General features: G+C 39.0%; 1 long non-coding RNA gene across 1 annotated transcript; it reads right to left on the bottom strand.

Moving 5' to 3' along the window:
- Positions 1 to 29,561: 29,561 nt before the first annotated feature.
- On the bottom strand, positions 29,562 to 120,654 carry LOC128109743 (uncharacterized). Its single transcript, XR_008217915.1, has 3 exons — positions 120,607 to 120,654; positions 104,231 to 105,174; positions 29,562 to 38,354 (listed from the first exon to the last, which is right to left on the bottom strand). It is a non-coding gene; the product is annotated as an uncharacterized LOC128109743 (long non-coding RNA).
- Between the last annotated feature and the right edge of the window lie 23,525 nt (positions 120,655 to 144,179).

Raw genomic sequence — 144,179 nt, 5'->3', positions numbered from 1 at the left:
GGGCACCTGTTGACTCAACCATGCTATACTAACAAGGACACTTTTCTGCTGCTTCTAGCACTTACAATTCATGGTCAGAAATATTGTTTAATGAGCAAATACTGAGCCAATCATGTGCATGGTTTTAAATGTAGATGAAAATACATTAACTATAAAGCTTCTTGAGATGTTCTCAAGAATGTATTTGACTTGCATTTTTTGAAGTTTGGAAAAAACATGTTTTTGAGCTAAGGTGAATGACAGACAAGACGGTTGTGCACCCATAGTCATCTTCTCTGTAACCTGTCTTACTCTTCTAGGAGCATCTGCAGATCACAGAGCAGGCATGTCTTCATCACATTGTAGCAAATCTATACAGCAAAAGTGTATATCTGGAAGGTAGACTAGTGATTAATTATAGCTTTGGTTTGAAAAGGAATCATCTATAGTTGTCACAAGTGATATTATTAAAACATAAAATGTGCTCAAATTTATCTTGACAGTTGTAGCCCTTGATTACTAAAGAGGCAAACATTACACTTTGGAAAGATGGTATCTTTTTAAACAAATGGTGCTGATCAACTAGATACCTACATGAAGAATGCACCTAGATCCTTATTTATGACCCTACATGAAACTTCAGTCCAGGTGGATCAAGGGTCTCAACAAAGGCCCGATAACCCTGAATCTGATAAAGAATGAAGTGGAGTATGCACTTGAACTCATTAGCACAGGAAAGGACTTTCTGTACAGAACAGCCATAGCCCAGGCATTAATACCAACAATTAACAAATGGGACCTCACAAAATTAAAAGGCTTTGATACAGCAAAGGACACCATCATTAAGTGAAGAGGCAGCCAACAGAATGAAAATTAAATCTTTACCAGCTATACCTCTGACAAAGGTTAATATCTAGAATACGCAAAGATTTAAAAAATAAATAAACATTAAGAAAATAACCCAGTCAAAAATTACGGCATGGAATTAAACAGAAAATCCTCCAGAGAAGAAGCACAAGTAGCTGAGAAATATTTTTTTAAATGTTCACTATCCTTATCTATTCTGGAATCCAAGTTGGAACAACTTTAAAATTTGACCTTATCCCAGATAGAAGGGCTAAGAAAAAAAAAAAAAAAGGATGACAATTGCTGGCATAGATGCAGGGGAGGAACACTTATGCACTGCCACCGGGAATGAAAAGTGATACATGGAAATCTGTGGGTAGTTTCCCCACAAAGCTAGAAAGAGAATTATCCTACACCACTCTTGGGAATACACCCAAGGGACCCTGTATCTTATTACAACGATACCAGTCCATCCATGTTTGTTAGCGTTCTATTTACAATAGCCAGTAAATGGAAACAACCTAAATTTCCATCACAGATTAATGGATAATAAAATGTGATGCCTTTAGACAATAGAATATTGTTCACCTGTTAATGAAAATGTAATTATGAAATTTGCAGGTAAGTAGATGGAGTTAGAAATAATCATTTTAAGAGAGGTAACCCAGACCCAGAAAGAAACACGAAATAGCTTTCCATCATCTGTAGACGTTGTCTTTGTATCTTCAGATACATTAGTTCCAAATGGAGCATCCACTGAGGTCAGGAAATTTAAAAAGGGCTTTGGGGATGGGGGTTCCAAAAAAGAGGAGGTAGAACATAGTGATTTAAAGGGTTGAGGGGGAGCAATGAAACAAGAAGGAATAGATGGGATGGAGGATGGAAGGGCAGGGCAGAAGAGGAAATACTAGAAGAGATAACATCAAAAAAACCTTTTTTAAAAAAAAGCCATATGTGGAGCTGGAGACATGGCTCAGCAATTAAGAGTACTAGCTGCTTTTCCAAGGACATAGGTTCAATTCCCATCCCCTCCATGTCTATAACTTCATCTCCAGGGAACCCAATGCCTTCTTTCTGACCTCCATGGGCACCAGGCATGATACACAGATGTCATGCAGGTGCCACACACAAAAAGTAAAACAAAAAAAATTGTTTTAAAAAATTGTCTAGAAAGCTACTATTGTAGAAGTTTCCTAAAATATATACACAAAAATTATAAAATAGAGTAGAAATAGAGTTATCCTATAACAGGGCAAAAATGCCTTTACTAGACACCATGTGCTAACAAATAAAAAAAAAAAACTCAGTGTCCGGAATGGGTTACCTCTTTTGGAGCTGTTGACCAATGAGGTCACACATGTCAGGCTATTGCCAGGGCTCTTGATTACTCTCCAGGGCTTGATGATTAAGACCCTATTGCTGAAGCAACACATAATAGAACCACAGACATGGAGGAATACTGTCCAGAGAGTTTCATCCCTACTGGCTAGCTTTTACAGTGCTGGAAGAAGCTGGATGAGGAAAAGAATCCTTAACATTACCCAGCTGTGAATCCACAATCAACAAGGATTGCTCCACAAGTTGAAACCCATACTTAGCATTGTCATCAGAGCCTAGAACCTGTAGCTAGACAAGTCATAGCCCTGACATTCACTAATGTTACTCTGCTAAATGGGCACAGTATTAAACCATCTCCTGATGGCGTATCATTATACCCATAGATTAGTGCATCTCTCAACCTATGTCAGAGAAGCTTCTTTGTGACGTAGATGATGATTAACAAAGAAACCCACAACCAATCAAAGTGCAAAGAATCTGAGACTGCCAGACTGAATCCCAGCATGGAAAGTGGGGATAGGCATGAAATCCCAACATGAACTAAGGTGCTATAGGTAGATAGAGTTGGAAAGGGAGAGTCAGTTTACTTTAAGGGGATAGTCTCCAGTAAGGCCACACATCCAAGAATATATGGGCAGCAGAGAATAGTTTGATGAGATTAAAAATAAAAGAGAACACAAAGTTGAGTGGGTAGAGAGTGAGGAGGGTGAATCTGGGGAAATTTGAGGAAGGGTTAGTTAACTGTTATTTAACTAACAAATTTATGAACAAAATAAATACATTGCAAAATATTCTCAAAGAACTCATAAAATAATTTAAAATAATAAAGTGGATAGACATGGTGATATGTTAAACACACATACATATATAAACATAAATGTATGTATATATATATATATATCAACAAATTTGAAATTTGTTTTTAAAATTAGTTCATCAATTGGAAAGATGGTTTAGCAGTTTAGAGGACTTTCTGCTCTTGCAGAAGACGAAGTTCACTTCTCCGCAACCACATAGAGTAGTTCACAACCTCCTGTAACACCAGATCCAGAGGATCTGATATCCTCTCGTATCCTCTGTAGGCACCTGGGCACATGTGGCACAAACACACACACACACACACACACACACACACACACACACACACACACACTAAATAAATAAATAAATAAATAAATAAATAAATAAATAAACACCTTAAAATAGCTAACTTCCAGGAAACCAAAGAAGAAACAAAGAAGTGGAAGATATAGAAAGCAAACAGTGAATGGAATGGTTAGCCATAACTATAGCAATAATCACACTAAGTTTAAATGGTCTAAATAGTTAAATTTATGGACAGAGATTGTTAAATGTTTAAAATAGCAATCCAACTATATACTGCCCATAAAAAAATCTACTCAAAATGGAAACACCCAAATACATTAAAAGAAAATGATGGACAATGTAACATTAAATCACTAAATCAAAGAAACCTGGAGCGTCTATGTTAATATGAAAGAAAGGTAACTCACAGCAGAGAATATTGCCAGGAATAAATGGTATCATTTCAATAAAGAGGCTAATTTAAGAATAAGACATAACTGTTTTAACTGTTATTTAACTAATTTTTTATTATGACTATATGATAGAAAAATTATACTAAAAAATTTCAACACCCCTTTTTTGAGGATTAATAGGGCAAAGAGATAGAAGGTTAGTTAAGGTGTGGAACATTTCAGCAACTGCATCTACCAAGTTGATCTAGTTGACATTTACAGAGCACTCTACCCAAAAATTTTTAAAATGCAGACTGATTTCCAATGTATACAAATTATTTAATGAGGAAGACTACATTCTGGTCCAAAACAAACAATAAATGTAGGAGAATCTAAATCAAGCAAATTTACTATCTGAATGCTATAAAATAAAGTGAGAAGTCAGCAATAAAGAGATATCTGCAAATCTCTAAATATTTGGAGAATAGTATGATTCTAAATAAGCAGCAAGTCAAAAAAACGAAGCAAAATGAAAAAGTGAAATGATTTCGGGAGTTTAAATTAGTAGTTGGGTGGGAATTTGTGGCAGTAAACATAAAAATATATCTAAAATCAATGACCTAAGCTACCACCTACACATATGCAAATCAAACCCAAATAAGAAATAAGGAAATAATTAAGACAATTTAATAATTATATGATAATTATTTATTAAATTATATATAATTATGCACAATGTAATTAATTTAATTATATGTTTCACATATGAGTATACAATCATAATGTAGCATAATTGTATCAATTTAATATACTTAAGTTAATTATATATACTTGGCAATTACAGATTCAAGGTAAAAAAATAATGATATAGTAAACATAATGCTCTTTACAGAGAAAAAAATCAGTGAATTTTTAAAATTGTTTCTTTAAGAGCAATAATATTGATAAGCTAGTGGTGCCAGAAAACAGAAGTTATAAACATAAACTATCAGATCAGGAATGGAAAAGGGATTCCTAGAACCCAAGTTACAGCTTGCAAAGTTATTAAAATTTATATTTCAAAACTCTTCCATGGGCTGGGGAGATGGTCCATGTGTGAGAGCACTTGCCACACAAACACAAGGACTTGAGTGTGGATCCCCAGTGTCTATGTAAAAGCCAGGCATGGCCATAGGAACGTGTGACCCTGGTGCTGGGGCAAAAGATTTGGAGAAGAGGATGTTAGGGCTTGCTAACCAGCCTCCTAACCAAAAAGGCAAGGTACAGATTCATCTAGAGACCTCATCTCCAGGGGATGAGGGAGAGGATAATAATGTAGGATGCCCAATGTCCTCCTGCTGGGAGCCATCCCTGGCAGTGGATGGGTCCTGCAGAGGGTGTAAGGAGTCAGCAGGGAAATGAAGTGAGCCAGGCCATGGTGGTGGGGATAATCTTGCAGCCTGACTGACTAGCAGCCAGAGTGCTTCTTTATACAGAATTTAGTAAGTAGGGATACAACCATGATGTTCCAAAACATAGAACATATCATTTTTGTTTTTGGACATGTGTTTCACTTCCTTTTGCTCATCTTTTAGTCATCATTAATAAATTATGATAGAACAGTTATCATCTCCAATTATTCTCCCTCAAGTTTTGACATCATTAATAAACAGAATTATAATTCTTACTCATTAACCCATAACCCAATTTTTAAGAATCTAGAGGCATATGACAGCCTGTTCTCAGGCTAGTAGCTATGGTTACTTCAAGGACACTAGACCAAAACAAAATCTTCAAGCCACCCTAGGCATTTTTCCATGTCCCAAGCAGTGTATTATTAACTCTTAGTGTCAGAGTACCCCAGGAAAATTCCTCAGGCCAAAGCTGCTGCAGTTATTATTCAAATTTTGGGATAATGCAATCAATGCTCACATTTATATCTTTATAGAATTTGTCCATGTGTCTAATCCTGGCATTCTGTTGTTCCTTGGTCATATGACATTATAGTGGCTCTGCATGAGTTAACTTTTCTAAGAGAGGGAGGTCCCGTCACCTCATACTTTTATTATCTTTCCACTCCATACTTTGCTCATCTGTATGTTTCTGTGTAGGGCAGAGTTGTATGCCTCGTAATTGTCTGAGTGTACAGTGGGAAGAGGCTTGTAATCTGAACTGTGGCCAACTCCTCTAGCCCACTGAATCTTGTTGACATTTTTGAGTTTACTTTGTTTTGAATATCTTGTTCCTGTGTAAGTATAGGGACAGGTGTTTCAAGAATGTCTCATAGCCTCATGAAGAGGTCTCTGGCTTCTTTATTGTCACAACCTACAAGATGTAAGGAAGACCTTGAAGTAGATAAGGATATCTCCCTAAAAGCAGGGGAATAATATGTTCAGGACTGTCCTGGGGAAGCTTAGAAGCAGCATTCCTGGGAGAAGGCATAAATAACTCATAAGAAATTTTCCATCAACCCAATATTGTCAAATTGTACAAATATTAAAAGTGCCCCAAGTATGTAACAGGTGGAGATGAAAACCAAAGGTGTCATGGCAGCCATCATGTGGTTCAGCTCTGCTGGATCTTTGTCAAGCAGCTGTGCTGGCTTTATGACTTCTGCCCTTCCATTCAGATATGGCTGTGCCATCCTCCACTGGCATACATCTCACACACACATGGGTGCATAGACCTGCGAACACTACAACACACACACACACACACACACACACACACACACACACACACACACACATACACGCACACACACACACACACACACACACACACACACACACACACACACACTAATTCTAAAAATAATAATACTAACTCTGTGCGGACTCCCACAACCTTCACAAACCAGATATATTTTTCGAGTCAGTCACAAAGGACAAAATTAACTGGGTAACTGAGTTTTTCAGCCTCCTATTAATATATCAAAATACTTGAGATTATCCACTTATAAAGAGAAAATGTTTATTTTGGCTCATGATTTTGCAAGTTTCAGTCCAAGATTGAACAACTCCATTTCTCTGGGCCTCTGGCAAGGGCAACATGCCATGATGGAAATGCACAGCAGGTGAAACCACGTAGATCATCCATGAGGAAACAGTAAAAGAAAGAGTCCTGGATCCCACAATTCAAGGCATATTCTCAGTGACCAAAGCGTTTCATGCTAGCATCCATCTTCTAAAGGTCCCACTGCTTCCCAGTGGGTGTCATCTTTGGAACCACACCTTTAACGTATGGTCCTTTGGGAAACATTCAACACCAAACCAAAGCATTCTGCTCCTTGCCCGCAAAGGTTCAGGTCTTCTCACAATGCAAAGGTAACTAATTTTCTTCTCCATCTGTCCTCTAAAATCTTTATTTCAAAATAGCTCAAAAGCTGGAGTCCAATGTACGCTGTGAAACTCAAGGCAAATTCGACTGTGAATCCCTGTAAAAATAAAAAGGAAAGTTACATTTTTCCAAGGTGTGGTCCTATATATAGGACAGATGTAGAGCCAAAATTCTTGCTCCAAAGAGGAAGAATTTAGTAAAATAGTAAAGCCAGTCCAAAGCAACATAAAAGCCCTGCAGGACAAACACTAAATCCTGCAGCTCTGTAGCTGGTACTGTGGTGGGAAGGAGTCTCCCAAGCGCACCTACAGGCCTCTGTTAATGGGACATCCTGCTAGTCTCAGTCTAGGCAGCCCTTCTCTTGAGTTGGCTTTGCACAATGCCTCTTGTTTTCCCTAAGTAGTGTTACAGGTTTTGATCAACTGTCTTTTGAAAGTCTTCACTGATGCTTCACCTTGAAGTCCAGAGATCCTTTCCCTACCAGGGCTTACTGCCAGTGTTCCAATCCACCGGCACACTGCCTGGCTGCCCAGGTTTTTCCTGACTTCTTGGTGGAAGCTGGAAAGCTCTTGTGACTCCCTAACACATACATTCTTTATGCTTGGAAAATTAATATCACATATACGATATCAAATATACCACTTCTGAAACTATATGTCAGCCTTCTTGAACCACAGCTGCAGCCTTTGAACACTTTACTGGCTGAATGGAAGAGAAAGAATAATATAATCGGCAGTTCTACCTGCACACAGGATCACCTCCCAGATGTGATAACATCAAATCACAATTATTGATTGTTGCTTTCTATGAAGGTAGATACAATATTCCAAAAGAAAATTTAACTCCAGAAATACACAAAAACAATAAGAAGTCACAATCAAGTAGGACTTAGCCTAAGGATGGAAAACCTGTCCAACATTTCAAACTCAAGAAATATTAATTTGATGGTTGTACTTGTGACTGTACTTAGCTTTCTGATTTTACATATCTTTCTAGTTCTTTGTGTGGTTTGAAGATATACTGATGTGTACATAGCAATAAAATCGTTTTTCAATACCAATAAAAGCAGTTTTTTTCATTTTAAAAATGTAATTTACCTCATCAGTTTTTGAAAAACAAAACACTAAAATATCAAATAGAAGAAAAATCATTCACAAAGTCCAAAATCATTCATCAAAAATAAGTTTCCAATAGAAGAAATACGGAGTCTTCCTCAACTTGATAAAGAGGATCCATAAACACATGTGAATAATATTACATGGAATGATGGAAGATTGGATTATTTCCCACATATCAGGAAAGTATTATTTCTTTAATCACCTGTTCAGAATTCTAGTAGAGGTCCTTAGCAATTTACTATGGCAACTAACAAATCAAGATACACAGATAGGAAAGAATTGACGTCTTCTGACCAAAGAACGTTGTTTATGCACAGACTTTGAAAAATATAAACTTTTATAAGAATTAAAGAGATTTAAACAAATTTCCAGATTAAAATGTCAAGAAAAACATAAGTATTTCTACTTACCTGTAATGAACACTAGGATTTGAAGTCTGTACATCTCATTTGTAAAGAGCAAAATTGGCCAGAAAAAAAAGGAAATTAAGGTATTTGTAATCATTGTATAACTGCATAGTAATTATTTTATGAATAAATGTGAGAAACTTTGCATAAAATCTATAAAGTAAAAAAAATACATTCAAAACAAAGTCAGAGAAGTTGAAATACGTTTGGGGATATACAGTGTTCACAACCACATAACCCAATAAATGACATCAGTAGCATGCAATTCCCAGAAGAATCAATTGATTAAACATGTATTCAATAAATGGGCCCTGTGTATTCCATGCTGGCTTCAAAGTCGCTGTGTATCTAAGGAAGAACTTGACCATCTCACTCTCCTGCCTCTGTATGAGATTTTATTCATATGCCATTATGCCTAATTTATGTAGCCCTGGCCATCAAATTCAGGGCTTTGTACACGCCAAGCAAGGGTATTACCAACTGAGGTACAGCAGTCAACCCCCAATTAAATTATTTTTTCTCTCTTTTTAAACTTTTTAAAACTGAATTTCTTCAATTTTTATTGATTGATAATTTCATATGTGCATATAATGTTTTGGTCAAGACCAACTCCTATTCTTTCGTCTCCAATTTCTCCCCTATTTTTCTCACCACTTATTGCCTCCCAATATTTTATGCTTTTTTTTATCCCACTCAGTTCACTTAGTGCTGCCAGTATACACATGGGTGTAGTGTCCTCTACTAGATCATGAGTAACATCTCAGGGACCACAGCCCTTAAGGACCTGATTCTAACTTCCAGAAGCCATCAAATGCCAATAGCTCCTCTGATAGAAGTGGGACTTCATGGTCACCCAACACACACCATTGTGCTGGGATTTTGTTTTGCTTGGTCTTGTGTGAGTCACAGTTTCTGTGAGTTCATATGGGCAGCTCCCCTGTTATGTCCAAAAAATACTATTTTTTCATCATCATCCACTACCTTTGATTTTTCTAATCTTTCTACCCCTGTTCCACAATGATCCCCAAGGCTTGGGAAGAAGGATTGTCTTAGTTATGTTTCTACTGCTTGTAGAGGGAAGTTTCTCCAGTCCCACCTGACCCTGTGGTCCATGTTTCTCCAGTCCTGCCTGACCCCACAGTCCTGCAGCCGCCTATAAAGTAATTACTCAGAGACTTAATATTAATTGCAAATTATATGGTCTATGGCTCAGGCCCTCTTACTAGCTAGCTCTTATAACTTAACCCAACCCATAACTATTAATCTATGTTTTTTGTGGCTTTACCTGCGTCCCATTACATGTTGCTCCTTGGGCAGCAGGTTGCTCGCTCTCTCTCTCTCTCTCTCTCTCTCTCTCTCTCTCTCTCTCTCTCTCTCTCTCTCTCTCTGCCTTTCTTCTTCCTCTCCCTGTCTTGAATTTTCTGCCTTCCTCTAAGCTGCCTTGCCATAGGCCAAAACAGCTTTATTTATAGCCAATGGGAGCAACGCATATTCACAGCATACAGAAAGATAGTCTACAGCTACTGCTGTGATAAAAATCATGAGCAAAATTAATTTGTGGAGGAAAGGGTTTACTTCAGCTTGCAAGTCCAAGGTCACATTTCATCACTGAGGGTAGTTAGAACAGGAACTGAAGGCAAGAACCTGGGAGACAGGAACTGAAGCAGAAGCCATGGAAGAATACTGCTTACTGGGGTTGCAACTGGACTCTTTAAGCATTGCTGGTGAGATTACAATGTCACAGTGTATTCTTCAGAAAATAATTTTGTAGGTCTGATAAAATTGGCATGTATTTATCATATTTCCCAACAATCCTACTCCAGAGTAATACTGCCGGAAAATGAAAACATATACAGCATCTACACTAATATCCATATGGAATTAGCCACAATTACTAACAACTGAAAAAACATCTAAAATTTCATCCACATGGTGAGTCAATAAGCAAATCATGGGCATTAAGAGATGAGTGCCACTCAGCACAAAGAATAATCAAGTTACTGTTACACATAACAGGGCTGAAAAATAAAGGGACAGAGCTGAGTGAAAAGAGGGTTCACCAAGCAGACTCAAAGGTTCGCTTCACAGTGTATGATTTCTTGTGGAGAAAGAGCAAAATTGAAAAACAAAATCAGCTGCCAGAGAGCCAGCTTGTGGCAAAGGGCACATATAAATGATTTTGCTGTGGTTAAATGAATAGAAGTCAAGAAGGCAAATATTGTATTTTGATAAAATAAAAGCCAACAGAAAACCATTTTCCTTTCATTTTTATAGAAAGCCACTTTAAATTTTTAATTAATGTGTTCATTATTATATTTGTATGTGCATGTATATTTACGGTGTATGTGTGAGTGCAGGCACACATGTGCAATGGCATGTATATGGAGGCCAGAGGAAAAATTTCAGGAATGAGTCCTTTCCTCCCATCAGTTCTGCATTGATGCACACTTCAGGCTGGCTGACCCATGAGCCTCAGGGTGGTTTGCATATCTCTGCCTTCCATCTCACTATAGGAGTGCCGGAGTTCCAAATGTGTGCCACTGCCTCTGGGTTACTGGGGTGGGATTCAGGTTGTTAGGACTTAACAACCCTAATACGATAAATCTCTTTTTTTCTACTCACTGAGCCACCACCCTGGCCCTATTTAAGCCATTTTTGCAATATATTAAGAGGATTAGTCTAAAGAAATATAAATATACCATTGAAATAACAATGGAGAGAAGCACTAGATAAAATTAATGCTACTTGCAGGTTCACCATTTGTAAACTGGTATTTGTTTGTAATCAAAATCAACATCCACAGCATTTTTGTGGTCATCGAGGATCAGTGCAGAGTGGCAAAAATTAACTTTCCAATATTCACAAACGAACCAATGTAACTAGAGTTTTCCTGTTGGTTATATCTACAAACCAAGGTTGAAGAACTAGTACTTTTTTGTCTGTGGTGGTTTGAATGAAAATGGCCTCGATGGGTTCGTAGTTGAATACTTAATATCCAGTTAGTGGAATTATTTGGAAAAAAATTAGGAGATGTGGCCTTGGTGGAGGAGGTGTGTCACTAAGGGTGAGCTTTGAGGTTTCAGAAGACTCCTGCCATTCCTAATGCTCCCTCTGCCTCCTACTTGTGGTTTTGAGATATGAGCCCTCAACTATTGCTGCCAATATGCCTTATATTCACCATCATGGATACTAGTCCATTGAATCCATAAACCCAATTAAACACTCTATTTTATAAGTCATCGTGTTCACGACGTTTGGAAAAGTAACTAATACTAATTCCAATCATCACAATGAAAACAAGCTGTTGCTGCCCTTTCTTCTTCTTCCTCCTCCTCCTCCTCCTCCTCCTTCTCCTCCTCTTCTCTCCTTCTCCTTCTTCTTCCTCTTTTTTTTAGCTGCTTTCAAATTCAGGAAGTCTTCCCTCCTCATTTAAGCCTGTCTGGAAATAGTCACACAGACACTCTAGGGGTGTGTGTGTGTGTGTGTGTGTGTGTGTGTGTGTGTGTGTGTGTGTATGTGTGTGTGAGAGAGAGAGAGGGGGAAGCAATGTACTGAGTTGAGTCCCTATCACCCAAGTCTGGTGATTCACAACAGCCTGAAACCCATGTTTCAAAGCAATGATTTTCAACCTTCCTGTGACCCTTTAATACAGTTCTTCATGTTGTGGTGACCCCCAAGCATATAATTATTTCATTGCTATTTTATAATTGTAATTCTGAGTCTGTTATGAATCATGATGCAAACATCTATTATTCCATATAGTAGGAGAGTGAGACTACACTCTCTTCATTCTGTGTGGCTTCCTGTCACACCATGAGTTCTCTAAGTGTCCCATTCATGAGGTCATTTGCTATGACGTGACAATAACAGTTTGTCATGACCAAAGGACAAAATGATGACACTAGTGTCTTTTGACCTTTTGAAACAGTGAGCAACAGAAAACAGTCCAGTATTGTTGGGGAATATTATTTTAAGGTGTGTTACTTTTGTTTATGTTGCATTTGTTTAACTCTGTGAAGCTGTGTTACTGTGCCTGTCTAAAACACCTGATGAGTCTAATAAAGAGCTGAACAGCCAGTTGTGAGGCAGGAGAAAGAATAAGCAGGATTGGCAAACAGAGAGAATAAATAGAAGGAGAAATCTGGAAGAAAAAAGAAGTAGCCAGAGAAGGGAGAGGACCCAGGGGCCAGCCACCCAGCTACACAGCAAGCCACGGAGTAAGAAACAAAGAGATGTATACAGGAATAGAATGAAAAAAGCCTAGAGGCAAAAGGTAGATAGGATAATTTAAAGTTAAGAAAAGCTGACAAGAAACAAGCCAATTTGAGGCCAGGCATTCATAATTATAAATAAGCCTCCATGTGTGGTTTGGGAGCTGGGTGGCAGGCCCCCAAAGAGACAAAGAGTAAGAAAACAACTAACATCACAGTATGTCTGGTTATGCTAGTTTACTAGAGTTTGGAGAGGCTTGTGACTATTGGGTTGAATCAATATACATAAATATCTGTTATCTCATATACATGCATATATATATATATATATGTATATATATATATATGGATATGTTATTCCTTACAATCACTTGTGATTTTAAAATTGCTCAAAAATTATTTTTTCAAAGCCAAACTGTATTAAGAAATTAAATGCATGTGTCACACTGTCAGTTATTACATGAGTCTTAGAATGTTGACATCACAGTGGTCTGTTACCCTGACTATTTCAGAATCCTCAGCCTTCAATGGCTGGTATACCATCTTCTGTAAGCCATCTTTGGTGTTTATTGCCAGGGAAGGAAAAGAGAAATTCATGTTCACTGAAAGACTCTCCATCCAAGCTCCACTATAAAGATGTGTTTTAATAACTAGTTTTGATTCTTAGGATGGTCTAATGGTATCAGGAAGAGTTCTATCTCGATTCCTCCAGACCACATTAACTCAGCGATGGCTCATGAGAAACTACTCAATGTTAGTAATATTAAGTGTCAGTCCCCTAAAGTTACAGGGTTATAGTGTCAGGGGAGACATGTTCTGGGCTACAAAGGAGAATGGTGTCTGTAAGTCTATGAAAATGTCTGTCCAAGTTATGAGAGAGGGTTATTCTCCACTCCATCTAAATGTTTTACCCACTATGACCACAAAATTTTGTTAGAAATGGGTTAGACTTCAACACAAATCTGAGAACTCTCAGGTTTTTGGCAAATTGTTAAATTTTCAACCACGTATTGTGATTTTTAGAGCCTATTTTCCAAAAATTATCATAGCTTCAGATTGGACGAGACTGACTTCCCAAATGTCCTCATTTATCTTCATATTTGTGTATTATGAAACTGACTTGGTTCTATGGTTGACTTATCTTCACATCATTGCGTGACACGTGTGAGGGCAACCATTGGCTGTTGTCTCTCTTTGCCTCTTTAGTTCACAGGGATCTTAGGTGCTTGCTAAGTAAAAGCTAGAGTGTCTCTGTGCATCGTCCTTAAAAGATGTAGTATATGTCTTGGGCAGAGTAATATTCATTTAAGGAAATACACATACTGTATGCACAGAGCACAATAAAGAAAGTACTGAAATGGCAGTACCATAATTATGGGGATGGTTTTTACTGGGGCTAAGAGAAAGAAACTATCCAGAGGCATCCAGAAGAGCTCAGAGCAGAGAGAAAATGATGCAGACTGGACATGTACAGGAGTATCTGTAAGAGAAATGGGAACGGCGGGAGAGAATAGTGGAGTTAGTGGGAGCAGGGGGGAAATCTTTGCTTTCATCAAGAGAGTGAGGTTGGTTTTGGAGCATCCTGGGGGCTAGCATGGTGAAGGGGAAGATCGAGAAGGTTAGAAAGGACAGAGGTTAGATGGGGATTGGAGATGTATAACAAGTACTTGTGAATAGAGACTGAGGGAGCCTGGAGGCCAGAACGGTGTCACAGGTGTGTGTCAGTGGAGAGCCATCTGTCTCTTCTGTCAAAGGCAAGAGAAATGAGTAATTTTGCCAGACATGAACCGTTCCACAAGTTCTTCACTCATGATGACTTTTATTTTGATTTGTTTTTTTTTCTTTTTTTCTTTTTGTTTTTGTTTGGGGAGTTTTGTTGGTTTATTTTTGGTTTGGGGGTTTTTTACTTATAAATTTATTTATTTTACACCTCGACTGCAGTTCACACCCCTGCCTCCGCCATGTCTCCTCCGCCCTCCCTCCCCATCCATTCCCCCTCCTTTTCTGTTCAGAAAAGGGCAGGCCTTCCCTAGATAGCAGCAAAACCGGGCATATGAAGTTGGAGTAAGACCAAGCACCTCCCCTTGTACTAATAATGTGGACTTTCATCTAATCACCAGAAATCATTTTATAGTCAAATTTAAGCTGGGCCAAGCCTGGCATTTCTGAACACGTGTACTTCCTGAGACCTAACAAATCTAATATGCATCATCAGGAAAACTTTATTTTTATTTTCCTCATGTCAAGTTATGTTGGCCTACATAGTGATGAGTTTCATTATGATGTTTCAATACGTAGATTGACTGAAAAACAAACAAACAAACAAACAAACAAGTATCTTCTATTGTTCTCTCTTTTCTTTTTAATTTTAACAACAACAGTCCTCTCTGCAGGGAACATGACCCTGAGTAACCTTTGGAGATCTTGGAATATGACCCTGAGTAACCTTTGGAGATCTTGGTGTAAACCTCCTTGCTCCTTCCATGTGCATTTTTCACGCCCACAAAAAGCTGCATCATGAACTGGATACTGTTGAGTTCTGTGGCTTCCTACAACAGCTGTAGACCATAGCCACTAAACCTGGAAATACCCTTCCCTAAGTGGTTGTTTTCCAGCAAGGATACCCCAAACTGAATTCTCAGTTTAATCTCTCTTCTGCCAAATGAATTCTCACTTTCTAAAGCTGTGGCCTTCCGTGGGTAGTTTTGCCCCCAACTTGTCTCTCCTATTGTCCTGGGAAAATGTGAGGTATACCTTCAATGAAATACTCTCTTCAATATTTATGTCTGCACCTCCATTAACCACAACTTTAAACTCATTTATGCTCATTTCTTTCCCAACTTGAATATTTTTAAATATCTTTTAGTGCTTTGAATTCTCATTATAAATTTCACCAAATGCAGTAATAAATGGCCATGCCATTGGCCCCCTAACATCAAACTCTCTTAAGAGTTCCTCTACCAAAACCTCACTCTAGTATTTTTTTCATTCATTCTCACTGAAGTTTTTGAGACATTTGTCCAAATGCAGTCATATTCTTTGTAGGAACATAACATGAATAACCTCTTTCCCAGCTCCCATCAGAGTTCTTACTGCCTCTGAAACCTCATGACCTGGACCTCCGCTGTCCACATGTCTCCTAGCAGTCTAATTTCCCCAACTCTCACTAGAATGAATGCTCTATTAAACCCTCATTACAGCATTCTGACAGTTCTCTAGCCCACCAGTCCAAGCATTTTCAAACTCCTACTACAAATCAATGTCAAGGCATATCAGGCATATCAAGCCATCACAGCCAGTACCTCAGTTCTCAGTATCAATTCCTGCATTAGTTACTTTTCTCATTGTTCTCACATAACTGACACGAACACAACTTAACAAAGAAAAGGTATGTTTTGGGTCACAGCTGATGGATGTAGTCCACAGCCTCCGAAGAGAGCATGACACACTGAGTATGAGCCAGCTGGTTACGCTGTCTGAAACCAGGAAGCAGAGAGAGAAATGAATCATGGCACTCTTAATATTATTTTACTCAATACACAAATATTTATGAGAGAAAACAAACCCAGAATTTCAGAATTAAAACAATTTATGGAAGTTCAATTAGTACTAAATTACCTGAAAATTGGTATTCTGAGCCTGCTCTCTATGACCACATGGAGTTTTAAACTCACAAATTGGGAAGCGGGGGTGGCGTCTTCCTTTAATTCCTTGTAATAGGTTTTCTGCTCCCAGATAATAGGTTTTTCCGCTGACTCAGTAAGCCAGAGCAAGCCGAATTGAAAAGTATAACAGCAGGTTTATTTGAGCAAAGCAACTCCCCGGAGAGTTCTCCTCCAGGCCCAGAGATCAAGGCAGGAGAAGCGCTACCCCCAAACTAAAGCCAGGGAGACTTCATAGGTTGTAGGGGAGCAGTGATGACATGTCCACCATGAGCTGGGTCTGTGCCCAAGTGCAGTCAGACTGAGCATTTAGGCGGGAACGTGGGTGGAGGCAACTTCAGAGGAGGAAGCTGCTGCAGCACCAAGAATGCAGAACTGGAGCCGGGCGGTGGTGGCGCACACCTTTAATCCCAGCACTCGGGAGGCAGAGCTGGGCGAATCTCTGTGAGTTCAAGCCCAGCCTGGTCTACAAAGCGAGTTCCAGGAAAGGTGCAAAGCTACACAGAGAAACCCTGTCTCAAAAAAAAAAAAAAAAAAAAAAAAAAAAGAATGCAGGACTGGGTTTTTTGGTGCCTTTCTTTCTTCAGAGACTCTCTGAGAGGGTGGGGTATGGAGAGAGAGAGACAGGAATAGGGCTTTCCAGATCATGCAAGGTCAAGCTGGAGGTTCCAACTGAACACATTCTCCATGTGCATCTACATATGAATTCCTGAATTTATCAGTTTAAGCGTAAAATTGTGTCATAATTGTCAAGTAGGAAAGGATAAACATTGCTCAATAAATGTAAGTTTTAAAAAGGAAGAGAAGATTAAAAATTAACTTACAGAGCTCAAGAAAGAGCTCTGAAGTCCTACAAGGAATTCTGGGTACAGCCCACTTTATTTACTTCCTTCTCTCAAGTGTAGTTCTGTCCCTTCTCTAACCAAGCCAGTCTGTGTATTGGTCAATGAAGAATCTTGGCAAATTGGCAGGGAGGGGCTTTCACTTTATAAAAGAAGATATCAAGAAACAGAGCACAGTGAACGTGCTTTCCTATTTTTCTTTCCTAATCACAGAAGACATATAACAGCTGTGTTCCTAATGACAGTAAAATGGACTCTTATGTGGCAGGGATATGAATTGCAGATGCATAGTTTCATTCAGACATTGGCTGTTTGTAGCCCATTTCTAAAAAAGCATGCTATTTACTATTTCCTTCTTTGCCATTAGTCACATTTCAAGATGTATTTCTACACCCATCTTGTCCTCCCAAATTGCTTTATCTTGAAGTCCAATTAACCACTCGGCAATCCACTTCAGAAGGAGAATTGTGATCAGATAAGGACTCTTTTTTCCTTAAGAGTACAAATTATAGTAATACATAAACTGAAATTTGTAACAGAAGAGCAATTAACTTGTTTGAATCTAAAATATATTTGGCTAATACCAAAATATTTTGAAGTAAATGTTTTATTAAAAAACAAAAGGAGTCAACTAGAAGCAATTCACTTAATGGATAAATTATTCACACATTTCATAGAATATTTTATTATTTTCTTATGAACTATTGCCATCTACACTAACACTGTCCCATCCTCTGTAATGATGTATAAAGTGACATAACCTTAAGGATGCTGACATTGTCATGACTTTCTTCTTTGGTTCTTACATAATGAGAATAGGCATAGTGTATTTTTTTTTTTGACAGCCTAGAAATTCTTAAAGTAAGAGCAATGAGTAAATGTGATTTTTTTTTAAAACTTGCCACACTTCTCGCTGATATTTATAGACACAGAGGTTAACTTGCAATAAATTGAAAGCACAGTTCCATCTTCAGAGGCATGAACCAAATATAAACTGCTAGTGCCACTCTTTCTGTTCAGCAATAACTCTTCAGTATTTAATTTAATTTGTTCTCATGATTTGCTAGAAATCAAATCAAATCAATTGAAATATCACACTATCTTCTTTTAATAATTTTGTCAAGACAGAATTCAAATAATATACAATTCATCCATTGAAAGTGTATAATTCAAGGCTAGGGAAGGAGCTCAGTTGGTAGAATGCTTATCTGACATGCATGAAGTCATAGGTTGAATCCCTGGCACCACATAGAACAAGTATGTTGGCTCACACCTGTAACCCCAGTTTTTAGAAGATGGAGATTGGATGATTGGAAGTTCAAGGTGACCCTTGCCTCCATAATGAGTTTGAGATCAGACTGGACTATATAAAACCTTATATCAAAAAAAAATCTTGTCCAATTCATTATTTTCAGTATGTGCAGAGTTGTATAACAACCATCATAGTCTACTTACAAGACACTTTTAATCAATCATCCCCAATACACTTTAAACCCATCACTCCCACCTTTAGACAACTACAATCTGCTTCTAAATATTGATTATTCTAACCACTTTACATAGTGGACTCATATAAATCTAATCATTAATTAGAGTCTTCATTTACTCAGCATGATAGTTTTAAGGTACATCCATCTTGTAGCATAAATCACCATTTCACTTCTTTTTAATGGCCAAATAAAATTCAGCTTAATAGATATATTTTATTTATCCACTTGTAAAAAATTGTTGAGTATTTGAGCTGTTCCCACTTAGGGATAACTATGAGTAATGGTGTTACATGCATACACTCACAAAATTTTATATGAATGGAGGTGTGCTGTGGGATGTCTTTCTACATGCTGTGAATATGAGTTGCTTTGATTGGTTGATAAATAAAGCTGTTTGGCCAATGGTGAGTCAGAGTAAAGTTAGGCAGGTGCATCCCACCTGAAGAGAGGACAAGAAGGGAGAGTGGAGGAAACACCAGCTTGCCGCCAAACGAGCAACAAGATGCCAGCAGACCCGTAACACCACAGCCGTGTGTCCATATATAGATGTATAGGAATAGGTTAAGATGAAAGAAGCTAAAGCCATAGGCCATACAGTTCATAATTAAGATAAGCCTCGGAGTGATTATTTTTATAAGCGTTTGCGGGACCATGGGGCCTGGCGGAACTGAGAAACATTCAAGCTACTTTTGGTGCTCGCCATTGGGCATTGATCCACGTAGACCTAAGAAAGCTTAAAGATTCTGAATGCACAGAAACGGAGCCACACTGGGCTTCCTCGTCTCACAGTCTCATGCCAGCAGCAGCGTAGAGACTTGTCTCCTGACAGCTGCCTGAGAGATGGAGCTTGACAGCAGCCACCATGAGCGAAGCAACATGGCGGATTCCCACAGCGGTACACAGAGATGTCTCCAAGCCAATGTCTCCAAGCCATGCAGCACACTGCATGGTGGATTTAGCTTTTGCTAGTACAGACAGGAAAAAAAAAAAAAAAAAAGAAAAGAAAAAAAAGGTTTCTGGGCTACACGTTCCCGGATGGAGGCATAGACCCACTGTTACCCAGAGTTGGCAGTGAGCATGGCTCATGGTAAACATACCTCCACCATGTTGGGAAGCTAAAATAAGCAGAGCCAGCAGCCAGGGCTGCCGCTTCGGTCCTAGCCACATTGCAATTTAAATCAACGGTCAAAAAATAATTACAGATTCATAATAAGACAGATTCAGATGGAATAAAACTCTAAACGGTTTACAGTGATTATAAAAATATACATGGGCTTGGAAGAGAGAGGAAAAGGAATCTAGACAGTTATATAAAGAAATAAATACTTTTAAAAATAAACTCTTTAAAGAGACAATAAGAATAATATGAAAGTTAAGCCATGTAAAGATGGAAATTACACTAGAATCTGGATACTACATTTTATTATATTGTTTTGGGGATTTTTAACAGGAGAGAGACATTTGATTATAAAGGCTGCTGAGTTAAACCAATATGTATAATTTAAAGGTATCTTGACTTCAAAATTTATGTCTAAGGATACATTGCTTTGGAAAAGAGGTTCTGCTTTTGTTTCCACAGAAGATGGGAACCTGTGGATTGCTTCCAGGCTAATATGGTTTGATCAACCAAGACCCCCTGAAAAGTTGTTACAACCTCACAGACTACTACAGTCAAGATTTAACTATAATTCTTAATTTTCTCAGAATCAAACATTTCAGAGATCTGCACAATATGGCATTTAAGATGTTTTAATAACATAGATTTTTTTTTTCTTTTTTTATGACTATGAGACATATCTGCTCCTGGCAGCAACAATCTACTTCAGAGAGGTGATGGGCATTGAGAAAACTCCATATGGAGTTTACTTTCATTGTGGCAAAAGTTAGCCACTGGGCAAGAAAGTGCCCTCACATCAACTGCTGACAGTATGCCGTCCAAAATGGACAAACAGGACATACAACAAAGGATTGCCGATCCTTGCCAAGACAAGGTAGGAAGGCTCTGTAGAAAATCCTGCTTCACAGAGGAGTCTGTCAGATATGCTAAACCTGTAGGCCAAAGATGATGCCCCAACATTGCAGAGAAACCTCAGGTGACTGTTCAGGCAGCCAGCTGTTTCTGTCATTTCTCAAATTTTTTGGAAGTTGCTTGTTAGTACTTCCTGTTTTGCTAGGTAATAATATTTCCTTCTCGGGTCTCTGAGGGAGTTCAAGATTAGATAGTTGTAGTTACAGTTTTCTTTGTTAAGGAATTCAGAAAAGAAACTCACTAAGAGGTGTAAAGTGTATAAGTTTGAAAGATATCAAAAAGATAGTTTTGGTAATGCAATTAGGATAGAAGGCAAATTAGATACAATCCTTTGCATTCACAAAAATAGGATAGATAATGGAATATTTTCTCTGAATTTGTCAAATGCAAATGGACTAGACATTGTTGATGTATTTATCGCTTGTATATATTGTATATAGTTATTGTACTTATTGTATATAGTTTTTCTTATAACTTTAAAAAAATTATATTAGACAAAAAAAGGGGAAATGTGGTGATATTTTATCTGTGTACCCCAATAAAGTTTATCTGAGGATAAGAGAAAAAAGCCAGCCATTATAGTAAACATAGAGGTCAGGCAATGGTAGCACATGCCTTTAATCCTATCACTCGGAAAGCAGAGATCCGTCTGGATCTCTGTGAGTTCAAGGCAACACTAGGAACAGAGCCAGGCATGATGGTACATACCTTTAATCCCAGCACTAACCATAAAGGTCTCGAGGTCTGTACAGATAGACAGGAAATAACAGAGCTGGGTAGAAAGAGGAACTGATGTAGCTGGGTGGAGAGAGGAAATGAGATGGCAGAGCAGACAGGCATATAGGTGTGGGTATACAGGAAGTAACTCTCTTTGGAAGCTGCAGAGTTGGTGATGTGAGTTTAGCTGTGGCTTTCCCTATTCCTCTGATCTCTCAGGTTTTAACCCCAATATCTGACTCTGGGTCTTTTTTTATTAATAAGACCTTTTAGCACTTCGTCATACAGTAATTCTTTTTTAAAAAAAGAAAATATATTTCTGGCATTTTGGAGGCCTGTCAAGTTCCCAAAACAATTTTACATTCCCGTCTATATAGAATATGTACAAATCTAAAATATTTTATATTCTATATAGAAATGTCTATTCATATAATCAAGGATTTTTAGATTATACTATTTAGGAATATATATATATATATATATATATATATATATATATATATATATATGTATACACACACACACACACACACACACACACACACACACACACACACACACACACACATTTAGGCTTACCGGTTGTGCTTTAGCTAGTTCAACAATGACTGTCTCTCAAAGGAAAATCCAAGAATTTTGTAGCTGTTCAGTCCACAATTCTGGATGCCTCAACTGATTTTAAGTCTACATTGGAATCTCAAAGAGGTAGTTCTAATACTGTGGAAGGAATGCCCCCAGCAGAAGGTTATGTGAATTTTCCAGTAAGAGTGGGAACAAGCAGGTAAAAACCCAAAGCTTCCTTTTTCCATGTCCTTTTTATGGACCTACACCAGAAAGTGTGGACTAGATTGATTTAGGGTGAGTCTTCTCATCTTTAATAATCTAGTCCAAAAAAAAAAAATCCTTCATAGGTATGCCCAGATGCTTGAGTTTCAGTTGATTTCACTTGTGTCAAGTTAACACCCAAGAGTGGCCATCAAAATCCCAAAGTCTATTCTGGATCTAGTACCATTTTGACTTATTTTCCCAATGTAGAACATTTTGAAATTATGAAGTCCTACAACCCTGTTCTTCTTTTAAGGTTCTTTAGGATATTCTGGGACATTTCCATTTCCATATGAATTTTAGGAACAGTTTTAAAATTTAAATGAAAAAAGAAACTTCAGTGTTGTTAGGGATTACATTACAAGCCATATACAGGGTACCCACCACACCTTGAAGCATAAGCCTTCTAATCTATGAGTACAGATTTTTCCATTCCCTTACATCCACTGCCATTCCTTCACATAGTGCTCTGTGGTTTCTAAGTACAAATAATTACTACACTTCATTAATCAAATGTTTTCCTGTGTGTCTTATTCATCATGATAATGTGAGAAGTTGCATTATGTTCTTACTATCATTTTCAGGTTGTTCACTGATAGTCTTTAGAAATACAATGTATTTTTTATGACTCAATCTTGTGCCCTGTAATTGTACATAACTTGCTTGTTAGATCTAATAGTTTATTAAATGGATTCCTTAGGATCTGCTATCAACTAGATCATGCTACTGTAAGTAAAGATTATTTCTTTTTTTTTTTCCTTTCCAGCTGAGTCCTTTGCTTCTAATATTAGCCTAACTGCCCTGGTAGAATGTCCATGCTAAATCAGCACAGAATAAATCTCATTTGACCATTAAGTATAGTTTTCTTTTTTTTACCTAAATGTTTTTTTATTTTACATACCAACCCCAGTTCCCCTCCCTCCCATTCTCCTGATCCCCCACCTTCCCTATCCCATCCCCCATCCACTCCTCAGAGGGCATAAGGCCTCCCTTGGTTAGTTAACAAAGTCTGGCATACCAAGTTGAGGCAGGTCCTAGCCTCATCCCTATGCATCAAGGCTGAGCAAGGTATCCTACCATAGAGAATGGGCTCCAACAAACTAGCTTGTGTATCTGGTGTAAGTCCTGGTCTCACTGCCAGGGACCCCACAAACAGATCAAGCCATATAAATGTCATCCACATTCAGAGGGCCTAGTTCAGTCCCATGCAGGTTCCCCAGTTGTCTGTGAGCTCCCACTAGCTTGGGTCAACTGTCTTTGTGATTTTTCCCATCATGATCTTAACCCCCCTTGCTCATATGATCCCTCCTCTCTCTTTTCAACTGATCTCCAGGAGCTCAGCCCAGTGCTTGCCTGTGGATGACTGCATCCACTTCCATTAGTTACTGAATGAAGGTTCTATGATGACAATTAGGGTAGTCACTAATCTTATTACAGGGGAAGGCCAGTTCAGGCACTCTCCCCATTGTTGCTAGCTAGTAGTCTTAGCTGGGGTCATCCTTGTGGATTCCTGGGAATTTCCCTAGTACCAGGTTTCTCTCTTACCCATAATGGCTCCCTCTGTCAAGATAGCTCTTTCATTGCTCTCCCTCTCTATCCCTCCCCCAACTCAGCCATCCCTCATGTTTCCCTATCCCACACTCTCTCTTCTATCCCCCCCCCCCAGTTTACCCAGGAGATCTTAATTATTTCCCCTTCCTGGGGCCTTCCGTGTATATCCCACTTAGGGTCTTCCCTTTTACCTAGCTTCTCTGGGGTTGTAGATTGTATCCTGTTAATCCTTTGCTTGGCATCTAATATCCACTTATTATTTTGAGTACATACTGTGTTTATCTTTCTGGGTCTGGGTTACCTCACTCAGGATGATTTTTTTCCAGTTCTATCCATTTGCCTACAAATTTCATGATGTCATTTTTTTTTTTTTTTTTTTTTTTTGCCACCAAGTATACTCCATTGTGTAAATGTACCACATTTATCCATTCTTCAATTTAGGGGCATCTAGGTTGTTTCCAGGTTCTGTCTATTATGAATAATGCTGCTATGAACATAGTTGAGCAAGTGTTCTTGTGTGTTATTGAGCATCTTTTCGGCATATGCCAAAAAGTGATACTGCTGGGTCTTGAAGTAGGTTGCTTCCCAATTTTCTGAGATACTGCCATACTCATTTCCATAGTGGCTGTACAAGTTTGTACTCCCACCAGCAGTGGAGGAGTGTTCCCCTTACTCCACAACCTTTCCAATATAAGCTGTCATCAGTGTTTTTGATCTTGGCCATTCTGACAGGTGTAAGATGGTATCTCAGGGTTGTTTTGATTTGCATTTCCCTGATGGCTAAGGATATTGAGCAATTTCTTAAATGATTACAAGTATTTGATTAGGGATTTTTGTGCCAATAGTTACAAAAGCTATAGCTATGTTCTTATCTTTCCTTATTATGCTATTTCCTAATTTTCACATCAAAAAGTATTCTGTCCTCATAAGATGAGTCCATGAGTACTCCTTCTTCCTATTTTTCTGAGGGATTAAGGAAGGATTGATATTAACTTTTTAAAAGTTTGAGAAAATGCCAGTGAAGCACCAAAGACTGAGAAATAAAAGAGACTTCAAGACACTGTTAGATTACAGGAAAGCAGGAATATTGTACCCAGTAATTCTGTCCTTTACAAAGCATAAAAAACATGTGATAACAGAAATGGAATGACTTAAAACAAAATTGAAACAAGATAAATTAGCAACAAAAGGTGTGGAAATGTGGGCCAAACTAATAGGCCTGCTCTCTTTTCCCTGGTGTTCTCCATTCCATTTGATGTAAGTCACAAATTATAGTGGTTCTCACTGTATACAGAGGAAATATGCAAGACAATTTTATTATAATCAAAGAAAAATTTAAAAGACATGGAGTAAAGATTAAAATTGAGAGTCAAAAAATTAAGAATAAAATAAAATAAAATGTCAGATTTAGGTCCTAACTGATGTTCATGCCAACTGTAAACTTTCTTACACACCAACAAAAGACACAGCAGCAAGATGGTCACTATGAGGTTAAGAGCACCAGCTTGCTCTTCCAGAGACCTTGAGTTTAATTCCCAGCAACCATCTCACAACCACCTATAATGAGATCTGTTGCCCTCTTCTGGCATGCAGACAGACATGTGGGCAAAACACTGTATACATAATAAATAAATAAGTCTTAACAACAACAACAACAACAAAAGGATGGTCACTATAAAAGAAAGGACACTTTAGCTGGACCTTAAGGACATGATGCTCTCAAAGGAAACATCAGTAGGTACAGCTATCACAGTGCCTGGATCTCCTGTTCAAGCAAAGAGCAGCCTTAATGATGCCATGAGCATCAGTGAAGCCAGGTACAGAGGTCAAAGGGCATACTAAATGACAGACACTGGCAGAGGGGGTGGAAAGATGGCAACAAAGAGGAAGCATACCAAAGACTGTTTGGGCTTTGTGTATAGTAACTGGAGATAGTGGGCAGAGGACACTATAATGTGGTAACACTGGACATTTTGCTGGTATTGGTGTTTTGCCTTCTTCCATCAAATTTTTACCAGAGGGGAGAAAAGAAAAATGACAGCATACTCACAATAGACCCTAAATGAATTTTTTTCAAAAAGTTGCATATTATAAGGCTGGAGAGATGGCTCAGTGGTTAAGAGTACTTGCTATTCTTAAAGAGGAACTGGGTTCAGTTCCCAGCACCCACAAGGTGACTCATTTGATGAAGTTTGAAATCTATAGGTGCAAACTATAAACCAGCATTGTCTATGGCCAATAACCACACTGTGAATAATAATTCATTGGTAATACTAATAAGCAATGGATTAAACAAGGTATAGGAATAAACCATAGGATTCACTGTGGCTTGGTGTGATGAAGACTTCTGATTGACATACACTGGCCAGAGCATAACCTAACTATAGCAGGAGCTCATGATAAGTGAAACCTTACCACATCACTGCTAAGAAAGAGACAATGATGAACCCACCATCTCAGTGTGAATGTACTGTGCAAGAATTTACAAGGAAAGGAAGTATGGCTTAGGGTAATGCATTTCAAGCAATAATGAACAGATGCCTCTTTGGGGAAAAACTAGAAAAGAATATTTTAAAAATTTATTTCTGGATGATGATAAAAAAATTTTTCTCTCATGAATTTCACTTCAGTGGAAAATAAAGGCAATAAACAAGTAAACAAATAAGAAAAACATGGTTAATGGTTAACTTCAGGGAAGAAAATAAAGGCCTAGTGAGACAGTAACAAAAAGATATTCATGTAAAATGCAGCTGGCTGTTCATCACTGATAAGGAACCACACAAAGAAACACTGAGCTGTTTAATATTTTGCTTCTCACTTCTCTGTCAACTACAGTGACTTTCATATGACAAAGAATGAGCAAACCTTGATAGAATGAATATAAATCCATGTTGGGTAAGATGCTAAATAAATCTGCATTTTGATTTCCTCATTTAAATCTCTGAAATGCATTATATATGGGATGGGCTGTGTTACAAATCAGATGGAGTATCATCAGCCTAGACCAGCAATGAGTCAAGTGTAACAAGAAGAAATATGATAACAATAAATGTAAAAACCCTCACTTGTAGTCCCCCCAAATGTAACTGTACAAGATAGAGAAGGCACACTTCTTCTTTTATTTCCTGTTATCAGAGGCATAGTCATTACAAAATGTGAGTGATGAAAGGCTAAGGGCAAAGATGGAAATAGTAACTGCTGTGTTAGAGGCTAGGATGAGAAGAGGTAGACTGCTAGGAAACTAAACCCTTGTCAGTGACAAAGTAGAAAATGCCTTGGTCAGATATTGGATTTACTTTCTAAAATCCATCAATCTGAACTAAGGAAACACAAAAATCAGAACCCCTAGAGAAGTTGATAATAAATTATAAGAAAGACAAAACACAGGTTTTTCATGGAATAATCTATACAAACCCGTGAACTGCATTTCTGTTAAATACATGCCTTCTGGAAAACAGCTTTGCCTCTGCACCTAAAATATAGGATGACATCATGTAGCTCAGCATCACCATATGGAAACTTAAGTGGTTTGATTTAGAGAGACTCCCATCTGAGCTAACAGTGGGATGCAGATACTAACCGAGTAATGATGATGATATAATAATAATGTGATTTGATAGTATGAATTAGGAGAAACATGCTGTGAAGAATTAGAGTGTGTTGTTGATACATTACTTATGTGCACTAGTTCAGAGAGAAATATAGAATGTAGAACACTAATCATGATAGCTGTGCTCAACCATGGTGGTTGGATACAAATAATTGAAATATTATCGCAAGTAAGGATGCATTGATCTGTCCTGTAGAATATCAAGGAGTAGACCTGTCACTAATGATTAACATAAAACAAACACTTTTATACTGAGACAGGGTCTCAGGCTGTAGTCCTGACTAGCCTGAAACTCACTGTGTAGACTAGGCTAGCCTCAAATTCACAGAGATCTACCTGCCTCTGTCTCCCTAGTGCTGGGATTAAAGGAGTTAACCACCATGCTCACCCCTAAAATATACATATATTTAAGATTTTATTTTTATTTTACTCATGTGCATGTGTGTCTGTGTGAAAATATGCTCATATATGTGTAGGTGTTGATAGAGACCAAAAAGGGAGTTGGATCCTTTGGAGCTGGAGTTAGAGGTATTTGTGAGTCACCCAATGTAAGAAATGGGATATGAACTCTTGTGCTTATGGTTGAGTAGTAATTGTTCTTAACTACAGAGCCATCCCTCCAGTCCCAAGAAATACATATTTAAAAAAAATAAAATGGCTTCTCTGATTAAGATATTTTGCATGTTGTCAAAAATTCAAGGTCATTGTTCTTATACTATACATCTGCCTACAGATAGTTTATTTTTATAACATGAAGCCTTAGTCTTTAAGCTTTTTAGAGTGGTAAGAATTACAGTTTAGTAGCAACCCATGCTCGTCATAATTATAGCCATGTTAATTAGGTTTTCTAGATATACAGAGATCTATTTCATATGGGTAGGTAATCTTCAAACACTTCACAGACCTAGATAATATGGCATTTAAATGTTTTAGTAACTTAGAACTCTCTTGATGTGAGACATGATTGCTCCTGGCAGCACCGTTCTATTCCCAAGAAGATGTTTGGCACTGAAGAGACTCCTTATGGAAATTGTCTTCTTGGCATAAGCGGCCTGTTGGTCAAAGAACTGCCCTTGCCTCAACTGCTGACAGTAAGCACACTGTCTAATCCAGACAAGCAGGACAAAGGGAAAAGCGACTGCTGAACCTTGCCAAGACAGGGTAGGAAAGTCTTCCAAATTTTCCCTGCTTCTGGAAATGGTTTATCAAATAGTAGGCCTGTAGCCAAAAATGGATGCCCCAACATTGCAGAGAAACATTGATAACTGTCCAGGCAGCCAGCTCTCTCTGTCATTTCTTGCATTTTTTGGAAGTTGCTTGCTTGCACTTCCTGTTCACTAAGGTAATATTATTTTCCTTCTCAGGTCTTTGATGGGGTTGAAGGCTAGATAGTTACAGTTACAATACTCTCATATCTTACTAACAGCATATCAGGTACAAGATTTAGATCCTTCAGGATAGGTTATGTTATTACCCTTTCTTTCTCCTGGATAATATCTGATAATTATTCTTATTGTATGTAATTTTGTATTGGGATTAGAAGCTTCTTATTCAGAAAAAAAAGGGAGAGTGTTGTGGGAATTCATTCTGCCAATGGCTTTTAGGGTACAAACCCTAGGACATGGTTTTCTGTCTGCATACATGACCCTTAAGAGTGGAGGGAGTCTAGTTGTGAGCTTTCTCTTGGGGTGATCAGAGACCAGATAACCGGATTCATTTACTCCTGGGCAGAATGGAGGTCAATGATTACTGTTTACTTGGTTCTGCATCCTTGAGTGTATTTTTTCCCAATTTATATCTTAATAAATCCTTGATACCCCTTTAACAGACTCTCACTGCTTCACTTATAGCAGTCTTTCTCTCAAAATAGGAAATATCCAGATCTGAATACAGTAAATTGGAAACATAGATTATAGAAAACTCAAATCAGGACTGAATAAGATATTAGATAGGATTAATATAATCATTGTGTCCCAGAGATTTCAGTTTTGTCATTGAGTATAAAGGTGACCAAGCTGAATGTATTAGTTCATGCCTTGGATTCAGTACTTGGAGAAATACAGAATGGGAATCTATATAAAAAATAAAGCTTGGAGGGTGAGATTTCTTCCAAAACAATTAATAAATCTTGTTGTTGATTGTTCTTGACCATCATTATCACTACTCAAGTCATTCTCCTTAAGCTATTTGGTGGTTTTAGCTTTTCATTCAGTTTAATATCACCCACTGTTGAAATGTTTCAAATAATGAATTAATCAGTAACAATGGTAAAGTCTAATCCATGCTCACTGGCCATCCTTTCTTCTTTTCTTGGGCATCATTCATTATCAAGTGTGTTTCTCCAAAGTTATGCATCAAAGGAGAGGAGCTTTAGCAAATGATTGATGAGTCAGTCAATAGTTAATAGTTTTCTACAGCCCAGAGTTACAATTTAGAGTCCAACTCCCCAGAAGTTCTTTTTCAGTCTTAGGTAAAAATGGTTCATTTCCTTTGGGACTTACTGATGAAGGTGCTCTTTTTTTTCCTACCCATGGATGTTTCAGTTGCAGAAACAAATAGCTAAAAGCCATGGTTACAGCATCACCTTTTGTCGAGGGATGCATAATCAGGAGGAAGAGAGAGTAGGTGGTAAGAGTGTGAGGGGTTGCATCCTAACAAACCCTTCTGGCAGGGGCACTGCAGTGTGGTGCTCATCTTCCTGTGGAAACCAATCAGCCACTTGTCAAAAGAAATAAATCTATGTCGGTGTACAGGGGAAGACTTAACCAGGACATAAACATGATGGAAGAGCCTAGAAGCAAAAGCAACCCTATGTACAAAGGGCCAGAAGAAGGAAAAAGAAATGTTCAACAAACTCCAAATTTTTCAAGTTAAGGGCAGAGAGATGATTGCAGCTGAAAAAGTCAAAAGATTATAAAAGACCATTGAAGCCATGCTAAACAGTTATTTTTTTCTTATCTGTAACTAATATTTATCTGTAATTATTTTTCTAATCTGTAACTATTCATCTGTAATAAGGGAAGAAGGTTAGGATCACCAGCAAAGGATGTTCTTACTGTCTCACTATTAAGATCCATGTCTCTAGCTCTTCAAACTTAAGTTCAGCTCTTCATGTCACTGGTATCAGTGGTCTGGGACAGTGCTAGCACTGTATTAGCCAGCAAATGAAGAGTAAGCTAGTAACAAATAAGGCCATGTGGGGACCCAAATCAAAGTGTCCCTTGAAGTACGACATGGCTTCTTTTAGAGCAGTTTAATTAAAAAGTGCTAGGATCTATCCCAGGTAAGATGTATCTTAGTTGCGTTTGCTATTGCTGTGAAGAGACACCATGACCATAGCAACTCTTATAAAGGAAAACATTTAATTGGGGTTGACTTTTAGATTCAAAGGTTTGCTTCAAAGGTTCAGATTATTGTCATGGAGGGAAGTATGGTGGCACTCAGGCAGACATGATGCTGGGGAGGTAGCTGAGAGTTCTACATCCAGATCAGCAGGCAGCAGGCAGTGAAAAGGACACTGATCCTGGATTAAGCTTCTGAAACCTCAAATCCCACTCCAGTGATATACTTCCTCCAAAAAGCCCACACCTTCAGTAATGCCATTCCCTATGAGTCTATGGAGGCCAGTTTTATTCAAACCACCACAGATGGCGTCAGTGCACATTCCGTTCAAACACAGAAGGGACTTTGTTTTTGTCTGCTGATGATGGAAGATATGAAGCATTCTCATAATGGTAGTTATAACCTCTGAAGAGTTTGATCACAGGATGTCTCTGGCTTAGGGTAGTGTATTTTCTGTACAGATAGGGAGGAAGAGAGACCAAAGACATGAAAGAAACATAAGGCACACTCAAATATATGGGATCTGCTTCCTGTGTGGTTTCTGGGCTTCTTCCTCTTCATGTGCTCTTGACAAACTATCATTTCCCACTCAAGCCTACATCAATAACCACAGTAGCTGGCAGCATCTGTGCCTCTGTGTGTGCATCCTAAATGTTCAGTTATTGTTAGATTGCTATTCAGGCCTCAAGGAAATAAATAGGAGAATGCTGGCAGTCTAAGACATAGAAGATCCACTCTGTCCTGCTCCAAGAGTAATAACCAAAAGAGGAAGTCGTGTGGCCATTGGGTTCTGTGTTAGTTGGGATTTTTATCACTGCGACGAAACACCATGACCAAAAAGCAAGCTGGAGAGGAAAGAGTTTATTTGGCTTACACTTCAGCATTGCTGTTCATCACTGAAGGAAGTCAAGGCAAAAATTCAAACAGGGCAGGATCCTGGAGGCAGGAGCTGATGCAGAGGTCATAGAGGAGTGCTGCTTACTAGCTTGCTTCCCCTGCCTTAATCAACCTGCTTTCTTATAAAACCCAGGACTTACCAGCCCAGGAATAGCACCACCCGCCATGGACTGGGCTCTCCCCCATTGATTAATTGAGAAAATGCCTTACAGCTGGATCTCATGGAGGCATTTCCTCAACTGAGGCTCCTTCCTCTCTGATGACTCTAACTTGTGTGAAGTTGACACACAAAACCAGCCAGTCCAGGTTCTGAGGATGAAAGCAGAGAATAGATGGATGTGAGAATCCAGCCAGGGTCTCCCTTCCTCAGTCACCCCTTTCCCTTCTATCCAGTCCACTGCCCCAGTCCTCATCTGAGGGCAAAAATGGAAACTGGAATTGTATTCCTATGGAAGGCAAAATGAGAGTTCAGGATTGCATGTCTGTAGAGTGGAAAATAGACAATCCTGCTCCTTTTGGGGGGATGGGGTCCAGAATTTTATTTTTCTCCTTTTATTGACAATAGATTTTCTTCTCACATAATATATCCGGATTACAGTTTCCCCTCCCTCTAATCCTCCGAGTTCCTCCTCCCCTCCCCTCCCATCTGGATCCACTCCCTGTCTGTCTCTCATTAAAAACAAACGGGTTCCTAAGGAATCATCATAATATATAAAAATAAAATAAAATAAGGGAACGCTACTCTTCAGCACAAACAGAAAAAGAACTAAAAACAATATTAAATAGGTGATAGATTTTTAATATAATTATTTGAAAACTTCTAATTTCAAAATCATTCTGTTTTAAAACCAACCCTGGTGTAAATATAAAACACAAGAAAATGAACTGTTTATGATAAACAAAAGATGTAAATTATTTTCCTTATAAACCTATTTTATAGTTTTGGCCAACTTTTACTAATTGGAACATAAGCTATTATTTTTAGCTACATGTCCTTAATAGAAAAAAATTTTTTTGAGTGGAGAATAGTATACTCTCACCTGAGAAATGCACAGTGCATGAAATGTTAAAGACCTTAAAGTAGCAAAGTGGTTATGTCCCCAAGAGGACTTCTTCGTGTCAATGGCACAGCTCAGACCACACAGGTGTGTCTGTTCTCAGGAGCCCAAGTTGAGTTTTAGTCCCTTGACCTTCACCAACCTGTGAAACAACTAAAACTTACTTAAATAATGTTGTCAAGAGCAACCACATGTATGACACACAAAGTCCGACCCCAGCTCTGATAAATAAGATGCAATTCAATGTTCAACAATTAAACAGTCTTATAAAAACCACATGAATTCAAAAAGAAATTCTCTTCATCAAAACATCATTAGTGTAAATTAACTAATTCTTCCCAGGGGAGGATAATCCCTTTAAAGTATATTTTAATAAGAGACATTTTAATAAGTAATGTGAAACATTTTGAAGATAAAAGACATTTAAAAAATATATAATTGATCTTAAATGTAAGCTATCAAAGTGGTGTTAAGTGATGCTGAATGCTTTAAATAACAAATTCCTACCATTTAGAATCTGGCATTGTAAAACTGAATGTTTAAGAAGTGAATTGATATTCATCAAAATTTTAGACAAACATGAAAAAGATATTGTTATCTTTAATGTCTTGTATACAATGGTGAGGGATTGTCTCACTTTTTCTTCTAATTTTTGTCCAGTTATGTAGACAAATTTCTAGATGGTCTTATTAAATAAAATACACAGAGCCAAATATAGGGGTGAAAGCCTTAGAGAAAGATCAGGAAAATAGGGAAAGCCATAGCTAACCTTATCTTACCACCTCGCTTCCAAATGCCAGTTACTTCCTGTCTACCCACACCTTTATTGCCTTGCTGTTCTGCCCTCTCATTGGCTCTCTTAGCCCAGCTACCTCACTTCCTCTTCCTACACAGCTCTGTCACTTTCTGTTTGTCAGACCTCCAGGCCTCTATGGTTGGTACTAGGATTAAAGGCGTGTGTCACCATGCTTGACTCTGTTCCCTAGTGTGGCCTTGAACACATAGAGATCCTGCCTGCTAAGTGATAGGATTAAAGGCGTGTGCTATCACTGCCTAACTTCTTTGTTTACTTAAAATGTCTTGCTATTTCCTCTGATCTCCAGGCAAACTCTATTTACTAAAGCACAAATAAAATATCACCACATTTCCCCTTTTTTTGTCTAATAAAAAATTTTAAAAAAAGTTGTAACATAAGAAAAATTACATACAATAAGTACAATAGCTATATACAATATATATAATCAATAATTGGGGCATAATATATCAACCACATGGTTAATTTTTTTCCTGAAGACAAATGTGAATTAAGACCCAAGAAATGCTGCGCGGTGGTGGCACACACCTTTGATCCCAGCACTCTGGAGGCAGAGGCAGGTGGATCTCTGAGTTCAAAGCTAGTGGTCTTCAGAGTGAGTTCCAGGGCAACCAGGACTGTTACATAGAGAAACCTTGTCTCAAAACACACAAACAAACAAAAGACCCAACAAGCTGAGAATAATGATCTATAAGGCAAGAGGTTTGCCTGAAGTTCAAGGGTAGCCTGGGGTAAGGAAAAACCAAAGCAAATATGGAATAGAGCATTTACATGCCTACTGTTTCTCACAGACAGCTCATAGTCAAAAACCATTCATTGTCCCTGGCTCTTTATTTTCTTGGACTCTAGACTATGTTATCTCTGTTTGTGATTCATATTTAAATATTTTATACCTTGATGTCGATTCCCCATCATCCTTTGTGAATTCAAGGATTCAGCAAGTCTGTCACAATCTCAGTTGCCCATTCCAGTGTTATGGCCCAAGTTTATTAATCACTCAGCTTCTATAACTGAGAGGTCTAAGGTCATACTGCAGACAGGGCATGGTATCCTTTTTAGGTTCATGGCATTGAATAAGAATGTTTTCCTGAAATTGATTGAATCTGTTAGGACTCTGACTTTCATATTTTCTGGAATGCAGTCTCATCTGTAGCTGAATTCTTCTGTGGATGAAAAGAGTCCATCTGGCAGTGGTAACAGTTCCAGCACAGCACAAAGACACCTTTAGTTCACTACCTGGTGTGTTGGAAAAACCGAATGATGTGACTGGGTAGGACCCTGCCAACAATTATGTCCATTCGTTCTTTCTCAATGTCTGGCACTCACAGATGAAGAAAGCCCCTTTCTTCCCCACAGGGAGCTTGCAATCTGATTCTGAAAATAATATTCATTCAACTGGGAGTAATTTGTTCATGCTGTGAATTCCACAGGTCAGGGCAATTAGTTTGAGAAGACTAGACAAACAGAGTCCTTGCACAATGCCTGAGTTGGAGGAGACATGTTCAAGGAGCATTTGTTTAGCTCAAGCACTTGCATGTGTAGCATTTCATTGAAACTTCCTATTTTCTCTGCAGTAATTGCACTTAATCCCCTTTGAAAAGCTAACTGCTATGGAATGCAAACAATTTTTCTTGGACCACCCAGTTGGGGGAGATAGGGTATAAATAAACTCTCCAAACTAAATCCCATCATCTTTTTTGTTGTATCAACTTTCCTGTACTCTACCTTGGCTTTGCAATATTGAGGGCAGTACACAGCATATTACAAATGAAACAAAAGTTGAATTCACAAACTGTTTGCAGTAATAGAAAAGGCATCTTTGTAACAACGTTTTCAAATGTTACAGCACATCAGTCTCCCAGTAAAAGACTCAAGGCTAGATAATGCTAGTGAGTCACCATTCTCTCTCTGGGAAGGTGAAAAAGGATGATAGATAGGGAGGTATTGCTGGTGTCTGCACAGCCTCAGATTAGCTAGAGCACTGCCTGTGTCTCAGATCAGTCACCCCAGCCCAACAGAAACTACTCCTCCCTGAAGCATCCTTCTTAAAAGGGTTAAAATAAAAATCAGAAGCACTTTCAATTTATCTTGAAACCATCAGAAATGCCTTGAAGAAATGGAAAGAGACCAGTACAGTCTTCAACTGAGTACTCTTGAAATCTTCCCTTAAAAGGCCTCTATTCTAGTATACCACACAGCATGTTCAAAATAGTCGCAGGAGAACAGCTGGACTGATCAGGCACAGATTTTGAAAGTAGATGAAGCAGCAGTATTGTGTCATCAAATCTCCCAGCCCTGGAGCAAATGATAAGACATGTTCTCTTTCTTATTTCTCATTTGCAGGTGCAATCATTTACAACTAAATGGCAGGACTCTCTCAGACACACACAAGCAGTTAATATGCTCTAGAATTTTCCCAGGAACCAGATGGCATGCATCTCATACCAAGCTTGTTGAAATAAGAACTGAAATCATCTGCCAATAAGTTGCATGGAAGTTTTCCACAGTCTCCTTAGGTGACCCCATGTAAGATTTTGAAGTTTTTGAGGTCAGGAAGCTTATAAATATTCAGTTCTTGGTGACTCATTTCCAGGGCTGTGGTGGAGTAATTATAGAATAATTCTAGTTAGCCATCAATGAAAATATTCTGACTTCAGCTCATGTTAGAACGTCTTTTTTTCCGTAGTATTGCCGCTTTGTTTTCGTATGTCTTCCTAACTCAGGGTGCCATCTAATGAGAAGCAGATGCACAAAAAGACCCAGAGGCAGCACCAGTTCCTTTCTCTATGGACACTATCAAGGTGAGTCCAAAACTTCAGAGGACATGGCAACATGTAGAAATTACACTTTAAAATGTCAGTACTTGGGCCCAAACAACATCTGTAACTAATATTGTAATTTGCCTTGGAGTTCTATCCTAAACCCTACACGCATCTCTAGTGGGTAGAGTCATGTGATGTGTGCTTGCCCTATCCAGATACCTCACTGGATTGTATATCAATGTTCACATGTCCCACTCAGCCCAGCCAGTCAAAGCCAGTGAAACAAAACTGTGGCATTCTTGTTGGAAGTCTTAAGGATAAATGTCCTTTTCCCTAGATCATGTGAGCATGCAGATGCTGGTGGATATCTTGTTACCATTAAGGGGGCTTTTTTGAGGATAAAAGCAGGAGTGGAAGATCTTAGAAGTGGGAAAAGAAAATGGGTGAGGCAGGTGAGGGAGAATGATCTTTGAACCTCTCTTACTACAGGAGTCTCATTCTGGACTCAAGATTTTGCTGTTGTTGCTGTTATTGTTATTACACAGAGCAATACATCCCTAATGGCTTAAGTTACTATGAGCAGGGTTTTTGCTATTGCAAGATTAAAAATATATATTATAAATTACATATTATAAAAGAGTGTTATATCTTATGTAAGAATGTTATATCTTATATTATATAAAATTTGTGCTAGCCCTGATTATGGACAAAACAATATTGTGCTCCCAGGCATTAATGAAGCATCTCTGTTAATTTGATACTCAACTTCTAGAATAGTATTCACTTCCTTGGAAATGTGAGTCAAAATTCTCATTCTTTCTAAACACACCGAGGCATGGATGGATGGCTTTTCCAGCCTCACACAAGGAGACAGTGTGATGAAATGAGTGGAGTTGTGGACGAGTTGTTCATGTGGAAACAGTCATACTTGTGGACAGCAAGGGCATGTGTGGCAGGGTAGCATTTTCTCCCATAGGTGAAGGAAACTACGTAATTTATTTTTTCACTAAGAGAGTGAAACACTATTTCAGATGCCATGTAGACTTATGATTTCCTTTGTCATTCTGAGTTCAGTTTTCAGCTTCATTTGCTCAAAATGGCACTGGATGGATTTATGAGGCATAACTGGGCCTCTCTAGTCCATTTTTCACAGTGGCCCAGGCATCCTCACTATAACACTGTTCTCCCTGCCTCTACACACACACACACACACACACACACACACACACACACACACACACACACACACACCTCTGAGGATTTGTCAGTTCTTTAGTACTTACTGGTGAGTCTCAGCACGATCAAAAGAGTTTGTTGTCATGTACACATGTGGTTGGCTGTTAAAACACTTTCTTGTTTAACTATGTTTTTCCTTCTTCCTCTGTGTGTATGTATGTGATTTATGAATGTATAATATTCTATATGCACGGATGTCTATAATTAAGCTTTCCCTTGTGAGAAGTACTCTTGGATACCATTCAATTTCTTTCCAATCTCATTACTTCCACCTGTCTGTCTCTGGTTGTGTCTCCTTGAGATCCGAATTGAGCCAATCTCTGACCTGAGAGCTGTGGGTGGAGATGCGACACAAGTCCTAGAGCACTTACTTTCCAAACTAGATGGTCCCCCAGGCCTCCTTTACCTGAGGTCAGCCAACGCTGGAGGTGGTGGTGGGCATTCCTCCAGTCTGACGGCAGAGGCAACCAAAGGATGCCTAAGTGAACGTATTATGCTAAGACATGAAAGCTGCCATGGTTATGACTGTCATTTAAATTGTATTTGATGATCCTATTTGCTGGGTCAGTCTTGGTTTATTTAATCCCCAGTCTCAGAAAAGAAGGCTTTTTCCCTGTGTTATCACTGCTTCTTCCCTTGTGAGAGGAAAATATTGCTCACACCATGCTGCAATGACAAACAGACAACGCAGCCTTCCTGGACTGACTCAATGCCATCTTCACTTGCTGTGGCATCCTCCACCCAGTCCTGGTGGTGTCCTTCACCCACATCCTCTGCTCCCCACCTTCTCCGATAGGTCTGATTCTGTTGTCCAAGGTCAGGCCCTAGAAGGAAATTTTGATAAAATAATAATAATAAATTAATATAATAATAATAATAATTCAAAGCATGCAGTGAAGTGGCCTGGGTTTGAATTCCAGCTTAATCACTCTCCCACTATGAGAACTTAGAGCAGGATAGATATTTAACTTCTCAGAGTCTCAATTTCCTATTCAGTAAAATAGGGGATGATAAGATAAAATTGTAGCCATAAGTTTTTCATGTCCTGCCTGGCCCTGCAGTCTCATGGCCACTTATAAAATAATCATTCAGAGGCTTATATTAATTACCAATTATATGGCCTCTGGCAGGCTTCTTGCTAGCTAACCCATTTCTATTCATCTATAGATGCCACATGGTCATGGCACTACCGTTCTGCTGGCTTCTTGCTGCTCATTTGACGGTGGCTATTGTCTCTCTCACTCCAGCTTTCTCTTTCCTGTCTCTCTCATTGGATTTCCCACCTGCCTTTAAGCTGCCTTGCCATAGGCCAAAGCAGCTTATTTATTAGCCAGTGGGAGCAACATATATTCACAGTGTACAGAAAGACAGTCCCACAGCACTTCCCCTTTTCTGTCTAATCAAAAAGGAAGGTTTAACTTTAACATAGTAAAATAACATAAAATAGAACAGTTATCAAGCAGGAATTACAGTATAATATCTAGTCTATTTGTATTTGGCAAAATTAAAGAAAATATTCTATCTATCCTATATTGGTAAGTCTAAGGTTCCATATATAATTTATCTTTTTTCATAACCAAGAAAAATTATAATCATAACTATTTAGTCTTCAACTACATCAAAGACCTCCAGAAGGATATAAGAATACCTAAGTAAACAGGAAGTGCTTTGTATGCAGCTTCCAAAAATCTAGAATGGCAGAGACAGCTGCCTGCCTATACAATCACCCAAAGTTCCTCTGCAATCTTGGGGCTTCCATCTTCAGCCTAAGGCCTAGAGTTTCTCTGTTGCTTCTCCCTGTGTCCTGTAGAATATCTGGTAGTCTCCTCTGTGAAGTAGGAACCTGAAGGACCTTCTCTCCTTGTTTTGGCAAAATCAGTGGTCTTTTCCCATGGGTCCTGCATGTCCAATTTATACAACATACTGTTAAACAGTCCAGGCAAGAGCAGTTTCTTGCCCAAATGGCTAACTTTTGCCATAAAGAAAGCAAACTCCTTATGGAGTTTCTTCAGTGACCATCATCTTCTCTGAAGTAGATTGGTACTGCCAGGAGTAGACTTGTCTCAATGTCCAGAAAAGTCAAAGTTCTTAAAGCATTTTAAATGCCATATTCTGTAGGTCTTTGCAGTGTTTGAAGATTACCTACCTAATTGAAATGTATCTATGTATACCCAAAAAACTTAACTAACATGACTAGAAGTTTGATTATAATAAATGACTAATTATTCTATATTTTTAATTGTATATTACAATTTTAAATGACTTGCATAAACATAATACCTTAAATAAGAATATAAATATATATAGTATAACAAAATTAACTTTAAATTTGTATCAGTAAACCAAACTCCATAGCAATGTAAAATATTTCAAACAAGTTGTTGCTCTTTAAAAGTAGATTCAATAATCTCCCCTTTCATCCTATCATATCTATATCATATGTAGAAGTAACCATCTTATTAGATAAGAAACACAGAGCCAATACAGAGATGAAAGCCAAGAGGTCAGAGCAATAGCTAAGAGCTAAAAACCTTACCCTTCACTGTCGCTGTTGTCCTACCTCTCCGAAAGAGACCTACTTCCTGTGTGTTTGTGCTTTTTATTGACTTCCTATTCTGCCTTCTCATTAGTTGTAAACCCAACCACATGACCTCCTCATCACTGCCTGTCTGTACAGACCTCCAGGCTTCTATGGTTGGTATTGAGATTAAAGGCGTGTGTCTCCATGCTGGCTGTATCCTTGGACACACAGAGATCCTCCTAGCTCTGCCTCCCAAGAGCTGGGATTAAAGGCATGTGCCACCAACGCCTGGCTCTGCTATGGCTTGCTATTAGCTCCGACCCCCAGGCAACTTTATTTATTAACATACAAATAAAATCTCATTTCAGTACAAAAAAAATCACCATAATTCCCCTTTTCTATTTTAATAAAAAGAAAAAAGGTTATAACTAACATAAGTAAAACTATATACAAAAGTACAATAACTATATACAATATATACAAGTAATAAATACCTAAACAATGTCTAGTCCATTTGTATTTGACAAATTGGTATAGATTTTAGTTTATGTTTAAAATGTTCTACATTGCTATAAATTTTAGTTTATTGATACAAACTTAAAGTTGATTTTGTTATACTGTGTGTATATTTCTACTCTTGTTTGAGGTATTATGTTTATGTAACCCATTTAAAATTGTAATGGATAATTAAGAAATAGATTAATAATTAGTCATCTATGATAATCATATTTGTAGCCATGTTAGTTAAGTCTTCTAGGTATACATAGATATATTTCAGATAGATAGGTAATCTTCAAATACTTCAAAGACATACAGAATATGGCATTTAAAATACTTTAAAAATTTAGACCTTCTGGACAATGATACATGTCTGCTCCTGGCAGCACCGATTTACTTCAGAGAGGAGGATGGGCATCGAAGACACTCCATATGGAGTTTATCTTCACCTTGGCAAAAACAGTCATTTGGGCAAGAAACTGTTCTTGCCTGGGCTGCTTGATCAACTGGACATGCAGGACCCATAGGAAGGTGACCACTGAACTTCGCTTGACAAAATGGGCCTTCAGGTTCCTGCTTTGCAGAGGAAACTGCCAGACATTATACAGAACACAGAGAAAAGTGACTGAGAGACTCTAGGCCTGTGGACTGAAGACAGATGCCCCAACTTTATAAGAGAACTTTGGATGGCTGTCCAGGCTGTCAGCTGTCTCTGTCTACCCTGCAAGACTCCCAAAAGTTGCTTGCATCCTTCTCCCATTTCTCAGGTAGTATTATATCCTTCTGAGGTCTTTTTTTTTTTTTGGGTTTTTCGAGACAGGGTTTCTCTGTGTAGCTTTGCGCCTCTCCTGGAACTCACTTGGTAGCCCAAGCCGGCCTCGAACTCACAGAGATCCGCCTGGCTCTGCCTCCCGAGTGCTGGGATTAAAGGCGTGCGCCACCACCGCCCGGCTCCTTCTGAGGTCTTTGATGTGATTGAAGACTTACAATTTTCCTTAGTTATGATAAAAGATAAGTTAGATATAAAACCTTAAACTCACAAATATAAGATAGATAGGATATCTTCTTTAATATTGTAACTGTAATTCTTGCTTGATAATTGCTTTGTTATATGTAATTTTACTATGTTAAAGTTAAAACCTTCCTTTTTGAAAAAGAAGAAAAGGGGAAGTGCTGTGGATATCGCTCTGTATAAATAAACACTGATTGGCCGGTAGCCAGACAGGAAGTATAGGCAGGACTAACAGATAGGAGAATTGAGGGAACAGGAAGGCAGAGGGGGAGATGGCTGGAGCCGCTGCCAGGACAAGGAAGATGTAAGCCACAAGCCACATGGCAAAGTATATATTAATAGAAATGGGCTAAATATAAGAGTAAGAGCTAGACAATGTTAGGCCTGAACTAATGGCCAAGCAGTTTAAATAATGTAAGAGTCTGTGTGTTTATTTTATAAGTGGCCTCCAGGACTGGCAGGACTTGGTGGGAGCTGGAGAGAAATTCTCCAGCCACAATCATATCCCCCTTTTTTCTTTTGGAAAGAGATTGACTATGACCAATAACAATTTGTAACCAACCCCTAAACAAAGACAAACATCCATATTCCATTTTTTGGTAATGTGGGCATAGTTTTCTAGGCTACTTCATGCTGATAGGGGGCACTGGTAGTCTTATGTGAACATAAAGAAAATTTTAGGATTATGGTCAAATTCTGACTGGAGTATTCTGTGAGGCTGTATTCTCTGAGTCAGTTGCCTTGAGAATGTTCTGGATGTTGGATCATCTGGAGACCTCTCAGGGGGTCTTCCTTGATGGAACTATATTAACCTGGAAGAAATCCACAGCTTCCCATCTTCTGTGGAAAGAAAAGCAGAACCTCTTTTCCAAAGCAACGTATCCTTAGACATAAACTTTGAAGTCAAAATACCGTGTGTGTGTGTGCGTGTGCGTGTGCGTGTGTGTGTGTGTGTGTGTGTGTGTGTGTGTGTGTGTGTGTGTTTTAACTCAGCAGCCTTTACAATCAAATGTCTGTCTCCAGGTAAAAATCCCAAAGACAATATAACCCAGACTCTCTGTGTGATTTCCATCTTTACATGGCTATTTTTTTATATTACTTTTACTGTCTTTTTAAAGACTTTATTTTTCAAAACTGTTTCTTTATATAACTGTCTATCCTGCTTTCCCTCTTTCTTCTAAGCCTTCACGCATTTTTACATACAATGTAAACCATTTAGAGGTTTATTCCATCTCAATCTGTCTTTTGTGTATCTATAATCCTTTTATGATCATTGTAAACTGCAGCATGGCTAAGATTGAAGTGGCAGCCCTGGCTGCAGACTCCACCCAATTCAGCTTTTTAACATGGTGGAGGTACCCAGGAGAGTCACTCTTACTGCCAGCTCTGGGAAGCAGTGGGTCTATGCCTTCAACAAGCAGCGTGTAGCCCAAAAACCTTTTTTTTTTTTTTTTTTTTTTTTTTTGTCTGTACTAGGAAAAGCTAAATCCATCATGCAGTCTGCTGCATGGCTTGGAGAAACTTCTGTGTACTGTGGCAGGAATCCACCATGCTGTAGGTCAAGCCCACATGCTACAAACCCACCATACTGTAGCTCAAGCCTACAGGCTGCAGCTTGCCTAAGAGACACAACTAGGAAGCTTTTTTAGCTCCGTTTTAGAATCTTCTTTTAAGTTCTCTCAACTTTTAGGTGGAAAGTTGAGCCAACACATTGGGCAACCAAATGTAGCCATAAGTTTTCTCTGGTCCCTCCCGGCACCACGGTCCCATGGCCACTTATAAAATAATCATACAGAGGCTTATATTAATTACCAATTAATGGCCTCTGGCAGGCTTCTTGCCAGCGAGCTCTTATAACTTAACCCATTTCTATTCATCTATAAGTTGCCACATGGTCGTGGCATTACCGGTCTGCTGGCATCTTGCTGTTTCTTTGTCTGTAGGCGGCATCTCTCTCACTCCAGCTTTCTCTTTCCTGTCTCTCTCCTTGGATTTCCTGCCTGCCTCTAAGCTACCTTGCCATAGGCCAAAACAGCTTATTTATTAACCAGTGGGAACAACATATATTCACAGTGTGCAAAAAGACATCCCACAGCACAGAATGGTTGACTAGGGTTATTGTGGAGCATTGTAACAGTGATAATCAATATAATGCCAGGCTTTTAATAAGGATTGAGGAACAATGATGCTGACTCTGTTCCAACCAAGTACCCCTAGCTCCCTCAAAGACAGTATGCAAGATTTGTCTTTAAACAAGTTCTCTGTGTCGTGAAATTTGCCTGTGTTGCTCTCTGAGTATTGTTTCCAAATACAAATCCAATGTACCTGTTGCCTTTGTTATTATTATGGTGATAATACTGAGGAATACCACTTTGAGAGTGAAAATAATGACCCCAAACACATGTCTCAGCCCCATCCTGTGCATGGCAGGACATCTAACCCTCTGCTGTATTCCCCCCTCTTCCACTTCTGGGTGTTCTTGCTACACAAATACAGTGTTACACAAGTCCACCATAGCAGTTGCTTAGACTGCCTGAAGAATTACTGCTATGGAGTTCTGCAGAGTCTACCTCAGAGTAACATCAGTTATGGGACAGATATTACTGTCCTGTCAAAATTCATGCTGAGGTTGAATGTGGTGCTGCTAATAACAGACATATTTGGGGGAAGGGTGCTGGATTGTTGTGGGAACCCACAGTGATTCCAATTTGTGGCTTGATTCCATCTTGACTCAAGGTCAGAGAGTTCAAGCTTGTCTTTGTTCTTTAAAGTTTGATAACAGGATGTTTGGCCAAAGGTGTGATTACCAGATGTCTTGAGAATAAGGAGTTGTTTATGCTTGTTTGTTCCTTGAACCATGGTGTCCTTGAGAGGAGGAGGTTTTTGCTCCCTTGCTTTGGGTAGAAAAAGGCTGTGAGAAAAAAAAAAACAAACTTAGGGCTGCTGTGGTATTGACTGAGAGCCGTCCCGAACCTATTCTATGTCTCTGTCTTCTCTTTTATATCTTTGCTTTTTCTAGCTGTTTTTTCTCAATCCTCACTCGCCTATTCAGGACTGTTCAACAAGTCAGGCAGGACCTGGCAGATTCTGAAGATAAGGCCTTCATGAATGGGATAACAAAAGATGCTTCACGGTACTTGTTTGTCCTCTCTATTGTGTGAAGACACATAGAAGATGTCAGCAGTGAGAAATGGGCCCCCACCAGACACTGAACCTGATAGTACCTTGACCTTGGATGTTCCAGATTCTAGAACTGTATGCCATAAGTGTCTGACCAATAACCAAGTGAAGGCACTTTGCTATAGCAATAGGAATAGACTAAGAGACCATTTAATTAACCAGCTGGTTCAGGAACATTGCTTGATGTATACCAATATTATTCTCTAAGACAAACAGAGACTTTTACCTAGTCTTCCAGAAGCCTGGGGAATGAAATCTATCATGAAGAAACTGATAAAATGGCCTCCATGAAGAAGAGACTCTGGAGGCCCACTGGTACAAACATAGCATGTGGGAGACTGCCCAATGTCTCAACATCTAGCTAAGAGAAGCCCACTTCAGAATCTAGAACAAACTCCCTTAGGATCTAAGAAAAACAGACCATTCTCCAAAAACTCTTTCTTGAAGGAGGCTTGCCCCTTCTCTGTGTTGACAGCATCAATTATACCAGCAGCAAACACAGGAGGTGATGAAGCTGAACCATCATATCCGCAGCCATAAAGTCAAAACTGTTAAAGCAGAAGCCTCCAGAAGGAGCAAGGGAATGGAGGAAGACAGAGGTGACCTGCCTCTGGTATCAGTTAGTGTGGGCCAAACCCCAAGTCTATCACCTGTTAAGTATATAACTACAGAGAGACCCCACTTCAATTAGCTTCTTCCCAACCAAGATGAGGATGATTACACCGTCTGCTTCAGAGGGTAGCTACAGATGTTGAATGACACAGCTCACATGAAGGACTAAGTATAGTGTCTGCCATCGTTATCAATGGGTAACCCTTGGCATATGGAGAATTTATATCCTCTTCTGGGTACTGTTTTAAGAGTTTTGTGTAAGTGTTACCCTATCAAACAAATACCATTGTATGTCTAAAGAGGTTTAAGTAACTTTTACAAGGTCAGAGCTGATAGTAGAACTCAAAGTTGACCCCTTTTCTTTTCTGTTGTCCTGAGAATGTGTCCACAAAATCCCTAACTTCCATATAGTTTATTGAAAATGATAGTACACTCAGCGAACAAGCTACTCATTACAGGAAGACTTATGTTTCTTCAGCCTGTTCCCATCAGAAGGAGGGTAAAACGTGCCTGTCACAGGTTTTTTCTTCCTTTATGTGTGTGGTCCACAAACTTGGTGTCTTGTAGCCTCCTGTTAAGACACACACACACTCTCCATTTCGAAAACCACCTCATAGTTAGCTCAGAGACATTTAAATGAAGCATTCCTAAGAGGCCTCTCCCAAAGGAAGACAGCACAAATCTTCCACCTGAAAATGTAGTTACCATGTGCATGCCCTAAAATGTCAAAGTTTTTAATTCTTTTCAAATCCTATTTCCACTATTTGATTGAACCAAGTATTTGAAAACAGATTCCATACTTTAACATCGAGTATTACCAATGTGTGATGGATGCCTAAGAGAAGTCACCTGACAAACTCCTTAGCTGGGCTCTACTTCCATGTTTCTACTTCTTTCAGAACATCTTCACTTGGATGCCCAACTTCTAAATGATGAACAAAGGGCAGCCTTCAGATTCAATGTGTGGCTTTAGGAGCTGGAGATGTAGATAGAGCAGTGATTAAGAGGACTTGTTGATCTTGCAGAGGACCCAGGCTCTGTTCCTAGCACTCATATGGAGGCTCATAATCATATGTAACTCCAGTCCCAGCAGATTTGATATCCTCTTCTGACCTCTCTAGGCACCAGGAATGAACGTGGTGCACAGTCAAATGCAAGCAAGACATGAAATACATCTAGAAAATAAAATCATACACATATCTAGAAAATTAAAAAGGGGGTGGCTTTATGTTTTCCAGCTTTATTTGAATCCCAGTTCTACAGTTTTTCAGCTCTGTGATTTTGAACATCTTGAATACTCTTTGAGACTCAGATACTACACCTATAAAACGGGACAAGTAACAGAGCTCATACCAATGTGAGAAGGGCTGTGGGTGGTACTTAATATTGCTAGCTTGGCAGGGTCTGGTCCACTAGCCTAAGACTCAGGATGTATCTGTGAGCTAGTTTCCAGACTGGGTTGACTGAGGTGAGAAGACTCACCCTAAATGCAGACAATACCATCTCATGGTCTGTGGTCCTGGATTGAGTGAAAAGGAGAAATCAAGCTGAACGGAAGCCTTCATTTCTCCCTGCTTCCTGACTGTGTCTACAATGTGAGCAGATGCTCAAGCTCCTGTCTCATGACTTCCTGCTTTGATGGACTCATCATACTCTCTCAACTGTATGCCAAAGTCATTCTTTCCTTCCTTAAGTTGCTTTTCTCGGGTATTTTGTCCCAACAACAAGAAAAGTAAAGTTTCATACTTGTGAAGCACTGTGGAATGACTCTCATCCCTTGGGCCTGATAAATATTTTCTACCCCTTTTCATATAGTTATCATTATGTGCATATTAATTGTATCACTCCTCATGATTCATATGTAAATTTCCATTCTACACAATGTACTTTTTCTTCAAGTGTAACTTCCTTTTATTTATTTACCATTTTTTGTCATGCCCTACTTAAATTCTTCATAGAGTAATACAGAGTATCAATTAACAAATAAATTATTCATTACTGAGTCGATGTTGATCACCATATACTTATTTCTTTCAAAAACTAGTTTTTTTTATTACATCAAGACTCTGGATGGAACATCTTCCTCTTGCTGTCTCATCCCCTCCACACAGCCTTCAGATGGAATACTCTTCATCATTCAGGGATTTGCCTCATTGTTTCCTCAAATTTCTGAGACATAGCTTTTAATCTGCCATTCTACAACAATATGCTCCAATTAGCACTGAGAGCATCCAGAGGCCCCTCCTCAGTCCCATTCCTCCACGCTCCTGGGATGGTCGTTCAGTCCTACACCCCAGAGTCTTCACCTTGACCACTCACCAAATGTGCTGAATATTGTCCTGCCTCTGTGTCAGTCACCTGCAGTTCCTCAGGCTTTAAAATACAAACCTGACTAAGCCACTTCTCGATACTTCACCCTTGGTAGCTTTGCCTTTACAATAAAACATAATGCCTCTGCAGGCATCTTTACTGAGTCAGCTATATTTTAAGCAGCATGCTAAGAAAAGATAATCCTGCCTCTAAAGTGCTCCAAATGTTACAGGACACAAAGATGCCCTGTGAACTTAGCCCTGGCCTATCTCTAGCTCTCTCCACTTCTTACTTGGATTCTACTCCTCAGTCTTAATTAATTGCCAGCAATTGTCCAAATGTGCTCTGTTCCCACATCTTCCCAAGAAGACTTCCCTAAGTCTTGGATGTCCATCTCCTATGTTTCAGTTTCTCCAGCCAATCAGCAGTTAACTCTTGTGGTAGCCATGGCATACCATAAACCAATGACTTACTAGTCTGTTCAGATTATTGACATTTAATTGTCTTCTTCAGAAAGTAAGAAACATGGAATTGAGTCATCTTATCTTCCTTAAGAGAATTTACCTCTCCTTGAAAGGACTTCAACCCTTTCCCCAGAACATGTGTTCAACATGTACCTTTGTATTTGTTTTTGTTTTTGTTTTTGTTTTTTTCGTTTGTTTTTGTTGTTGTTGTTGTTGTTGTTTTCCTTGAGACAGAGACTATGGAGCCCAGGCTAGGAGGAAGCTGGTAATCTTCCTATCTCATTCTTCCAAGTAACTGGAATTGCAGCCTGTGCCAGCATACCTAGTGTCTTGGTTTTCTTCCTTGCTCCCTCTGGGCTCCGTTCTCTTTACTACTAACCTTTGCCAGCCGAGATTCTGTTTTCTCAGAATGGAACTAAGTTGCTGGTCAATAATCTTGAAAGTAAACAAAACTTGTTTCAATGTTCTTGTTCTCCAGTGGTGAGGTCTAGAAACACCATTTCTAAACCTCAGTGCCTTCCCTCTTAGAGTGAGCTCAGAAGAGACTTAGGACTATCAAAAACCCCAAAGTAGTCAGAACACCCTAGGGAATCTACGTCTGTTTCTCTAATCACACACACACACACACACACACACACACACACACACACACACACATGCATTCACACATACAGACAGACATCTATCCACCCATCTGTATATCTTCCTACCTATTTTCTATCTAAAACACTTTGTTGATTAATTTGTAGCTTTATGAAGCATTATTAAAACAAACAAACAAAAGAGAACCTCAGGGCCTGATTTGTATTGCCTTGTTAGAAAGGTAAAACTAACAGTGATGGCCACACAAAGGCTCGTGCTCAGAGATTTTCCAATCACTGAGCACATGAATAAATTATCAGCACGCTCAGCAGAGGCCTCCCCCTCCTGCTTCCTAGAGAAAGTAATGTCATTAGACAGGCACTCCCTCCACTGTTCACTTCCACATCTGTCTCCAGGTCCACAGTGGGAGAGCATGCCTCCAGATCAGCACAGGACTTAACCTATTTCTGCCTTTGTGGAGCTGTCTGCTTGCAGCTAACACTCATTCTATATGTTTATTAACTTCAACCACTCGCCCTGCTGAATTATCCACATCAGGGGGAGATGTCACTTAGCCTTGTGCCCTGGGTCTGCTGTACCTCATATAGATGGAGGCAGCTTGGTGAATGTTTGTGGAATAAATATACAAACAGGAATCCCTGTTTGCTGGTGATTTACCTTTTTGAAGATATTGGAATACTACTGATCTTCCATGAATATGAGGTTCTTCTGTACCTGAGTGACACAGACTTTAGACTGTACAGTCTTCCTGTTTTAGTCACAGTGATTTCTTTACCATACATAGCCTCTGAAGGCTCAGATCATACCTATGTCGCCCTTCTTCAGGATGAGCTTCCCCAAGATTTCTCCTCAGCTGCTCCCTCACTGCCTCCCCCTCTTGTTCTGATTTGGTGTCATCTAAGTGAGGTCAGTACCCACACCCTCCACTCTCCCCAACCCTCATCCTTGATTTATTTTATAGTTTAATTTACACACCATTCTTTTAATGATTTATGTGTTGTTTGTCTCTCATACTCACATGCATATAAGCATGAGTTTTACAGATATTTTTTATCCGTCTCGTGTCTTTACTTCTCACTCTTAGAATGATACTTGCAACATAGCTGTGCTGTATTTTTATCTCAACTAATTTCACAAATATTTATAAAAAAAAACAGCCTGTGTGACACAAAGTATTGGGAGCTGGGTTAGTGTAATGAGTATGAGAGATGGCAGCTTCCACCTTACAAAAACTATCTTTTGTTTAATCGTATGCTGATTTTTACAGTATAAATTGTAAGGATCTGAAAGAAATCGGTTCCACCTTCTATTTTCCGTGTGTTTCCAGAAGTAACTCACTCAGCAAAACACTCCAAATTCTCCTAACAATTGCATATACATTTACACATCTGGAAAAGATCCTGATTTCATGGTTATGTAAGAAGTTTTCATCCTAAAGTCCTCAATACTATAGCTCAGAAATATCAATGGCAATATTTCAAGGATGACAACAGGAACATAGAAAGTCAAGTAGTTAGGAGGCTAATGGCTAATAGTTTTTCAGGAAAGGAAAACTGTTACTTGAACTGAGAGGGGCAATTGAGAGTAGATTCCTTGTCAGGACTAAACAGATGAGGATTTCTTAGCTATTGTGTAAAGGTAAATGGGAGGAACCAGGAGAAACTAGGGGAGCTGCCAGCGTTAGATGCCACTCTGATCCTGAGAGGAGAGAGGGAGGGAGGTTTTCAGAAGTGCCCTGGATTGCCAGGCAGTCGAAGAAATAGTCAGCAAGGCCATCAAAGAGACCTCAAGCCAGAGTGAGCTGTCAGAGGAGTTCTGTGTCTCCCAGAAATGCGGCTGACTTAGTTCATGTGCAGCACTCAATATTTTCTCTAAAGAATTGTGGGGAAAGATGGGCATAGCTGAACACCATGGAGAAACTTACAATTTTGGAGCAAAGTTATTGTATTAATTACTTTTACATGAGACTGAATTCTTGGAGAGCACAAGTTATGGGAAAAAGGATTTATTGTGGCTCATGGTTTGAACACTGTGGTGGTTTGAATGAAAATGACTCCATAGGTTCATAGGCAGTGGCCCTATTAGGAGGTGTGGCCTTGTTGGAATAGGCGTGGCTTTGTGAAGGAAGTGTGTCACTGGGGGTTATGCTTTGAGGTTTCAAGTGCTCAAGCCAGGCCCAGTGTCACTCTCTCTCCCTGCTGCCTGCTGATCCAGATGTGGACTCCTACCTCCTTCTCCAGCACCATGTCTGCCTTCATGCCTCCTTGCTTCCTGCCATGATGAAAACAGACTAAACCTCTGACCCTGAAGCCAGTCCCAATTAAAGGTTTTCCTTTATAAGAGTTGCCATGGGGGTGACTCTTCACAGCAGTAGAAACCCTAACTAAGGCAAGAATCAAGTCCATCTTGGTGGGGAAGACCAGAGCCTAGGAGTGGCTCACAGCTGGAACAGCTGCAGATTTCTCACGTATGGACCCACAGAGAAGTGAAGAAAGATGAATCCTGCTCTTCCTCTGGCTTTCTTTCTTCATGGATCTCAGCTCACAGGAATGTTGTCATCCACTCTCAAGACATATCTTCCTTCCTTATTGACTCCTCTTCAGAAAAGTGCTCATAAACACACCCAAAGATGTGCCTTCTTATGCCCTAATTGTTTATTACTCCAGTCCAATTGGCAATCAAGCTTAGCACACCTATACTGTCCTTTAGAGACTTCACTACTTCTTGAGATACAGTTTCTAACTTGGTACTGGGTCCCATTAAAAAAACTAAAGAAATTGATCACAAAGGACCAAATTTTCATGCAATGTGAATTGCTCAATACATATATATATATATATATATATATATATATATATATATATATATATGTTTTCTAGGCTAGGCATGGACTGCACTTCACTTCACCAACTACGTGGTATGTATGAAATCAGGCATGCACAGATCTGAAGGCACAAATATTTTGCATGAGAAAGCAGCCCAGAATTTCATGGCTGCTGTTCTTGCTAGACTCTCAGTCTCTTGACTCTCAGTCCACATCTGTGACCTCATGGGAAATTTCTTATAACCAGTTGACTAAAGCGTAAAATTGTCAGAATTAGTTTCAGACACTTCAACATGATAATCAGCAGACCCCCAAAATAAACATCTGTAGTAGGACAATCATTCAGAAACAACACTTAAGGATGGGAAAAGTTTCGTCAGAATGTCAAAGAGCACACAGCTTTTTGATCATTTGTTTTCAATAAGACCTAGACAGAGGTACAGATCTATCCTGATTTTTGTCCAGAGGCTAGCAATGTTACCAAATGGTCAAGAACATGGAAACTGCACTATTGGAAACACCACTGAGGATCTGGGGTGTTTCATGTAACCATACAATAATATAATTCTCAGTAATAAAGCAATCTACTAAGCAAGTGACTGCTGTGGGATGTCATTCTGTATGCTGTGAATATGTGTTGCTCTGATTGGTTGATAAATAAAACACTGATTAGCCAGTAGCCAGGCAGCAAGTATAGGTGGGATAAGCAGATGAGAAGAATTCTGGGAAGAGGAAGAACTGAGTCAGGAGACGCTGCTAGCCTCTGCCAGAAAAAGCAAGATGTAAAGTACCAAGCCACAAGCCACATGGCAAAGTATAGATTTATAGAAATGGGTTAATTTAAGATGTAAGAGCTAGCTAGCGAGAAGCCTGAGCCATTAGGCCATATTATTTGTAAATAATATAAACCTCTGTGTATTTATTTGGGTCCAAGCAGCTGCGGGACCAGCAGGTGAGAAAGATTTGTTCTGACCACAAACCAGGTGGGACACAGGAAAACTTTCAGCTATAAGTGACAGCATGGATGGCTCTCCAAGTAACTATTTTAAGAAATTTAGGTAGCATAAAGTGGTGACATACAACTGATTTCATTTGGAGAGTCATGTAGAAAAGACGAACTGTAGGGACAAAAAACTGACCAATTGTTACTACAGGCTGGTGTACAAAAGAGCTGACTCAAAAAAAATCCAGAGATTTCAAAAGAGAGATAAAATTGTTTTACATGTTGATTGTAGTGGAAGCTGACAGCTATTAATGCTTGTCAAAAAAATGAAAACATCTGAATGATGGTGAATTTGACTATTAATACATTTCAGTAATGAAAGAGAATGTAGCTTGATGACCATATTAATACCTGAAAAAGTATACTTCACACCTCAGGGATTACTTCAGAAGAAGGGTGAAAAGAATGTAAGACTAGGAAGACAGGGAGAAGGACTGTGTGATGCTGTCTCTTGAGCACGGCACAGTCAATGACATCAGGACCTCAAGAACAACTGTGAGCACCTGCAATGCCTACAGAAAACTGGGAGTAACAACAGATATTAAAAGACCAAGTAGGGACCTACCCCTTCCTGCTGGAAGACTGGCTACTGATGAATGCTGAGGAAGAGGTAGTTATAAGTTATGTACCCATTGAGTAGCTGACCAATCTCCAATGGAACATTCTAAACCCATGGCCACATGGACGATCTTAGTTAATCTCAGTGGGTCTCAAAATAAAAAAGATAAAAAGAAAGACATGATTGTGAGAAAAGGAATTATAGGTAAGGAGGGGATCACAGGAGTGGGAAGGAGATTAGAGGGGAGGGCATGTTATGGTAACCAGAATACATTTTATACATGTATAAAAATGTAAAAACAATTTCCATATATAAAAAACAATAAATACTTAAAAATCAATTATAAAAATCTTTGACTTAAGGAATGAGATTAATAAGATCAAATAAAACTTGGTGTCATATGAAGAAAGGAAAACACAAAGAATAACTTCATGAAAAAATAAAGTGGGAAATAATGAATGAAACCATACACTAGCTCTTTGAGATTAACAAAGTTAATAAACTTCTAGTCAACAGATACAGAAGTAAGAGTAAAGATACAACCAATCAATATGGTAGCTCCTTGTTCCCAGAGGATACTCCATGACCTGGGTAAAGATCAATCAAATCTGATATATGCTGTTTCTCTATATACTGTCTCAGGGTTATCATTGCAATGAAATCCATGACAGGAAATAATGAGGAGGAAGAACAGGGATGAAAGGGTTTATTTGGCTTACACTCTCACATTAGGTATTCCATCATTGAAGAAAGTTAAGACAAGAACTCAAACAGGGCAGGAACCCAGAGGCAGGAGGCCATGGAAGGGTGCTGCTTACTAGCTTGCCCCTATGGCTTACTCAGCCTGCTTATATAACCCAGGACCACCAGCCCAGGGGTGGCACCACCCACAATGGACTGGGTCTGCTCACAAAAATCAGTAATAAGAAAATGCCCTATAGACTTACCTGCAGCCTGATCTGATTGGGGTTCCTTTGTTTCAGATGACTCCAGCTTGTGTCAAGTTGACATAAAATAATCCAGCACATGTACATTATACAAAAAAATTAATTTCCAAAGTAGGTACAGTGTTAAATTAACAATAATGATAAAAATAGAATGTAATAATACGTTCTAATAAAAGTTATAGAAGAAGGTCTCTCTTGAAAGAGTCAAGAACAGTATTAACATTCTGGACCATGGCTAACCATAGGAACTGAAAAGGGGGCTTGGAAAGCTGTTGAGTAGAAAGGACAACTGTACCAAGAGTGAAAAGAAAGATAGTAAGACCATATTGTAAAAAAAAAAATCCTATCAATAATTTCAACAGCATGGAGAATGAAGAAATTTCTTTGACAGAGTAAGAATTCAGAATTCAGTCAAGAAAAACACGATAATCTATTAGAGAAGTCAAAGTCACAATTTAAAATTTTCTAATAAAGAAAAGTAAGACTTCACTGGTGAATTTTACCAAGTGGTTAAAGAAGAAATAACACCAATTTTCTTTTTCTTCTTAAACTTTAGTTTTATTTATTCTTTGTATCTTTCACAACATGCATGCCAATCCCATTCATCTCCCTGTCCCTTCGTATCTGCCCTCTGCCCTTGCAACCTCCACGCCAAAATAAAATGAAATAAAATTGAACAGAAGAAAAAAAGAGAAAGAAAAATCTCATCATGAAAGCTGTAGTGCGACACTGTGAGTCACACAATATATCCTTTTATCTTTACTTGTGTTTACTACAAAAAGTCATTGGTCCAGTTCTAGGTCTCTGGCCTACACCATGGATACTGGGCCCTCACTGGAACTCCTCTTGGATATTCTGTTGTTGCCCTGTGTCGTGGAGATCCTGCAGATTTGAATTGATCTGCAGGACATGCCCTTTCACATGCTCCAGCAGATCATGGATGGGGTGGATGTTGGGGTAAGCCAACTCACAGCCCTAGTTCTGGGCCTCGGTAGTTGCAGGGTTGATCAGCCTGCCAGTTCTCCCCCGTCCTCACCACCATGGTGAGCTCTCCAGCACTGCCTTAGCTAGTTCTCCCTATGAAGCAACGAGCAAGGTGCAGGGCAGTACTCCTGCTTTCATGCCCTCGGAGTACGCTCACCCACACCTATATCATTGGGGCCAGCTCTACTGTGCTATCCAGGCGAAGTGCAAGGGCCACTTTCCAGAGTGCTGTAGCTGGTGAGGGGGCAGGAATAGCTCTCCCACACACTTAATACTTCAGGGCCAGCTCTTCCAACTGCCACAGGTAGTAGAGGGTGTGTGGGAGTGGGGACATCTCTCCCTAGCCCACACCATCATATGGCAGGTGAGGGGTAGGTCCAGATATTCCAAGCTCATGTCCTAGGGCTGGTTCACCCAGACCTCTATCAATAGAGTCAGCTCTACTGTGCTGCTCGGGCGAGGTACAGGGCCCACTTTTCCCGAGTGCTGCAGTTGATAAGGGGGAAGATCAGCTCCTTCACCTGCTGCAGGTGGTAGGGGCAAGAAGGAGAGGGCATCTTTCCCTCACCCATGTCACCACATGGCAAACAAGGGTGTCATGGCCAGCTATCCCACTCTCATGCCCACCATTTTCACATAAGTGCTTCCTAGAAATTCCCAAAGGCCAACACTACCCAAACACATAAACTAGATGATAAAAATTCCAAGGATACAGGTTACAGACCAATGTTTCTTGTGATCACAGATGCAAGCTTTAACTACATTTTAACAATGAAATCTAACATTATCTAAAAGTCTGAACACTTAATGACTGTGATGTATAATTTTATGTCTCATCTTGACTAGGCTGTTCTGGCCAGGTATCTAGTTAAATGATCCAGTGTATCTTGAAGGTTAGAGAGCGGTCCCAGAAGGGCATTCGAAGTGGTGAGCTAAGGAGCAGATGGCCCTCCCCAGCATAGGTGGATATCACCCTTCTCTTTGAAAGTCTAAATACACTAAAGTAGGGTGTAATGCTTTATCTTTGACTGCTTAAAATGAAAGGTCAGTTGGTGATATTTTATTTGTATTAAAATGTTATTTGTATGTTAATAAATAAAGTTGCCCGGGGGTCAGAGCTATTAGCAAGCCATAGGAAAACAAGGCAGTGGTGGTGTACGCTTGTAATCTGCCAATGCTTGGTAGGCAGAGCTAGGTAAGTTTCTGTGTGTTCAGGGATACAGCCAGTATTGGATACACATGCCTTTAATCTCAATACCAATCATGGAAAACCTGGAGGCCTATACAGACAGGCTGTGAGGAGGCGGTCATGTGGTTGGGTTTACAACCAAGGAGAAGGCAGGACAGGAACTCTATATAAAGACTTTAACACAGGGGTAGCTCTGGTTTGGAGAGGTAGGACCACTGCAGGAGGAAGGGTAAGGTTTTAGCTCTTAGCTCTGACCTCTTGGCTTTCTTCTTTGCATTGGTTCTGTGTTTCTTATTTAATAAGAAGGTTGGTTACACCTACAGTCAGTCTCTCCTGCTCTTATGCCATTAGCCCTCCACCTTTTGGAGTTACAGCATCATTGTTTTAGGTTATAGACATCAAGTCTAAGATGTCTAAGTCTGTATGTTAGCCAATTATTTATGGTATATATATATATATATATACCATAAATAATTGGCTAACATATATATACTTAGTATGGATCTCTGTGTGTATGTGTCTCTTGTTGGTTCTTTTTCTTTTAAAAATCCTAACATGATGACTAAATGAAATATAATACAGGAATTTCATTTGACATTTAAAAACAAAATTTAGTATTTCAACAGAATAAAAATGAGATCAGTATAATTACTTAAATGATGTAAACAAAATCCTTTGACAAAATTTTGCATACATTCACAATTAAAACACGCAAAGAGACACATACTAAAAAATTTCAGGCATAGTGTTAAACTTATTTGACATTTAAAAAAAATTTAGAAAAGCCTGCAATAAAACCTTATTATATATTGAAAAAATTATGGTTTTCTCCCTGATACCAGGCAATCTGCTCTTATGCCTTTCATTTAGTATTATGTAGGACAACCGAACCATTGAAATAAAGCAAAATTTTCTATTTAAAAATAAAACTATATTTTTTCATAGATAACGTTTTAATTCACTTTCAAAAATCATCAAAATATTAAAATTTGTTTTTTATATATAGTAATTCCATCGAACAGGGTCTCAGAGTACGTGGTTAACATACAAAAATCAAGTGTGTTTATAAATTAGTAGAAATGAAATTTAAACCAAATACCACTTAAAATAACACCAAAATCATCAAACATTTATATATATATATATATATATATATGTATGTATGTATATATACAAATATAATGAATAGTTTGCAAAATTGGCTTCACATTGAAAACTCTGAAGCATCATAGAGTTTGAAGCTTTAATGAATGGTAGTATATTATCATGGTCATGAATTAAAAGAATCAAACATTTTACGATATAAGTTTTCCTCCTTTTGTTGTATTTATTCAATATAATCAGTGTCAACGTCAAATTTCTTATGCACCTCAGGCCCTCCTTCCCAGAATGACACTGCCCACAGTGAGCTGAGACCTCCCACATCAATCAGCAATAAGGGAAATGTCCCATAGATATGCCCACAGGTCAATATGATGGAGGCAGTTCCTCAGTTGAGATTCCTTATTCCCAGCTGTCAAACTGAAGCTTAAGATAACGAAGCTATGATATTTTCTTTTTGTATTCAAATGGACTTTTTTTTCATACAATATATTCTGATCACGGTTCTCCTCCCAGATCTTCCCCACTCCCACACACGTCTTTATTTTTCTCTCATTAGCAAACAGGCATCTAAAAATAATAATAAAATAAAAACCAAAATAGGACAAAACAAACAAAAGAGCCAAATAGAAAGCACAAGAAACACATACAGACACAGATAAAAACACATTCACACAGAGAAGTCCCAAAATAACACAGAGTTGGAAACCATAATATGCCTGTAAGAAAGAAAAAAAAGTCCAAACAAAGTACTTTGAGGAAAAAAAAACTCCAAAAGTATCATTGAATTCATTTTGTGTTGGCTGTCTACTACGATATTTTCCACCATTGGCCATCTACTATGATATTTTCCACCCTTTGTCAACTTTGATACACAAGCTTATCAATTTACACCATAACCTTTCCTTTCTTGTTTGTCCCCAAGATCTTCTGTTAAATATCATAATACTAAATGTCCTGCTGCCCTTAAATTTTTCAACACTTTTAAAGACCAATGTCTCTTTAAATATTCAGTCTTTTAACTGAGGGCTCCTATAAAATCAAAAGCAAGTTATATACTTGCTTACTCCAAATGGAATAGTCAGAGCATAAAAGCAGTTATACTTAAGCAAAGCCAAACTCCCAACAGTGTAAAATAGTTCTGTGTATGCTGTCTGGGACTCCTCTAGGCAGCTTCACTTCTTTAGCTCCACTATCCTTAGACCACAGCTCCTCTCATAGGTGTGGACTAGCTTCACTCTATACTTTCCACTGTCCTTTTGGATATCCTGTGGTCCTGGTGTCTCCAATACCCTGGATCTTTACTGTAACTGAGGCTGCACCTTTACCAGTGTCTTTTCCTGGCTTCTCATGGCACCAAGCCATAGCTCCTCAGCTTCTCTCCATGACTGTTTCAATCCTGGAGACTCCGCGGAAACTAAGGCTGCAGCTGACCCCAAGGAAATACTTCCCAGAAGAGTTTCCCTTCGCAGTGCTGGTTTTTATTAATCATAGATGACTTTTCAGCACTCACTGATTGTCCCAGGAAAGAAAAGGTTTCTCTTCAGTGGTACAGGTCTCTTGTTATAGCTGATTCTTCAGGTCCAGCTAAGCAAAAACCACAGATACTAAATTCAAAGTATCACTTAAATATCTGCGATAGAGTCTTTGAGAGGCTTTCAAACTTGCTGCTGAAAATGGGAGCTGAATTTCCATCATCTACACTGCTCTCAGCTATGCCTTCCAAGTTCCCATATGAGCTCATTAAGCTCTAAGCACTTAAGTTTTCCAGCCCAAAGTTCAAAATGTCACTTTCATTCTCCCCTAAAACATCACAGTCAGGTCTACCACAGCAACACACCAAGTTATTGGGATCATAAAGAAATAAAAAACCTGAACAGGTCCATAAAAAGGAGATTAAATCAGAAATGGTGAAAAAGACAGAGAGGAAGAAAGAAAGAAAGAAAGAAAGAAAGGGAAAGAATGAAGAAAGGGAAGAAAAGAAAAAGTAAAAGAAAAAAGAAAGACAGAAAGAGAGGAAAGGAAAGGAATGAAGGGAAGAAGAGAAAGAAGGGAAAAAGACAAAGAAAGAGGAGGGAAGGAAGGTAGCAAAAAGAAAAAGAAAGAGAAAGAAAAAAGAAAAGCTGTAACCCAATAATTTTGTGGGCATATTCTACTAAATATTTTTAAAATAATCAATTATCTATCTTTTTGAAGTTTTATTATTCTCCTCTGAGAATAGAATAAATATTTTTAAACTCACTTCATAAGGCTCTAATCACTCTGCTACTGAAGCCATATAAACACATCACAGGAAAGCTGGAATCCGGTAACTCAAAAAATAAATACAAACTTTCTCAGTAAAAATCTAGCAAGCCAGATTTAGCAACGTATCAAAAGGATTACTTATTCTGACAAAATTAAATTAATCCCTAGAAACATGGAGACTTAACATATACAAATTAATCAATATGATACACCACACTAACAACAAAAATAGAAAGTACAGCACCATCTCAGTACTGGAACAAAAGCATTTGATGAATTCCAGCACCCTTTCATGATAAAATTTTCAGTAGTCAGTGTGGAACGATATTTGCCGGACATATCTAAGGACCACTTACGAAAAGACCAAGTGATATGATAATCAATGTGAAAATTATAAAAGCTTTTTCCTTAAGATCCAATGCAAAGCAGAGTTGCTCACTCTTGCCATATTTGTCCAACAAAGTACTCTGAGCTTTAGCAATCACACAAAGAATCACATGGAAAAATTTATGATCTACAAATAAGGAAGAAAGAAAGAAAATTATTTGTTTGGAGTTATCATGAACTTATGTTTCTAAAGACTCCACACTGAAAAAAAATGTGAAATAAGCATTTGCAACTAATAGTAAAGTTACAGTGTACAAAATCTATATAGAATATTTAGTTGCCTCATATAGTAATGCTAACTTACCTTAAAGAGACATAAGCAATTGCATGTATGATATTAAAAATACATCAAATATTTACAAATAAATTTAATTGAAAAGGTAAAATATCTGCAAACTAGAAACATAAAACATCCCTAAATTTAAAGAATCTATAAAATTGGAGACAACATCCTATGTTCTTGAAGAACTAATATTGTGAAAATTCTCATGGTACCCCAAATGAGGTACAGAGTCAACGTAATTTGACTTGAAAAACTGAATAATGAGGCTCAGTTGCAGAATGGTTGTTCAGCATGAGGGAGCTCTTATAACAATCACTGCAACTAAATAAATTAATTACGTTTTAAAACATAAAATCCCAATGTTATTTTTACCGATATAAGGAGAGACTTTAAACATTCATACAGAACCACAAAAGACTGAGTAGCTTTATACTCTTGACAAAGAAGAGCCAAGTTGGAAACCTCACACTTCTTGATTCCCTGCAGAGCTGCAGTAATCCAAATAGTTTGTTACCAGAGGAAAGACAGAATACACCATGCAGAAAGTCTGAAATAAACTCACATTTATTTATCTACAATCAATTGTGAGTAACGAAGTGTATGTGGTCAATAAACAAGAGCACCAAGAGTACACAAAGGAGAATGGGCAACATCTTCAGCTAATACTTCTGGGGAAACTGGATATCCACATGAAAAATAATGAAATTGGACACATTTATGCATAAAAATCAACACAAAATGGATTAAATATTTAAATATTAGGCCAGAAAAAGCAAAACTCTTGCAAGGAAATAGGAGAAAGGTTTCTTGACATTGGCCTTGCTCATGGTTGATTTGGATATGACCCCATATGCTAAAAGGAAAAAAGTGAAAACAGACCAGTGATACTGCATCAAACTAATAACCATCTGCCCTGAAAGGAATGTCATTAACAGGTTAAAAAAGCAATCTAAGGGATGGAAGAAAATACTTGTAAAACATCTGTTAACAAAGAGTTAATGTCCAAAATATATAAGGAATGCTTACAATTCAACAGAAATAAAAACAACCTAATGTTTAAACAAGTAAAGGAGCAAACTGACACTCATTTCACAGAAGTAATATGTAAGAAGATGCTTCATGCCATTAATCACCAGGGACAGCAAATTAAAACCAAAGAGATATCCTTCAATACCTGTTAGAATGGTTATGATCAAAAGATGAGATAGTCAATTTAATGAGTAGAGAGAATTGATGGAGAATCATATGTTCTTGGTGGGAATGTAAAATAGAGCAGCCATTGTGAAAAACAGCACAAAGCTTCGACAAAAATAATGAAAAAGAAAGAATTTTAGAACATGGAATTTACATGAAGACTGTAGCTGAAGGCCTCTATGAAAGCATAGGTGAGGAGAACAGATAAGGTGGAATCTTGCATAGGTCCAGGAAGTTTGGGGCCAGATCTCATATCCAAGCAAGAAATGTGACCTCAGACATTGGTCAGTCCTGCCCTCACCTTGAGGTTGCAGCAGGCATTAATCCAAACAAATGATTTCTGTCATTCCCAGATACTACTGAGGCAGCAAGTTCCAGACAAAACTCTCCGTGGGCCAGGAAAAGGAACTGCAGACTCTTGGGGCTAACCATGTCTTGAAGGCTTGTTTAACAGCATGTTCATCTTATTTATTAAACTTATTGTGGGAAGTTTCTGGAAGAGTCTCCATGTGTATTGAAGAACATAATGAGAAGATACATGTCCCCCAGGCTTCAGCCAGAAAGAACTCAGTGAGAGATGACTTCCAGTTACTAACATTATGTGAACAGTGCAAGATAAACCCCAGGGTTAAAGACCCACATCTCCACCTACAGCTCTCATCTACCACTGACACAGTGTGCTGACCTCCTCTCCAAAGCACCGCTCCTTTTTATCTCCAGTCAGAGCCATAGTACCGTTCAATATAAGGGCTTTCTAAAAATCCCACAGCTGAGTCAGCCTCTAGTCACACATCATCCACTTTGCACCTTCAAATTGCACCAGATCCTATAATCTTCTGATCTTATCTGAGAAAGCACAATAAAGTGTTTCTTTGCTATCCACATATTTATTCGTATTTACTACATAAAATATGCAGTTGGTCAGCCCAGTGGAAAGTTTATTTCTTAGCTGCTGCCAGAGCCGTTGATTGCCTTTTTTCCTTGGACCACTTCCCTAAGTGGTTTTATACTTCAACAAGTCATGTCTTAGCCAATGTTCAATCTTATTTCCCCAATTAATAAAAGACTTCTCTCTAGTTGAAGGGTATAATATAGCTGTGGTTTTTGCCAACTCATCTCCTAGATGTCCAAGAATTACCAGTTGTGCTGAGATTCAAATCTTAGATCTAATTCTTATGTTCAGTTTCTCAAATTGCAGCTCATTGTAAAAATATTCTAAAATGTTGTCTATTCTATAATAGCCATTATTAGTAACTAAAGCATTTCTTAATGCAGCAAATAAAATTGTACTGAGTGACCCACTAATCACCATTCTGTGTACACACCTAAAGGAAGTAAATCCATATCTCAAAGGATTATCTACACTCCCAGATTCACTGCATAGGAGTCGTATAGAAACACCAAAATATGGATAAAGAAATCATTATATAAATATATATATATATAAAAAACATATGTGTATGCTGTTTATGTAATAAAATTATATTCTACCATTTTTTAAAAGGCCAAATCAAATATGCAGGAAAAGTGGAAGCAATAAGAAATCACTATGTTAACTGAAATAAGCCATCCCCAGGGAGACAAATACTATATGTTTTCTCTTTCTTCAAGGGAGCTTAAGCATGGTATGAGTGGATAACAAGCTACAGATAAAGAAAACTGAATGCTGCAAATACAGACATTAGTTTGGAGGAGTCATAATATAAAGGAAAAGATAAAAATTAAGCAGAATCTGGATGGGAGTAGAATATCAAGGGATTTTCTCTTAATAGAACATTTTACAAGATTATAGTCCAATTCATTGAAAAGAGAATTATTTAACTGAGTGAGAGGGAGAGAAAGGACAGCATCAGGAGGGCCATCCACTATTGCTAGGGAGCACGAAGTTCTCGATAGCTGTTTCCCCAATGGGAAGGACCCCCTAGTTACACCTCTCTGTAGTCACAAGTCCTTAAGATACCTGAAGCTGTTGACTCAATCTTGAAATCTCAGCCACACACCTATCGCAGCTTGTAAACACTCTGACAATTCTCTGAACGTTTAGCTGATGGATTCTTCCCGACATACTGTCAGTCCAAAGGCTCAGCTGTCTTCTAGGTAAGAATGGTGTGTATGCCAGTCTACAAACATGATAGGATACAAGGAGCCCTAGAGAGCTGCTGAGCTTCCAAGTGGAGAAATGCAGTGTGCCTTCAGAAGTCAGGATTTCTCACACAAAAGAATGCAGTGAGAGTTTTCTCTTGTTTTCAGAACAAAAAAATGTAACTACATAGTAAGTTGATATTTTTAGTTAAATCACAGCAAAATAGAGTTCTTAATTTTTAAAAAAAACTAAGCATTTTTATGTCTATAACAACATAAACTGCGACTATAATGAATAAAATACAAAATGCAGCTTTTACTCAAGTTTTTAATCCAACAAGGGAAGTAATGCAATATTTCAGTCTTCTGTAGTTTTCTGTCTCCACTAGGTTCTCTTTTCCTTTTATTAGGGTGTTAATTCTACCACATCCAACATACATGATATGTGTTTACAGTTCTCTCACCATGATAACTTCTGAAATAAGAAGCTGTGAAGAGTCTGCTCAGTTTAACTCAGTATAAAATGACACTATCCTTCGCATTTCCCAAACACATTCACAGGATGCAGAACTTCTGCACTGAAGATCTACTGTGCTCATATTTACTCCTTAAGGGTATGATTATGTGAAGCTCCAGCACTTCCTGGGGTCAGTAGTTGGAGAATTCACAGTGTTTTTCAAGTCTCATTCCCCTAGAAGTCGATTTACCTTCGGGAGAGGTGTTGATTGAGGCTGTGTACTGAATAACTTGAACATACATTTATTGCTTTGCTCTTGAAGGTAATTTTTAGAAGAAAATGCTCAAATTTTTCACAATATTAAGATAAGGACCAGCCCAGTTGGAGCATGCTCCTCGTAGACATTTTTGAGTGCTATGTGCTGTATTGTGTGCTGGGCTCTGTGGATAGGGCATCTTCACATTGAGGTGTGTGTGTGTGTGTGTGTGTGTGTGTGTGTGTGTGTGTGTGTGTGTGTGTGTTGTGATAATTTGATGGTTTGTGTCTTTAGCTTGTATGAAGGTGACAAAACACAAGGTGGCTGTAACTTTTAAGTTGTGACCTAGCATTAGCTTTGCCGTGTAATAATTTGAGAGCCAATTTATATTTACAGATCTTGTATATATCATATCTTACAGGAAATCACATGTTCCATATTATAACTCAGTAATTCATATTCAGCAGATGTATTTTCAAAATGCATATATTTCAATAAAGCCCAATGTAGTCAATGCTCACATTTAGTTGTATGAACACAAACAAGTAATAGGACTTGTTTGTATTGGAAGACACCTATCTCACTATTTCTATTTTTCTCACGTTCATATTTGTATATCAAAGAAAAATATACTCCAAAGATATATTATCTTCAAATTGAATTTAAAATGATACATAATTTGAACAATGTTTTCCTTATAAGCCAGTTACCATCTTGGCAATAGGAACCAGGGTGTTGGCTTGTGAAAGAAAAATAAATTCTCCCTTCCTTTGTTTTGTCCTAATTCCTTCCTTCCTTTGTCAAAAATCACAATGCAGAACATCACAAAAGGACAATCCATGAGTCAGAGAGATCCAGCCTCTCCAGCTTTCATTCTGCAGACACTGGCATTGGCAAATGACACAGTTTGGTGCCAGAGCCCTGCCCGACTGTCTATTAACCTAATTGACAGTGCTCATGACATGCATTGGGATGATTCCTCTCGGAACAGCTAACCGATTTGAGCAAATCAGAAAGGGCAGGGAGGGAAAACCTAATCCCTCCTCCTCTTTCATTGCGAGAATAAATCAGCAGCGTGACTGTTAAGGATCATGTCAAAACTCAAGAAGAAATGATTCACAGGAAACATACATGCAGAGAGGGGAGGAAGCTTTCTGGGACACAATGGAAGCCTGTTACTAATGTGGTCGCATAATCAGGAGACAGTGTGTGATAACCAACAAAGGAATTTTCAAGGGGTTCCTGGACAGTGATGACTAAAATTATTCATCTCAAGACAGGTGCTTTATATGTAAAGGTCCAAGACAAGAAGAACAAGAGAATTAAAGAAAGCAAGTGGGGCTGTGCATTGTGATACTGATAAATTAGTAATAGAGCCTCAGGCTTTTTGCCAAAATAAAAAAAAAAAAGTCTCCAATACCATGGCTCAAAATGTCATGAGGCATGTTTAACAGTATGTCAAAAAGTCAAATTCACTTTCCTAATCTAGCAGAAGACAAAAAGACATATATTTAAAATGCCCCAACTCAATCTCATCCATAAGATCATGTGAGGCCGGGCGGTGGTGGCGCACGCCTTTAATCCCAGCACTCGGGAGGCAGAGCCAGGCGGATCTCTGTGAGTTCAAGGCCAGCCTGGGCTACCAAGTGAGTCCCAGGAAAGGCGCAAAGCTACACAGAGAAACCCTGTCTCGAAAAACCAAAAAAAAAAAAAAAAAAAAAAAAAAAAAAAAAAAAAAAAAGATCATGTGAAACTTGCTATTTTCATGGTGTATGTATTTCCTAGCATCCTCTCAAGTCCTTTCTATCTCATCAAAATGAAGAATTTAATTAATGAAACAAATGAAAGCTATTCATTCATCCCTCTTTGAAGGGGGATATGGGATGTCCCACAGTCAACCCGAGGAGCCCAGACTGTTGTCACAATTCTGTCTTCTTTTATGCACACATTTAACCATGGCAGATTTTGCGTTGTGCCAACCAGTCTGACTGGACTTCCAGAGCATCACACCTCACACACTGTGGGCATTAATGGTTCTCATCAGTTTAATACTGTGAGAAAATACCATGCCTGCTTCTTAAAGATAATGATTTGATTTCTGTGCCTCTAATTTTTATTACAGGCATCTTAAAACTCTCCATCTATTTATTCAACTAATATTTATCAAACGCACCATACCGCCTGAGATATCCCTGTTACTTCACATCAGTGTGAATTCTGCAGGAAGCAAACAGCATTTGAGGGAAATCTTTGCACTGCTTTGAATATGTAGAAGCTGCGGATTAGTATCACCATTAGGCTAAAGCTCTGAGGGGTGACTTTATTTTCATCCCTTGGAGACTGCTTCTTCTACTTAAATTGTAAGCTTCTAGAAGGAAGTTAGCGAATTCTGTTCGTTTTCATTTTTATTTTTCTGTTATGTATCACCCCCACATAAAAGTCCATCTACATTTTTTACAAATAACACAGATACCAACAAAAAAGTATACAAAATATTGTCAGTTGTTGGAACAAAATAAAAATGTAGTAAAATTGGGACTTTAGGAGATCCGTTGTTTGTATTCCACTTTCATCCATTTGCTCATCCATTCATTTAGTGTTACATGAATTGTACCAAGATTCTACCATACATTGAGAACAATGTCATACAATGAGGGTAAAACCATAAATAAAGCAGTAAACACAGGGAGATTATATTCTTCTGAAATAAAAAAAGAAAAGAAAGAAAAGCCGGGTGGTGGCAGCGTATGCCTTTAATCCCAGCACTTGGGAGGCAAAGCCAGGCAGATCTCTGTGAGTTTGAGACCAGCCTGGTCCACAGAGCAAGATCCAGGATAGATACCAAAACAACACAGAGAAAACCTGTCAAAAAAAAAAAAGGAAACAAATAATTGTGTTATGCTGTCTACACAGAAGGCAGTCCACTACTCTAGAGACTGAGAAGAGAGACGCCCCAGATGAGAAGACTTTTCTGAGCAGGTGAAATTTGACCTGAAAACGAGGATTTTAGCTATTTTGAAAAGTACAAGTTTCTAAGACAGAAAAAAAAATAGTGATGTGTAATATACTGAGAACAGTATTCGCCTGAAATTCATTATCTATTTAGAACCACAGAATGTGACTTTATTTCTAGACAAAATATTTGTATAGACTATAAAATGAAATCATTCTGGAAGATAATAGACCCTAGAAGAGGGAAATGAGAACATTGACACACAGGGGAAAAGACATTTGATGACAGGAAGAGATGAAATGATGCTGCCACCGCCACTGACTAGGAGCCACAAACATCTGGAACAAGCAAGGCAGGATTTCCTCTGGATCCTCCTGAAAGTCAGGGTTGAGCCAACTTTTTACATAGCACTTCTAGCCTCCTAGTGTGTGGGAGACTGAATCTCTGTTGTCTTAAGATACGCAGAAACGCATGATAAATTGTGGCAAGGACCATGGGAAACTAAATGTGCTTATGAAATGTCAGAGGTGATGGAACAGAGAATTGATTTATTGCTGAGGCTGATGATCTAGCAAACCAGGGTGTTACTACACCCTGCTTACTGGAGACTTTGCCAAATAGCAAAGTCATCTCAGACAAGTGGACTCAATAGTTGGAGAAGGGAGAAAGTTCTTCATGAACATCTATGTTCAAACTAAAGTCTTCTGGTATAAGACATTTGGGGTAGGATTTGTGCTGTTCATGGCTTTAAAAATACTGAAACAATACAGAAACTATTGTCACATATGATGGGTTCTAAAGTAGGTGCTTATCTATAGCAAAAAGGACTTTGGAGCCATGAGATGCCTCAGTCTTGAGCTGAAATTGGAATCTCCTGGATACAGCTGGAAGGCAACTAATTGAGCTGATGCCTGTCATTTATGAAGACACAAAACACTACTCCAATGAACCTGGAGTCTGATAACTTCAGAAGTTTCATATCCATGATTGTCATTTTATTAATCTTTTAGTATAATTCTATTAAAAGAGAGAGCTTAAATTGAAGAACACAAAAATGTAAGATTTGTTTTCAGAAAGAGCCACAGTAGATAATTGCATAAAAGAGGATGAAAATGTTTTGGAATTGTTAATATTAAAAGAATAACTTAAATTTATATAAATAACAAAGATCCAAGAGTCAGGTCATGTTAGCCAAGCATTAATAATTTTTTTTGCCTTGTCAACTTCCATCATCAAAACACTTGTTTTTATTATGAAACCATTCATTCTATATTTTCCTTTTTGTAATATTGGAGAATTCCATATGCGAGTACTGTGTTTACATCATCTCTACCCCTCTAACTCCCCCAGTACTCCCCGACTCCCTCTCAAATTCAAAGACTTTTTTCTTCTTTAATTATCATTGTCACATATATAGGTATGTATATGCACACACAACCTTACTGAGGGATTTTCATTTAACATTGATGATATGTACATGTGTCTAGAAAGACCACCTGGCATTGGATAGCCTATCATAGTCTCTGTATCCAGGGAAAAAGAGAGCTGATTTTCCCTCTCTCAGGAGGATTGTTTGTCTGTAGTTCTTCCTATGGGGTGAGACCTTGTGGAATTATCGAGTTATGTTGGTATGTCTACTCCTGCTATCTTTATGCAAGTCTTGTCTCAACCGTATTGTTGAGACTCCTGGTCATCTCCTGAAGACAGTAATTCACTGTAGTCATCACGGTCCTCTGACTCTGACAGTCTTCTCTCCCCACCCCTTCCATGATGATTCCCTCAGCCTAGGGAGTAGAGGTTGTGTTGTAAATGTACTCACTGGAGCGAGATACAATGTGGTCACTCATTTTCTGCACTTTGACTACTTGTAAATCTCTGGAGTCTTGATATTCCATCTTCTCCTTGATCCATTCTTCTGGCAAGGATTTCCCCTGAGTTTTCTAATTGAGTCATTGATTTTCAATTGCATCTATGTTTCAGTTAGAATTTTCTTCAATATGGTATTTCTTTATTGAATTCAGTTTTTCTTCACTGTCTTTGTCATTCCACACAACCACACATTTGTGTCTTCTTTGACTTAAGAATTTATCCATATCCACCTTAATTTCAATGAGACATCTGTTCAAGTCCTCTTTAAAATCCTTGGATTTTTGATCATTTTCACTATTATTCTCTTAAATTCTGTTTTCTGGGGTTTGTGTAGGTGATTCTTGATGGAGAATATTTTTAGAGACTGGTGGATTTTTGTGGAGAATACCTTGTCTTTACCTTTCATATTGTTTGTATTTTTGCAGTGTGACCTGGATGTGTGGGCTTTCCTCTTTGACCACATATCTAACAGAAGATTCTAGACTACCTGTGGTGAGTGGAGTTTGGTTCTGTTTTTGCTGTTGCCAATGCTTGGTTTATTTCAGACTGAGTTTGAAGAGTTGGTGGGTCAGTTTTTGATCAGAGGTATGCAGGTGATTCCAATTTGGTGTTAACCAAGAAAGCACAGGAACGTAACTCCTGGTTAGGTCTCCTGGGTTGCTCTCACACTCCTGGACCTCCACCACCTGAGCCAGGAAGTATGAAGACAGTGTATGTAGAGACCCGGGGCACTCACTGGAGTGAGCTTGTGTAAGCCCTGTGAGCAAAGCTAGGTCTAGGAGTGTGAAGACAGAACAGTAACAAGGTTCTGGGGCCTGCACCAGGTTGGCTTGCTATACAGAATGCATAGCCCCAGCTAGGTCTGGGAGCATGAGCAGTGCACAGTGGTTTATATTTATTAGCTTAGCAACTGCCTCCCCTGCCATGCTGTACTGGAAATGCCTAATTTTTCAAGCCAAATTTAGATAGTGCCTTTTCTTTGGATATTACCTCCTCTATTTCCTTCTTGCAGTATTAATCACTCCCGTCCAGCTTAATTTATTTTCTTGCTTAACTTGCTTTTATTTGTTAAGCACTTAGAGTGTTTGCACATTATATATTAGCCATTGTTTCAGGGATTTTGTACAAAATCAGGGAGAGAGAAAATAAATATGTACTCACAATGTACAATTAATACAGGTATTTTCAAAAACATATACTCGGCTAAATTCATTGGCAGCAGGAACCATATTTTTTGACACAGATATAAACCTTCATAAATTAAATGTGTATGTCATGAGACACATATAATTGCAAAACCCCAGAGAAGTTGAATGAAGATTTCTCTGCTAAGGTGAATGCTCAGAGCTCAGAGAGAAAAATCATAATCACATTTATTTGTTTTTCTTTTGTGCTTTGAAAAATAAAACAACCACAGAAAGCAAAACCATGCAACTAAATCAAAAACAAAACAAAACAAAGACAGAGAAAGAGAAACTGTCAAAACACATCAATAGATGAAAAGGTTTTTTTTCAAGTACAATGTTTGTGAATACCTTTAAATGGAGTAGAGATACTAATAATATATAGAGAATACAGATAAAGTAAATTCAGAGTTTGCAAAATAGCTTCTGGGAGGAAGAAAGATATTATAGAGATAGAAAAATCTGAAAATAAACATTGAACACATATAATAAACTTGTTAGACTACAAAGAAAAAGGAAGGAAAATCAAGAAGGTCACAAAGAAGGGAGAGGGGAAGAGGAGGGACAAAGAGAAGGAGAGAGGGGAAAGGGAAGAAAGGAAAAAGGAGGGAGGCAGGGCGGGAGGGAGAGCTTGCTCCCTGCCCATCACCACTCATCTGTAAGAGCTTCTTATGGAGAACAGCCTCTTCAGAGGAGAACAGCAGCAAGTCAGAGCATTAAGCTGATACGGACAACGGATGTGCAAGCTTAGAACCTGAGTTTTCGGGGCAGTTGCTATCACCCATAAATATACAGCAATGAACTGCTGACATCACTCACATATCAACAAATACTTTATAGTATCCTTCTGGGGAGTCTTTTATGAAAACCGCTGTAGTCCAAAGAACTAAGCCCCCACAAAAATGTGTACCTGGCATCTTGATCTTCATTAATGTAACAGATTCTTCTTGAGGCTTTGAAAAGAAGTCTTTTGTTTTAATTCCTTGACCAGCAAAAATAAAATGGCTGTAATGACTTCTAAGTACAAATCTATTACTTACCAATCTTATTGCTCATTGGAATATGTGCTAATAGTTGCTCCTGAACATTGTAGATACTAAAGGAGATGGTTAGATCAAGTTTGGTGAGGTACTTTGAAACCATGACCCACGTTGTGGGGCTGCTTTCTAAAAACTATCCACAGGATCCCCTCGAAGAAATATTGTTTCCAGAAGTTTTTCATATAAAAGCTACTAGGGCCTTTGACATCAGTAAAAACAAAAATCAGCCTCCATTCTATAAAAAACACACTGCCAGGTAGAAATTCATTAGGCATGGTTATTACTATGTGAAAAATAACAAACATAAGCAAAATCCATTTCATTTTTCCCTTTCTCCTATAACCCCTCTCAAAAATCTCCAGAGAAAAATACATGGCTCTAGGAAAATAACTTGATTCCAAAGGGAGGTGTGGGTGCATTCAATTAAGCAAGTAATTACTACAAATGTTTGTCCGCTGGGTCATTGGAGACAATCACTAAAGTTAAGCAATAATGGAAAGTTTGTGCTTCAGGTTGCCTTGGAATTTTGAAACTCAATGTCCAGGGAACTCAGCACAGCATTCTTGCTGGACTATTGACTAAATCAATGTCACTAGGTTAATATTTTCATTAGTAAGAAGAAATTTAATACAGAAAAATCTCTCATGAGGCTTTAATTGAAATAAGGAAGGTAAAATTAGATCACAATCCACAGAAACAAGAAGAGGACTATCCAAGTCAGCCTGGAAACGTTCCTGGGTGGGACAGTTTCTCACAAACTTCTTCAGGACACAGCAATAAGATGTGGGCTGGGAGAAGGACTATTTCATAAAAATAGCAAGTAATGGTGACATAAATAGCCTGGTATTTTTTGAATAAAACCACAAGCTATTTGGAAAGAAGATAGCCAAAGCCTAAGTAAAAGTGGGTGAGTAAAAACATGGAGGGGACGGGTATTTTAGGCAGAGAAAACAGTGTGTGGGAAGACCCTGGGGAAAGGAGGAGCTAAGCACATTTGAACATGTGAAAGAAAGCCATAGTGGCTGGAGCACACTGGGGTAAAGGAGAGGGAGGTGAGTTGGGTTGGGTAGTTGGGAGAGGCTAGCCATGAAGTGTCTACTGAACATAGCAAAGACAGGATTCATTCTTGACTCACGAAATAAAATGCTAAGGGGATTTACAGAAAGGTAGTGATATATAAGTTATGTCACTGTATTATTATAGTCAGGATAGATTCTGAATTAGTAAGAAGACCACATGTGGAAATATAACCAGATTTTTCAAGGAGTGGGACAAGATGTCAACTATTTGGGTCAGGTTTGCAATGATGGCTTTGACAAAAGAAAAATTAGTATAATCATTAAAAATAGAAAACTGTGTAGTAGCTGGCTTAGGAAAGACTCGTTTTTTGTACCACTGTAGGCGATTAACAGTGAGTTTTAAGATTCGATACAACAACTTTACGCCACTATGACAACAATGCAAAGAATAGAAGAAAGGAAGCCTGGGGTTTTTTTTTAATTAATTCATTTAAAAAAAGAGGATATGGTGACACAAAACGCCTAGGAAAACATCCAGCATTTGAGTGGCAATTTCAAGGAGAGACAGTGGAGAAAGAAACCGAAGAGGAACTGCTCCTTGTTTGAACTAGGTAATGAGCTGGGATTTTCATGGAGGTAGGAATTAGGGGAGAGCATGGGCTATTTGGACAGTAGATGAATACATCCACTTTGGTGAACACCTGTGGAACATAGGCGTGAGTAGATATGCCAACGAGAATCAGTCACCTGGTTCAGGGGATATCTGGTGTCGTGGATCTAGATAATTACCCAGGAAGAATGCCTTGGGTAAGTTGAACGAGAATCTTCCTTTCTTCAGGGACTAACACGATAGAGACATAAGACTCCATTCATCTTCAGCTCTTTCTTCCTGCAGTGAATTTGACCCCGGCAGCATGCTCACCGAGGTAAATTCAGAGGGACAGTAACAACCAGGATAGAATGAATCTAAATCATTTTCCAGTCTCTGTCTCACTCCAAAATTGCTGAAATCCACTAATTCAGATGAGTAAGCACAGGCATCCTTGGGAGACACTAAAATTTCCTCAAAAAGGGACCCTCACCTTGTATGTCCCCAGTGTGTGCTAAATGTTGAAAATCAACCATAGCAATAAAGACAGCAATCAAGACCAGTATGAAAATAGTTGAAAAGAAAGAGAAAAACTAGAAGGATGAAAACCCCAACAGAGAGAGGAGAAGCCTAAGGCAAAAGTTGTCTTTTCAAATGAGCATACATTTGTCACAGTCTATTTTAAATATCTCACAGTCCTATGAGCTACCACCTACACATCCTCCATGACCATGTCTACCCATTATCTCCAGAAGTCTTCCTTCAGATGGTCACTGTGCCTCTGCACTTCCACCACCACCACCACCATCAGGACTGAGATAGGTGATCCCTGTTGAAACAGTGGTGACTCGGGGAGGGGAGGCTGCACACCCCTCCTTCCTTCCTGGTGCTTATATATATTTTGGTTGTAACAACATGGAGGATTGCCACCTAGTGGGACACACCAGTATGCTGCTAGACAATCATACCATGGAAAGGATCATACCACGGACAGGACAGTACCTAAGAAATCATTACCCAATTTAAAACACTAATGTAGGCAAAGCACTTAAAACACTGATGTAAGCAAAGGAGAGAAGCCCTGTGCTAATTAAGGAATTCTTCGTTTATCTTTCCTTAGACCTTATATGTGTTTTCACAATTCTTCTTGTGTCTTTACTGTACATGGAAGGAACTTTCACTTATTGTATTCAAATATTTGGCAATCACAAGAATTGTACTTAGAGACAAAAAGGATGAAATAATTGGCCAGAGCCTTCTGATTCTATGCAGTAGCGTATCTGAAGACTAACACTAATGGAAGAATGAGTTATTGAGTATTGAAGTATTTCTTCAGCATTCTGGATTTGTCTTTTGTCTCCCAGTTGCCCATTTAGATTATCTTGGAGATGTGTGTCGGCTTCTTACTGTCTCTGTGATCAAGATTACAGTGTGGTGCTATGTGTAAATGTGGCACATTTATTCCTTAAGTCTATGCATAAAACCTTGAAAGAAAACTTTTTCCAAGTGTGAACTCTTAAGGGTTAAAGTTTCTCCATTATATAAAGCATTCCTTTTTTTCCTTTTGCTCTAGTCCTCTGGGCATGATAAAAACAGGCCACCAAAATCCCAGGGATTATATTGACCCATCTCTATCTCTGGGACAGAATTTTGAACACTGAAGTCCATAGTTAGTGTGGCCACTGATTCTTCCTTATTTATCTACTGGAAGGATTTATGTAGGTTGATTGGGCTTAAGCCCCCTTTTAAAACTCTGAGAGGCCTATTCCTCCATCAGTTTTGGGTTTAAATGTTGGGTGAATTTGTTTTCCATTCTCTGTTCAGCTGCTAACTCCAGAGGCTGCCTCGGGGTCAATAGAAGTTCCACTGAACAATCAGGGCAAGAGATGTCGATTGGGGTAGAATGCTAGCATTGGTGCTCCTGGGGACTGAACATCTGTCTGACTCCCCAAAGAGCCCCACTAATGGAAAGCCTGAAGGTCCAAATTCTCCCCTACCATTGGCAACACCATGCATAATGTGAGCATCATCTTTACTGTTCCTTGGTCTTTAAGAAAGGAAAATCACGGCGGACCCATATAAGCAGAGACTCAGGAGTTCAGAAGGCTTGGCCGTGACACTTGGGCTGATGCTTTACCTGTGTGACCAGGAACATTTTTAACCCCACCTGCCTTATCTGAAAGGGGCAGAACCTACTTTCAGTGCTTAGGAAGTGAAAACATGCAAAGGGTCATACAGACAGTGTGCACTTAATAAACAAAATCCCCTCATTTTCCAGGAATTTAGTTTTCTGTTGTCCCATAGCAATAAATTGGAGATTTTAAGCATATGACCTACTTTAAAATCCATTTTTTAAATGAAAGTGTGATAGATGCAATCAATCACAGCAACAAATTGTGTCCTCTGCCTGAGAAAATACAGAATGTAACTGTGAGACTCAGCATGGATCTTTGTGCCCTGGCTTCTTACATGGGAAACTCAATGGGCCACTCTGAGAAAGTGCTTCCAGGTAACTCTGTCTTGAATTAGCATCACATTAGCTTCTTATTCTTTCTAGTTCTCATGTGGCTGTCTCCTTTCCCTCAATTACAGGCACCAGAGGTTCCAGCTGGTTAATAAGTCACATACTGTGGAATAAATGCTATTTTAAATTTGGGCTTTTTGAAAACACACAAGAAAGCATATAAAACTCATTTGAATTTTTTTTTACATTTCCATACTTTTTTGCATAAACACTTAGAGGATCCCTTCCAAATCTCACCAGTGGCCTGTCACAGGTCGTCTCAAGGGAAATACTTAACATAGCAAGACAGTCCCTAGAAATGGACCAGAAGCAAGCGACTCTGAGATCCTGGCTCTAGCCTGCTCATTACTTTGCACAAACTGGATTTTGTGCCTGGTTGGTCCCTTTTCCTTCAGCAAAAAAGCAACTGTGTTTCAACTGCTGGTCTTGCACATTTGGGGCTCCACAGCATCTTTGATTGCTGAGACGTTACATATTACCACTTTAATGACGTGTTCATGGTAAATTAATCTACCTCATCAGGGACTGACATTCATCAAAACTGCTCTGGGAATGGGCACTGCTGGCTTCCTGAGATTGGCGTTCAACTGCGGCATTATTAGTAATGATAGCAGGCCTAAGTCTGTGCTCTGAAGACCTTCATTTACCCAAACATCCTTCTAAAACCTCAGCGAAGGTTCTGATTTTGACAGTCAATTACATCAAATTAAGACTTCTCTCTGTCTAGTAGATGTAATGCTATTTTTGTTCAAAATAAACACCTAAAATTCATATAAGATTGGCAACACTATGTCTATTCAGGCCATGACTCTGTCAAGAATGTTTACCATTTCTTAAGAATCACTGGGATCGTGATGTGGAGGTTTAGCGTACAGTGAGTATAGTGATTCAGTCAGGATGAGGAAATCTCCCTTCGATGCCGTATGTGATCCTAACATGTGAAAGACAACAGTACCTCTGAGATTATAACACACAGACAGATCTCAGAAACTTTTAGACATTTGCTTGTAGCAATGTTCATGTACATAATAGGGAATCCAGCGAGTAGTATTCTGAGCCCATCAACCCAGAAATTTAAGGACTAAAGCTTTCTTTCTATGTCCCTGAACTCTCTTCCTATTTTTGTCACCAGTTGCCTCCTGCCCTCATTGTGGTCCAGGTTCTCTCACACAAGATTAACCCTTCTAAGGGTAGGAGGTCTGATATGGCCCTCACTTTCAAGAGTGTTTATCCAGGTGACATTCTCACCCCCTTTGGCACAGCCTCAGGAGTCTGAATTGCCTGTTTCTAACCTTGACACCTTTCAGGTTTTGACAGGCATCAGTATCAGTCCATGCCATACTGCTGTCACAGAATCGCCAAGAGGGGTCGTTGAGAATGGACAGAAACACATCAGTTCAGAGTGTGGAAGCAGGAAAACTCAATATCAAGGTTGTTGGCATTGGAAAAGCCCATCCTGCTGTGTTGTGAATATCACAGGGATCACAGTGCAGAAGAGCAAAGAGAGACAAAGACAGCAAAAGTCATCATTTCCTAAGGAACTGATCCCCACAATAATAGACACTCATCTGCCAATAACTGCCTTGGCCCACTCATGAGGTGGAGCCTCATGACTTCACACTACTCACCTGCCAATAGGAACACATAGGCAGTCAAGATTCCTCGTGAGTTTTTGAAGGGCATAAACATTTTGAGAAAGGCCCTAGACAACACCAGTCATAGAAGTAACGTGAAATAAGACCTTTCTGACCTTTAAGTCATCCATGAGCATATGTAGGTCTGTCCTTGTTCCGTCTCTTACAGCTCCCTGTGGGCATGAGTTTCTATGTCAGTTGGCTCAGCCAATCTATTTAAGATTGCTGTGTTTCCTGCTACACCAGGAATTTAAATCATGGTAGGAGGGTAGTGCTCAAGACCACAGGCCAGCAAGGTTTAAATGCTCCACCTTCTCATCCAAGGATTGCCCCACTCCAGACTAGGTAGTGATATTTTTCACTATTTAAGAAGTACTAGCTTCCCTTCAAAGACCTCCTCACTCAAATTTGGGGAAGTACAGCACTTCTCTATTGAGGAAGCCCTGCTCTGAGTTCTTCGTATGATTTCTCAATCTGCTGCTTGTGCCCTGTATGCCCTTCTGCCCTGTGCTGTAGGAAATCAAAAGCAGAAATACTCGTTTTCTTCTGCTGCTTGCATATGAAATTCCTTTCCGATCATTATAAGCTTCAATGTCTTAGTGTTTGAAGCGCAAAAAGGTTACCCAGCATGAGGAAAAACCAGAATGAAAACCTTGGCTTCTAGTTCAAAATATTGACACACTTCACTAAAATGTACTGAGGTTTAAGTGTGTGTCACACCAAGTGTTAACAGAATCTCAAGGCAGCTCTCTAACCAATTCATAGGAGAGCCTATTCCCAGCATGTGATTAACGTTTTGATATATGCAAGTAAGGAAGATCCTAAATATCTCTTAGATCAGTATTCTGAAAGCCCTGGAAATTTTATGGCTCTAGAATATCATTTCTCCTAAACCATTTCTCTTGAAACACCAAACTCTGCAACTAAGAAGCAAAAAAGAAGACAAAGACAAGAAGGAGGAAACCTAAATGGGACAGAAACCAAGCTACATTGGCTACTTGGACTTGGGTATCGATTTTGTTTTATGTTCCTAACTACAGTCATGTTACTTAATGACAGTAAAGTATTTTGAGAATTATGACACCAGGGAATTTTGTCATTGCGAGAACATTACCAAGTAGACCTACACAAACCTGCAAAAAATATGCCAATCATTCAGCATGGGTTCTTGATGCACTCAAGAGGCTCAGTAAATATGAGGTTGTCTGAGGCTGCTGCCAATTTAATCCAGAAGAATGCTTTCCAGTAAACTGTCTTCTAAGTGGAAGAGGTACACTCTAAGGTAGCAACACTTAGTGTGTTATAAAGACATAAGCAAGCCACACGGTTGTCTATTACCTAGGGATATACCTGTTGCAATGCTGTGCTATGACATTAGTGTTTCAGCTTCATTATCACAATGAGATTACCATTGCTCAAAGCACCATCATGTATCAGATGTACATAAATTTCTATCATTTACAAGCTAGTAAGATGCTTTATTATATTCTACTACTCGTTCTAGTGTCTCTATATGTAATATTCAGCTTCACCAACTCTTGTTTATCCTTCAAATATTAGTCATTGGGTTATTTTAAATACTCCTTTTTCTCAGCCTAAAATGATGTGAAAGTAGAAGCAAAACAGAGGGAGAAAAGAAAAGACATGGTAAGAAAAATGGTGAGAAAGATGTGACTAGGAGAGTATGGAGGGTATGCTTAAAGTATATTATATACTTGCATGAAAATGGCCTTATGTAACCCAGTATAATAAAAAAGAAGTTGAATCATCAAAAAATCATTATTGAGCATGTACAATATGCCAAGTCATATTCTAGACATTTTGTTTAATAAAATGAGCAAAATATATAAAAGAGCATGAAATCAGGGGCAAACAAATATCTAGAATGTTAGTGGCCTAAAGAAACAAGGCCAAGTAGAGAATCAAAGTGAACCCCAGGCTGTGAGGCATCTCTTTTATGCAAGCTGTTCCACAACAATTAAACACCTCAGCTAAGGTTACATTGGAGCTGAGACCCAAAGAAGTAGGGATAAATGACGCTGGTATCAGGAATTCAGGAAACGGTGGGCATTCTAAGCAGAGGGCACAGTGAATACAAGGGCTCAGCACATCGAAGAAGAGTTGAGTGAGACAGCACAGGTCAAACAAGGATGGGGAGAGAGGAGGTCTGAGCTATCATTTCTGCAAGTGCTTTGAATTTGTGACTTTTGGGAATTGTGAATTTTTGGAATTTATTGAGTGGGATGGGAATTCATCAAAAAGTTTTAGAACCTAGATTGATGTGATCTGATTTAAGTTGTTAAACTGTCATTCTAAGTGTTACGGTGGAAAATTCTGCATAGGATCCCGGTAAAAAAAAAAAAACAAGAATGACAAGAAGGAGATTACTGCAATGCTTCAGGTGAGGGATGATGGAGGCTTAGTCCAGGGGATGTAGAATGATTCTGGATCTACTTAGAATTCAGTGACAATAGAATGCCCCACTGCAGTGATAAAGATTGATAAGTATCCAAATTAAAGCCCATTCAAGATATGGGACTTGGCCCACTTGATGAACAGCCCTACTCTATATATTCTGGGATAAGAGGCACTAAGAAAAGAAGGAAGAGAGTGCAAGGGCAACAGAGGCAACAAGAGCTTCCACTATCTCAGGATTTGTCTACTTTGTGATGTCTGTTCGATGTGCAGTTGTAAATAGCAGAGGAATGTGAAACTGATGACATGTACTTTAAAATTATTGGCTTGTCAATGGTCTGTAAGACCACAGAAACAAGGGAGATTATACAATGGTCTGCAGAGAGGTTGGAGTAGGGAGGCCTAGTGTTTGATGATGAGTCCAAAGAGTTGATTCCTTTTCTGTCTTTCACATCCATGGCAGGGAGAAGCTCCTCCACTTTTGCTCAAGCATCTGGTGTCACCTGCACTCTGATGTCTAGGTAGTCAAAGAGGGTAGTGATGGAGATGAAATGATGCAGAATGGAAGACTGGGATAAGGACTTAGAACTATACATTGAATTTGTTGAGGAAGGAGGAAGGAGGCATTGAAGACACTAACATATTCTGTTTCCACAATATGGGAGGGACTGGACTTGAAAGGAATGTTGGAAACAGTAAATATACGTAACTCTTTATAGAAGTTTTTCTGCAGAAAGAGCGGAGAAGAGAAAATATAGCTAGAAATAGCTGTGAACAAAGAGGAAAATTGGTTTTTTAACTTTTGGTTTTTAAGTGACTGTAAACTTGCAACATGTTGAAAATTTATTATAGTGATCCCATATGCCCTTCTTCCATGTTCTTTGTTTTAAAAAGAGAGAAGATAAAACCTTTGAATTAGATGTGGTGTTAATACAGCTAACAATCTCAGTATTTGGAAGGCTAAACTCATAAGATAAGAGATTTGAAGCAAGCCTGGGCTACATAGGCTGTCTGTAAGAGAGGGGAAGAGAATCAGAACAGAACCAAAAACAGTGAAGATGATAGGTTTTAATGTTATTGTAAGAACCAGTCAATGTTTCGGAGAAAAAATGGAAGAAGTCAAGTGCACATGGGTAGCTACAACAATAAAGGCATTTGTGGGCAAATAGATTGCTTCTATTTTACATGCTGAGCTTCTCAAGTGAGGGAAGAAAGTCTGAAGTGAAGTCATGTGCTGTGTTCAGGTAGAATCAATCTGACCTGTGGCTGTTTGAAAGTAATTGGCCCCCATAATTTCATAGAGAGTGACACTGTTAGGAAGAGTGGCTTTGTTAGAATGTATACGGCCTTGTTGGAGGAAGTATGTCACTGTGAGGGTGGGCTTTGAGGTTTCCTATGCTCAGGATACTGCCCAGTCTCTCAACATGCTGCTTCCTGTAAGATGTAGGAATCTCAGCACTTCTTCAGCACCATGAAGCACTTCTCATTACTTCTTCCTATATGCCGCCATGCTCCCTATCATGATGGAAATGGACTAACCCTCTGAAATCGTAAGTGAGCCACCCCAATTAAATGTTTTAACTTGTAAGAGTTGCATGGCATAGTGTCTCTTCACAGCAATAAAAACCCTAAGACATTACCGCTCAGGCTGGACAGGTTCATACAAATGACCTGTGTCCCTGCATGATCTGTTGCAGAAGTTTAGACTGAAAAGGGCTGGGAAATGTGTGGGAAGGAAGATGCAACTTAGAAGAAGTATAACAGAAGAGAAGAGCTCAGGGAATGTCTCCCCATCCGAGGTTCATCTAAATGGATGTGAAAGGAAAGGAATCACTTAACTGAAATTCAGTAAGAAAATGAAGATACTTTCACAGAAAAGAGGTGATACAGGCATTTTTTTTTTCCTGATAGCCAACAGATATATGGACACAGTGGATGATTTCATAGATTCAAGAAGGTTAAAACTGCATCAGAGTAGAGGGCATACAGAGCCTTGGGAAGGGAGACCCTGGGTCAGAAATACAGGACTCTTGTGTTTTTTGTGGAGACTGGGATAATTTGGGATAAAGATAAAGAATTAATCCTGATTGTACATTGAGGAAACCAAGTCCAACTAAAAGTCTCCTTCTGAGGACTAGATCCTCTGTCACCCTGAGTGATAAAGAAGGGGTGGTGGAGGGAAAACATGGCCAGCAGAGTGGACCACCCTGATCAGCCTTGTGAGGGTGAATGGGGAAGCTTCATGAGTGACTTACAACAAGCATCAAGTGTGTATCAGAATATGCAACACTACTGCTTTTAATAAGACCTAGCTTATTTGGAATAAGTTGCTCTGGAATGTGTCTTATTTGGCCCAGAGTCAAGCTAAGGCTTACAGTTTGTGGGATTTGAGGGCCAGACTTGCTCAGCATGTTATTAGTGCAAATAATATTTCAGATGTTTAACTTACTTTGGAAAATTCTATGGGTGACATTTTCATATAAATATGCTAAATTGATTCCGGAATGAGCCATTTAGTTTGCTACAAATATGAGAGATGAGAATTTCCACACAGTAAAACCCTGTTCACAATCCATTCAAAGACAGTGCACTCTATGGATAGATAGGTGCCCTGCTTGTTTTAGTAAGAAATGTTTTCTCAGTTTGATCTCTGCACTAGAAAACTTAATTTTGTTCCCAGTTATATAATCTTCAGCATCTATTCTTGCTTTTATTATTGCCTTGATTCTATTGAACACCTAAATGTTGAACTTTATAATGGCTCATTAACCTTAAGACCACTTGCCTATCTCACAAACAAAACACACCATGGTGTGTTATCAAAAACCTACTAAGGAAATCAGTCCTCTGCTGTGGAACAAACTTTGTACACTATAAATATGTATTACTCTCATTGGTTAATAAAGAGCTGACTGGCCTATAGCTGGGCAGGAAGAGATTGGATGGGAAAGCCAGATAAAAAGGATGCTGAGAAGGAGGGCAGAGTCAGAAGAGTCACAAGCCAGATGCAGAGGAAGCAGGACGTGTACAAAATGAGGTAACAAGCCATGAGTCACGTGGTACAACTTAGATAAGAATTATGGGTTAATTTAAGTTCTAAAAGCTAGTTAGTAATAAGCCTGAGCTATCTGCTGATCATTTATAATTCTGTGTTGTATTTTTGGGAACAGGTGGATGGGAAAGAAAAGTGTGCCTACAGTCCTCATTCAGTCATTAACTACCTATCAGAACTCTATCAAGTCACTTTACCTCATTAAACAACTTCGTTGACTCAATTAGACAATATTATAAAGTTACTTTCCATTCTAAAATACTTTAAATATTATTGTTTTATATTATCAATTATCCTAATGTTCACATGTGCCAGATAGACAAAGCTGCCCTAGAGTCAATAACTGAAATTAAGAGGAATTTCTTTAATTGTATTTCAGCAAGACTTATTAAAAGTGAGTTGGTGCATGAGCTGACTTTCTGGATCCCATCACTTATGGTTAGACACCTTGCTCACCCTTGATGCAGTGGGGAGGAGCTTGGTCCTGCTTCAACTAAATGTACTAGGCTTTGCTGTCCCCTACCATGGGAGGAGTTACCCTTTTGGAGGGGAGGTGGAGGGAGGGAACAGGAGGAAGGATAAGAGGGGGATCTGTGGTTGGTATGCAAAATGAATAAAAAAGTTTAAAGAAAAAGTGAGTTATATACAAAGACTGGGAGATAATTCTTACTATACTGTACATTAAGCAAAACTGCTCAAATATCCTCAACTATCCCTGTAATTGGAAATTAAGTGAACATTGGTTATTGAACATCTATAAAACAAAGACAGTGAAAACAAAAATCTCACCACCAAACCCTATGTAATTTTTCCCATTCTTGTCTCTTTCTTATAACTATATATTGACAAATTGTTGTCTAATAGACAACAGTTCTATAGGCTTTGTTACTCCCTAACTGGGTATTAAGCATTCCAAAAATCATTAAAAGTGTGCATTTCAGGAAAGATAATTTTAATTTTCACCTTCTGGCTGTAATGGAGTAACTGTTATAAAATCTGTCTTCTGGGAGATAATTACAAATGAGAACTAAATATAAAATAATTATCCATTGAACAAACAGTGTAAGTAAAACTATAGTTACTAAGAGGGGAGAAAAACACAAACCCCAATATTTCCCATAATTTCCAAATAAATAAAGAAGGTGACTGAAACAGATCAAAGCACTCACTCAGATATCAGTTTAAGGAGGCCAAGGAGGCTGAAATTAAATGACAGAGACCCTGAAATTGAACAGAGACATACATGGGAGGGTCAGAGGATGAGAGAGAGAGACAGAGAGGGAGGGAGAAGGAGAGAGAGAAAGCATAACTGCATACTTACATCCTTGGCAAAATGCTGAGTTGAACATCACAGAGAGAGACTATGTGATGCTGAACTAAGAACTCCCAGAGAAGAGATGACTAAATGGAAATGTGGCTACATGATTCTCATAACTGAAACAGAACTGGAAAGAATTGTAATTCTCAGTGCCATAAGTAATGTGTATTTATTCAAATTCCTGTGTGTTCAGGAGAGATGCCAATATGGAAACCTCAGTGGAGATAATCTAGCTATAAGGAAAGTCTGCTGTAAACCCTTCCTAAAAATATGTAAAGTGTGCCTTAAAATTGGCTAATCAGAACTGATCAAGAAGCCATACACACACACACACACACACACACACACACACACACACACACACACACACACAACGGAAGTTTATTCAGCCATAAAGAAAAACAAAAAGGAAACATATACACCAACACAGTCACAAGACCTTTAATCTAGAATGCTGTCCTGTCTTCAAAATATGCTAGTGAAACAGTAACATAAAGCTTGTGGGAGAAAACAATCAATGTTTGTTTTTACTTAAGGCCCACTCCATGCATTGGAACCCATAACTGACACTGCTTTGGTGACCAAGAACCAGAGACTAGATAGCCTGAGACCTAGGGTAAACTCGAATACTACCAATCTTTAAAAATGTAGTGATAAAATGACTGACTCCTAATGATATTCTGGTATACTCATAGATCAGTGCCTTATTCAACCATCATCAAAGTAGCTTCCTCCTGCAGCAGATGGGAACAAATACAGAGACCTACATCCAAACATTATACAGAGAGAGAGAGAGACAGAGAGACAGAGAGACAGAGACAGAGACAGAGACAAAGAGACAGAGATCTTTAGACACTCAGCTCTAAATGGGATGTCTCCATCAAATCCCTCCCCTCTGAGCTGAGGGAACCCCATGGAAGAGGAGGCAGAAAGAATTTAAGAGTCAGGGGAGTTGGAGGATACCAGGAGGACAAGGCCCTCTAAATCAACTTGGCAAAGTTCATATGAACTCACAGAGACTGAGGCAGCAAGCAAGGGCCTGCACGGGTCTGCATCAGATCTTCTATGTATATATTATGGCTCTTAGTTTAGTGTTATGTGGGACTCCTGAGTGTGTGAGTGAGTGGGTCTCTGACTCCTGTGCCTTCTCTTGGGCTCTTTTTTCCTGTGGATTTGATGTGTCCAACTTTGATGTGATGTCTTTTGTTTTATTTTGTTATGTTTTGTTGTTATATCTGTTATTTCTTAGTAATCTGTTCTAATGAGAGACAGAAAGAGAGTGGATCTGAGTGGAATAGGAGGGTAGGGAAGAATTGGGCTGAGTAGAGGAAGGGGAAACTATAACCATGATATATTGTATGGGAAAAGAATCTATCGCAAATAAGAGAAAGAGATAAAAGAAAAAATGAAGTCATAACTGTTTCAGAAAAAAAATGAATGTAACTGAAAATCCTTATGTTAAGAAAAAAGGAGATATAGGCAACCATTCTATCTATGATTTCTCTCATATGTGACACCTAGGTTCACAATTACACACACACATATGTACAATGAATATATAATATACTAAATATGCAGCATTTGGTGTATGTAATACAATAAATATAAAATGATTGTTTGTTATAATTGAACAAGTAGTACAAGTTTATTTTTACTGAGAGGGAAAACACAAACTCTAATATTTCCCATGTTTTCCAAAATAACATATGTATTATATAAATGCATGCATACCTATATGTACATACATAGATGTGATATATATGTACATAGATATGTCTATGTAGGCTTTCTATTTATGTGGTAGAGTCATGAAACCAGAAAGGGGGTCATGAAAGGAAAAAGTCTTAGGGAGATGGGAAATAGAGGAGGGTGATGAAATACGCTGGGACTAACTGGGAAAACAGTGAGAAATACCTAGAGAAGAAAGGAGGTTTGAGGAAGGCATGAAACAAGAAAATGAATGAGAGCAAGTTACAATCATACACATATCCATAGTCATGTATACATATATGTGTGTATATATGTATGTATGTATATATATATATATATTATTTTTATGCTAGGTTTAAAATTAATTTTTACAGGGGTTATTCCACAAACAACCAAATACCAAAAAACAGGCAAACAAAAAATCCAGACCAATAAAGAAGATTATCTAGATCTTCAATAATACAACATTTATAGTTCTACTATTTGAACAAAGGCTTCTAGATATATAAAACAAATGTACTTACATTGACCAGGGGGAAATGCTGTGACCCGAATATGATAAGATAGAACAACTTTTATAGATTGTTTTGAGGTTTTAAAGGAAATTATAAACACAATGAGAAGATAAATGAAAAGTTTAAGAAAGAACTTAATGAACCTGAATGAAGTATCTGAAATAGAAAGTACATCAGGAGATATCTGATGCACTTCAGAAGAAATAATAAATTAAAAGTAACTACTTCAACCTCAGAAAGAGCATGTATAGCAACTGGTAGGTAACTCATACTTAATAATGAGAATACTGAGATAGGAGAAATGGAGTTTTTCTTCACTGTTGTTATTCCAGGTTGTACCAGATTCCCTAAACCAGATCAAAATGAGAAATAAGTTTAGATCAGAAACAAGAAACAGCATTTGAATATAATATCATCAGAAATATAGACAATCATAAGAAATCTGCATAGTACTTTTAACCAATAAGTGAACTTAGTATGGATTTAATATATAACAAAGGCCACATTTTATGTGTTCTCTCAACAAAGAATGGAAAATGAAATTTTATAGTTTTATCCATAATAGAACACAAAATAGAAAATTAATTTTTAGATGTTATATTTTGTTTTAGGGAGTAAACTTACAGCTTTCTTCATGCTAATATAATATTGTACCACTGAAATATATGCACCCACAAACACAGAGGAACACACATACACACATAAGTAATGATTACTGAGATATGTACAACTTTCATTGTTGATATTCATTGTCAACTTGACTTGTATTGGAATCACCTAGAAAACATTCATCTGAGTGTGCTTCTGAAAGGATCACCACAGAGTTCGTTTCTGAGGAGAGAGGATCTACCCTGAATGTGGGCAGCGCCATCTCATGAACCTGGATCCCAGACTGAATGAAAGGAGAGGAGAGAGGAGAGAAGTGAGCACCAGTATTCACACCTTTCTGCTTCTGGACAAGGCAACCAGCTGCCTCATGCTCCCACTGTTATGCCCACTGTATCATAATAGACTGTATCCCCTCAAACCACAAGCCAAATCAACCTTCTCTTCCTTCCTTCCTTCCTTCCTTCCTTCCTTCCTTCCTTCCTTTCTTTCTTTCTTTTTTTCTTTTTCTTTCTTTCTTTCTTTTTTTTAGAAGGAAATAGATGTATTTAACAGGAAAGGTGCTATCACTTCAGTCTGAGGCACCACCACAGCAAACTTAACATTTTGTAACACCTGAAGCTTGAATGCCACTTACACTAAACAAATGTGAGACTGTGTATAGGTATATTTTCTCCAAAAGACATGAGAATTGTAATGTTTTAATAAATTACAGCAAAATGTGTAGGTGTGTGCCGTACCTGTTTTACCATGTAAACTTTCAAACATTGGAAATACATCCTGTACTTGGATTTGAGGTGTTAATACTTTGCTATATCCTATTTATATATGTATATCTATTCATATATAATGGATTTTTAAACCTTTGAAATTACAGAATCATACCCTTAAGTGTCTCAACTGCTTTTCAGAATAAGTACATCTCCCAAAACAAATACATCACCACACCTATTACATTACTTCGTAACAAGACATACTCAGATTTCCTTAACTGTCTAAGAAAACTGCTTTTTGAGACAAGAATTTGATTTACAGCAGATGGTTTTAGTACAGAGAATTTTTTCCCACATCTTACAACATAGACTTTTTGGAGAAGACAATCCAGTTGTTATCAACTGTCCTTCATTCCAGATCAGCCTCTGAGAATCCATGTTTCAGCTTGTCTTCTGGACTCCAGTTAATTATATTCAGTCTTCTTTGGCCATCATATTCATGACTTTGAAATTAACTTGTTTCATTTTCTAATTTCATTTCCATTTTAGATACATTTTTTTGTGCTTAAAAACTTGATAATTGTCTTCATTTGCACGTTTTGGGTTTTGGGTTTTTTGTTTTATCTTTTTCTTCATTTTTTCCCTTCCTGACTTTTGTCAGCAGCCACTTCATATCTGCATTAATTGTTTAGTTATGAACTTTAGCTACTTTTCATATTCACATTAGTATATTATGCTAAAGAATTTAATTTTTTTTACATTACATCCAGGTCCTTGTACTTCTTAAATAAGGGCTTTTTTTTTTTTACCAGATATGTATCCCAGCTGCTTCTGTGGGTTTATCCCTTAGAGTGGATTTTCTAGTGAATTTTTGTTACCCAGCGGTGTGGCGTGGTGGTATAGTGGTGAGCATAGTTGCCTTCCAACCTTCTCTTTCTTAGCCGACTTTGTCAGGTATTTTCTCACAACCAATGGAAAAATCTATGGTTGCTGAAACAAGATAAATTTCAAGAATGATGCTGAGCAAAGTTAGAATACATATTGCAGGATTCTTATTTTTTAAAATAAAATTCTGAAGCAGACAGAACTTTCTGCTGTGGGATGTCGTTCTGTATGCTGTGAATATGTGTTGCTCTCATTGGTTGATAAATAAAGCTACTTTGGCCTATAACAAGGCAGGATAGAGCCAGGTGGGAAATCCAAGCAGAGATAGAGAAGAAGAAGGGTAGAGTCTGAGAGACACAAGCCAGCCACTGAGGAGGCAAGATGCCAGAACACCAGTAAGCCATGGGCCACATGGCAATACAAAGATTAATAGAAATGGCTTAACTTAAATGTAAGAGCAAGTTAGTAATAAGCCTGAGCTACCAGCCAAATATTTATAATTAATATAAGCCTCTGAGTGCTTATTTGGAGACAGCTATGGGATGAGGAGGGACAGAGAAAAGCCTCTCTTTACAACTTTCTATATACTGGCAAGAAGAAGATAAGTAGTTGGGACCAGGGAAAGGAAAGATAAGTTAACTGGGACCAAGGAAAGGAGCAAGAACCACTTTGTCAAAATTCACTAAAGCTTATGTCTAAAAGATGTGTACACAGCTAGTGAGATAGATCAGCAAATAAAGGTGCTTGCTGCCAAGCCTGATGACCTGAATTCAATCCCCAGGACAGGACACAGATGGTAGAAGGAGAGAAGTGAACATTGCAAGCTGTCCTCTGACCTCTATACTCATGGCCTAGCATACACATATATATGCACTTACAAAGTTGAACCTAAATTTTATATCATAACAATGTGCTTGAGCTAAGTCTGGGTAGATAATAGTAAAAAATGGGGCTAAGGGAAAAATTGGCTGTAGGCATTGCATGTGTAGTTGGTAAATATTACTGAATTAAATATTGAATTAAAAAACTCAATGGTAACTACCACAACTTGTGAGAAAGGGCTTTCTTTTTTTATTTACTTAAAAAAATTTTTTCATTTTACATACCAAACACAGTTGCCCCTCCCTCCCCTTCTCTTGCTCTCCCCTGCCTCCCCTCCACCTCACCTCCCATCCACTCTTCAGAGGGGCTAAGGCCTCATGTACAATGGAAAAAAGAAAGCACCTTCAACAAATAACTGGCATAACTGGATATAGACATGTAAAAGAATGCAAATAGATCCATATCTATCACTATGCACAAAACCCAAGTCCAAATAAACCAAAGACCTCAACATAAAGCTAGTTACACTGAACCTGATAGAAGAGAAAGTAGAAAGTAGTCTTGAATGCATTGGCACAGGAGACCATTTTCTAAATATAACACCAGTAGCACAGACACTGAGAGCAACAATTAGTAAATGGGACCTCCTGAAACTGAGAAGCTTCTGTAAGGCAAAGGATATGGTCAATAAGACAAAATGACAACCTACAGAATGGGAAAAGATCTTCACCAACCCCACATCTGACAGAGGACTAATCTCCAAAATATATAAAGAATTCAAGAAACTAGACATTAAAATACCAAATAATCCAATTAAAAAATGAGATACAGATCTAAGCAGAGAATTCTCAACAGAAGAATCTCAGTGGCTGAAAGACATTTAAGGAATTGCTCAACATCCTTAGCCATCAGGGAAATGCAAATCAAAATGACTCTGAGATACCATCTTACACCTGTCAGAATAGCTAAGATCAAAAACACTGAAGACAGCTTATGTTGGAGAGGATGTGATGTAAGAGGAACACTCCTCCACTGCTGGTGAGAGTGCAAACTTGTACAGCCACTCTAGAAATCAGTTTGGGGGTGTCTCAGAAAGTTGAGAAAGGGTTTTCAATGGGACAGAACCAATGCAGTGTACAAATAGTTATGAGAAATCTAGAGGAGCTTATTATATACCAGGATGGCTAATTTTGCATGATCGGAGGCTGGAGAATCCCACAATAGTGTCTGTTGGCTGTAGAGTCAAGGAATGTTATACTCAAAAAGCTGAGAACCTCAGGGCAAGGGAGACCAGTGATGCAACCCCAGTCATATGCTGTAGGCCTAGAAGCTTCCTGGAGAGCTGCCAATGTGAGTCCATGCTCAAAAGTGGGACTATCTGGAGTCTAATGTTTGTAGGAAATGTCAACACACCCACTCAAGGAGAAAGGACCTGGTGAGGACCTGGGAGCACCCCATCTTCCTTTTTATGTTCTGTTCTAGCCTCCAGGGTGTTGGTCAATGCTGCTAACATTTTGTGTGGGTCTTCCCCCTGGGTTCTCTGTCCCATATGCAAATTGTCTGTGGTCATACACATACAGACACAACCAGAAGTGTGCACTACCAATTTTCTAGGCATTTCTCAATACAACCAAGTTTACAACTAAGATTAAGCAACATAGGTAGGTGAGAATAAATTTTATTTTTAAAACATACAAAACCAACTTGTGACTGAGTCATAACTAGAAAATGACAAGAGAAGAGTAGAAAGCAATGGAAAAGGAAAGGGAAGTGTTTGTGTATGACATGTCAGTGATTACACTATTCAAAAGATGCCACTAGGAAGTATTCTACTTCACAATGTTAGGAACCAGACATGTAGCAATAAAAGTTAGAGATAAAGAACAAAAAACATAGGTCAGAAAATATTAATTCTAAAAAGTACATAGAACTCCACTAACATGGAAAAAAACAATACAGACCACTAGACCTTACCGGGAAACAATGTTTTATCAGTAGTGTCATTTATTACAATGGGAATCTTGAATTATTTTTGAACATGTCTTATTTGTTTCCTGGCTACAAAAAATAATTCTGTTACCATGAAATGAGGGGAAAGTAAGTGTGGAACAAAGCATAGCAGCAGCATGAGGACATGGCGACACTTCACAGGATGTGTCTTTAAAGCTGAGTCATAGAAGCTTCAGGCAGAGAATACCCGTATTCAAGTTTTAATGTCTCTATTTAAAGATAACCATAACTCCAGCTCAGGGCCTGGTCTAAACAAAGATGCCCAGTTTCATTGCCAGAAGATCTCTTGGCACTTCAGTCTGTGAGATCTTCTTTTTAAAACTGATTATTTCACAGCTTTCTCCAAGAACAATAGCTGACTAACTGGTTCTGCTGGACATATCGAACATATGTTCCTGCTAGTGTAACCTATACACTATCTAAAAAGTCACGTCCTAAAAATAGCTCACATATCAAAATCACAGTGTGTAAGGGAAAACAAGGTTGAAGAGAACCCTCTGAAACGTTTTATCCAGCTCACTCACGTAAGCATCATGAAAACACTTAAGTGCAGGGCTACAGAACTGTAACTTAACAGTACAATTATCTAGCATGCACAAGGCCCCGGGTACCACAAATGAGACTGGAGGATGGAGAGATAGTGGAAACACATGAACTGTGAACCAATAGCTGAGGAGCCCCCATGGATCTGGACCAGGCCCTCTGGATAAGTGAGACAGTCGATTAGCTTGAACTGTTTAGGGGGCCCCCAGGCAGTGAGACTGGGACCTGTCCTTAGTGCATGAGGCGGCTTTGTGGAACCTAGTGCCTATGCTGAGATACTTTGCTCAGCCTTTGTGCAGGGAGGAGGGGATTGGACTTGCCTCAACTGAATGTACCAGGCTCTGTTGACTCCCCACCTTGGAGGAGGTGGGAATGGGGGATGTGTTGGGAGGGAAGACTGGGGGGGTGGAAGGAGGGAGGACAGGGGAATCCGTGGTTGATATGTAAAACGAATAGAAAATCTCTTAATAAAAAGAAAAAAACTCTAAGAATAGTTAAGAAACCAACAAAGCATGTTGTATATTGTGTATATAAGGTCCTAAGTACAATCTCTAGTGCACGCGCGCGCACACACACACACACACACACACACACACACACACACACACACACAAAAGCACATTAAATACGTTAAAACGGTTGTTAAATACAGCACACTAGAGAGAACAGTAGAAGAAATAAACCTCAAACTCACAGAGCTGGGAACCAAAGGCACATGGAAAGGTATCTGGCCTAGTTGAACAATGAGGAAGCATATGGAGGGTCTCCCAGGACCACCATATCTGTGCTGGATGCTAAGGCCGCTCTGCCCAACAGCCTTGTCTCAGAGGTTGTGCCCTGCTAGGACATATGCACTTCCCTGCTGGAGAAAATTGTAAGTGATGAATGTGCATTCTCTGTCATAATGACATTGCTCCCTACTTACTAGTCATAGTAGTCAATCTTTGTTAAAGGACTGCAAAATAGACTGCTATTATTTATTGTTATGGCAAAAAAAAGAGCATGACACATGATTCTAAAATAAGTGAAACTGACAACTACCTCCAAAGGACAGAATTTTAAAACAATATTTTTTTTTAAATCGGGTGTTTTTCCATCATGCATCCTGCTAGTCAATTCGAAATGCTTCCAGAGAACTATTAATCTACACAAAAATTAAATACATAATAATAATCTACCAACCATATTAGCTAAATTAATATTATTTGAAGAATTATCCTTTCTATGTAGAAAATTTCCCTGAGATTGTACAAGTTGCTCTGTTGGCACTTAATAAAATACCCTGCTTTGGGAGGTTGGAATGGTTCAGATGATATAGCACTTGCAACCATGCTTAATAACCTGAGTTTTTTTTTCCCTGAGACCCACATGGTGAAAGGAAAAAAAACACCTTCTGTAAGTGGTCTTCTGATCTCCACATGAACACCATGACATGTGCACGTGCGCACACACACACACACACACACACACACACACACACACACACACACCACCATCAATAACTAATGATGATGAGGATGATGTTATCAGGGAGCTTGGACTTCAGCTTAGGCAAAGTCCTTGCCTAGCATGGCTCAGGTCCTGGGTTTGATCCCCCTTCTAGTAGTTTTCTTCAAAAGAGCTATGTATAAGCAGCATGTACAGGTATGTAAGTGTTTCAAGGTTTCTATTGCTATGAAGAGACACCATGACCACAGAAACTCTTATAAAGGCAAACATTTAATTGGGTGACTTACATTTCAGAGTTTTAGTCCATTATCATCATGGTGGGACATGGTGGTGTGCAGGCAGACATGATGCTAGAGAAGGAGCTGAGAGTTCTATATCTTGATCCACAGGCAACAGGAAGTGGACTGACACTAAGTATAGTTTGAGCATAAGAGACCTCAAAGCCTGCTCTCACAGTGACACACTTCCTCCAACAAGGACACACCTACTCCAACAATGCTGCACTTCCTAATAGTGCTACTCCCCATGAGTTTATGGGGATCAATTACGTTCAATCTACCACATCCTACTGCCAAGGTTCCAATAAGTTTGTAACAACGTTATAATGCAAAAACCATTTAGTCCAGCTTCAAAAGTCCTCATAAACTATCAGAGACCAACAATGTTTAAAAGTCCAAAAAGTTTCTTCAGAGATTCATGCAATTTCTTAACTATAATTCTCTATAAAATCAAAATCAGCCGGGCGGTGGTGGCGCACGCCTTTAATCCCAGCACTCGGGAGGCAGAGCCAGGAGGATCTCTGTGAGTTCGAGGCCAGCCTGGGCTACCAAGTGAGTTCCAGGAAAGGCGCAAAGCTACACAGAGAAACCCTGTCTCGAAAAACCAAAAAAAAAAAAAAAAAAAAATCAAAATCAAAAAGCAGATCACATACTTCCAACATATAATGGTACAGGATATACATTACCATTCTGAAGTGGAGGAAAGGGAGGACAGTGAGGAAATATTAGACCAAAGTAAGGCCAAAAAACCAGCTGTACAAACTCCAGACTCTGCATCTCCATGTCTGATGTCAAAATGCTTCTCAGATCTCCAACTCTTTTCAGCTTTTTTGACCGCAACATCCTTCTCTCTCTTGAGCTGGTTCCACTCCGTTAACAGCTTTCCTTGGCAGGTATCCCACAGCACTGCCATCTCCAACATCTTGTGGTCTCCAAGGCAATCCAGCCTTCAGCTTCACAGCTTCACACAAAAGCCTCTCTAAGCCTCCATTCAAGGACACCCCTGATCCATGCCTGGCTTCAACATCTTTACTCAGTCATGGAGGTATATTCCATAACCCCTTTCTTCTATCCTTAAAGCCAGAACCACGTGGCCAAAGTTGCCAAGTTCTGCTGTTTACTGTGGCTGAATCATGGCCCCCTCATTCAATTACATCTTCACCAGCTTTCTGTTTTCAATGGTTTCCTTCACTGCCTAAGTTTGGTTGGCTATGTAGACCAGGTTGGCCTCCAACTCATAGAAATCTGCCTGCCTCTGCCTCCCTGGTGGTAAGGTTAAAGGCCTGTGCCACCACCACCTGGCTTTAGGATTTTCTTTCATTCATTTTCACAAATTGGAAACTTAACTGAGTAGGATTTTGCCCTGAGGTCACCACTCCCATTATTTCATTTCTTAATCTGTTTTTCTCCTTGAACAAAGGACTTAACTCCATTCCACTTCCTGGTGTTGTCTTTTTTCTCAAATTGTAGATTTTGTAATTTTTTTCTTTGCTCAGCTTGCTCCTTTTCATTATATATCTCCATTAGAGCTAACACTAATAACCACACGACAGAGTCAATACTAGGCTGTTTTGAGATTTCCTCTGCCAATGAAACTAACCCAAAACTCTTCACTTTAGCCTCAGGCAGACTTTTAGGACAAGTTGAACAACCTCACACCTCTAGAGATCACTGGTCTTGGTTCCTTCCACAGAAGAGAGGATGCAGTTGCATGATTTAAAGATTTCATGGTCCTGCCCACAATATTCTGTTGCTTTTAGCTTAACTTAGAGGGACCTTTCATAGAATACGCCTATGGAAATGCCAGAAAAGCTGGGAAGCAAGAGCTACCACCATCTCAAAGAGGCTTTGGAACTGTTTTGTGCCAGTTTGCTGATCAGTGTTTGCATATATAGCAAATGCATCCTGATAATTATGGTTCATTATAGCATGATAACAGGCCATGAGGTTAAAAGCAGAGAGGCATGAGTCTTCATGATTCCAATTTCCATAGGCTACAGCATGCAGCAAGGAGTCCTAACCAGGTAAAGTTGCTTCAAAATTTCCAAAGCAAGTATTTTTAAATAAGATAAATGTGAAAACAGATGATAAAGTTTGGACTTTTGGTTTTTTTAAGTGTGTATGTGTATTTAGATAGCATACAAACACACACATATATACAAAATACATATATAAATAAGAAGTAACTAAGATTCTATGATTTGCAGTATTTTGTTTGAATTACTCACAGATAGATTGGATTTTATACTTTCAGAAAGATAAACTTGAAGCTACTAATCTAAAATGATGATAAAACTAGAAAAATAGGAGATGTGTTAACCCATTTAGACTGCAAAACGGAGTACCATAAATTAAATGAGAAGTGATATATATCTTTCCCACAGTAAAAAAAAAAAAAGTCCAAAGTTATGGGGCCAAAAGTGTCATAAATGAGGTCTTGCTTCACAGTGAGCTGTGGTGATATATTGTGTACCCTAATAAAATTTGCCTGAAGATCAGAGAACAGAACAAGCCACTAGATCGAATGTAGATGCCAGGCAGCAGCGGCACACACCTTTAATCCTAGCACTTGGGAAGCAGAGCTCCATCTGGATCTCTGTGAGTTCAAAGCCACCTTGGAATACATGAGATTGACTCAGTCTAGGAGAGAAACAGAGCCAGGCAGTGCTGGCACACACCTTTAATCCCAATACTTGGGAGTCACATGCCTTTAATCCCAGCACTTGAGATCTCACACCTTTAATCCCAGTATTTGGGAAGCACACACGCCATTAATCCCAGGACTAGGAAGGAAGTGACAAATGGGCGGAGAAAGGTATATAAGGCATGAGGAGACAGGAACTAGGCTGAGGAGTCCTAGAAGTGAGACGTGGCAGTAGCTTGTTCCTTTGTCTCTCTGATCTTTCAGCATTAGCCTCAATATCTGGCTCTGGGTTTTTTATTATAAGACCATTTAAAATTGTGTTACAGTGAGCTGATTCAGACAAGTGTCTTCTCACCGAGTCATGAGTGTGGTAGATGTATTGAGTGAGTCTCTTTCAAGGGCACTGATAGACTGAAGAAGGTTCTGCTCTCATGACCTCCTAAAAACCCCACTTTACAATAGGAGTGTGTTACAATGTATGAATATGGTGAATCTATCCTATAATGAGAACATAGTTTAAAAAGCAATGGGATTTGTGTATAAAAAAAATAGATAAAAGCAAAATTTGTATGTGATGAATTAAATATCAATCTTAAATGTCAATCTGTGATATCACCATTGAATAAAATGATAAGTGCATAAATGGAAAGTGTCTAGGGCAATTGTCTTAGCTCCTTTTCCCATTCCTGGCATATAATAAGCTGATAAATACAACTTATGGGATAAGGGGGTTATTTTATTTAATTAATTTATTGTCTGGGATGAACTTGGGTAGGTCTTGTGCATACTGTCATAGTCTCTCTGAGTTCAGATGAGCATCATTTCCACCCCCACTGTGTCTGGAAGATGTGGTTTCCTTTGAGTCATCTACCATCACTGGCTCTTATAATTTTTCTGCTGCTTTTCCTGCATAGATCACTGATTCTTTAAAGGAGGAGTTTTATGAAGAAATCTCATTTTGGGCTAAGTGCTTCAAAGTCTCTCACTGTCTGAACATTGCCCAGTCATGGGTCACTATGTTAATTACTGTCTACTGCAAGAAGTTTGACTGGTGAGGATTTATGCTGATCTATGGGTATAACAATATTTCATTAGAAATCATTTTCCTCCTGTGTTCATTTAGAATAATAATAGTAGTAGATTTCCCCTAAAGCTCATTACCTATCTAGTCTCAGATTCTTGACGTCATTAACAGGGTCAGTCATGGTTTCTACCTCATGGTGTGGCCATTAAATCTAATTTTAAAAAGTGATTGGTTATTCCCATAACATTTGTGCCACTATTGCACCAGTGAGCAGATCTTGTCAACAGATCATTAGTGTAGCTCACAGGATTCATAACTGGGTGAGGTTTGTGATTAATTTTCTCCTTTAGTAATATGTATATATATAGTACCTTTCAGGACTATGAACACTAGTCAGAAGGGGCAAAGCTAATAGTCTTGTATTAGCTCAATCTCTCTATATTATATAACTATGTAGTATATAAAAGCAATAGGGTCTTACTGTAAAGTTCTTAAGGGAAGCCAATAATGCTGCAATAACCCATAATGTTTGGTTGGTCTGTACAACATCTTTGACTAATAACTCAAAAAGTTGTAACTCATTCCTTTCAGTGGGGTTTTATTTGGTAGGATACAATGCCTTGCTGGAGCATTGTATTTCCCATTATACAGTTAACCCCATTTAATTTATTTTATGTGTATGTGTGTTTTTGGAAGTAGTAGGTTTCCATGTGGCTTTTCAAAAGGCCTTCTAGGTCAGTTGTCCCTCCCCATATTCCTTCTTCCCTAATGACCTCCCATCCCCATCCCATCCCCGTTCAGTCCTCTTGTTATAATTTCTCCTTTTCCTTACGTAACACTATATAGTTTGCCGGTAGCCATGTCAGAGAAGCAGCAGGTGACAATTGACTTCATGGTGTCAGTCCACCAGGAGGCAACTCCCTGATGGATGAATCTCAGATAGGTAAGGCCCCTAAGACCACAGACTCAAGAATGTCTTTTGGTTCTGCTGTGCCTTTACATGTTTGCCATAGCCATCTTTCCCTGGTATCTGGCATGGGGTGAATGGATGTGGGGAGATCCCTACTGCCTGTAATGTAGTGTGTTTATCTCATGGAAACATCCCATTCTACTGGGTATTTTTAACTGTGTATTATTATGAAGATGATTTCTTCTTAAGCTGTACTGTCTACTTGATAATAATAATGTTACTTTAAATAGAGTTTTGATGATAAAAAATAAAACAAGGAAGTGTCACACTGCTAGAACACATGAGTTTCTATTGAGGAGCCATATAGACTGTGGCTTAGGCTAATGGTTAAGAAAAGCAGTTGAGTCCCATGAGCCCAGCTGGTTTAAATTCTTTTAATGTTGGGAGATGTGTTCACAGGTTTCAGAGTGCATCATAGCTGAAACAAAGCTTTGAAAATTACTTAAAGTTAAACTAGACATTTTTGTCAAATAGCTTTGAGGGGAAAAACCCAAGAAGACAATCTAAAGTTTTAGAAAGGCACATAGTTGAATGAAGAACTTGTTAAGGTCAGGAAACAAGAACAAAGTAGCCCAATTATCATTAGCTGACATGCCTTTCTGGCTAGGATTGGTTGATGATCAAAAGTGATGATTAATTCCTTATACAATTTCTGCCCTCAATCTCCTGATGTAAGAAACTATTGATGAGTGGGTATGGACCCTAAAGATTTAAAGTAGAGCTGACTGAATCTTTTTCATATATAAAATTTAGATTTGTGGTTCTTCTAAGATTTCTTATAAGATTACCTTTCAAGATAAGTAATTAAGTGATTGATCCTTTAGTTGTAACTGCAAAACATAGCCTGACAGTAAAAGAATATCTTGCTTGCTCACACTCTGTTAGTCTATAACAAGTTGCTTGGGGGTGAATGTACATGGGTTCTTGAGATAATTTGTTTTTCACCTGTAATATGTAAAATGTTTAATCATGTAAGGGATGTGATGTGGAAAACATGCTATTTTTCACTTGTACTCATTGTAATCATTCACTTGAAAACTAGAATGTAACCACATTGTAATTTTTGTAATACTGGAAAGATTTTGCTGGGATATATAAGCTGTAAGGGAAAGAATAAAGATAGAGTTAGAAGGAGGGGATGGAAAAAATCAAGAATGGAAAAATAATGAAGAATAAAGATAGAGTTAGAGGGAAAACATCAAGAAAGACATAAGGGACATTTTTGGATAGAGATAAGAATAGAAAATAAACAATGTAAAAGAAAAATAAAGAAAAGGTCTGAAGGAATCCACCAAGAGAGTGTGTGAGTGTCTTTCCCCTTAATCCCTTAGACAAAAAAGTATTAGTATGCAATGATTCTGAAGATTCCCTTTGAGCCCTGAGCTACTGGAGGCTGGTCCCCCAGGTAGTGAAAATACTTCGTTTCCTCTTCCTTGAAAGATCCTTCCACCTTTCTATCCTTCCATCCATCTCCATCCCCTAATCCCTTACTAGCTACCTAATTTCTTTGGTTAGTCTAAATAAAACATACATATCTAAAGCTTAAAAGCTAATATCCACATATAAAAGAAAATATTTTGGGGGTCTGGATTATCTCACTAAGGATGAGTGTTTCAAGAGCCATCATTTACCTAATTTTGTATTTGCATCTTTCTTAATAATATTCTATTGTATAAAGGTGCTATAATTTCATTAGCTAATCATCTATGCTGCTTCCAATTTCCAGATATTACTAATAGAGCAGCAATGACCATGGGTGAACAAGTATCTCTGTAGTAAGATAGAGTTCTTTGGGTACATGCCTAACAGTGGTACAGCTGGAACTTGTAGATTGATTTTCATTGCTTGAGGAACCTCTACACTAGTTTCCATCATGGCTGCACCGGTTCACACTCCCACCAGCAGTTAGTAAGTGTTCCCCTTTCCCTGCATCCTCTCCAGCACATGCTGTCATTTGCTTTATTGATTTGCCTTGACCACTCTGACTAGAGCAAGACACAATCTCAAAGTATTTTTAACGGTTACGGTTTTTTAAACATTTTGATGTATTTCTCAGTCATTTGTGCTTCATCTTGAGAACTCTCTGCTTAGTTCTATACCTATTTTTTTATTATGTTGTTTTCTTGAGATTCAGGGTTTGTTTTTTTTAGCTCTTTCTATCTTCTATATACTAATCCTCTATCAGACATGTAATTGGCAAAGATGTTTTTCTATGCTATAGACTGCAGCTTTGGATGAATAAAGATGCCTCTTGCTGTATAGAGCTTTTCAGCTTCATGATGTCCCATTTATTATTTATTGGTTTTATTGTCTGTGCTATCAGTATCCTGTTCAGAAAGTGCTTTCCTGTTCCAATGAGTTCAAGTGTATTTCTTACTCTCTCTTCTAATCAGATTTAGACTATTGGTGTCCTTGATGCATCTGGAGTTGAGTTTTGTATAAGAATGCATTATTTTCATCAGTATGTATTTTTGGCTTCTTTATCAAAAATCTGGTATTTGTAGGTGTTTAGAGTTATGTCCTGGTCTTCATTTCTATTCCATTAATCAACATGTCTGTTCTTATTGCCAAAATACTATGCTAATTTTTATTACTCTAGTTTTGTGGTATAATCTGAGACAGTGATATCTCCTGAAGTTCTTTATTTTATTAGGATTGCTTTACGTATCTGCGTTTTTTTGTGTTTCCATATGAAATTTAAGATTTTTTTCAATTTCTATAATGAATGTGTGAATTTTTTATAGGAATTACATTGAATCTTTGTATTTCTTTTGGTTGTGTGGCCATTTTCACAGTATTCATATTCCTAATCCAAGAATATGGGGCATCTTTCCAACTTCTGATGTCTTCTTCAATTTCTTTCTTCAATGTTTTGAATGTTTTATGATACAAGTCATTAACTTGTTTGGTTAAGGTTATTTTATGAAGAATTTTTAAGGCCATTGTAAAAGGTATCATTTCCCCAATTTCTTTCTCAGTGTATAGGAAAGTTACTAATTTTGTGTGTTAATTTTGTATCCTGCTACTTTGCTGAAAGTATTTATCAGCCTTGTAAGTTCACTTCTGGAGACTTTAGAGTTTTTATGCATAAAAATTGTAACATCTGAAAACAAGTACACTTTGACTTCTTCTTTTCCTATCTGTATCCCTTTGACACCTTAAATTTTCTTACCACTCTGAATACACTTCAAGCACTGTGTTGGTTAGATATGAAGAGAATGGATGTTCTTGTCTTATCTCTGTTTTTTTTTTTTTACAAATGCTTTTGAGTTTCCCTCTGTTTAGAATACTGTTGGATGTAGGCTTCCTGTATATTGCCTTAATTAAGTTGAGATATGAACATCATATCCCTAGTTCCTCCAGGACTTTTATCAGGAAGGGGCATTGAATTTTGTCAAAGGCCTTTTCTGTATCTAATGAAATGATTATGTGGTTTTTGTCTTTATGTGGTAGATTATGTTGATTTATAGATGTTGAACCATCCCTGCATCTCTAGGAAGAAGTCAACTTGATCACAGTGGATAATCTTTGTGCTGTCTTCTTGGATGCAGTTTGCATCTATGTTCATAAGGGCAATATAATTTTTTTCTTGTTGAGTCTTTCTGTGGTTTTCCTGTTGGAGTAATAAATAGCTTTATAAAAGGAGTTTGTAAATGTTCCTTCAGTTTCTATTTTACAGAATACTTTGAGGCATATAAAAGTTAATTCTTTTAGAAAGTCTGGTAGAATTCTCTACTGAGAATGCATTTGATGCTATACTTATTTTTAGCTGGGAGATTCTTTATTACACCTTCAATTTTGCTAGGGATTATGGGCCTGTTTAAATTTTTTATTTCATCTTAGTTTAACTTAGGTAGGTCATAGATATTAAAAAAAAATCATCCTATTGTTTTCAGTTTGGTGAAATGCAGGTTTTTAATGTGCTTGTGATTTTCCAGACTTCATCTGTGTCTGTTGTAATGTCTACCTTTTCATCTCTAATTTTAACTAATTTGGACCCTCTCTTATAATAATGTAAGGGATAAACAAAAAGGGATACAAGTTAAATTTTAGTATGTTAACTTTAAGGAAAAAGATGAAGTTGTCAATGAAAAGGCATTGTGTTAGAGGCTGGGGGCGGGGCTTGGTTGGTTAAGTGCTTGTCTCACTAGCACGAGGACCTAAGTTTGTATCTCCAGCACCCATGGGATAAAGCTGGCTACAGTGGCACACACCTGAAACCAAGTCGAGAGCTATAGTGGAAGATACCTGACATGTACTTCTAGCTTCCAAATGCACACACGTACAGATCACAAGTGAGTGTCAGGACTGAATTAAATCTAGCAATGGTCAAGTAACTGTATGTCCATTAAGAAAAACACAGACATAGCACTCACCCTTCTGTAGATGAAAATTTGAAATAACAGTGTAGAATAAGCAGCTGCCAATCGCATTTGAAGAATGTTCCCATGCTGGGGATGGTGGTGCATGCCTTTAATCCCATACACATAAAAATAATAAACAAAATGTTCAAAAATATTTTTATAAAGACTGTGTCATATCACAGAAAAGTCAAGGCAAAAATTAGGATAAGAATAGCACAAGAATTGGCACAATGAAGTCTAAATGGCCTTTGAGAAAGTAGTTTTCATCAGAGTAATGGAAATTAGATGCAAGATTACAAATACTTATAAAAAATGGGCAAGAACAGCTAAAGTGACATCACTCCTGCCTTCAAAGGTTAGGAGAGTTATTATGAAAGACTTGCTGATGATAATAGCTCTGTTCACTTCAAGAAGAAACAAAAAATAACAAATTTTAACTACCTTGTAATGATTCAAATGGTCTGAAAAAGAATGTGTTTTCTTGATATGATGGCTCATGCTAGCAATTGGAGCTGAGGCAGGAGAATCTTTGTGAGTGGTTAGGCAGCCTGAGCTACCTAACACAAACCTATCTCAACAAAGTATTAACTTTAAATGATTCCTAACTGCATCCTAAATCCTTGCCAGTATACCCACAGGATAGTGTAGCTGTCACCTTTAATCAAAGCAGCCTCTCTCTGCAGCAAATGGAGGCCATTGCGGAAAACCACAACTAGTCAAAATGCAGAGGACAACTGATCATGTTACCCAGCCACAGTGGATACATTTACAATGCACCTCCTGCATCTAATACTCAGAGAACATTGCTGCTGAACAGGGGCCAGAGGGAAGTCTGCTTTGAGAAATGACAGGGAACTTACACCCGTGGTACCTTAATAAGATGGCTGTCTACGCAAGACCCTTGCCCTAGACAAAGAACTACAGACAACTAAGGCCTGCTGAAGGAGGACAATCCATCTTCCCCAGGGATGGGCCCCTTAATGGTTATCAAACACCAAGTGGTTAGCTCTAAATTCATATACATACAAGCAGTAATAAAAGGACTCATCAGGTTGTCATATACATATATATCATATAATACATCTGTACATAATATATGTATACATATCATATAATAAATGTACAGATATCATATAATAAATTGCCTATGTTATATAATAAGTGTACATATATTGTATGTATATGTGATATATAAAATATATATTACAGGTTGTAATACATGTTTTATATATATACTATGTGTATAAAAACAGTTTTTTCAAATGGCAGGCAGTGCATTTGAGGAAGAACGAGGTGGGACATGGGAAAGGTCGAGGAAACAGCAGCAGAAGGGCAGAAATGATGTCATTACATTTGACCTAAAATCATTTTCAGTTGTAAAATGTAGAACTCCTCCCCTTGAAATCTGAAACAGTGGAACAGAAAGTTGTCTTAAAATGTGATTTAAAAAGTGCCAGTCACGACCCTCGATCTTACACCCTCTAAGTGTCTTAACCAGCTCGTGAACTTAAGTACATGGAAAGAATGATGAAGCCAAATTCAAGATTTTTGAGTTGGAGGACAGGGTTCACTTCAAAAGGGAAAACACGAAAGGGTGAGTGGAGAGGGAGGAGGGGGAGGCGGGCGGTGGGGGTTGGAGGTCAGTGAGGTGGGCAGAGGCGCAGTTGGACTGCTGAGAGCCTCGCTGTGCAGCCTCTGCTTCCTGAGCAGCAAGGCTTCTCTTTGCTCTTGCTCTGTGACCTCACAAAGCTTTGCTGAATTTTATTTTGGAATTGTCTCAGAATCATTAACCTTTCCCTAATTTGGCATTTACTAAACTCAACCTATTGTGTTTTTTGAAAGACACACGTAACTGACCCTGTTCCAGTCTCCTGGAAAGTGCGCAGCTGCCCACATGTCCTCGGAGACAGATGCGAGTCTAGTACTTTCGTCTTGTAGTTCCTCCAGGATGCTGCCGTGTGACCTGAGCGGGCCCGGAGCCTTGAACTCACGCGAGGCAACTGTGTCTCATTTAATCTTCCAGCTTGAACTTTCATTCTCCCTTAATGATTACTTCCTTAAAGGGTTTCCAAGTTCAGACAAATCCAGTTGGGCCTCTGCCCTCTTGTCATTTAGTTCAAATTAGGAACACAGCAATGTTTCAAGTTGGCCTGTTTTCATTTGGTCTCATGGATTATCAGATAGTGTTCTGAATGGCCTTGTCCCAGAAGGCTTGCTGGAAAAGACTTTCTCTGCAAATTGCAACTTCCTATCACTCCATCACGATTTTAACCAACAGTCTGTCAGGGGAGTGTTTTCACAGCCAGTGGTCACCCAATAAGTGACCCAGCCTGTGGCCTTTGTGGGTGGGGACGTCCAGTCTGATAGCATCATCATTGCTTTATATAATTAAAAGAATAAAGGAGTCCCATTATAAGAAAACACATGATGTCTAACTTCTGATATTTCTAGAAATTCAATCTCCTGAAAATCCTTCCAAACTAAAGAAAATAGAACTCCTTTCTGGCAGGGGCTTTTATGTTTTAAGTTCTAGTAGAGGTTTTTACAGCAAACTTCTGAATATCTAAAAATGAGCAGCCGCATAGACGGGCTGCCACAGTTTCCTTCTAACATACATCAGCAGCTGAGAGACACTCCTCTGAGATCCTGGAGTCAGGGGAGACACAGCTCCAAGATCCTGAAGCCAGGGGAGACACTCCTCCAAGATCCTGAAGTCAGGGGAGACACTCCTCCAAGATGCTGAAGCCAGGGGAGATACTTCTCCAAGATCCTGAAGTCAGGGGAGACACTCCTCCAAGATCCTGAAGTCAGAGGAAATGGGCTTAAAAATTCAAGGAGGAAATGAGCCTTTCTCCATTTGTTTGTCAGTGGATTGGCACCCCTAACATCACTTCTGAGCACCCAAGTGACTTCACAGTACCAACTTTTAGGGTCCAGACAAAAGTATTCAGGTGATTCTGACATTTTGACACCAGGAGATTAAACAAAATCACTGAAGAAATCCATTGTTACCTGCTTTGTTTAGAAACAGAATAGTGCAGAAATATATGGTATATCTCAATACTTTTTAGTGCTAGCATTGCGTTTTCTTTCTTCTCTATTGCTGAGAAAGTGGGCAAATTTGTCCTAAAAACAGAAAACTAAAATTAACATTATGAGAAGTCACAAAAGCTTTGATCTCACAATTTTTCATTTGACCAAAAATTGCAATATTAAAAAATATAAAATTGGGAATTTAAACATCTATAACAAGTGTATCAAACCACAGGATGCATGAACTCTTAACTGTAAAACCTATAAATCAGACACCTGGATATATCTTACACAAAATCAGGTTGCTTCCTGGAGAATACTTTATGGTTTACAAAATGTGTGTCTTTCTTCATAATCACATACTTCATTATAGACATCTATTTGAAATTATACTAAATTTCATTTTAAACGTTGTGCATTCTGGTAGTTTTCCATGGTAACAGAAAAAAAACTATCAGAAAACTAATATCTTAAGGAGCAATGCCACGGGTAATTATGTCCACTTGCTTTCTAACTGTTGCCATCAGAAATACCATGATGGGTGGTCTAAGCCCTTTGACAGGTGGCATCACAGGGCTGAGGCTAGAGAGGTGGATCAGTGATTAAGAGCACAGAGTGCTCTTGCAAAGGACACATTCCTAGTGCACACATCAATAGACTCATAACCAACTGTAATTCCAGCTCCAGAGGACTCAGGGCCCTCTCCCGGTCCCTGTGTGCGCATCCCGCCCTCCACTTGCTCCATATGTACACATACTTATATACATAATTAAAAGTAAAACAAAATAATGTACATTTTTTTTAAAAATCTTAAAGTCTAGATGTCTGTGTCCAAAGTAGGTTCTAAAATAAAGGAGTAACTCAACTAGTCTTTCTTGTTGGACTTTCTCTTGGGGACCACCAACTTCCAAATAACGACATGGAGACTTATTATTTATGAAAGGTTGGCCTTAGCTTAGGCTTTTCCCCCAACTAGCTCTTATAACCTAAATTAACCTGTTTTTAATAATCTGCATTCTTCCATGTGGCTCAGTTACCTCTTCTCTGTACCACATGTCCATCTTCTTCAGTGTCTCACTGACATCTCTTGCACACCTAGACTCATCCTGCTGAGTTTCTCTCCAGGAAGTCCCACTTAACCTCTTCTTGCCCAGCTATTGACCATTCAGCTCATTATTAAATCAATCAGAAGGTGCCTTGGCAAAGACACATCTTCACAGCCACAGTGCACAAAAAGATTTTACAGGACCTCTGCCGCTGCATCAGCCACAGACACCATCATAGCCCTGGTCAGCAGCACAGGCTAAGGACGTCAACATAGTCTCAGGTGCATTGCTTACTTTTGATAGTATTGAGAAACTGCCCCTACTACTTTGTTCATGACTCTTGCCTCCACTTTCAAAAACAACAAGTCAAATTTTTCTCATCAACCCCAACTCTGCCCTCTTCCTCTGCCTCTTTCATATTTAAGGACCACTGATAACATGGGGTCAGTATAACTTACCTATGTTAAATTCATCTGATTAACAGTCCTTTCTCAAATTTTTTTTCTTTATTCATTTTTATTGTACAATTTATTGTTTTGCCTGCATGTATGTCTATTCAACAGGCGTGTGCCTGTTCCCTGTGGAGGTCAGAAGAAGGCATCAGATCCCCTGAAACAGGAGTTAGGGGCAGCTGTGTGCTACTACATGGGTGCTGGGAATCAAACCCAGGTCCTCTGAAAGAGCAACCAGTGCTCTTAACCTCTGAGCCATCTCTCCAGCCCCCTGATTAGCAATCTTTATTCCACCTGTTGCCTTGGTTCCACTTTGCTAAGCAAAATACATTCTCATTTCTGGGAATTAGGACAGGTTGAGTGTCCTTTCTATCAAATACAGATTTTTATTCCATGAACCAAAGTAAAATCATGTTCATTGGACTTCCAGTTACCAAAGCTGACTTTCCACATACACTTTTTTAAAATTATTTATTTTCTTTTCTTGGTTTTTTTTTGTTGTTGTTGTTGCTGTTGTTTTTGGTTTTGCAAAACAGGGTCTTTCTTTGTAGCTCTAGCTGTCCCAGAATTTACTCTGTAGACCAAGCTGGCCTCAAACTGACAGAGATCTGCCTGCTTCTGCCTCCCAAGTACTGGGATTAAAGGCATGCACCACCAATGCCCAGCATATTTTTTTAAGATTATAATTACATCATTTTCCCTTCCCTTTCCTCCCTCCAAAGCCTCTCATACCTCTCCTTGTTCTATTTCAATTCCGTGCTCCCTTTTTTCACTAATTGTTGTTATATACATATAAATATATGTATGTATGTATGTATGTATATATATATATATATATATTACAACTTTTATATATTTTATATCTGTCAAGTCCTGCTCCAAATGGTTCTGAAGGGGGAAGTGTGGCGTTTAAAAGTGACAGCCATAAGATATAGACGTAGATGAAGAAAAAGACAAAGACACAAGACAGCTTCAGAAGGGCTCTGGGTCAATATCACATACGCCTGAGTTTATTACTCACAGTCTTTATAGACCCCCTTGAAATCTTCCCCCTTTCAAGGACGTCACAGTTCAAGGTACAAAGTACAGTTAAGTGTAAACATTTCCTTAGTACTCAAGACATCTGGTGATCACACCTTATGGCAAAGCATCCTGTAAATAGGCCTTGAAGTATATGACACCTGGTAACCACGCCTTTGGCCAAAACATCTCATTATGCAGCCTTGCAAGGGGAAAACAAGCTCGGAGTCTCTGACCTTGAGTCAAGATGAAAACAAGCCACAAGCTGGGGTCTCTGTGGGCCCCCATATATGTCCATATATATGAATATGAATATCTACTTCTAAATATATAACTACAACCTGACCAGTCTGTATAATGTTACTTATATGTATGTTTTTAGTGGTGACCATTTCATATTGAATAACCAATTGATATGATCTTCCCAGAATATCTCTCTCTCTCTCTCTCTCTCTCTCTCTCTCTCTCTCTCTCTCTTTCTCTCTCTCTCTCTCAGCATTCTGTATTTGCCTGTAGTTCTTTGTGTAGGAATTAGGCCTCATGGGATAGACTTCCTTCTACCTTTGCACAAGTTTTTTATCAGAATTTTTTTTGTAAAGAACAATTTTAAAAACCTTCACCCAGAGGATCGCTTGGTAACTTTCCGTAAGTAACATTGAAAGTGGCTGAGTGAACGCTGCCTTGGGTGCTGTCATTTCTCTTACTGACATCAGTGGTTTAATCATAAATTTCAAAAAAGAAGATGTATCTGTATTAATATCCTTTCTGTACTGTGTATTATTTTTGATTCCACAGATTCAAAGCATGTATGAATTTCACTCATTTGCTCCACAGATATCAAACATCTTTCATTCAAAGACTGTATATATAAATAAAATTTAAAGATTAACATTCAAAATTATACCAAAATATAATAGAAAACAGTTCAGTAGCTCTATGCCACACTACTCTTCTATTGGGTAGATATATATAGATATAGATATATAGATATATCTATATAGATATATATTGGATTTTATAGTTTAAGAAAGAATCCAAGGCCAAATGAATTCTTGCTTTTTATTTCACTTTCAACACAACTTCAGTTTCGTGACACTTTGTATTTGTACTGACACTTTGTGTTTCCCAGGATCCTAGAATGACAGCACAGATGATCACCTTGGTACCAGAACACAGATGCTCACTGAGCTGCAGGAGCAGAGAGAGAGGCTCCCCTTTATGGGGGAGCACAGATGTTCACTGAGCTGCAGGAGCAGAGAGAGAGGCTCACCTTTATGGGGGAGCACAGATGTTCACTGAGAGGCAGGAACTCTTCAGCATCATCTCCCATCCTCTGCAGCCCAGAAACATTGCTCTCATACCTCCCAGGACTCTTCTTCCTCAGACATCTTCCCTTTCCTCAATGATATGGTACCTTGCAGTCCCAGCATATATATGATCCACAGTAAGAATAAAGTAAAGGAGGGAAGCTGTCTAATTGAGGAGTCATGGTTATCTTTGCCTGTTTATTTCAAGCAAATGTTTAATATTGGCTCTTATTTCATGAGTGTTGAGAACTCCACCACAGCAGAATGCATTAAATTACTCAGCCCAATGCTCATTTACCTAAGTCAGGTAATTATATACTGACTGCTTTGACCTGTCTTAGTCTATTAAATCTCTCTGTTTCCTAACTTCTTTAGTTGCAAATAGGAATTTTTTTGTGCATTGACTGTGTGTGTTCTTAGGGAATATTACCCATAAATTTGCCTGTATTGTCCTTATTTTCTGTACTGGTAAATATGTCCTTTCCTTGAATTATGTTAATAATCAGAATGAGGGAGTGCTAAACAAATCACCCAGTAGGACAAAAACTAGAAAATTATAATAAGGTTCCATCAATATCTCATAAGGAAGACATTGGATCAAGCCTGATCCTTAAAAGGTAGTAAAACCTTCTCTTCTATATAAAATTTAAGGGAAAAAAAGGGAAGGTATTAGGAGATAGGTGGAGTGTGACACTAGAACCCTGCTATAACTTGTATGTTTAATGCCCCCAGACTCCCCAGGTATTAATAACTTGATCTCAAGATGACGTTTCTGGGATGCAGTAGAAACTTTAGGAGATGGTACCCAGAGGGACAACGTTAGGTCACAGAGAAATGATAGTATTCTAGTCTCTTCCCGTTCTTCTTTTTAGGCCCTGGATCATGGAGTAAGTAGTTTTTCCCCATCATGGTGTTCCACATTTAGTGCATTTATCAGCTCATGGGTTTACTTTATCTTGAACTAGGAAAACACCATTTTTCCCTATAAATTAATGGCTCTGGTTGTTTTGTTGTAGTAGTAGAAAGCTGACTAACATGAAAAAACTGGTGCTGAGAAATGGGGCTGTTCTTGTAATTGCCCCTAATGGTGCTAATGGATTCTTAGAAATAGTTTATAAGAAGATTGTGGGAGAATTTGTAAGAATGGGCTAGAGAAACCCTAACAGTTGTGTCAAGGTTTCAGAAAACTGGAACAGCAATGGTAACATGACCAGCAAGGTCTATGCTGATGACATTTCACATGAACTCTATTGGTAATTGCGAGAACAACTATCATGTTACCCCATGAGAAAGAAATTGTTTTTCTCTGCCCTCACACTTTGAGGGAGAATGAGCTTAATGATGGAACTAGAGATTCCAAAACAGATGATGGACATAGAGACACCAGAGCAGATGATGGACAGGAATTTCAAGGCAGATGATGGACATGGATTTCAAGACAGATGATGGACAGGGATTTCAAGGCAGATGATGGACATGGATTCCAAGGCAGATGATGAACATACAGATTCCAGGGCAAATGAGGAACATGGATTTCAAGGCAGATGGTGGGCATAGATTTCAAGGCAGAAAATAATTGGCATGGATTTCGCAATCAAGTATTCAGGCTGTTGGTGAGAATTTCTATTAACCAAATCTCAATTAGCAAATAGTTATCCAGGAAGATGTGGGTCTTAACTTCAGAACTCCTGAGGCATATATACTGATATATGCACACACAGCTTCACATTATATGTGTGCAAACACACATACACAAACACACACACACACAAACACACACACACACAAACACACACACACACTGAGAAATTTGGGCAGTTTTGTTAGAAATAAAAGTATGCATAAAAGTTCAGCCATGGAGGGTGACGTCATTAGTGCTGTTTAAAAAGCCAACTGCTTTATACCAGACCATTAGGAAAGATGTGAGAGGCGTCTATGAACTCAGCAAGGCCATGGCTATCACAGACCAAAGATACAGAGCTTCTAACGTAAAGACTTGCCAAGCCATACACTTCAAGAGAAGAAATGCAGAGTGCAGTGAACATGCAGAGCAGGCTCAGCATCCACCTCCCCATTATCTGCTGACCAAGCACCCCACTACTCAAGCTGTGGTCAAGAAGCCCAGGCACAGCCCCTGCAGGTATAGACCTTAGTGTGAGCCGCTGTGGTTCTTGTTTGACATGCAGAATGTGAGCATTCCGGGGTCCTAGAGGCTCCCACTGAGCTTTAGGAGTCACACAATCAATGGAGCTAGGGGAGTGAAGCAGAGACCAATAACGAGAAGCGCTCACTGAAGAAAGGTCCAGGCAGAGAGAGGCTGGGCCATGGTGGCCACAATCAATCAACTTGCAGGAGTAGGGATGCTACAGCCCTTGGGAGCCTGCATGCTACCACACTTCTCCCTGGATGACAGATCGGAAGTGTAGATCAGGGTAAACATTTGTCTTGATGGATTTGGGCTTTGGATTCCTAACTCTCCCTGTTTGAATAAGAATGCCTGTCCCTTGTCTGCCCATCATTATATTTTATAAACACATAGCCTTAATTTTTTCAAGAGAGACCACAGCTGAGTTTTCCTGCAGTCTCAGAAGAGACTTTGGACCTGGAGCTTAGTATAATGTTGAATCAGTTAAGAATGAGTGTTATCGGAGATGGAATAAATCCATTCTGCACTGTGAGAGGAACCACGGGAAGAATGCTGTAATTTGGTTGATGAATGTCCCTCAAGGGACCATGTGTCAAAGCTTTGGTCCCCAAGGTGACATCATTGATTCATGCAGGGACGTTTAGGAAGTGAGCTAGTGATACTATGTATTTGGGTCAGTCGGGGAGTGACTAATCCTGGGATGAAAAGTTTGCTGAACTGTTTGGAAACCCAAATCCAGAAGCTCCTTTGATTTTAGATCGAAACTTGTTTATTTATCATTTTGAAATTTTTATTCTGTTTTGATTCACCCCAGATTGGCCTTACACTTGACAATGACTGAGAGCAACCCCAACCCTGTGATCCTCCTGCTTCAGCCTCCCAAGCATGTACCCCTACATCGGGCATGTCTTTTGTCTTTACAAGTTAACTGTAGTAACAGGAGGCTGATGACACAGTCACATATCACACCACCTCCTATTCCTTGCATTATCCCTTTCTTTATTACTCATTTATTTTCTGTAGACAATCGTGGAGATTCAGGTGACAGCCATTAATCTGAAGTGGAGAAAACAGAATGATCCTTCCTTGACTTATTGCATTTGAAATTCTTGCTGGAATTAGCTGCCATGCACACTCAACAGCCATTCCCTCTTCCTGGAGATTGATGATGCCAGGTGAAAACACTCAGTGCTTCTCTGCTGTGGCAATGCCAGGGTTCTAGCTGGTGCTGCATCCAGGGAGGCTACCGTGCATGTCAAGAGCAATCATAAAATCCAGATTGTATTCACCATGGCGTGAGCCTTGCAAATCAATCTTAGTAGTGGCTGCATGTTAAAATATTCCTGCAGGCAGAATATTTAGAAGGGTGTGCAGCCTATCACCTCACAGCAAGTCTCTTACCTATTGACCTCACCCTCTTCTGTTCCTAGAAAAGGGCCCGTGGACACTTCTAGTTTCTCAAGCAGAAATTCTTGGGCATATTCTCATTTCTATTATTCAGTGCCAAGTAATGCTATGTGACTCTCAAAATATATCCACATATGGTGGCACAGGCTTGTAATCCCAGCCACTCCCCAGTGAGACAGGAGGATCATAAGTTTAAGCATGGGTAAAAGAGTAAGTTTGTGTCTGGTATGTACAACCTGGTGAGATGCCATCTCAAAATAAAACATAAAAAAGAAGGCTGGGGACTGTATCTTAATGGATAGGAAATTGCCCAGCATGCAAGAGGCCCGGAACTCAATCCCAGCTGTGGATATCATTTCCAAAATTTGACTAGTTCTTTGACTTATGACACCACATATTCCCATTTACATAATTTCATATTATCCTAATTGGTCTCCTTGCTTTTACCTTATGATGTGTTTAAACATAAGCCAAATAATTTCAGTTCAGAACCTCCCAGCCTTGCAGTGGCTTCTAATTTAACACAGAGTAGAATGCAAATTATCTATCGTAGCCTACATTGTCCTGTGTTGTCTATCTCTTTGATGCATTTCGGACCCCTCCTCTTACAGAGTGAACTCCATTTTGTTTCTTAAATAGGATGGTTATGTTCCTAAGGCGTGGTCATGAACATGTTTGTCCCGCCCCTTGAACTCCTCTTTTGGTTGAGTCCTTGACTTGAAACAGGTTTCCACTTGAATACAATAAAATCAGTGCTACATCCCAACTAAACTCATGTAAAAAAAAAATCAGTCTGCACCTCTGTCACACCTCTTCGGTACATGTCACTAACAGCTCTGGTTTGTGATTATTTGAGGATGTTCCTCAATGATTCAATGTGACAGAACTGAAAGATGAGGCTGTTTAAGAAGGAGCCTCCTGGCACAGCCTTAGGTCAGTTAGGAGGATGCATTCAAGAGGGAGAGTGGAAGGTCATCCTCCCTGGCCTCCTATCCTGCGATTGTATCGTCATCCCACATGTGTTCTCAATATAGTGGGAGCATCTGAAATGAGGTCCTCCCCAGAGCTGAGCCAGTGATGGTACCACAGTTTGAACCTGCAGAACTGTGAACTCAGTAGATCTTTTTACTTTATAAAGTTGTCTTGCCTTAGGTATTTCAATATAGCAGTGAGAAAAATAGACAAATGCATTCTCTATTGTATCTTTAAAGTCTAAATGAGGAAAAACTCAATACATGTTTTTAAAATCTTTTAAAGATCTAACAGTAATTATAAAATTAAAGGAATTGGAATTATATATGTGAATATACATAATTTTTAAATATATATGTATATTTTTATATATAGATACATACATATATATTTTATATATATTTATATTTATATATATATATATATATATATATATATAGAGAGAGAGAGAGAGAGAGAGAGAGAGAGAGAGAGAGAGAAATGTAGAAGTATATACCTATAATTCTAGCACTTGGGAGCCTGAGTTCAAGGCCAGCCTGGATTACATACGTAGTTACAATCTCAAAAAAGGAGATTTTTGTTTGTTTGTTTTTTATTTTTTAGATAAAGGATAAAAAGGGAAACGTAACTCATTTGTTTCCACAGATGCTCAGAGACACAGAATATAATCTCAATGATCCAGGAAAACTAGGAAGAAGACCTGGAGACTAAGAACAGTCACAGCTTAGTCTCTTCCCTCTTCCAGGTTGAATCCAGTTCACTGCAGAACGCTGGCCTGGCTTCAGGCAAGCCATTGGTTTATTACACTTGAGGCTGATTTTCCTCCTATTAATTGTCTATCGCGCTCCAGAGAAGCAGGGAGAGGTGCCCTGAAGAATAAACCTTGTCACATGAATTTGCTAAGGCTGTGTGACAAGGGAAAGAAGCAGGGATTTTGAATGTAAGCCTCAAGGGGAAATTAAACTTGAGGCTTCTTTCTTTCCTAAGATTGGGGTTTATGAATCCTAAAGCATGTGGAAAAGTGTTATGAAGTAGGGGTGTGTGTTTGTATGTGTTTCATGTCAAGGGGCATACACAAATATAATTTTATGTAGTTGAGTGTTTAAATTTAGGATAAAACATTTGAAGCAGGAGGGCATATTTATTAACCTACAGGATGTCTCTTGGGCAGAAATCAACATTCCCTAGTATCTTTCCTAGTTCAAGTGCATACTAAACCCCCGGAGTTCAATTCCAAAACTCTGTGTTTTCTGTTACTAATTTTAATGATCACTAAGAGCTTGTATGCATTTTCTGCTTAAATGCCACACTGTTTTTGGAGTCTGAAAATTCAGATTTCTGGAGACATTGGTGCCAAGGAATGTTCCCATAACTACTTCTTTCTAGCAGAAATATTTGCTCTTTCCTTTGTTTTTGCACACATAAAACCATCACACACAAAACCTAACCTGGAGCACTGCTGAGCCAAAGGCAAGAGAAAAAGTCAAAATCAGGAATGATCCTAACTCCAGCATTTCAAAAAACATATAAACATACAGCAAGTTATTTGATTTTTAGTAAAGAAAACATTCTAAAAAATAACTTGGCTATTCTTGGATTTATGGACCAAATGGCTTGATCTTAAAATGCATTTTTATGGCAGAAAGCAAGAATAATGTTTGGGAAAGTAACATTTTGAAAACTTTCAAATCCAAATCCATCTGTGCATCAAAGGTCTGAGATTTCCTCTTGGTGTCTCTCGTCTAGCCACTCCCTGATTCCCACAACGCAGCACTTTGGGTGTATAACAGGGAACTATTCTTCTTCCTGGGTCACAACACTGTACAACCAAGTGAAAATGAATGCAAACCATTCCTCAAATGGTAAAGCTCTATGCACATACATCGTTGCTGCTCTGCTAGGTCACTACCCAGAAGAAGACACATCTGAGCAGAGGCGGTGAAATGTTTCATGCAACCATCACTTACCTAAGCTTCAAGCCATTAGAACCATTTCCTTTTCCCAAACCCTTGACAAAAATCACTTGACTACAGCCTAAGTAATTCCAATGATGGAAAATTTCATGGTTTTATACATGATGTTCTATTCCATTGCCAGAAATCTCCTCCTTTTCATCTCATAGTTTCTCCCTCAACCAGACACAAAACTCAAAGACCCTTATCTATCCTCTCCTGACTGTTGGTAATTCAAAGTCATTATGAAATTAATTGCCACTTACTTTTGGCATTAATTCAGCAATGCTATTGTATTGTTTACTTTTTCAATTGTTGTGACAAATTATCTGATGAAAAACATCTTAAGGAAGGAAGGTTTTTGCTTTGGTTCCTAGTTCTAGGGTAGAATCCATCAGCAAGAACTCAAGGCAGCTAGTCACATTGCATCCATAACTGAGAAGCAATGGATGCTGGTACTCAAATAGCTTGCTCCTTTTAGTTCAGTTTGAGACCCCAGCCCCTGAATAGTGCTGCCTACATTTAGAGAGGGTCCTCATACTTCAGTTAACCCAATCTAGACGTTTACTCACAAGTATGCCCCAAAGTTTGTTTCCATGGTGATTCTAAATCTCATATAATTAACAATCAAGATTAGCCATTACAGTTGTGATACATGCCAAAAACAAGGGCAGAATTAGAGCTAATACCTATCCTAAGGTAGGGTAACAGTCAGGGCAGAGAGAAAAAGAGAGAAAGGAAGAGAGTAGTAGTCATTTCAGATTGATGGCATTCGACACAGACAATTGGTTACTAAGAACACAAGGGTTAAGGCAACCAGATGTTGTCTACAAGAAATAACTACGGATCCTACAGCTGAGGCATCTCTGATATTGGGAATTATAGGAAGCTACCACCTCCATATGAAGAAGGTGGAATAGGCTAGTACTCTGGGACACCCTCCTGTCTCTCCCTGACAGAACTGTGATTTCAGTACTTAGATGCTAGGGATCCAAATGCAGGTCAGGTCATCATGCTATACAGGAAAAACTTTACCCATTGAGCCATCCCCCCAGCTCCAAAGTGTGTGTGTGTGTGTGTGTGTGTGTGTGTGTAGTGTGCTTGCATATGTGTATGTATTTTTACATGAGCATGGTTGCATGTGGCAGGGTGTATATGCAAGTGGGTGCATGTGCATGAAGAGACCTAAGATTGACCTCAGGTGTCTTCCTCAAATGTTCTGTACCTTATATATCGAGACCAGATCTCTCACTGAACCCAGAGCTCACCATTTTACCTAGTTAAGCTAGTAAGCCAGCTTGGCCCTCCGCCCCTTTCTCCACATCCTGCATGAGGGATGCAGTCTGGCCGATACACCCACTGGGTTTTTACATCACCTCTGGGGATGTGAACTCCTGTCCTTCTAGCTGTGTGGCGATTTCTTTACCAGTGGAGCCATCTTCCCAAATATCCCAAGGAGCGTGTGTGTGTGTGTGTGTGTGTGTGTGTGTGTGTGTTTACATGTGTGTGTGTTCATGTGTCTGTGTATGTGCGTGCATGTGTGCATGTGCGTGCGTGCATGTGTGTGTGTGTGTGTGTGTGTGTGTGTGTTTGTGTGTGTGTGTTCATGTGTCTGTGTGTTCATGTGTCTCTGTATGTGCGTGCATGTGTGCATGTGCGTGCGTGCATGTGTGTGTGTGTGTACGTGTGTGTGTGTGTGTGTGTGTGTTTACATGTGTGTGTTTGTGTGTGTGTTCATGTGTCTGTGTGTTCATGTGTCTGTGTATGTGCGTGCATGTGTGTGTGTGCGTGCATGTGTGTGTGTGTGTGTACGTGTGTGTGTGTGTGTGTGTGTGTGTGTGTGTACGAGGTCAGTTATCAGTCTTGGGTGTGATTTCTCAGGAACTGTCCACCTTGTTTTGAGACAGGGTCTCTTAATGGCCTGGTGGTCGCCAACTGAGCTTGACTGTGAGTCAAGGCCAGTGAGTCCTGTGTATTTTCTTGTTTCCCTCACTCCAGTGCTAATATTACAAGTACACACCCCCATATCTGTCTTTTTATGTAAGTGTTGGGGATAGAACTCAGGTCCACATGATTATATGGCAGCACTTGAGCAATCTCCCAGCCATTTATGAGATTCTTTTGTAAAAAATTAAAATAGAATTATATCACCATCCTTCTTTTCCTCTCTCTAACCAATCCATGTCCTCACTAATCTCAAGATGATAGCCTCTTTTTCCTTTCATTGTTATTGTTACATATGTGTGGGGGCATGTGTGTATGCATGTGTGTGTCCACAAATACATAAATATAACTTGCTGAGTCCTTTTTTGTTGGTGACATGTTTATGTTTTTAAGGCTGGTCATGCTGCTTTGGATGACAAATGAGAAGCTCATCCCGAGAGAGGCTATTTCTCCTCCCACCAGTCTTTAGATGCCTGCAGTTCTTTGAGTAGGGATGGGACGCCAACCCACAATTTTTCCCACGTCCACGTTAATATGTCCACTGAGAGTGCCATTGTCCTGGTCTTGTTTATGCCATTAAATAAATGATAAGCAAGCTATCCTCCATAGACCCCGAGAGGTTAGGTGAGAGGAGGAGCCTAGGGGGGACTCAAGGCTCTCCCTGGAAGAAGGAAATAGAATAGATTTTATGGGTGAAATTGAAGAAGGTAGGGACAGGATCAGGTGGGATCAGGTAGGGGGAAATAGGGTGGAGGGACAGAGTATGAGGAGAGATGGCTGAAACAGGGGCATGTTGGAGGCTGGTGTGGAAACTTAGTGCAATGGAAACTTCCTGGACTCTATGAAGGTGATCCTAATGAGGACTCCTAATAATGAGGGATATGGAGTCTGAACTGGCCATCTCTTGTAGCCAGGTGAGGCTTCCAATGATGGGACCAAGGTGCATTCAATTGAGTTGTTGGCCAAGGGAGCCCCATAGAAATCCCCCAACAACCCAGGCTGCTGCTATGATAAAAGATTGCTCTCTGAAAAATGGCAGCAGGGCTCCATTACTGAGGACAACACCCACACAACTCACTGAACCTGGAGAAGTCGAGTTGGTGCCTACAGGGAGCAACTTCTCCCATATGTTCTAGTCGCTTTCAAGCAGGAAGGTACTCTGCAAGCTACTGAAAGAGAAGTAGGGACAACAACCCATACACAAATACTTTGATCTATAATCTGTCCTGCCTGCAAAATATGCTGTGGCAATAGTCAGAACATGTAGGAGTAACCACCTAATGTTTGATTTGACTTAAGGCCCACTCCATAAGAAGGAACTCACACCCTACAATGCTTGGGTAACGAAGAACAAGAGACTAGACAGCCCAGAAATTTAGGGTAAAACAAAACACTACTGGTCTTTAAAAAATGAAACAAAACAAAAATCCAATAAAATGATTATTAATAATATTCTGCTATATTCATAGATAAGTGCTGTGTCCAGTTATAATCAAAGAGGCTTCCTCCAGCAGCTGATAGGAACAGATGCAGTGACTCACCACCAGACATTATGCAAAGAAAGAGTCTAAATTGGAGGTCTCCTTCTAATCCCTTCTCTTGGAGCTCAGGGAATCCCTCAGAATAAGAAGAAGCAGAAAGATTATAAGAGTCAGAGGGAATGGAAGACACCATGAGAACATCGCCCTTTGACTCAACTAAGCAAAGTGCATATAAGCACTCAGAGACTAAAGCAGCAAGCATAGGGCTTACACAGGTCTGCACCAGGTCCTCTCTGCACATATAATACAGCTATTAGTTTAATATTTTTACGAGACTCTTGAGTGTGACATGGAGTGGGTCTCTGATTCTTATGCCTGCTCTCTGAACTCTTTTCCTCCTGTTGTGTTGCTGTGTCCAACTTCAATATGGTAGTTTTTGTTCATAATATTACACTTTGTTATGTTTGGTTATTATCTCTTTTAAATCTGTTCTTTTCTAATAAGAGACAGAAAGGGAATGGACTCAAAGAGAGGGAATAAACAAGTCATAAGAAATTTTCCATCATTCCAATCTCCCTAAATTGTACAAATATTAAAAGCCCCCCAAGTATGCAATACACCAAAATCAAAACCAAAAGTGGTACGGCAGCCATCATGCAGTTCAGCTTTGCTGGATCTTTGTCAAGCAGCTGTGCTGGCTTTATGACTTCTGCCATTCCCATCAGATATGGCTGCGCCAAGAAAGATCCATAGAGTGACTGTATTAGAATCTATATACAAAAATATACCACAGTATTCTGAAGCCTGTGAATGCCTCCTGTTCCACCATGTCCCTGTTGTCAGCATTTATGATTTAAACACGATACTTTAGTTACTCATTATCTTTTCCTTAGACAGGAATAGTCCTAACCAGGCACTGGTAAACTGCAACCTATGGGCCAAACATAGCCTATGATCTAGTCACCATACCACAACATGGAGCTGATCTTTAGTTTTCATTTTATCTATAACACCTTTTGCACTGCTATCAGAGTTAATAACCCACATTTCACAGATAGAGATGATTGGTAGATAGAAATATAGATAAATAGCTAATATAGATGATTGATTGATAGATATGTAGAGATAGATAAATATATAAATAATAGATGATAGATAGATGATAAGAGATAGATACATACATACATACATAAATACATATGTACATACATAGTCAGGTAGTTGAAATTTAGCCAAAAAAATGGTTTTAAAGGAAACACTCATTCTAAAGACACATGTTGGCCTATTACTTAGAAGAATCCAAGACTAATTAATTCCTGCTGTATTAAAAGGGAATCATCCCCTAAGAGACTGATTCACAAGTGCTTGAAACAGATACAAAAGACAGGCCCAGACATCAGAATGCTAGCTCACTGGTTCACAGTGAGGAATCCCTTCACACACAGAAATATGCAATGACCATATGCTATGTACCTGCTCTCCTGCCGTCAAGCTAGAGGGAAAGCCGCAGCTGAATCAGAAGCCATTTTCTTGATTTTCTAGGAAAAGGTTTATTGTCAAGTAGGGAAAAAAATAACAAGTACATTATTAGTGCTTTCTCATGTGTAGATAAACTTACAAGATATTAGAAGGCTAGGTGGTAAATATGGAAATAACATACAGGCAGCGAGAAAACTGGAAATTTAATAATATCAGGCTAAGGTAGCAGGACACCCCCATCAGATCACAGTGGTAGTGGCTTTGTCAGATGCAGAAATAGCTCTCAGGCAGCGCTGAGAGCTCTGTACACCACCTCCTTCCCCTGTGCCTCTGAAATGATCCAACTTTCTTTGTGTTGCAATTGTGTCTCTAGACTCGTAACTTACGAAGCCCATGTGAGCTATTACTTTTAGGTGGCTTTACCCACCTCAGTTCTAGGGTGTCGTACGTCTTATATTTGTACACTCTGACAGAAGTCCATCACATGATTATTTATTTATGATTCCTTCCACATAATTGCTATGGGGATTGAACAGTACAGTTTGTGTAAATGTGTCTATTATGATGCCAAGCAGGTAGGAGAGGGGTTCAAGAGTATACTATGAGAGGCAGACATGAGAGCAGTCAACTAGACTACAATACAAGGGGCACTAAGCTATAAATGGTATGTGCAAAGTGCTATGTGTCGTGACCTAGAGATGAACTGTTTCCAGGACTTCTTCAGTGTTCAACACATACAACTGTAATCATTTCTTCACCATTTTTGTCACCGTTCCCTGGCTATAATCCACAGCATAAATATCCGTCTTCACATGGGGCCCAGCATTTAACACTGCACCTTAGAATGCCGTCCAGCTCCTGCTGAGTGTAGCATAAACATCACTTCTCTGTTAACTCAGACCAAGCCAAGATGCTGCTCATGTGGGGCTTACTGCTACCCAATTCCTGCAACTTTTGTTATGTCGATTATTTTCCCACCAAGTTCCTCCAATCCTGGTTTTATGGAACTGATTTCAATGGAAACAAAAAGACTCAAACAGTACATTTGCTGACACTATTTATTTCTTCTAAATGATAGATACCCTGTTTTCCTTTTTTGCATCATGGCATCATAACCCACATGGTAAGCCAGAAAATTTAAAGTCACAGTTGTATCTGAAGAGTCAACACTATCAGGTCTGAAATTGTTCTCAACTTAGATTGCTCCATCCATTCGCACTTATTGATTCATTATTTTTAAGCTGGTTTACCAAATATATCATGGCAGGAATTGTTCTAAAACACTTTAAAGAATATTACCTAGCCACGCTGCAGTGGTGCACACCTTTAATCCCAGCACTGAAGAGACAGAAGCAGGTAGATCTTTGTGAGTTTGAGGCCAGCCTGGTCTACTGAGTGAGTTCCAGGACAGCCAGGGTTACACAGAGAAACCCTGTCTTGAAAACCTAAAGACCAAAAAAAATTACCTCATGCTATTCTCCTAATAACCCTCTGAGAAGCAACCCTACCATTATCCTAGAAGCACAGAAAGGCAACAGTACCCTCTCACGCATGCTGCCTGTGGATATGTACATGAATGCAGGCAATCTGGCTCCGGAGTGTGAGTCATCTCCATTTTGCTCCCCAGTCTCTTAGTTCAGTGTCTCATTATTGCTATCCTAACCAACATAATAACCCAACCGTTAATCTCCCTGTCTCCAGGCTAGTCTCTCCCTGTTTGAACTTGTTATCCACACTTGGATTGTAGAGACCTACTGAGGGTGAAACTAGAGATGAATCAGAAGAGAAATAGCAGCAACTGACATACAGCTCAAGTACTATCTTGTTGAAAAGTGGGAGGCTCTTCTGAAAGAGTGCAGTCTGGGCCACTCACTGAGCCTAATGCAACTGGACTTACGTTCAGGCCTTTAGGAGCTTATAGCAGATTCCACCCTTACCATGAACCCCAGGCAGAGGAAGGGACTTACAAAATAACAAAACAAATGCGTGTAAATCTTCACTTTTATTTTATTAGCAATATCTAAAGCATGTAAATTTCAGGATAATGTGACCCAAAGTCAAGGGAAAATAGAGCTACAAGAAAATCAACAGGTAATTCAATTCACAGAATTAGCAGCTCTGTAATAATCATAGGGTTGTGTTCTAAATCTGGAGTGGCCACCATAGGCTCATGGTTGACACTTGTTCCCCAGTGGGAGGGACTTTGGGGGATCCGAGTAATCTTTAAGAGGTGGCCCTGGCTGGTGGGTATTGGTCATGAAGGTAGTTTCTCATGGCAACACAAAAGTAACTAACATACAATGTAACCAATTTGCTGCAAATGTATGTATGTATATATGTAGTATGTGTATATATATATATATGTGTGTGTGTGTGTGTTGTATGTTTAATTTTATGTGTGTGTGTATATATATATATATATATGAAAAGAGAAATATAAGAGCCAAAAATGGTAAAAGAGTGAAAATTCTAAGTTTTGAAACTCAACTGTCATTGAATGGTCTTAGAATCTGATTGGTTACTAGAAGAAATCATGAGGGCATTTGAATACTTGAATGAAGAAATTCAAACTAAAGGAGCGAGAAAAAGAAAAGAGAAAAAAAAAACCTAAGAACACAGATGGTATGTGAAAGTCAAGTTATCTAGTACATATGCAAATGCAATCTCAGAAGGAGAAGATGGAGGCATGAAAATGGATGAAAGGACTTGAAGAAAATTAGTCAAAAGTTTCCCAAATTTATTTTAAAAATAAACCCACCCATTCAAAAAATTTAATAAACTCTAAACTGTTAAAATTAGAAAAGTTTCATCTAGGCACACTACAATCAAGTTTCTAAATATAACACATAGAAAGTAAGTCTTGAGAGAATTTAGACAAAGATAGCATATTACCCTCAAATAAATCATGATAAGGTGACTTCTGAGGTCTCGTTAGACAAATGTAAGCTAGAAACCAATGAGACATCAGTTCACAAGAAGGAAAGAGAAAGACAGAGAAAGGAAGGAAAACTGATTAGAGAGGAGGTAAGGGAAGTACGAGAAGGAGTCAGCTACTGTAACAAACACCCTAGACCAAGTGACCTTAACAACTGGTTTCCCATAGTTCTGGAAGCTGAAGATAAGGGATTAAGGTGCTGGCACAATTGAGGCATGGTGAGGTCTCCTCCACATTGCAGGCCAATGCTCCTTGTGTTCTTTCACGGAGAAAAGAGGGTAAATTAGTTCCCCACCCGTCCATATGGCTGCTGATCTCACAAGGGTTCCACTACCTTGATCTGGTAACTCCTAAAGGTCATCTCCAAATGCTTTCCTAATCCCTTTCACACCAGGAATTAAATTTCAACACATTAATTTTAAAGGAATACAAACATTCATAGTATAGAGATTATATTCAACTGAAAAATCTTTAAAAATAAAAATGAAGCCAGTTATGATGATACATACTCTAATCCCAAAAGGATCTCAAACATTTAAGTAAGAAATGCAAAACAAAGACATTTTAATTAATGAAGCCTCGAATTCATCATCAGAAAAACAAAACACACACATAATAAAAGTACCTTCAAAGGAATTAACTCCAAAAATAAATATCCCATGAGGAGTCAAAAGATCTAGAAACATATTTGAAAAGAGATTGCTAGGCTGCTAAGTGTCTGATAGCTGTTGCAATATTAGTTACAAGGAAAGCAAATTAAAACCACATTGAGGGAAACTTCACACCCATTAGAATAGCTAAATTTAAAGCAACTGGCCATAAATATTAGCGCTGGGCATGTTCACACATATCCTATCTTCTAAGATTTGCCTGATGTGCACAAAACTTTGGTTTGATCTTCAGAATAATTAAGAAAATATGTAAATAAATAGAAAACAGTATTGGTATTTGTGGAGCAACTGAAAATTCACATATTTTTAGTGGGAGACCAATCACTTTGAAAATATGCAGGGATAATTTTTATAAAATTAAAACTTCACAAGCTCCAACAAGCTGTCTTCTGAAAAAAAATGCATGCATACATGCACAGAAAAACTTATAGAAATGTTTGAAAATCCAAAAATGGAAACAACTTGAGGATCCAGCTGCAGAAAGACAGACAAACAGAAACTATAATGGCACACTTGTACATGGCAAAAATGAATGAAAGACTGAGACAGAAGACAAAATGAAGACATACCAAAAGCACGTGTTAAGGGCATGAACACAAAGTATTTGACTCCATTCATGTGAAGCCCAAGAATGAGGCAAGTGCACTCTGCATGGCCCCAGGAACCTGACAGGACAGATACACAGACACAGAAAATCTCGGATCAGTTGGGCTGGGCTCTCTGACAAAGACCCCTCAGAACCCCAGAAACTTAACTTGTTTATTATAAACAGTTGGACAGGGAGGTGGGGTTATTGCATGCAGCTGAACAAGGAGACAGGGTTAGCTGATCTCCGCAGGACCAGTCTCTGTAGGGAAACAGTCTTCAGGGGGAAGAAAACTATGGTGAGCATTTTCTGCATACACTGTCAACATTTGCACTCAGACCCGAGGAAGGCTTTGCCATCCCTATGAGCCTCACTTGGGGAAGGCTTTGACACTCCCATCGGACTCTTCAAAGTATTTGAGTCCTTGACATGACCATGCCCGTGTCAAGAACACATATTCACTCGGGACTTCACTTGATTCCTTCAGCTAATCTTTGTTGATGGAAATCACAAATGTAGTTAGCTCTTCTTATTGGAACTGAGTAAAACAGAACACGAAGGAAATCCTAGCAAAATTGCTCCATGCCTTCATTTAAATGTGAATTACATTTGTCCAAATCCATCGACCTCTATTTTAAAGATATGTCCTCAGTAAATAAACACCCATTTGTACTGATTACAACTAACATTTACAAGCAAACTTGCTATGTCCCCTTGAAGTGTGTGCCTTCTGCAACTTACAAAAACCTTTTAACCTACACTGCAGTTGATAACATTTAGAACTGGACCCAACCAAGCATTATGAATTTTCATTCATTATTGAAGTTAATGTCCAACTGGTTTTGAGCATGGCACAAGTAAATATTTTCATGTACAATTTTATTGTTAGTCTCAAATTTATCATTTTTACTTTTTTATCAGAAACTCACACTTGCATCTTGCAACATTAGGAATAACTCTAAACGTGTCCACCCTCTCCAGTTATGTTCCCAGGTGGGAAAACCCACAAATCCCCAGAACAGGACCATCCATCCAACTCTAAACAAACACTTAATTCCTTTGTCTTAGTGATTGATCTAACATGTGCAGGCAACTCAGTCTGAGCCATCAGAATCTTTTCCAAACATCATAGCTTTTAAAATTGGAGGAAAAGCATTTTTCTTTTTGTATATGTCCTGGATGGATATAACCCGGGAGTTTCTAAAAGTATTCTACTATATCTGGCAAGTCTGTGATCTAGGCACAAAAAGTCAAGCAAAAGGAAACCTACAGAAGAAGGAGAATTCTGAACTACAATGAAACTACCCATGGCTGGTTCCTACCTTATTATGTGCAGCTAGAATTGTCAAATAACAAAACCAGACAAAGATACAGGACAGGAAGCAACAGGACAACAGCTCTCATGAAAACTGACAATAGAACCTGAAACAAAGCATTACATCTTACTGAACAACAATTAAAAGGGATTATAGAGTATAACAAAGAATAACTTACTAATTAATGTCATCCATCACATCACCAAGCTAAAGAAGAAAAAGAATGTGATGATATGCTATGCAAAAAAAAAAAAAAAAAAAAAGAACCTGACACTATCCAACACATATTTATTATAAAACCTACCACGTGGGAACTAGGGAGATAGCTTGGTCAGCCTGAGTTTGATCTTCAGGACGCACAAAAAAAATGCAGACGTTCACTCGAGGTCTTTACACAAAAATCTATAGGCAACTGAATAAAGTTGGGACCAGGAGAGGTGGTCCTTCCTAGGAAAGAGCACACCAATTGGTTGTCCAGTTCCAAACAGTCAGCCCTGAAAACACACACACAAGTCACATTATATGGACTCAATACATTATACTGCCCTTCCAGAGGATCAGAGCTCAGTTCCCAGCAGGTATCTCACAACTGTATCCCACCCATGTATGCATACATAATTAAAAATTAAAATCTTTTTTTTAAAATAAAGTGGATGATCTCTGTAGGATGACACCAAAGTTATACTCTAACCTCCACATTTTAATACACACACACACACAAAATTAATTTGTATAGAGAAAGAACTTCCTCAACTTCAAAAAGAAAAGCTACTCCCCCCACCCACCTGCCAAAAAAATGAAGTGCTTCATGGGGAGGAATGTGATACAAACAGATATCCCACTTATAACTGTGCATTCCAAAATCTTATTCTCTGCAGTTGTAGGTCTCTCTATATTAATCACTATCTACTTCAAAAAGAGATTTGTCTGATGAGGTTTAAGACATGGGCTAACCTGAGTGTATAAAGATTAGAACTTGGGGGAGCAGTTTATTATTATGTCCATTTAGCAGGATAATAGTATTAGGATCTTGCCTAGGGGCTATGACCCAGCCAGCTACAGATTTTTATCATCCCAGTTAACCATACTAAGCATGAGTTCTGTCTAGTGGAATGGGCTTTAAATCCCAACAGAAAGTAGTTGGTTACTCCAATCACATTCATGCCACTATTGCCCCAATGGACATATCTTGCCAGGCCAATCATTACTGTAACTCACAGGGTTCTCAACTGCGTCAGGCTGTTGATTACTTTTTCCCTGATCACATTCATAGAACCCTCTAACACAATGAAAGCTAACCAGTAGGGATGAAACTTCTAGGTCAGCTCGAGCTTGAGTCCTCCATGTTCTATGACTAAAGTATGTGGTGTTTTCAGCTCTAGGATCTTAACCATCAAGATGTGAGGGATAATCAAGAAAAATGATAAGATTCAGAGGTAGCATAGGTTTTCAGTATTTGCTGGACGTGACTGGGCTACTTTACACATAAACTCCCAGCAGCACACACAGACCTGCCTGAGATCAAGCCAACAAAATGTCATCATGGATGGAGGAGCTCATGGGGCCCACCCCTGGCTGAGGAACTATTAACAACTGATGGCTACTAGAAGAGGAAGATTCAGTTTTCTTTGGGTGTGTGGCCCCTAGGAGGCTGCCCATGCTCCAGTAGATGGCCCTACAGCCCTGCACATATAGGCAACACTGAGTAGACTGTGTGCATTTGTTTTTTTTGTTTTGTTCTGTTTTGTTTTGTTTTGGTTTGGTTTTTTCAAGACAGGGTTTCTCTGTGTAGCTTTGCGCCTTTCCTGGTACTTGCTTTGGAGACCAGGCTGGCCTCGAACTCACAGAGATCCACCTGCCTCTGCCTCCCGAGTGCTGGGATTAAAGGCGTGCACCACCACCGCCCGGCCTGACTGTGTGCATTTGTTAAACTAGCACATGAATTTGAGAGTAAAACATTGGGGGGCGGTGGAGGAGAAGTTGGATGAGAAGAATGCCAAGGCCTGGATTTGATTAAAACACATAATTCATATATATATATATATATATATATATATATATATATATATATATATATGTGTGTGTGTGTGTGTGTGTGTGTGTGTGTGTGTGTGTGTGTGTGTGTGTATGTGTGTATGTATTTCTCAAATTATTTTTAAAAGTCATCATAAAGAAGTCTTATAACTTAACATTCATACCTAATGTTAAGAGGCTCATTGCTTTCATCCTGGGTCTAAAAACGAGGTAAGGATATTTCTTACTACTTCTACTAAATATCATAGAAGAAATCAAAAAATAGAACATCAGAAGACAACCTAAATAACATCAGTCCATCCAACGAGTTTGATAATTTGTTTTTTATTAAAACTGAAAGCGTCTCTTCTGTTAAGTGCATTCTTAAAAGAATGAAAAGATAAACACATATTATATGGCTATATTTGCAAAACCTTCATGTGTTGAATAACTTATATCTAAAGTATTCAAAAATATTCTAAAACTGAACAATATATAATCAAGCCACTCAAATTAAACCAAAAAAAATCTGAATGGATGCTTAAAAAAACATACAACACTGGTAAGTATGGATATGAAAAACTGTTCCACACAGATGATTTGGGGGCTGCCACAGCAGAGAAACAATGAGGCATTGACTATATACCTGCTAGAAGGGCTACAACCAACAAGAACAACAATTTTAAAAAAACTAAGTGTTGTTGACAACATGGAAAGCAGGACTCTCTCACTCAATGCTGATGGAAAGATACACTATGCTGCCACCACTTTGGGCATCTCACCATTTCTCCACAAAGCTACAGTTGTATACAAGGCAGCAATTGCATTACTAGATATTTACCTGGCTCAAGGTTCACATAAAAGCCCTGAGCATGAGCACTTGTGGTGACTTTACTCATAATTGCCACACATTGGATTCAAGAAAGAGATTCCTTAGGCAAGTGGACATGGAAACTGTAGTATGTCTACATAATGGCCATTATTCAACAAGAAAACGAACTGAACTGCCAAGCCATGAGAACATGGAGGAACACTAATAAATGAACAAAGCCTTGTGGAAAATCTGTATGCTGATTCCAATAAGTTTAAAGTAAAAATGATGAGTGGATTCTAACATACATAACAACAGCAAAAATAGACTCAGGAATATGTATATATATATATATATATATATAATATATATATATATATATTATATATGTGTGTGTGTGTGTGTGTGTGTGTCTGTCTGTCTGTCTGTCTGTCTGTATATGTGTTATATGTATATGTACATATACATTATATATATATATTTATTTGTGCATACACATAAGTATGTATGTACAATATTAATTAAAAAGAGGCTATCAACTTTAGAGTCAGGGCATAGGAAGGTTTTGATGGAGGGGAGCTAAGTGGGCCAGGAAAGAGAAAAGAGAAAGCAGAGGTTAAGTAATTCTATTTCGATTAAAAACATAATTAAAACATAAGATGAGTGGTTTCCACGTGTTGGTAGATAGAATGATGAAAGACTAGGTGAGCACATGGACTGTTTAGAGCATTGAACACTATGTATGCTATCACAATGAATGAGCATGGACGTTGCTTATTTATTAACACTAAATTAACTTATTTATTAAAATAATTAACTTATTTATTAAAACTAAAGTCTATAGATATTTATCATAACATAGCAGTATTAATTATCATAAATGTGTGACAGCGATGCGTAAAAGAAGAAACTTTGTTGGAGGAAGGAGCCTACAAGAATCCTCTATGTATCTGCCCTACTTTCCTATTAATGTAAACTATATTTTAAAGTTCATTCTATTATAATTAAATAAACAAACAGATAAGATGGAGCTAAGCATGATGGCAGGTATCTGTATTCCCAGTGTTTGAAAGGCTGAGGCAGTGTAAGAAATTTTTTGTATGTCAAGATAACCTTAAATCAATCCAAAAGTGTTCAATTAGTTTCAAAAGTCCTCAGGAGACAAATTGAAGTGGCTTTCCCTAGCAAAAATTCTTTAATTTGCTCATCAACAAAAATAATAGCTGCAGTGCACTGAAACATATTAGCATGTTTGTTTTCATGAAGGTATTACAATGTAAACAAAGAGGGTAATGAGTCCTTCTCAGATGCTAATATATGTAAAATGCAATTTTATATATATATATATATATATATACATAGCATACAGTATGTGCAATGCTAATGTATATATTATGTTACATTGAAAATGAGTGAGTAGAATCAAACCTTTCTTCTGCCTTTCTCATACTAATGTACTGTTGGTTAGTCTAATGGTAGGTCAGAAAGTTTTGATGAGAAAGGGTGGATAGAAAAAAAAATCATCATTTTATTGATCAGGCTATATATAGGAATAAATGCATATACTTATATAGCTATGCATGCAGTAACAATTAGTGGGGAGATGCTGTGGAATAATACTTTTGTACACTGGTTTAATAAAATGCTGATTGGCCAGTAGCCAGGCAGGAAGTATAGGTGGGATAAACAGACAAGGAGAATTCTGGGAAGAGGAAGGCTGAGTTAGGAGATGCCAGCCTGCCATCCAGGGAGCAGCATGTAATGGCACAAGGTAAAGCCATGGAACATGTGGCAACATACAGATGAACAGAAGTGGGCTGAGTTTAAATGTAAGGGTTAGTCAATAATAATCCTGAGCCAATGGCCGAGCCGTTTTAGTTAATATAAGCCTCTGTGTGTTTACTTGGATCTGAGCACCTGTGGACCAGGCGAGACACAGGAAAACCTTCAGCTACAGGGAGACAAGGGCCATGAATTTGAAGGAGAGTGGGGAGGAGGAAATGGGAGGATTTGGAAGGAAGAAAGGAAAGGAAGAAAGGGAAGGGAGAAATGTAATTAATCCTTAAAAAAGAAAACTCACCCTTTTGTTCTTCCAGTAAATGACTTGCTGTAAGCAGTGGATATCTAAGTCTGCTATTACACAAAGGGAGAGACTCAGGCATGTTTTGCCTTCTGACAGAACACTCCATCTGCAAGATGGTCTTGTAAAAACCAAACTGAACATAAAGCTCATCAAAACTCTTGGCCTAACTGCTAGTCCCCCAAGTACACACTGCACAGATGGCAAAGAAGACTGCTCCAATACGTAAAACAACAGGGCTTTCTTTTCAACAAGAATCAGAAGAAGCAGAAAATAAAGGAGAGAAAAAATGAAGTGGAAAAGGAAACAAGAAAAGTAGAAGAAAGTTTTTTTAAAAAAATCAGTTGCTATAAATGGGCCCATTTGAATATTGATTTAAGCAAAATAGAAAATAAATCCACATGCGACATTAATGAAACACTGATGTTCTGCATGGTTTTTGGATCTTCGACAGATGAAGAAATTGTTCTTTGATTCAGGGTTTAATTCTGTTTTCTTTATGTTAATAAGTGAGTTTTGTGGAGAGATACTGAAATGCGAAGAGATGAATTAAGGTGATTTCTGACACTTGCTTCAAAATTTCAGGCTGAAAGTGGATGTACAATGTGTAACCGGGCATACAGAATGAAATAACTGAGAAGTACCCATCATGTATTAGGTCCACAGGATTTTATTACTCTATTCTTGTTCATGCATAAAACTCTTGATAGTGAAATGTTTATTTTTCTTTACTTCTAGATGGCGATTTTGTCCTGTTCTCCAAGACTTCTTACAAATGCCCCAAGAGGAACACCATCAGACCCTTCAAAATGTTCTCCTCATGGAATTGGAGGCTTGTTTACCCACAAGGCAGCTCACTGTCCTCTTAGTCAGGCTCACATCTGCCCCACGGAAGTAGGGGACAGTGCTGAGGCAAGAAGAGCTGCACCCTGGTCAGGGGTTAAGGGGAAGAGATTAGAGGCAGTGGCCCTCCAGGAACCTCTCTTTCAAGAGTCCACAGACATGGATCTAAATTAAAGTATTCATGATTGATTTGCTGCATGTGTTCAGAAAGGCCCAACTCCGACCTAGGCCTAGAGCAAGTCTGCAGAGGGACGCAATAAAGATGGAGACCTGGAGTTCTCCATCAGAAGTCCGTGCTTTATTACTGCACCGTCATCATTACTATCCCTTAATATTGAACTTAAAGATCTAGCTACTTTAATTGGTGGGGGGAGGGGGGAACCTTCCCTCATAATTTAAAACACTAATTTGATGTCTTTCTCTCTACTCTCCTAAGCTCTGTAGATAATACTTATTATGTGACCTTCGTAAAGATAAGAATGCCTAAAATTATTAAAAGTTCTGTTCCATTACCCCAACCTAAGATTCAGAGATCACTGGGACTTTCTGCATCTCCTCCCTCTCTTCCTGCAGTGGACAGCTGCAGAATAATGTTGGCAACTCTGAACACGAGGGCTGCTTTTTTCTTCCTCCCTTTCTCCCTTCGGTCTTCCTAGTCTTTTTTTTTTTTTAAGTAACTCCCTCCTATATATGAGATGTACCACGCCATTTGTGCCAGGGTGCTTTGCATGATAATGGGTCCCTTCAGTTTCCAGGCTCACAAAGAATCCAGTTGCTGAGGGAACCAGGCAGTAACATCAACAACAAAAAAGAAAATTGCCCGTTTTGGGTTTTTTTTCACTGAAACTGCTCTTATTCTTCATCTAATTTTTCAAGCAATTTTATCTTTTTAAATGTAAATACTGGTAAGGATTCAGAAAAGCCATCCAACTATTAACACTTCAGGTGTAATTAGTACTCTTCCTAAACTCTACCTTCTCCGTGGAGCAGACTCCTTTAGAAGAAGTATTATTACTACGTTCCTTCTTGTGTGGGCCCCTAGACATCTTCAACTAAATGTCTGTAGGTGGGACTCTCTGATTACAAAGGCTGAGTGAAATTAATGTTATTAATGTACCAAGGTGTGAAGTAGTAACTGCAACTCGCTTCCTGAAGAGCTACGTAGATTGCGCCTTGGAAGCTACAAATCTGTCCAAAGTGGCGCTGTGACATCGTTTTTTACCAGCTACGAAGAAAATGGGCAACGTTCGTGCATTGTGGAGTCGCAGTGCTGAAGAGCAGTTTCACCGAGCTAATGATAGCCGCAGCAGCCAGAATCACGGGACTTGTACACATCTGCATTTTTTTGTTCTTTTCTTTCTCCTGCTCTCAACTAAAAAAAAAAAAGAAAGAAAAAGAAAAAAAAAAATGGCTAGGAGCTTTGCCTCGGAGTCACTCGCTGCCTTTGTGAATCTTCCTTCGCAAGGGAGGCTTGGGGGAATGTGCAGAATGCTTTCTGTTTCTTCTGTGTTTCCCTTACAGGAAGGACAGTCCTGTAAAGTGTGCTTCGGGAGCTCTTAGACACGTTTTCTGAAGCCTTCAAACGATGCAGCCTTTGGGTTGCTGATCTAAAGCTACAAGTGATGTCGACAGGTAGATCCTCCTCGGAGTCAAAATTCCGGGAGCTCTTCTGTGTTCCCCAGCCTAGATCATTCTTGCCAAATTTAGAAAACTGAACTATGTTCAGCCCACATCAGTGATCCCAATTTTTAATTTGATCGCTCATCCATTCATTCATTTAAGGGATCAGTCAAGAGGATTTACTGACCATCTGTTATGGGCTACCACTGTATTAAGTGATGTTCATATAAAAGAGAGTAAAATCATCCTAACAACACTCCCAATCTAGGGAGGATTCAAACACATCAGCTTAGACACAGAGCTCTGCCAGCCAGGGAAAGAGTAGGAGGTATTTCTAGGCCATGGAAGCAGTTTGACAAAAGGCTACGATATCCTGGCCTGTAAAAAAGTACTCAATGAAAAGAAATAGTTTTTATGGTGTGTTCTTTATGGTGCCAATGAGGCCTCTCCCTTACCCCCTACAAAAAGTCAAATAATAAAATAAAACCACGATTATAAGCTGGTAACAGAGCTTTGATCTTTGGTGTCAAGAAATCCTATCTCCCAAAAGCCCCCTGTTAACTGTGAAGGAACTTTGCTCATTAACTTTTACAGGACTCTCCTGTTACATCCCACAACTGGTGTAAATGAAAGGATCATGTTCCGTGCGGAGGGCACACTGAAAGCGTTGGTAATCTGTGCTGTTAGTGCTCTGTGCCATAGTTATATAGTAACGACTTCATTGCTTTAAGAAAGATTGTTTTAGCTGCTTCGGAACTCAGGTAATAGAGGTTGAAGAAAATTAAAAAGCATGTATAATTTAAAACTCTCGTCAGACAACTTCTAAGAAGTGTTCTTATTAGAGATCAGCCTGTAAGATTGGCATAAATCAAAATGTCTTTGGGCTACCAGATAAGCAAAAGCATAAGCCGTCCTGATTATCCGACAAGAGTTTTGGACTCATACTGACTTCCACTTAGCTGTCACCTACTGAACTCTGAGGTCCCTTTCTCACATGCCGCATTGCTCAGAGGAGGCTGCCTTCTTCAGTCGCCTGCTCCCTCTAGCCATTGTCAATTATTATTGTGCCATGACTTCAGAAGTGACTAACCTACACACATACTTAGAGTGATCAACAGCGAGGGCCCCCAAAACTCTTTCAAGGTGACCCCCAAAACTCTTTCAAGGTTGTCCATTTGTTATTTTAGTTGCAAGTATGAAAGTAATTAATAATTCAAAGCAAAAAAAAAACCTGGATTATGCTACCTTCCCATGTAATTTGACACTAGATTTATTTTTGACTCAATGTTGGGAGGAAGACCAGATTTTTTTTTTCAGTGTTTGAGGCACTTTAAATGTATAAGCATGACCTTCCTTAAGTTGCTTGCAATTCTAAGTCTTTGAATGGAGCAGCAGAATGATCTCATAAATAAAGAGCACAGCTCTGCATGCCCGGCTCTGAGAACCACATCCTGCACCTGAACAATAGACCTTGGACCAATGGAAAAATACATTCTCAGCTAGACTGTTAGAGGATGTGAAAGGAAAAGTATCAGCTCAGGACCAGGTTCTCAGCATAAAGGAGAGTTATTTGCCCCACAGGGACAGAGGGCATGGTAGGGGACAAAGTCAGGAGATACAGGACAAGGGAGAAGGGGAAGGGAACAGAGAAAGGGGAAAGGGGGCGGGGATGTTTGTCACACCCCCCCGAGGGGGCGGGGCGGGGGGGGGGTGTCAGCAAAGGATTGCCTCTGGATAGAAAGGAGACAGACATGGCCCAGGAGCAAATGATGGTTTATAAAGGTAAAATGGGAAGCCCTGTGTTAGGATGAGGTGTTTCATTTTAATTGGGCATGTTAATTAGGTGAACCAAAGGGGGCTTTTGATTGCTGGACTTCAACACTTTGATTGCTGGACCTTGGTGGTCAGCCTCTGGGGGAGGAAGTGGCCGAATAAGGGACTAGACCTTGGTGGCTAGCTTTAGGAATGTAATCTAATGGCTCTTAGCAAAGCAGAGGGAATGGGAGAGAAGGGCAAGGCCCTTCAGGATACAGCCCTTGAGGTAGCCAGAAAGCAATCAGCTTTCCCACCAGCTGTGTGTCTCCTGGTACAACTTCTCACAGTTAAAAAAAACTTAGCCCCAAGCCTTCTGCTCGCACTCATGCTACACACACAGTGTGGAAACCAGTCTCGTGATTTGACTAGAAGTACTAGACATATTGTGTAGTTTCCTTCTGATGTGAAAAACTGCACATCTTATGGTGCATTAGATCACAAGGCATTTCATCAGCGAGAGTGGGCACAACCACGGGCGAGGTAAGAGGGCGCCAGTCAACAAGCACTTCCTCCAAAGACAGGTTTGTGCAGGTTGAGTTAGCCAGAACTTGCTCAGTTGTAAACCCCAGTGAAGAAATGACTGGGATAAACACACACAACACACACACACACACACACACACACACACACACACACACACACACACACACACACAGTGGTAAACAGCAGTCACATCCAATAGTCTCAGATTTCAAAACGTTCATCCCTTCCTCATTTTAATCGCCCCTTCCTCTCTCAGCTCTTGCTTACATCCACAGACGCTCTTTACGTTTGCTTCAAATTTCCCCCCTCACTCCGGCCCGTAGCTCTTGCCTCTCTATAGCCACCTCCTTTCTTCTACCTTGGAATCCTCTTCTTGTGCCGCCTTGATTTTATTACTGTATCCTGAAAGCATGAAAGAATGAGCTTATGTGAGAACAGTACACACGTCCTCAGAGAGGATGGAAGGGAAGCCCCAGGAAGGAAACCCCTCTTGTCCAAGTCCATCAGTCACCTGACGAAGCTGAAGGAAGAGCCCCAAGAAAGTAGGACATGACAGGCAACTTTTATTTGAGTGTCGATGACACTGGGAACCTGGGAACCACCGAGGAAAGATGCCCACCGGCTTGTGACAACCATAGGAGCGAGCAGTGGTCCCGAGTGTCCGATGTACCAGGACTTGTACAAGCACCATCTTATCTTGTCCTCAGAGCTGTGTAGCAGGGTGGATTTTATTAGCCTTGTTTTGGGGAAGAAGAAATAGATGGAATAATTTTCCAGCTAAGGCAGATTTGGGGAGATTCAGGGCAAGACACGGGAAGCAATTCCCTGCTCAATTCTTCCCTTCCTCTGATTCTTCAGGGAAGGCTCCCAGTTTGCTTAGAGGTAAAGGAGGTTAAATCTCCATGGTTCATTCTGATGGCTTTAAAACAAAACAATGAAAAAAGTCCTTTGCCTGCCCCTACACCTTTTATATATTTTGTAGCTAAAAGAGAAGAAAGAGAATCCTGTGATACAGGCGCTCACATACCTTCCACGTGGACCTAATATAATGTATTTCCATTCCTGCCCTGCTTTCTCTTTCTTTCTACAGCCTGCCAACAGTATTTCTAATTAGGGGCTCACCCTTTCTTCTTAAAATAAGGAACGATATAAAGCCTCCCATGTTCCGCTTTTATGGAAGGGACATAGAAACACATTAGTTCAAGGCATGCTGCATTCTATTTTCCATACCAAAGTGATCCTTATAAAACCCAGCTCACTGTATAATTAATGACCCTTTCCTCATGCTTTCGGGCAGAAGCTGATTACCAGTCCAGGTCAGAGAAAAACATTTCTCTGGTATAGGGTTGCACAGTTGAATGTGTTGTGAGGAACACGCGCTGCTCTTTGATTTCTTCTTCTCTGCTCCAGTGGGGGGCAGCATGCTGGGCTGGGTAGGCAGTCACTGCCTTGCTTTGACACATCCTCTGGTTCTCCATACACTCTGGGAAATGACCTCAGACCAACTGAAATCCTGATCACAAGAGTCCTTCGAATTCTCCTGCAAGGGGAGCAGATGTCCGCGAGGGAATAGTCTGGATGCAGCCAACCGAAACAATTTTTTACACCATGTGAAAGTTGATATTTCTGGGAGAAAAAATAATAATAGAGGAGCCCTTCCCGACTACACTTACTTTCACTCACAAATTGCTGAGGTATCGTTTCTTGTGCCGATTAAAACTTGCGTTTGTGTTTTGAACATCAGCAAAAAGAAATCATGTGTCCTCTGAAGCAGAGAGAAAAATCTACAGAATAAATCTGTCGCGTAGGACATTAGAATATTAAAGTGAACACGGCTTTCCTTGTCTATAAAGTCAGCCAAATTTTATAGTTCAAAGCAGAGCTGTCAATAAAACTTTCTGGGCAGCAGACACGCACTACGGCTCGCTCTCCAATGTGACATCCACCAGCCCCACATGATTGTTACTCACCTAAACTATGGCTAGTGTGCCTAAAAAAACACCTGAAATTTCAGTCTGATAACACTGAACTGATATTTATTTGATTAAATTTTATTTCAACCTAATTAAATTTAAGTAACCACCTCGAACCAGTGGTCCTCATATTGGACAATATAGTTTTAAACTATAGTATGAGTCTCTTATGTAACGAGCCTATTAACAGAATTTTAATAAGTCCAATGTGGCTTCCTTAGTATTTATTGAGTGCATTTTGTCTCTCAAAACCCTAAGGTCAATGGCATCTGCTAAGTGTCATCAGCCAAGAGGAGCCACTGGGCCTGCGACTGCCTTAAATCTATGGCCCTGCCTCCGCGTGGCATAACGGAGCCAACATATTACCCATTTGTACTATTCCCATTGTCTTTAGAAAGATCTGTGGTATAACGGAGCTGAAAAGAAATAAAACCAAGCAGTCTGAACTGGATGTAGCTCAGTACTGGGGTTCCTGTCTACATGCCTAGGCTCTGGGTTCAATTCCCGGTTCTGTAAAGACAAAGAAACAATGCTTGGGGAGGGGGGTGCGTCCCCATAACTCCCACACTTTGGAGAATGAGGCAACAGGAATATTATGAGTTTAAAAACCACCTTTACTCTGTAATGTATTCCATGCCAGCTTAGACCAAGAAATAAAGCAGCCTCAAACACAAAGAGGAGACGCGTTTTATAGGAAGAAATAACTTGGCAATTTTCCCTTTTGCTTACTCTGTTTTCTCTCAATCCTTTTTCTAGACTATTTTTCTCCTGTCTTGCTTGAGCCAGAAAGTATAGTACACTGTGTGGATTAGAGAGAGCAATTGTTCAGTCCACGACAATTACAAGCAGTGTTGCATTACTGTTTTCAGTAGTGTGGACTGAACCCAGAACATACACTAGGCAAGCTCTCTACCACGGGGCTTGGTGTTTTGAGACAGGGTTTTGCTATCTAACTTGGGCTAGCCTTGTACTTATCCTGTAGCCTAGGCTGGACTGTAATTCAGGATCCTTCTGTCTCCATCTCCCCAGTAATGGAAATGGAGTCCTATACCTAACACAGTATTGGATTTTTTTAAAGGGTTGTGCCTTTCTGGGATTATGTTCAGATGCTTCAACTAGCAATAAAGACCCTCTCTCTTTGATCATGATCTTTCTAATTTGCTAGAGGCCATCTACATTAAAAAAAAACCTTCTAATACATAAAAGTGGACTCTTCTATTCCTTCCAATTCATTAATATGGATTAAAAAGTACTATACATCTGCCAAATGTTTACATCTAGTTCATCTTTGTCAATATAAGAAAAAATAACAGAGAGATGGATACTTTTCATGTTTGTGACCTGTAACCTTAAAGAATCTTTAGGGAAGGAACAAAATCCCTCCATATGTATCTGCTGTTTCAGTGGTACAGCTTTATTAGGTGTGAGTATCCTTAAAGATGTAAATCATTTTCACCCACCCAGCCAACTCCCCTAACAAATATTTTTAAAGGCGTTTTGACACCATTAACTAATGATTATGAAACATAAGTAAGAGTGAAACTTTTTCCATCAGGCACACTTGCTATTTATAGTTTGTGAAATCGATATTACAATCCAGGGGTGAATACACATTGTTTTCCCATACAAATAAACAAAGGGTATGCAAACACATAAGACAACTTTTAGACTGAGAAGTAGTTTTAGGTAAAAATTGGGGGGAAGATTAAATTGTCTTTAATAGATATTACTCCACTCATGGATTGAAATATTCAGCTTTAGGCAGTCCTATATTTTAAATGAGTATCTTCATACGAACTCAAGGATATATTGTTTGTTTGCTTGTTTGTTTCACTAAAACTTACTCTTGGTTTTTATAACTTGCCATACCATTAACATTCAATTGGTAATCAGATAAATCAAACACGTTTCTACCTTTATGACACTTGAATATTTTTGGTAACACTTCTGAGGGTTCCTAAGGTCGTGTACAGTGGTCCCATCCTATTTGTTGGGATATATTCTTGAAATTCCCAAACTGAATCTGAAATAGACTAAACCCTATTGTGGTGGTATTTTATGTGTGCTTTAATAAATAAAGCTTGCCTGGAGATCAGAAGAAAAAGCCAGCCACAAGACAGAAGTCATGCAATGTTAGCACATGCCTTTAATCCTATCACTTGGCAGGCAGGATCTTTGTGAGTCCAAGGCCACAGTGGAAACAGAGCCAGGTGTGGTGGCACACACCTTAAATTCCAAAACTAGTTAACTATGGAGGTCTGCACAGACAGACAGGAAGTGACAGATCTGGGCAGGAAGAGGATGTAGCTGAACAGAGAGAGCAAATCAGATGGCAAAATAGCAAGGCATATAGACATGGATAGACAGGAAGTAAATCACATTTGTAAGCTGCAGAGTTGGTGAGTTAAGGTTAGCTGTGGTTTTCCCTATTTTCCTGATCTCTCTAAGGCTTTCACCCCTATATTTGAGTCCATGTTTTTATTTAATAAGACCATTTAGAAATTCATCTACAATTGGCACCCAACATGAGTGAATTCATTAAAAAGCTGCTTGTGGGCTTACAGAGCCCCTGGCTCAGGCCTGGTTACACATATCAGGCCAGAGCACGTGGCCAGACTCTCTTTGGCTTTCTTTCTCCTGGTGGGTGGCTTCATCTCGGCATCCCATTCTTCTCTACATCCCATTCTTCTCTGCATCCCATTCTTCTCTACATTCCATTCTTCTCTGCATCCCATTCTGGGCAAAAAAAATAATAAATGCCCTTGTGTTAAATGATTAACAGTATGTCATATAAACTGGACATGCAGGACCCATAGGAAGGTGACCACTGAACTTTGCAAGGCAAGATGGTCCTTAAGGTTCCTACTTCACAGAAAAAACTGCCAGACATTCTACAGGACACAGAAAAAACTGACTGAGAGACAAGTCCTATGGGCTGAAGATGGATGCCCCAATGTTACAGAGGAACTGTCCGTAGGCAGCTGTCTCTGTCATTCTAGATTTTTGGAAGTTGCTTACAATGCTCTTTTTGTTTACTTAGGTAATATTGTATCCTTCGGAGGTCTTTGATGCTGTTGAAGACTAGATAGTTATAATTATTATTTTCCCTGGTTATGATAAGAAATAAGTTAGATATGAAACCTTGGACTCACAAATATAGGATAAATAAAATATTTTCTTTGAATTTGCCAAATATAAGTGAACTGGGTATTATAACTGTGATTCTTGCTTGATAACTGTTCTATTTTTAAAACTGTAGTTTTAAAAATATTTTTAAAACTGTAGTTTTACTATGTTAAAGTTAAAACCTTCCTTTTTGAAAAAAGAAAAGAGGAAGTGCTGTGGAAGTCTTCCTGTATGCTGAGAATATGTGTTGCTCTGACTGGTTGATAAATAGATTAGTGAGAAAGAGGAGGGTTTTTATGAGCGAGAATTGTTGAAACCAAGGTTGGATAAAGCACAGGGACAAATAGCCAAACGAATGGAAACACATGAACTATGAACCAATGGCTGAGGGGTCCCCAACTGGATCAGGCCCTCTGGATAAGTGAGACAGTTGATTGGCTTGATCTGTTTGGGAGGCATCCAGGCAGTGGGACTGGGTCCTGTGCTCATTGCATGAGTTGGCTGTTTGAAACCTGGGGCCTGTGCAGGATCGCCTGGCTCGGCCTGGGAGGAGGGGACTGGACTTACCTGGACTGGGTCTACCAGGTTGATCTCAGTCCACGGGGGAGGCTTTGCCCTGGAGGAGGTGGGAATGGGGGGTGGGCTGGGGGAAGGATGAGGGGGGCGGGAGGGGGGAGAACAAGGGAATCCGTGGCTGATATGTAGAACTGAATTGTATTGTAAAATAAAAAAAATAAATTAAAAAAAAATAGAGCTGTTTGGCCTATGGCAAGGCAGCTTAGAGGCAGGCAGGAAATCTGAAAAGATAGACAGGAAGAGAAAGGAGAGACAAGGCAGACGCTGCTAGCTGCCACCTGGAGAAGCAAGATGTGAAGTACTGGTAAGCCACAAGCCACATGGCAAAGAATAGAATTATAGAAATGGATTAATTTAAGATATAACAGCTAGCTAGCAAGAAGCTTGCCATGGCCATAGTTTAAAAATAATATAAGCCTGTGTGTGTTTATTTGGGACCAAGCAGCTGTGGGACAAAGGTGAGAGAGATTCTGCAGGAGAATTTCCAGAGAAAACTTCTGGCTACACCCTATATACATACACATTGTGTTATATTTTTCCTGTATGTGTATGTCTATGATAGATATGGTCACAGCAACAGATAAGCATTACCTAACATTAGATAATTAATAACCACATGCTGTAAAAAGGAAAAAAAATATTCCATAGGTGAACTCTCATACCTCGTCATACTGCCCTCATCCTTCCCATGGTGACATAAGATGATGCAGCACTGTCTATGTAATGACATGAAGCTAATGCTAAAGGCTGTGTGATGTGGTGCTAGTCTCCATAGTGTTAGTGTAATGTACACTACTTAAGAGTCACCCAAGCACAAGCGCTGCCATCCTGAGATAGACATCTGGTCACCTAGGCAGCTGTGAGGCAAGCAGGGGTGCTGATGGACAGGCTACTCAGAGAGATGATGTGTATCCCAAACACTCAGGAAGAACAGTGCAAGATGTTATCATGCTGCTCATTACTGCAACAGAAAATGGACTCCAGAGTGGCATAAATAAAGATAGAATAGCTATATATTCTTGCAGGCCAGGGTGTACTGTTAAACTTCTGGAAAACTGATGGAACATCAAAAAATCATCATGTTAAGTGAAATGACACTCAGAGTAACCAAGTTTTCTCTCTTATGCAGGAGGGGAAAGGGGGAATTGGAATATATTCTGCACAAAAGCAAGAGGGTTATCTCTTGACAAGGAAGGGACTAAGCCAGAGGTGAGCAGGGGCCATGGGGGAAGGATGTGGGGAAGGTATACAAATGACAGCAAAATTATGACATATGTATTAAAATGTCAAAATGAAACTGATTACTTTGTATGCTAACCAAAACATATTAATCAAATCGACAACAAAATTAAACTGGGAATATATATATATACTTGTGCATATGTAGATATATATATATGTATGTATACATACATACATATGTATATAATGTGGATTTTTAATAATACACAAGCCACAGACTATGGGAAAATAATATCATCAATACAATATTATTTGTCAAAAAAGAACCTTTTAAAAATTCATAAATAATACTAAAAAAAGAACAATTTAAAAATGCTATGGAAAATAGGCAAATTAATCCAGTATAAGACATTTTATAAGTAAAATAGGCAGGGTCAATAACAACATTTAAAAGTGATTAGCACATTAGGAACACAAAGGACAGCCAAAACATGATGTTACTTCACATGGACCAGAAGGCCAGAGTTTAGACAAGAGCAGCCATGTGCATGGGTGACAGTTCTTGTTTTCCCCTGGTGGGAGTCCCGCCACTCTAGAGAACTATTTCCCATTTGCATGTTGTCCCAAATACCTACTTATGATCAGGCAATACCATTCCTATATTTACCCACTACCCTCCCAGGCTTCCTCACATCCAGCAGTGCTAGGCCTGGACTCCCCAGTCAGATGGAGTTCCATATTGCAGAATGAACACTACACTCCAACAGGAAATCCTTCTGAGAGCAGCCACTACAATTCAGGACTCTGGAGATTGGTATAATAAAGACTTTCAGACCAGATTTTTGTTATCTCTATTTAACAGTTGAGTTTAAAAATGGGTGGGATGTTTGCAAAGCTAACATTTTTATACAACCACCCACAGCACATAAAAGTTAAACTTTACATCCCTGTGAGTTTCTATTCTAAAGAAAAATGGGAATAATGTCAAAATCTGAATTTTCCTATTCATTTTTTCAACTAAATTTCATTGAAAAGCACCTTTGTTTAGAGTATCATTGCATTTATTTATATTGTAATTTGCTAGGTGAATGTGGATTATTACAACAAATGTTTTATAAATTATGTTTAATTATATGTCTTTAAAATAATTCCCTGGGAGATGGAAATGGTTCAGAGCACACACACGCACACACACACACACACACACACACACACACACACACACACACAGAGAGAGAGAGAGATGAAGAAACACACACATTTGCACACACAGAAAACCCATAAAAACACAAAATCAGAAACTATAATATGCAAGTAAAAGAACTGTAATGTAAAAACATGTGCAGGCAAAACATTAGGAGACTAGAAAAAGAAAAAAGAACTCCAAAACTACTAATGAGTTCATTTTGTGTTGGTCAGCTACTGCTGGGCCTGGGGCCTGCTCTTTAGTGGGCTTTGTATATCCTGTGAGACTCCATAGGAGAAAACTAGTTTTCCCTTTGCCAGGGGTTATCAATTAGAGATAGCTTCTGGATTA

This window comes from Peromyscus californicus, unplaced genomic scaffold (assembly GCF_007827085.1).
Source record: "Peromyscus californicus insignis strain IS unplaced genomic scaffold, ASM782708v3 Scaffold_14__1_contigs__length_90479793_seg_2, whole genome shotgun sequence".
Taxonomy (NCBI): domain Eukaryota; kingdom Metazoa; phylum Chordata; class Mammalia; order Rodentia; family Cricetidae; genus Peromyscus; species Peromyscus californicus.
The sequence above is the reverse complement of the archived record's forward strand: the minus strand, read 5'-3'. Positions and strand labels throughout refer to the sequence as shown.